The sequence below is a fragment of the Rhinolophus ferrumequinum genome, chromosome X (assembly GCF_004115265.2).
Source record: "Rhinolophus ferrumequinum isolate MPI-CBG mRhiFer1 chromosome X, mRhiFer1_v1.p, whole genome shotgun sequence".
NCBI lineage: Eukaryota > Metazoa > Chordata > Mammalia > Chiroptera > Rhinolophidae > Rhinolophus > Rhinolophus ferrumequinum.
This window is the reverse complement of record NC_046284.1, coordinates 95,844,853-95,989,031: the sequence shown is the minus strand read 5'-3', so window position 1 is coordinate 95,989,031 and position 144,179 is coordinate 95,844,853. Positions and strand designations below refer to the sequence as shown.

Sequence of the window (144,179 nt, the reverse complement as noted above, 5' to 3'; positions counted from 1 at the left end):
TCTTCCTTTCTTCTCCTGATTATAACCATAATAGTTCATTGGTTGGCTACAGAGGGTAGAAGTATGTGGCTTTTGAGTCATGTGAATGCTTAACTATTTAAAAAATGAGTATTTGTATTTCTAAAAAGGGAAAAATGATATAACTGATCTATGGTGGTGGTTTGGACACAGAAACAATGATCTCAACATACTAACTGGCAAAGATAGAGATAGCTAACCAGCCATTATGAGGAAGTCCGGCGATAGAAACAGGGGACACTTCCAGACCGATAACACCAGACAATTCAAAATACCTGCAACAGAAGGGCAAGCACATACAAGGAAAGTTCAAGAACAGAGTCTGTGAATTCAAAGGATTGGAGAGGTTCTTGGGTGGACCGTGACATTAAAGAGCTGCCTTTTGAACAACTGATCTGTTTGCTGCTGTCCGGCTCTGACCCTACCCCAACCTTACTTACATTGGACAAAACCATTTGGCATTGGATGTTCTTTAATCTCCCAAACTATACTCCAAAACATTGAATTATTTGAGGAAGAAGAAAACCCAAAATAGAGCAAATTAGAGACAAAGCCGACCTGCACAGCAGAAGGGAAATAAAACAGAAGAACACATCTACCTACAAGAGAGATCCACAGGAGTCTTCCAAAGTGAGAGAAATTCCATGCTTTTGCCGTTTGGGAGGGTCCCTATCCTACCTGCAACCTCCATGCAATGTAATCCAAAATTACCCCCTTCATATTTCAGTCATCCACCTTCCCATTCAGAGGAGAAGCCTGCTAATAAAATGGACTTCACAACTGTAGATCAGATCCATGCCAATTACCTAGGGCCATCAAATGTGCCCATTACTCTCAAATATGAAAGCACAAATATTTGCCAGATATTTGACGAAAGTGGAAGAGAACACCGTGATGAACAAGCACTTGTTTCAACAGAGAAGACAAAATTTTACATATTTATAAATATATCTACATATACATACATATATCCAAATGTGTGTGTCTGCATGTATATGTACACATATACACAAATATATATATATTTGTATGCATGTGTGTGTGTGTATATATATATATATATATATATATATATATATGTAACATGAAAAGGAAGAGAATTTTACCAAAAACTGGAAATGAATATTCTCACAATTTTAAGAATAATTATCTTTTATTTTTTTACATGAGATCAGGGTGCTATTAAAGGGAGTAACCAGAATAGTAGAAAGTCCTTGGAAAATAATAAATTGCTAAATTAAAACTTTTATATGCCAAGTGCTCGGCACAGAGTCCATTGCGCTCACAAGGCTGGGATGGACCCTGGAACACAGAGCCCCCTCGCCTGGCCCCTCGCCCCCCCCCCCCCCCGAACCACAAAGGCCTCCACCCTGCCCCCCAGCCCTCAAGGGAACTCATTTCCGGTCCCCTCCCAAAGCTTCCGCCCTGCCTCGCAGCCCAGCAGAGGGCGTCCTCCTGGTCCATTCCGGGAGTTTGCTGAGGTACCTGGGCAAACCCCAGTGGACTCAGCTTCTGGCTGCCCTGGTCGCCTGCTCCTGCGACACTCCAAGGCCCAGCCGCCGCGTTCGCCCTCGCCTGGGCCCGCACCTCCAGCCATGACGACCGCACCGCCCCCGTTTGTCAGCGAAAACTACCACCCCGAATGCGAGGCCGCCATCAACTACCAGATCTCCCTGGAGCTCTATGCCTCTCACAAGTTCGAGACCATGGCCTCTTACTTCAACTGCGAAGACGTGGCCTGGAAGCCCTTCGCCCAGTTCTTCCTGCAGCAGTCCAGCCAGGAGCTGCAGCATGCCCAGAGCCTGATGTGGCTGCAGAACCAGCGCGGGGGCCGCCTCAGCCTGCAGGATATCTACAGTCCTGACCCCAGCTGCTGGGAGAACGCCTTAACCGTCATGGAGTGCGCCTTCCACCTGAAGATCAGCGTGAACCAGAGCCTATTCGATCTGCACCAGCTGGCCACCGAGATGAAGGACGCCCACCTGTGCGACTTCCTCAAGAGTCACTACCTGTTAGAGCAAATGAAGTTCATCAAAGAGCTAGAGGACCACATCACCAACCTGCGCAAGATGGGAGCCCTGGAAACCGGCCTGGCAGAGGACCTATGTGCTAAGCTCGCTGTGCGTGACAGCGACAAGAACTGACCTTGGACGCCTGCCCTATAGCCATTGGGTGACTTCCCCTGGTCACCATGTTTCTAATGCACATTGCAGAATTTCCCTTGCAAAACGTTTAACCTTTTCCTTCAGATTTTACCATTTTTTCCAATAAAGTTAATGGTTCTTGATTCAAATAAATAATGGTGTCTGGGTGATTGGTGTGTGCAAAACCGTCACCTTCTCAGGTTTAAGACAAGTATCCAGGAGCCTCTCCAGCCACGCATGCCCCATCCACATGCAGCTCCGGATCTCCGTGGATGGAGCGAGGAGGTATTTCGTGGGTCCCAGATAAATACAGTTAATCTTTGCCTTATAAACACCGTGGTATGTGGAGGTGCGCTGAGATGGGTGTTCTGGGGCCCTGGTATCTGTAAGTGTGTGCTCGGTAAACCAATTAAAAACTGGTCTGAAATCACGACTGTGGTGGCCTGTGGAGGAAGAGTGAAGAGAATGGAATTGGACAGGGATTAAAATGAAAGTGTTATTCCCTTTATCTCAAATGGTATCAGTTAATTCTAGGTAGCAAATTGGGGGCCTTGGAAGCCAGCTTGCCAGAACACCTCTTTGGCAAGCTCACCCTGGGCTGCAGTGATAATGTACCTGTGGGTAGGGCGGGCTTTCCCATAGACGTGGGGCTGACTTTCTGTGGGCACCAATGCTGGGCGTGTGTTAGAATACAGGCAGGTGAGATTTCTAGTTCATTGGTACCAATTCTTGTTATAAAGCAACAGGGTGCCAGAAAATATAAATAAATACAAAAAATTACCACCAGAGGGCTCAAAATACAAATTCGTGGTTGGAGGTCAAAATTGTGATATTGAATATTGAATATTAATTAGAAGAAATCACCCTGAATATTAAGTCAGTTATTTTGGCTGCTTTGGAGAATGTCGAGGGTGGAGAGTGGAACCTGAAAGAGCAGACAGGAGATAACAGAGCTGGTCCAGGTGAGAGACAAAGGGTGTGAACTGGAGTGGAGGCTGTAGAAATGGAGAGACATAGACAAATTCTAGACAGATTTGGATGAATAAACAAGATTTTCTTAAAGGACCAGAGGTGACTAGTGGGACTTGAGAAAAGTAATGCATGTTCTGGTATTTGGACTTAAACACCCGGGTTGAAAGAGTTGCCATTTATTAATCTGGGGACATATGCGGGGGAACACGAGCAGTGGGGTAGGCGTGGCCTGTAAAATCTGAGGTGCCCATTAGATGTCCAAGTGGAAATGTCATGCAGAGAGCCAGAAAAAGATGAATCTGGAGCTCAGTTGGGATGTCACCTTTGGAAATACACATGTGGGACACATCAGCTATAAGGGGCATTGAGGTCACGGGACTGGCTAAGCTCACCCTAAAGAGAGTAGAGAGACACAGTATGGCCCAGCCAGCCCCAAGACCAAGGAACCTAACAATAGAGGATGGGTTGAGGTGTTGGAACAGGTAGGGGGCTCCTGGCCCCACCTGGACCATGACCTCATTCCAGACCACAGCCAGCTGTGTCTGCTCAGAGTGTTTCTCCAAATCAGCCTGTTCTTAAACTCTGTGTGCCCTCTGGTTTCTCTTTGCAAGATGTGGAGAGGAGTTAAACCATTACCTTGTCTTCATGGCTATGGGTAGAAAGAAATTATTTCTCAGTTAAAAAAATGAGATCAAAATGGCAGCGTGAGGTGAGCCTCTGTAAAGCTCCCCTGGAATTTACAACTAATCGAGCAACAATAACTCCACAAAGGACTCCCTGCACAGCAGACAGGCAAGACGAAGAGGCCCACTACTGAATTCACTGAAAGGAGGGCGAATCATGTGAGCAGGGGAGGAGGGGAGGGAGAAGAGCGGAGACGAAGCCGTGGGCGGGCGCAGGACGCAGACCTAGCTCAGTGCTCCGAGCTCGCTGCATCCCGGAGCTACCGCAGCTGCGGGAGAGGGAAGGACTCGGACTGCTAGGGCTCCGCGTATGGCCCACAGGGCTGAGGGGGAACCATATAACAAGGCTGAACCCAACGCTCACGGCAGAGACCTCAGAGCAAAGACTGAGGGAAGAAGGCTGAAAACGGTGGTTTAAGCCCTCACTGCTGAGCAGAGAACGGAAGCCTTAGGCACTGAGACTAGCCACCCCCTCCCTAACCTCCCAGAGCTCGCTCCGCCCCCACGTGCCCGGTGCTAGAAGCGGAACAGTAGCAGTGTCAGATCAAAAGAACAGAATATTTGCTGTTCTGAGAACTGTGGACCGCAGACACAGATTCGCAGCCCAACTAGTTCTGGCAGAGGGGATGGAGCTGTGGAAGCAGGATCGGCTGTGGTGGTGGTCGCTGCCATTGCTCTGGGCCACCTCTCACAACTCACCCAACCCCTGACCCCACCTATCTGGGCGGATCCCTGCAGGAGTAAACAGAACTGCTGAAACACACGGGCTCTGAATCTGGTGCAGGAAGAGCTTTGGAACCTCAAAAGCTCTCCGCATACACACACAGACACTGTGCCCTGTGACCCAAGTGAACTATTAACAGAGGAGAACCCCGTCTCCCAGGGAATCCCCCCATTGTGTGAGAAGCTGGAATAGTGCAGAGAAAACATACCACTACCGTGAGAGAGAGAAAAAAAGCCTGCAGTCAGAGAGAAAATAAAACATTCTACCAACAAGTACTGGAAAACAAAAGAAAGACCTCTTCTTCCTATCAATGTGTAGATGTCTAGGAAGAGAAATAATAAATCAGTAATTGCCATGAATAACCAAGGCACCAAGACAGCTCAGAAAGAAAGTGAAAAGTCTCCAGAAAAGGAACTTAAAGATATGGAAATATGTGACTTAAACGACAGAGAATTCAAGACTGCAGTTCTGAAAAAACTCAACGAGATGCAAGAAAACACAGAAAGGCAGTTTAATGAACTCAGAAACGCAATCAAAGAACAACATGAGCATTTTATGAAGGAGATTGAAATTTTTAAAAAGAACCAAATAGAATTTCTGGAGATTAAGAACTCAATAGAAGAAATTAAGAATGAAATAACCAGCTTAGGTAGTAGAGTTGACCAGATGGAGGAAAGAATCGAAGATAGAAACCTGGAAATTACACAGATGGAAGAAGAAACAGACTTGAGACTTAAAAGAAATGAAAGAACTCTACAAGAACTTTCTGACTCCATCAGAAAGAGCAATATAAGAATAATGGGCATACCACAAGGAGAAGAAAGAGAGAAGGGAACAGAGAATATATTCAAATAAATTGTTGATGAGAACTTCCCAAATTTGTGGACAGAACTGGATCCTCGAATCCAAGAAGCAAATAGAACACCTAATTACCTCAATCCTAACAGGCCTTCTCCAAGGCACATTGTATTGAAGCTGTCTAAAATCAACGACAAAGAAAGAATCCTCAAGGCAGCCAGGGAAAAGAAGACGGTAACCTACAAAGGAAAGCCCATTAGATTATCATCAGATTTTTCAGCAGAAACTCTACAAGCCAGGAGGGAGTGGAACCAAATATTCAAACTATTGAAAGAGAGAAATTATGAGCCAAGAATAATATATCCAGCAAAGATATCCTTTAGATATGAAGGAGGAATAAACACCTTTCCAGACATACAGAAGCTGAGGGAATTTTCTAATACACGACCTGCACTACGAGGAATATTAAGGAGGCTATTCGACCACCATCAACAGGGACAATTTGTGGCAACCAAAACATAAAAAGGGGGAGAGTAAAGGCCTGAACCGGAATATGGGAATGAAGAAAGTAAGCGTGCTGAAGAAAATGGAATACTCTAAATATCAAACTTTCTTTTACTTAAACTAAAGGGTAACCACTCAAGAAAAATTCAGAACTGAAATACATACTGTAATAAAAGAAGAGACAGAAGGAAACATCATAGAATACCACCACACAGAAATAACAGACAACAACAAAAAGGCAAAGAAACAATGGAGACACAGCCTTACCAGAAAACTAAAGATAGAATGACAGGAAATCCTCATATATCAATAAACACCTTAAATGTAAATGGACTGAACTCACCAATAAAAAGGCACAGAGTAGCAGATTGGATCAAAAAACTAAACACAACCATATGCTGTCTCCAAGAGACACATCTCAACTTCAAGGACAAGCATAGACTCAAAGTGAAAGGGTGGAAATTGACACCCCAAGCAAATGGTACCTAGAGAAAATCAGGTGTAGCCATAATGATATCAGATGAAACAGACGTCAGGGTGAAAAAGATAACAAGAGACAAAGATAGACATTTCATAATGGTAAAGGGGACTATACAACAAGAAGACATAACAGTCATCAATATTTATGCCCCCAATCAGGGAGCACCAAAATATACCAAGCAACTACTAACAGAACTAAAGGGAGAAATTGACCAAAACACAATTATACTAGGGGACCTAAATACATCACTGACAGCTATGGATAGATCATCCAAACAGAAAATAAATAACGAAATAGCAGCCCAAAATGACACATTAGATGAAATGGACATAATTGACATATATAGAGCACTTCATCCTAAAACATCAGACTATATACATTCTTTTCTAGTGTACATGGAACATTGTCAAGGATAGACCATATACTGGGGCATAAAATCAGCCTCAGCAAATTTAAGAAGATTGAAATCATACCAAGCATATTCTCTGATCACAAGGCTTTGAAATTGGATATCAACTGCAAAAAGAAAGCAGGAAAAAACACAAACACATGGAGATTAAACAACATACTTTTAAAGAATGACCAGGTCAAAGAAGAAATCAGAGGAGAGATCAAAATATACATAGAAACAAATGACAATGAAAATACATCCTACCAAAGTTTTTGGGATGCAGTGAAAGCAGTTTTAAGAGGGAAATTTATATCATTACAGGCCTATCTCAAGAAATAAGAAAAATCCCAAATAAACAACCTCATGTTACACCTTAAAGAACTAGAAAAAGAAGAACAAGTGAAACCCAAGGTCAGCAGAAGAAAGGAAATAACAAAAATCAGAGCAGAATTAAATGAAATAGAGAACAAAAAGACAATAGAAAAAATTAATGTGACAAAGAGCTGGTCCTTTGAAAAGATTCACAAAATTGACAAACTCTTGGCTAGACTCACTAAGATAAAAAGAGAGAAGACACTAATTAACAAAATCAGAAATGAAAAAGGGGAAGTTATCACGGACACTACAGAAATACAAAGGATCATCCAAGCATATTATGAAGGACTATATGCCACCAAATTCAATAACCTAGAAGAAATGGACAAGTTCTTAGAAACATATAACCTTCCAAGACTGAACAATGAAGAACTGGAAAATCTAAACAGACCGATCACCAGTAATGAAATTGAATCAGTCATCCAAAACCTGCCCAAAAGCACAAGCCTGGGACCAGATGGCTTCACTAGTGAATTCTACGAAACCTTCAAAGAGGATCTAATATCAATCCTGCTCAAACTCTTCCAAAAACTTGAAGAAGAGACAGTACTCCCTAACTCATTTTATGAGGCCAACATTACCCTGATATCAACACCTGGTAAGGACAACACAAAAAAAGAAAACTACAGACCAATATCTCTGATGAATACAGATGCAAAAATCCTAAACAAAATTCTAGCAAATCTAGTACAACAATGCATTAAAAAGATTATTCATCATGACCAAGTGGGGTTCATCCCTGGGGCACAAGGATGGTTCAACATCTGCAAATCCATCAATGTGATACATCACATAAACAAAATAAAGGACAAAAATCATATGATTATATCAATTGATGCAGAAAAAGCATTTGACAAGATACAACATCCATTTATGATTAAAACACTTAATAAAATAGGTATAGAAGGAAAATACCTTAACATAATAAAGGCCATATATGACAAGCCCTCAGCTAATCTCATAATTAATGGTAAAAAACTGAAGCCCTTTGCTCTATGTTCAGGAACACGACAGGGCTGTCCCCTATCACCTCTGCTTTTCAACATAGTGTTGGAAGTCCTTGCCAGAGCAATCAGGCAAGAGAAAGAAATAAAAGGCATCCACATTGGGAATGAAGAAGTTAAATGATCACTCTTTGCAGATGACATGATGCTATATATAGAAAACTCTAAAGACTCCATCAAAAGCTATTAGAAACAATCAACGAATACAGTAAAGTTGCTGGCTACAAAATCAACATACGAAAGTCCATTGCATTCCTATATACTAACAATGAAATCTCAGAAAAAGAAATACAAAAAACAATTCCTTTTGCAACTGCAGCAAAAAGATTAAAATACCTAGGAATAAACTTAACCAAGGATGTGAACAACCTATATGCTGAAAACTATAAGACATTTTTGAAAGAAATTGAAGAAGACACAAAGAAATGGAAAGACATTCCATGCTCATGGATTGGAAGAATCAACATAGTTAAAATGGCCATATTACCCAAAGCAATATACAGATTTTATGCAATCCCCATCAAAATCCCAATGGCATTTTTTAAAGAAATAGAACAAAAAAATCATCAGATATGTTTGGAACCACAAAAGACCTCGAATAGCCAAAGCAATTTAAAAAAAAAAATAACAATACTGGAGGTATCACACTCCCTGACTTTAGCTTGTACTACAGGGCTACAATAATCAAAACAGCATGGTTTTGGCAGAAAAACAGACACATAGACCAATGGAATAGAATTGAGAACCCAGAAATAAAACCACATAAATATGGACAGATAATTTTTGACAAAAAGCTAAAAACACACAATGGAGGCAAGACGGCCTCTTCAATAAATGGTGCTGGGAGAATTGGAAAGCCACATGCAAAAGAATGAAACTGGATTGCTATCTGTCACCATGTACCAGAATTAATTCAAAATGGATCAAAGACTTAAGCATAAGACCTGACACAATAAACTGCATAGAAGAAAACATAGGTACTAAACTTATGGACCTTGGGTTCAAAGAGCATTTTATGAATTTGACTCCAAAGGCAATGGAAGTAAAAGCTAAAATAGACGAATGGGACTATATGAAACTTAAAATCTTCTACACAGCAAAAGAAACCGTTGACAAAATAAAGAGGCAACAAACTGAATGGGAGAAGATTTTTGCAAACAGTGCCTCTGATAAGGGGTTAATATCCAAAATATACAAGGAACTCATGAAACTCACCAACAAAAAAATAAACAACCTAATTGAAAAGTGGGCAGAGGACCTGAAGAGACATTTCTCCAAAGAGGACATACAAATGGCAAATAGACATGAAAAAATGCTCAACATCACTAATCATCAGAGAAATGCAAATAAAAACCACAATGAGATATCACCTCACCCCAGTCAGAATGGCTATCATCAACAAGACAAATAGTAACAAGTGTTGGAGAGGCTGTGGAGAAAAAGGAACCCTCATACACTGTTGGTGGAAATGCAGATGGTGCAGCCGCTATGGAAGGCAGTGTGGAGGTTCCTCAAAAAATTACGAATAGAATTACCATATGACCCAGCAATCACTCTCCTGGGTATGTACCCAAAAAATCTGAAAACATCTACACATAAAGACACGTGTGCTCCAATGTTCATTGCAGCTTAGTTTACGGTGGCCAAGATGTGGAAACAACCAAAATGTCCTTCAATAGATGAATGGATAAAGAAGTTGTGGTATGTACACACAATGGAATATTATACAGCGGTAAGAAAAGATGATATAGGAACATTTGTGACAACATGGATGGATCTTGAGAGTATAATGCTAAGCGAAACAAGTAAGACAGAAAAAGCAGAGAACCATATGATTTCACTGATATGTGGTATATAAACCAAAAACAACAAAAGAACAAGACAAACAAATGAGAAACAAGAACTCATAGACACAGACAATAGTTTAGTGGTTACCGGAGGGTAAGGGGGTTGGGGGGTAGGAGATGAGGGTAAGGGGGATCAAATATATGGTGATGGAAGGAGAACTGCCTCCGGGTGGTGAACACACAATGGGATTTATAGATGATGTAATGCAGAACTGTACACCTGAAATCTATGTAATATTACTAACAATTGTCACCCCAATGAATTAAAAAAAAAAATGAAACGATTCCTTAAGGAAATGATAGATGTGCTTGTTGTTTTTTTCCCCCTCCCCTTTGAAAACTCAGCCTCTCTCACAGTCCACTCTATTTGACCAGATGAAACCTGTACCCTTCAGATTGTCCCTGCCTTGGAAAAATACTCAAAACAGTTTTCTTCTGTGCCTGGTGTGGTCAGAAAGATAAAAGTGAAAAATTACAGATTTCCACGTCTTACCTCCGACGCTTGGCTAGCTTGAGACTATGTAAAGTGTGCAGATTTGAACGTTTACTAATATATAGAGAAGCTTACTTACACATTAGTAATTACCTTTCACATTTGTCACGATTGTACCTTAATACTTTCTTTTAAGTGAGGATTATGTCCCTTTAACTTAGTTTCCATAAAATGCTCTTGCCCCTTTCCTCCTCTTAGTCAAACTTGACCTTTTCATTCTCTTTCTCTACTGTGAGGACCACTCCTCTCTCTGACTTCGTCTGAGATATATAAATTATCACTCTCCTCTAGATACGAGGAAGAACAGGGCGAGCATCTGTATGTGTTTATAACTGTAAATTGGCTGACAATCCTCCTTCTTTCCTGCATTGGAGAGGCAGTTTGCTGTAGTGTTTTCTGAACCTCACGTTGCCTGGATTCACATACCAGTTTAGCCACTCACTAAATTGGGTGAATTTCAGCATGTTATTTATCCTCTCTGTGTCTCAGTTTCCTCACATAAAATAGGGATAATAAAATTGTTAATAGCATTTGGTTGCCAAGGAGATTAAATGAGTATTTTTTAAAACGCTTACAACTGTGCCCGGCACATACACTATATATATTATTTCTAAGCGGACATTATTGCCATCATCATCATCATCACCTATTCCGGATTGCTGTGTGGGGTTTATGCTTCAGGGAGATGATTTCATGTCTATACTTTGCCACTAGAGGTCTCTCTTGCATTTCCACCCACGTTCTAGTCCAGCCCATTGAGAAGGAGAAATCCTTCATAGCTGCTTGGTTGCCAGGTGCTGCCAGGACCCAGGAGGGTAGCTGGCTGTTTGCTGCACACTCAGGCCCCAGACTGGAGGCGAGTTTTCCAGTGACAAGTTTCCCTGGTAATCCCAGGGCCATTCTGTTTCAACCAGCTTTTTTTGGAAATCGCCCCCTAGAACGCTTTTTGTTTCTTCTTCCCAAGCCCAAATGCCTAAGCCTCTTTCCCGCAGGAACTACATCGGACTCCTCAGAGGTGGGAAAGAGTGAACAGATAAAGTGCTAATCCTGATCCCACCATCATCTGCATGCTGGGACCTGAAAAGGAGAGGGAGGAGTCGGGGTGCTGCGGAATGGGAGGAGGGGACCGCCTTCGGCCACTGAGAAAATAATCATTACAATCCTTAAATCACTATGTACTTCGCATGGAGATTCTCAAGCTTTGCTGTACATTAGAAGCAGCTGCAGACCTTTTAAAACTCTCCTCGGTATGGACACAACCCGGGCCAATGACATCAGTCTCGGGGGCAGGACCTAGGCTTCCCTGGCAATTACAACCTGCCTCTCAAAGTGTGTTTTGTGAACCAGCCTCTTCAGCCTCTCCTGAGAGTCTTAAGCCCCACCGCAGACCTACTGAATCAGCATGTACATTTCACAAGACCCCAGGTGATGAATATGAACACTTAGTTATTTTTTTAATTAAAGTTTATTGGGGTGACAATTGTTAGTAAAGTTACATAGATTTCAGGTGTACAATTCTGTATTACATCATCTGTAAATCCCATTGTGTTCACTGAATTTTGAGAAGCACACTTTAGCACTCTGGTTGTTAAACGGGGCTGCACTTTGGAATCACTTTGGGCACCGGAAAATAACACTCATGCCTCCATTTAAATAACTCACTGCGCCATGCTCTGTGGTAAGTGTTGTACCAAATAGAGTAAGAACAGACTGTGAGTTCAACAACAGTTAGTGAATCAAAAATTATTGATCAGACACACTCACTCACTGATATACTGTCTTTTACCCAATCTGATTTTTTTTCACAATGTTTTGTTTCAAATATTGGTTGGTTAACTCCTTCGTGCATAGCAAAGTTGGCCTCTTTGTGCTTTTATAAACAAAGATTTATTGTAACAGTCACACCTATTCAGTTAGCTAGTGTCCGTGCCTGCATTCGCACTCGAAAAGCAGAGTTTGTAATGCAAGGAAGACCATATGGCCTGCTAAGCCTAAACCATTTACCGAAAATCTTTGCCAATTTATGTTGTATAGTAATTTGCCATAGTCCATCAATTCATTGAATGCTGTCAAATGTGTTCATCTCTTCACCAGTCTGTATGCATCTAATTGTCTTTTTCAGTTCCCTTTCATTTTGTCTCACTTTCAATAAATATTCCAGAATGGTGGGGATATTTATAAAATGTGTACACGTCCCTATCTCTCACACTTACCAGAATTGCAGTTCTCACCTTCTAGACTGATGTCTTTGTGTATTTCAGCAAGTCAACCTGCAAACTTTTTTTGTGTCTTCCGTTTTGCTAGTCCCTCAGTGTGCCTTTGTAAATTGAGGGCCATCAGTCATCCTGTTCCTGGGAACTTCAAAGTGGAACAATGGCTGACTAGCCTTTTTGACTGATTCTTCATAATCACACATTCATCAGAGAGGCTGTTTAAAGTATACTCATTTTTAAGTTATTGCTGTGTATTCCAATCATTTTTCTTACGTTGAGGCATTCAAATTTCATTAATATGTAAAGCTACTGCCTTGCCTGAGAAGAAATAGACTCCTTCCCTTTTATCTGTATTTCAACATTTATTTTTTGTAATGTTGTTTTCACTTTACAATTTATTATATATTAATGATGTCACATGCAACAAAGAGACTTATTCTCTTTTTTTTCTGTGGGATAATCCTCGGTGCAAGATTTCTTTTCTCCCCGAAGTTTAATTCTTCTACAAAGTTTATGGAGAAGTAAAAGTTCCAATTTAAAATACTTTTTAGGACTAGAAATCAAGAAATAAACTTCAATTAAAATATTCTGGGAAAGCAGCATTCATGCAGTTTTGAATTTTTAACCCAATAACCATTCTTTCAACAAATTATATTGGGTTTTGTGAAGTGTTCTGTGCCTAGGAATATAAATTGACTAGGTCACAGTTCCTACACACAAGTATGATGGAAAAGATGAACAAACAGATACCTCCAATCTGAGAAAGAGGACATAAGCTAGACAGGAATATTTGAAAAGTGTCTTCTACAGACAATAGTTTACTGGTTACCAGAGGGTAACTGGGGAGGCGGTGGTAGATGAGGGTTAAGAGGGTCAAATATATGGTGATGGAAGGAGAACTGACTCCGCGTGGTGAACACACAATAGGATTTATAGATGATGTAATGCAGAATTGTACACCTGAAATCTATGTAATTTTACTAACAATTGTCACCCCAATAAATTTTTAAAAAATGAGGCTTATAAGCACACTTGAGGAAAATTTCTGTCCAAAAAAAATTTCTTTCTTAATTGACCTGGTGCTTGCTTATCATCCCATCATGCTATATCCTCTTGGACATTACAGGCTTAGTATTAATTATTAATTAATTTGAAACTGGTTGATGAGGTTCACTGTAAATGATCCTAGGGTATGTATGCCATGATTCTAGCTACCTGGAGCTCCTTCAGCATAGAGACACTTTCTATTCTTTCTTGCCAACCTTCTGGCCCCCAACAATTGATCACAGTATTCTATACATAATAAATGCTCAGTAAACTTGATGACTGTCCCATATGCACCATACACAAACTCCTATAGATGAGGCAACATGGTAATACAACTGGAATCATTTGCCAAATATGAAATAATTGTGCATAGTAGGTGAGTGATAAGGAATATAGGCTTCAAAAATGCTAAAAAAACAATGTGTGAAATCCTTACTCCTAGCCATGCGGTCTTATTTTGGGACATTCGAATGGAACAAATTGCTAAGTAAAAAATTTTAAACCTAAACCCTTCCTGAATAGGTAACTAGTGAAACTAGCAAGAAAAGAAAATACATATCTGATCCATTTGGGAAATTAACCAGGTGCATGAACTTCATGTCTTGTAAGAAATCCTTTTGGCCAGAGACTAATTACTGAAAACTTGATTTTGCTGTCTCATCCATAATCGAGTAGGGGTACAAAATAGGTAATCCAATAACGACATTCCGAAGCACATTTAAACAATGGAAAGAATAGCCTACAACTACATTTATTGTCTCACTTCTATTTATTCTTTAGCCCACTGTGATCTGGCAGCCCAAAATGGGCAATTAAATTCAGCTTACCATTTTTTTTAAAGTTCCTATTACATATATGCTAGGGTTTAAAAAGAGGAAAAAAATACACACATTCCCTGCACTCAAGGATTCCATAGCCTATTAAGGTATATAGACATATGAAGAAAAAAAAAAGTTATATGGAGTGGTAAGTGCCATTAAAAAGAAATGAAGTAGGAGTTGTAGTAACAAAAAGAGAGGGTAATCAACTTTGTTTTAAGTATGGATCTTAGGTTAGATTCCCTGGAAACAGCCTAAGACAGGGATTTTGAAGGAGTGTACTCAGGAGAAACCTGAAGCAGGATAGGGCAGGGGAAGGAACCAAGCAAGGATGTGATCTCAGGCAAAGTCTAACCTTGGCTTGATACAAGACAGATTCTGGAGCATAAATCTCTCTGCAGAGACTGGGCAAAGTATTCAGGCTTTTGTGCCTCTATCATTGGCTGCCCCAGTTAGCCAAGGACAATCCTTCTGAGAAGGTCACAGGCATAAGACATCAGCTGCAGTACTCATAATCAGCTGTGTTTTTGGATGTCCTGGCTGATCAAGTTGATCTGGGCAGAGCACCAACAGCATCTACTAAAAGGGGGTCAGAAAAACTAGGTTATGTGTACATCATTTTGGGCAGTCCAACATCTGAACACCCTTCCTGTTTGAGGAAAAATGTCAAGACAGATGGGAGATAAGGCTTCGCTTCATATTGATGCGAGAGTGGGGTGAATCCCCTGGAGTGGGGGCTCAAACCCTGGGCTAAGAAGGTTCTTGGTTTCACATAGGAAAGAATTCAAACGTGAGAGAGAGAGAGAGACTAGGATTGGCCATGCATGTGGCTGAACTCTAGGGGGAGTGTATATATAACAAGAGTCGAAGAGGCCAACAACAGAATCCAGGAGGGTGGTTAGGTCTATATATTTCTCTATAGATACATCATAGGTAAACCATGAAAAGACAGAAAAGGCAAAGAAGGACTAGTCAACACTAAGTACTGCAGAATGATCAAGCAAGGCAAATGCTGAAAAAAAACCAATGGTGATGTTAATTCGTAAGTGACTACCTTTGAGGGAAGAGTTTTTGTAGACTTTCTTAAAACAACAACAACACTATCCTTCCTCCTGTGTAAGGTAAATCCACCACCTCTCCCCTCCTCTGGGCCTTCTGTCATTAACTGTATCCCCCTACACTCCTGCATCTGTAACATTTCACTCTATTGGCTCCTCTGCAGCAAATATGCACAGTTAAAATATAGTTCCTATCTTCTCCACTTGTAGAACTGCAATTCCTCAATTCAACATCATCTCCACAGTGCACGTTTCCTAAGTCACAGGAAAATGTAAACCTTCCTCTCCATGGTGTTGGATAGGTACTAATGTATTTTAAACAGCTAACCTGTTTTCTGAAATATTTTTCATTTGCAACTATAATTGATATAATCTTAACATGAAACATATTAGAATTGTCATAATTATAACTTATTTTTATTTGCTTATATTTTGTTTAATGGTTTCCTATTTGAGAATTAAGGAATCATGAGACTTGCTGACCAGAAATGGACCAATGATTGCCCCACTCTTGTTTGGCCTTGGTCTATGGTGGTTTAGTGCACTATGTGCACTGTGCTGCCGTGTTTCTTGTTAGAGAAGATCAAAGGATGGCCTACGGAAAGGGAGAAAGTGTATTAGCATTGAAAGAAGAAAGGGGGGCAATGAGGCAAAGGAATGAGTACCTGGAAGAATCAGAAGCAGTGGGGTGTTTGACAGAGTAGGATGAACAATAATCTTTGAAGCCTATGGGCAAAGAGATAGAAACAGACCTTTTCTGACTCCTAAAATCTATTTCTTTTCTATGTACTCTTAATAACAACAATAGTGATGGTGATGGGAAGACTAGGGGTATTCATTCTATGTATCCAGGGTTTGGGCTTTTGGCTTCTCTCTATTGCTCTTCACCGGAGACTGCATTTTCTTTCTATTGAGTTGGCTGCTTGGGCTTATCATTCTACCCAGAGGGACTATCTGCTTCTGGTCACCTGTAATCTATTCTAGGAGGACCCAGGATAAATTCCATGGTCACAGCTAAATGTAAGCACAAAAAAGATCACAACTATGTTCTTCATCAGGTCATGTGGAACCTTGGGGGTTGACTAACCAGGTAGAGTTACTCTGGGAGCAACTATGGCAAAATAGAGTGGGTATGCACTTACTGGGTCCACACTCCAGTTCTGGAACATAATCTCATAAAAGAAGGAACTCCATAATGCTGGCATATTCAGAGCAAAATAATTCTTTTTGGAAGCCAACCAACAATATAAACCTAGCAGTTGGGAGCGTAGGTTTTGGCCTCCTGTAGACCTGAAGTAGACTACTGTCTCAGTTATTTAGCTCTGCTGCATGGTATATTCATCCAGACATAAAGGTCTATACCTCATTGAGTATCCTATTAAGAATCCATTCTCACAAAAGCATTTGAAGGCAATGTAAACTTTCTTAAGATTCCACAGTGGAGACCAAGAAGGAATTTACATCATACTACCCAAAGCAATCGACCTTAAAAATCTCTATTTGACATTTATATTCTCCCAAGTCTCTTAGCCTTCCTGATGCAATGATTTTTCTCTCTGTCTTTCCTTAATACAAGGTCCAGTGTCATTGGCTCCATGATCCTCATTCTCACTCCTACTCATTTTCTCTTCCATCTTTCTAGGCAGTTAATGTGACTCTAGCTCCCCAGCTCAGCAACATAAAGTCTTCCCCAGTTAACAGGAACCATCCTCCTTGGAAAGTGAGTGGGATTGTGTTATTGGTCACAGGGAGTGGGGGAAATGATTTCTTATGCCTCATGTTTCTATAAATGACTTTTCCTCAATTGGTATATTTTTTCTGTATTTCCACTTCATTCCCTAAGAAAGAAACACATGGTAGATACATTTCCAGCTTCTCTCTGCTCCCTTCTCTACTCATCCCCAGGGGTGAAGGAGTAACTTTTCTGATCAGAGACACTAGGGAAAGGCACAGAATAGGTGTGTGTGGCAGCCATGGAGGTATGGCGCTTGGATCACCTTTCAAGAAAGAAGTTGCCTCTCAGTTGCAGTGAGTGAAGTTAGTTGACATCCTCCAGATTTTGAAGGCTATGTTCTTCTTGGGCAGCCCTAACAAATGACGGAATGTAGAAATATTGTTAAAACCTGGCCATTTCTGCCTAATGTGGGATTCCTTTAATAGGCAATGTTTGCTCTGGAGCTCCCTAATGGGTTGATTGAGATTTTGTCAAATCTACATTGAGATCCCAGTATCTCCTGACCCAATTCTGCTTCCTTCCCCATTTTATCTTTCACAGTCTTTACCCCCTGTAAAGCTTTTTGCACTCTTAGCTGTCTCAGAGTCAGTCTCCCAGAAGACCAACTAACACTGTGGCTCTATAGTTTCTCTCTCTCTCTCTCTCTCTCTCTCTCTCTCTCTCTCTCTCTCTCTCTCTCTCTCTCAAAAATTAACACACTCTCACAAACTCCATGTATTGAGTTCCCCAGGGAATAATTTCCCCTTGCAAGTGGAAGGCTGCATTTTTGGGTATTGGGTGCTGGTTGGAAGGGAGGTTTTCATGGGCCCATTATGGCCATACAGTTTCATTCTACAATTCAATCTTAGAGTACAAAGCTGATATTTTTTTATCTCTATCTGTTTGATTCTTATGTCTTGTATCTGAATTGGTTTTGGACACAGGAGGGAAACAAAAAAACCTGATTTATTTATCCCCTCAACTCCAGCATGAATGGACAAAACACTTCTGAAGTATTTTTGGAATACTTAATGATTTTCTTTAGGCCACATAGGGGATTCCTTCTGCTCTTTTGTAATGAATTCATTTTTTTAGAAAATTCGTCAAAGGCAAGATCTTAAAAGGTGATGAATATTTAGCAGAGTGACAGTCATAATTTGATTAAAAAATTATTGCAATAATCACTTCTGCAGATGGACCTATTGCTTCCTTAAAGATTTGCAGATATAAAAATAGAACGTCTGTACCATGAGCATGAGGCTCTCCTAGAATGTTAGTGTATGGGTGTACATGCATACTGGGGGAATTGGTGAGTCCTTTATAGGTTGTTCAGAGACGGGCTTTAGCAGATAAGCTTTAGGGTACCAGTCTTGTCATAATTCCTGTCTTTGGGAACTGCCCTGCATACAGCCTTGGCTTAAGTGTTGGTCTAGGCAGCCAAATTTGTGCTATGGCACCTCTATCTTCCTTCCAGGATGCCTGGCCCAGCTTGCCTACCTGTAGCATCACTCACTATTGATGTCCCACTCATAGCCCCTCAGCTCACCCCGGAGATTGTCTGCAGCTTCAGTGTACAGTTACTCGTTCCCACATTCACCAGAGGCTTCTTACCTCAAATGCCGGTATTTCACTGACAGGAGTACACTATGTCCACTTGTGGGGCAGGGCAGAAGCGCCAGGGAATTTAATGCCCTCAGAGTGTCCCCCAATTAATGAAGGGCAGGAGTTGGTGGATACAGCCTCAATTTCCTCACTCCCTGGGAAGGACCATTCTACAGAATGATCCACACATCCTCTCAGAGAGTCCCCAGTAAAATTGAGCTCCATAGCAATAACCCACTCATTCATACATCTTTTATTGAATTTCCTCCCTTTCTGTCTTTTTTCCCTCTCCATGCTCCCTGGCATCACTATGAAAATAAACTACTTCCACCCAAACCTTTTTTCAGGATCTGCTTTTGGGAGAACTCAAACTTAGACACCATCACTGGTCCTATCAGATTTCCTTCAGGAAATTGGAAGAATGAGTGAGTTGGTGAGAAAACAGAAAGAAGCAGACATTTGGAGTGCAGTTGAGTCACAGAAATTGTAGAGATTTATGGTGAAGAGCTAGGAACTCTTATAATGACTGACTCCAGAAAGGCCTTGAATACAGAACTCCTCTCTAGTTCTAACTCCTAGGAGACCCAGTCCCATGTCCATGAGCTTGCCTGCTGCTAGTTTAATTATGCTTCTGTTCCTTGCAAGCTAAATAGCTTTGACTCAACCAGAAGGCCAAATGAATTTCAGCTTGCTCCAAATATGTCTCTTTATATGAGGGTATATTCATTTGTAACGGAGAAACTGAGTCAGCTAGCAGGTTCATTGTTAATGATAATCCTTTTTAACCATAACATGCTAAAACATGAGAAAAAGCTCTGGTCCCAACAGCAACTCATTATTAAATTATTTTGAAGTTTGGAAGGTAGGACTAAAAACATTTCTGTAGAGAGCTACTTGGTTCATTTTGTTTTATTTGGATTTCGTTAGTTTCTGATCAGGCCCTAAAGAGGGTCGAGTATATTATTTGAAGACCCATGGTCCCATGTGACTTCACCTTTTTTAGACAGCCCACTGATCACTGATCAAGAACGAACATTTCTGCCAAGTCAATTTTTTAAAACATTGTTCCAGCTTAGTAAGAGGAAGTGCAGGGGATGGGAGTAGGTAGCAGGTAAGATCTCCATCAGAGTGAGATTGCTCCCCTAAGGAAGACAACCACAACCATGTTTTTCAAGATCCCTTTTATTCAGCTAATTACTGCAGCAAAGGAGAGAGCAGAGGAATTAAATGGGGGAAAGGAGGTCCCTGCAACCATAGTTGGAGCCTTCGGAAATACATTGCCTATTCCATAAGGAAGGCCAAATAGTCAGGCTTGTTAAGCAAACATCTCTGCAACCAATCAATTAAGGGCTCATGTTATGCAGACCATGGTTTTATCCAGCTCGCGTGCTTTTGGATTTTGAGATAATGCTTTGTGAGTTCTTTTTCTCTAAAGGGACATCTACGCAGTGTTAGCTTCCTAGGAAAGAGACTCAGCAGGTCCCATCAAGGGTTGCCATGCAAGCACTGCAAACCGTAGGGCTTGGCAGGAGAAGGAAGCCTGGAGATACTGCACAAGCTGAGATCCTTGGTGTGGACCCTCACCTGCAGGACTGAATCACACTGGCTAGCACTGTAAGGAACCATACTTAATCCTCTCTCATGTCAAGTTTTATCTGGTGCAGGTCACAGATAGATCTTAGGTATCTCCTGCCATGCAGACTTTCTTACTTCTTATGCTATGCTGAAAATATCCTGCTGAAAAACCCAGAAGACCCCACTTAACCGAACGTCAAAGATGTTACTATCAATAATGGATAAACCAACATCGTGTGCCTCATGATGTGATGTTCCAAGAAGGAAACCAAGCCATTTCTGTAGCATTTCTGCCATAAGAATACATAAATCAAATCTAATCTTAAGGATATGCGTGCACCAGATAAACCCAAACTGAGAAACTCCTACAAAACATCTGGCCCGTACAAGAATGCCCATGTCATGGAAGACAAAGGGAGGCTAGAGAGACATGACAACTAAATACAATATATAAACCTGGATTGGATCTAGGGGTTAAAAAAGAATTGCCAGAAGGGCATTATTGCAATCATTGGTGAGAAGTGAATGTGGACTGTATATTATATAGTAAATAGCATTGTATCAATATTAAATTTCCCAAACTTGGTAATTGTCCTATGGTTTTGTAAGAGAATTCCCTTATCTTACACTATATATGTATATGGTGAAGTTAGCCTCATCCATCTGCCTCTTCAACCTGAAATAATTCAGTGTGTGTGTGTGTGTGTGTGTGTGTGTGTGTGTGTGTACACGTATAATGCAGATACGGAAAAATGTTAACAATTGATATATCTAGATAAAAGGTAAATATAGGGAGTTCTTTATACTGTATATGCAATGCTTCCATAAATTTAAAATCATTTCCCAATAAAAATTTAAAATTCCACTTATTTATTATTGTATTTAAAGTAAATAACACAAAGAAAGCGTTTTTTAAAAAATACCCTGATGCCACAGTAAAGTGGAGAGAAAAGATCTCATTACTACTAGCTCCACCAACAAATAACGGAGCATTGTGGGATAAAGTCACTAAATCACTCGTAGAGGGGCTGCCCCAGTGGCTCAGGCGGTTGGAGCTCCGTGCTCCTAACACTGAAGGCTGCCGGTTCGATTCTCACATGGGCCAGTGGGCTCTCAACCACAAGGCTGCTGGTTGGATTCCTCAACTCCCGAAAGGGATGGTGGGCTGCACCCCCTGCAACTGACAATGGCAACTGGACCTAGAGCTGAGCTGCGCCCTTCCTAAGACTGAAAGGACAACAACTACACTTGGAAAAAAGTCCTGGAAGTACACACTGTTCCCCCATAAATTAAATAAATAAATCACTCCTAGACTCAGTTTTTCTATAAAATGAAAGAGCTGGTCTGGATAGTCTCCAGGATGAGTTCTTGTTCTCACACTTTGCAGGACATTTCTTTCCACATTTCACTCTAACAACACCAAGTCATAAATTCTTTTTCAAGTGTATTTATTCTTTATTGATTCATTTAAATATAGCAGCCTTCTTCCTGAACGCAAAGCCACAAACTGGCAACAATGACCAGTTTCAATATGAATGTCTGGAAATGCAATTTAATGCATCTTAAAATAGAATTGTACTAACAGGAAGTATAATTAATTCAGAGGCCTTCTTATAGAGCAAACACAGGTTTTTGGTATAGGTTCATTTTACCCATAGTGTCAAGGGAATACAACTGAGGCATATATAGAACATTAGCACATCTGATACATTTTAATAGGAGAGATGCAGTTTATATTCCAACTAAATAAAGAAATGGTAAAAAAAAAATGAATAATTTCATCAACAGATTATATTATCTGCTGCCAGTATTAGACTGACTCCTAATAGTGCAATATAAGCCTGACAGCTAGCTTTAAGAGTAATGAATCTGAACAAAAATTGATTGTGAAGTGTTCTTGGCTTAAACCTGGACTTAACTGTCCTGCTGACCTAAGAGAAATCCATGCAGTAAATTGCTTCAGGAAGCACAAGGATCCACAAAACTCTGCTTCTAAAGGGTAAAGCATCATTTTTATTTTGAGACCTACTTTCAGGTGCTGAATTAAATTTTAGATGGCCTCAGCTATCTCCTTGTCTCTAAAAGACCCAACTCACAAATTTGTCATACCTCCAGTTTCGGAAAGCTGGCAATGGGAGTCTTTCCTCAGATGAATCCCAAGCCTCGTTCAGCTTGGTTAGTTAATTACAGTCATTATCATGAAAAATACTAGGTCACATTAGTTCCTCCTTTTTTTTTTTTTTTTTTTTTTTTTTTGCAGAAGAGAGTAATATAGGAATGTTTAGCCTGGTCATTTTGTATTCAGCAACTAATGCTGGATTTTATTGCTTGGCTGTGACATTGGTAGAGGTCAATTGCAAAGCAAGTAGCAGGCAGGATAGAGTAACTTTTGTCAGAAATGTGATAACTGCATAGTGTTAGAGCACTGTTTTTCCCTTCACCACAAATGCACTGAACCACACTCCCACAACTCTGTCACTTTGGAAGCTGACTTGGCTTCTCTGACCCCAAAATGTTCTATCTGTAAAATGGGGTGATGATTTTATTTACTTTTTAAATTAAAAAAAAATTTATTGGGGAATATTGGGGAACAGTGTGTTTCTCCAGGGCCCATCAGCTCCAAGTCATTGTCCTTCAATCCAGTTGTGGAGAGAGCAGCTCAGCTCCAAGTCCAGTCACCATTTTCAATCTTAGTTGCAGGGAGCACAGCCCACCATCCCATGTGGGAATTGAACAGGCAACCTTGTTGAGAGCTCACGCTCTAACCAACTGAGCCATCAGGCTGCCCCCTGATTTTATTTCTTAAAGATCAATGACAGAATTATCTTCTTGGGATAACAGAGTTCTTACTTCAGAAGGAAGTGAGATTCTGGAAATGTATGACCTTCCTTTTGCTTCTTCCTAAAGCTCCACTGAAACAATAGGAAAGGAAATGTTTTTAAGACAGAAATCTGAAAAGGTAAGTGCAATAGGAGATAAGACAACAGCAACAAAATTTGGAAACGGGAAAGCAGTAAATGACCTAGAAAACCTGAGAAATCTGAATCCTAAACTGGCAGCAGGAAAAGCTGAGAAATGATCTGACATACCCCGTAGTACCTTGAGAAGCTTAGGAATTGGTAATAACTAACCCCAGAAGTTGGGGTGAGGGTGGGACTGAAAGCAGGAGGATTAGGTGAAATTCTTTTTATGAAGCATTTAGCGTCCAGATCCCCTACTTTACTATGTGCAGCATTTGATCGCCCTGCCCACTCTGGCAGCAACTATGGGTTGGCCTTTGGAAAGAATAAAACAGGGGACTTTTGGATTGGAGAACACCAGGTAGAGTTGTGGTCTGGAGTACTCTGTGAAAAATAGGACATAAGTGAACATTTATATGATGAATTTGATGAGCCACTTTTCCCAGCCCTCTTCTACTCAGACCCTGTAGAGATGGCAGCCAGACATTGCTTTCCATGCAGGTTATAGGATAATCCTTTCTAGATGTAGACATCAGATGGGCCTCAAGGGAATATGTCAGTCACAGTACCACATTACCATGTCACCAACACTCAACAAAACTCACCTACTCCCAAAAGTTCCAGTCAACTTTTGAGTACTTCATTCTTAAGTATGAACAGACAGACCAAAGAGAGCAATCTTCTAAGGAAAGCCTTTCAGCTGAAAGAAAGAGGCCAAACAATACAAAATAAACATACAAACAGAAAAAAAGAGTGGGAGGAGGGACTGAATTTGAAAGAAGAAAACTTTAAAGAAGAGAATTTCATTAATATCCGCAGAGAGAAAAGAGAATGTTGCATCCATAAAATAAGAAGAGGGTGCTAGTAAAAGGAACATTCAGAAAATTTTAAAAAAAGTATTTTAGAGATGAAAATTATAATAGAGAAATATTAATAAAACGTTTGGAATATAAAGTTGAAGAAATCTTCCAGGAAGTAGAGCAAGAAGACAAAGAGATAGTATGGAAAAAATAAGAAAATTAAAGAACCAATCCAGATAGTCCAACATCCAATTAATAAGAATTACACAAAAACAGAACAAAGAAAATGAAGAGGGAGAGATTATTAAAGAACTAATAATAAAATGTCCTATAACTGAAGGACGTGAGTTTTCAGTGTAAAGAGTCTATCAAGTGCCCAGAAAAATTTATAAAACTACCTGCACCAAGGCATGTCATTACTAATTTTCAGAACCCTAGGGACAAAGAGATAATCCTACTTGCTTCTAGAAAGAGGAAAAACTGTTCATATTCAAAAGGCCGTAGATTAGAATGACTTCAGTTCTCTTAACATCAGCCCAGTAGCTAGAAGGCAATGGGGAAATGCCTTCAAGATTCTAAGGGAAAATGATTCCTAAGCTAGAATTCTATTTAATTATCAATAAAGTGTCAGAATAGAATTAAAATATTTTCATATAAGCAGAGTCCCCCCAAATTTGCTTCTTTTAAGTCCTTTCCCAGGAAACTAGAAGATGAGCTCCATCAAAATGAGGGAATAAATCCAGGAAAAGGGATGTAAGGGAGCAAAGAAACAGTGGCTGCAACTAAAGATGCCACAGAAATTCACAGGCTGAAGGGTGAGGCAAGGTCATAGAATGGCTGCTGTGCATGAGAAGAGACCCAGCAGTCCAGGTTGGAGGTTGTCAGTAGACTTTAGAGAGGTTAGTCAAGATGTCGAAAGGGAGAGAACACCTGATGTATCAAAGGTGTTTAGAGGAGATTTAGACAACTAATGGAAAGTTGGGGGGTTGAGTTGGTAATAAGAATATAGAAAATTAAGCAAGCAAACAATGGCAATCATTAACTCCAGGGAAAATAAAAAGTTGTGCAAAAAAGGGAAAAATAACCACAGTATTGTATGCCACTCAGTTGTGAATAGTATTTACAAAGTCAATGAAAACATTGAGCTCACCATAATTATGATATAACTATATTAAGATGGTAGATGATGGGTGCACTTGTGTGGTGGGGGCTAGAAAGATGAAAATGATAAGCAAGTTAATTAAAGATATCAAACTAATTAGCTGAAATAATTGAAAATTGTTGCTGTGGGAAGGGGAAATGGGAAAATGATTTGACTTTTTATACTTTTTATACTGTGTGCAAATATAGCTTTGATATAAATAAAAACTCAATTATAAGAAAGAGGACATCAATAAAAATAACAATAATTAAAGCACTCAAATATGTTTAATTTATTCCAGGAAAACAACGTATTATTTTGAAACCTGGAAAATAAAGGAAAAGAAACAAGCATTTATCTTGCCTTTCCTATATACACTGTATGTCAATGTAATTAAGTAGTTGATGAAGGAAATTTTCTGTTGTTAGAAATATTCCAGCAATAAATAAAGAAGGAATGATAGCGTTAGAATATAACCATTTTGTGACCCTAATGATACAATGAATCTGGTAAGTGATTATCAGTGTCTACTAACTGCACAAAAAGCAAGAAAGTCAGACATTATGAGCCTCGTGATAGAAGTACAAAACCCACCTATAAGGTATTCTTGCCAAAAATTGAAATCAAGCAAACCAAACCTCTAGAGAAATTTGAACACTAATGAGATAAAGGAATTGTTATTTAAGAATATATCAGTGACATTAAAGTTATTTTTTCTAAGTGTCCTTAATGTTTTAGCAGAGGGGTTCTCAAACTTGAATATACATTAGCATAAAAGGGAGGGTAATTAAAAACAGATTGCTGAGCCCTCATCTCCAGAGTTTCTAATTTGGTAGATCTTTGGGAGAGCCTGAGAATTTGCATTTCTGACTAGTTGGCAGGTGATGCTGAAGCTGCTGATATAGGGACCATCAACTGAGAACCACTGTTTTAGAGATACATTCTGAAGTATTTACAGATGTAATTATATGATGTTTGAGATTTGCTTCAAAATAATCTGGGAGGGAGAGAAAGGAGTCGGAAGAAGGTAATACATTATAAAGGAAGGAGTAGGAAGAGGGTAATACATCCATGACTTGGCAATTCTGGAAACTGAAATATTAAAACATAGAGGTTCATTATACTTTTCTGTTTACTTTTATAATATTATAATAGCTATGTACAGTGTCAGATGCACAGCAGACTAATTGGAGTTATCACTTTGTGAGGTATATAAATGTCTAATCACTGTGTTGTTTTGTACATCTAAAAGTAATAACAAATAGATTTAAAATGTCTATTCATGAAAGACACCACAAAACATTGACAAGTCAAGACAGACTGTGAATAGGTTTTATAACACATATAACTAACAGGATTAGTTATCAGAACATGTTAAAAGCTACTATAAATCAATATAAAAAAGAAAACCCAATCAAAAATAGGCAAAGGATATGAAAAAACAATTCATAGACTAAGAAAACGCATTAACCAATGAACAAAGTAATGATGTAGCAACCATGAGATACTATTTTGCATCCATCAGATTGACAAAAAATAAAAAGTTTGATAGCACCATGGATCGATGAGGATGTAAATCAGTGCAACCTCTCAGTTATTTCTGGTAGGATTGTAAATTGCCTCAATCATTTTGATTTAAAATTTGGCGCTATCTGGTAAAATGTATGAGGTGCCTATCTTATGACCCAGTAATTCTGATCCTAAGTATACTCCTTAAAGACACTCTCATATGAAGAAATGAGTTGACGTTTATAGCATTATTTTAGTAATCAAAAAAATAAAACAGCTCTAATATTCATCAGTGCAAAAATGGATAAGCATATTGTGGTATAGCATGAACAGACGAGGAAGTATTATACAGCAATGAAAATGAATGAACTGGACTTACATGTATCAATAGAGATAGATTTCAAAAACCTGTGTTGATCAGAAAAGTAAGTTACAGAGTGTATGTACAGTATGATACCATTTGTAGTTTACCAACATGTAAAAATATATATGCAAATACATATATATAATTTATATATACCAGGGGGTGCCAAAAAAATGTATACAAGTAGATACTTTGGTCAACGTTGCTCAAGCAGTAGTTCGCCGTAATCAGAAGTGTCTGGATACTGATGGTAACCACTCTGAGCACCTCTTGTAATTGCAGAAGTCAGAAGTCAAATATGACTTGTATTCATTTTTTGTTATCGGTATATATTGAGTATTACAATTTTAATACAGTTTTCCTTTCTTAAAATGTGTATACATTTTTTTGGTACCCCTTGTGTGGGTGTGTGTGTATGTGTATACACACAGAGTCAAAAATATGAATGGAAATAATAAATACCAAATTGAGGTTGTGATAACCTTTAGAGTGGGAGGATACATAATGTCCAATAAGGATATAGTCTTAAAATCATCCAACTAAAAATAATAGTAAGGGAATTATTATAACCCCATTTTCAAGGTCTCATCACTGATTACTTTATGTTTTATACATAAAGTATTCAGGGAGTTTTAGTGAAGTGATAAAGCCACCAACTGCTAGCCTGAGTAAATTGTAAAATGCCACCCCGAGAATCCTATCAAACTAAATAATGAGAGTTACTGTTCAATTTATGCTAGCAATGAGAAAGATGATTATTCTCCTTTCAGACAACTTAGAGCAAGGCTGATTGTACCTTCTCTGCCAAAAGCTATTTCATCGCCTGGCTTGAGTTATTTTAAGTATCTGTCGGGTCTTGAGCAATTTCTATGTATCTCTTTGGCAGCAGTCCCAACATCCAAATTAGCAATTAGATGTATGAATAACGAAGCAAGATAAGAAATCGCAGTGTTTTTAAGGTGAGCCCCATTTGTCCAAAGGGAAAGTAAAACCCAACCACTAACAATAACTAAAGCATTTCTGTATAATAACTTAGTTGTGCTCATTTATAGTTACATAATTTTCATATTGAGATTTCACAATAGGTCTTTGCTTTTAGAAATGAGCATGGCAGTGTAGAAAAATTACTGAATTGAATTATTTAAGTTCTGCTGTGACATATGCTATCATTAATCATTGCCAAAGAAGGGGAAAGGATATTATGTTCCATACTGACTTACACACACAAAAATGAAATACTAGATAAGTAGCAGTAGAGGAATGTAGGCATTAAAAAATATACTTTTAAGGTATTTTTTTAACAAAAAAATACAGCACTGTCACAGTTTTGTAACAATCAAGACACCCTGTGTAAATGAATAAAAAAATTGTGAAAGGAAATATATGAAAATGTTATATTTCTCTAGATGTTGGGTTATTGGTTATATTTTTCACATTTTCTACCCTGACCATACAGGAAAAATATTTTTACTAAGAATTCAGTATTATAATGTATGTGAATGTTTAAAGGACAGACTTTCAGTCCTAATTGCTGAGTTATTAATAGAAAGCCTGAACGATTGACTATTGCAGCATGAAACTTCAATTGCATGTCTTGGTAATTTTTGTTTAAATACGTTAAGTATTTTATTCCAATCAGAAGTGATAGTTCTTCCACTCTACAAAATCACCTCTTCAACAATTTTTTTTCTCCTCTGAACTGTGCTTTGTTGAGATGTCAGAAATACCCTTAATCATTTACCTGTGCATTTAACACTAACTATGGAGGTTCTCAATCTTTGCTGCTTATTGAAGTCACCTTGGGAAGTTTAAACAATTCCAATGCTCAGGCCACACCCTTGACACAGAAATCAGAATTCATGTGGGTGGAATCCAGGCGACGGTAGTGTGTAAAACTTTCCAGGTGATTCCAATGTGCAGCCAGTGCTGAAGATCAGTGAATTAAGTGTCTTGTTACTCACAGTGTGGTCCATGACCACATTACCTGAGAATTTATCAGAAGTACAGAATCTTGGGGCCTGCCCCAAACCTACTGAATCAGAATCTGCATTTTAACAAGATCCTGAGATTATTCACATGCATGTTAAGGGTTGAGAAGCTCTGTTCTAGAGTCCTCAAAAGAATGATCGTGGTTAATAAGGCCAAGGTCATAAGTGTGACCCATGTTCCAACTAGTAGTTTGGCTATGTTTGAGGTAGGTAGTCGCTAACGTTTGTGTTTAACATTTTCTGATTTTAAGGTCATGTGTGTTGATAGTCTTTTGTGTCCAGGGGTAGATGTAATGACCACCCAAAGTAAAGGATGTTTCTGTTCCTTGTTGAGTTCCTTATTACCCCCAGGAAATCAGTTACCGGTAATAATTACTGACACCTCATCACATGAGACTTCACATTCAGATTCCACCGACTTCAGTCACATTCCTGCTGGACCCCAAAGTGTTTCACACATCCATGATGATTCCATTGCACAGAGGAAGCCCTCAGGAAATGTTAGCTAGATATTATTATTATTTCTGCCTTCAAATAAGCAATCTCCCTGACTGGAATGTCCATTTCCCTCCTTCCTCACCTGGCAAATGCTGATTCCCTGTATAGCCTCATCCTAAACCCCCTCACGTGAGGAGTCCCTCCAATGTGTGGCCTTCTGGGATGACAGATCATCTGCTGTGAAGCTGTAGGTCCTCCTACTCTGTGTACTCCTTCAGGAGAAGGACCAGATGTTCTTGAACTCCAAGGACTCCTAGGTCCTCCATAAAGATGTGTATACTGAATCAATAATTAAAAAGAAAGAACCATCTCCCCTCATGGAGATTTGCCAAGTGCATGGCAGAGCTGCTTCTATTCAGGCAGAATAGAAAACCACTAGAAAGCATCTGCTTTTGAAAATGATAGGTTATGAGATCTATTTTTATAAGGCACTTACAGTTTACAGGCAAAATTTTAAATAATGCATTCTTTAAAGCCCTGAACTATAGAGGCTCCTGTTTCATATATAAGGCTTCCAAGGAAATTTTCATATTATGAGAATCGGACTTCTACTGTTCCTCATGCATTCATTCATTCATTCACTTATTCATTCAACAATAAGTCATTTTAAATATCTACTCTGAGAGATTATATGTTTTAAGTGCCCACAGGAGGTAATAACAATATGAATGTATCACACGTTCGCCGGATTAAGTAGAAATACCACCATCATATCATAATGTCTTCCAATGGGAGGTGATGTATAGTTTGCAATTAGGTAAAATATCCCACACTTGCTGTAGAGGGCACAACGATCCCATATTATGGGCTTCCGTGTGTTCCTGCCTCAACTTTGTTGTACTTTCAACAACCAGGCCAACACCTGCAACTCTTCTTAAGGAGGAGTCCTCTGACTACTGGAACTTCTGTGCAATGATTGCAAACATGGAAGTATGAAAACACAGCTTACACTCCAGCATTCCCTCATGGAAACAGATTGAAGCTACCCTCTACGAGATTTGCCTAAAATGGCACACTTACTTAGCTTTTCCTTCTTCTACTTCTCCCACTCCCATTACTGGTGCCTTCCCCAGGCCCCCCTTTACAATCCCCCACCTGGCCAAGCATTTCCTTAATAAGTCACTCAAATGCAAATCCTCTTCTCAGGGTCTGCTTCTGAGAATCATGACCTAAGGCAATTTTTATGGTGCATTTTAAAATAAATATATAAATATATACAGAGAGTTTTACACACTCAGCACTCTTTAGCCTATATTTTATGTAGCTCTTGTGTGGGGCAGCCGGCGGGGTCTCTGCTCCCGCTCCCCACATAAGAATGTGTCTAGGCCAAAAACGAACACCCACGGAGCCATAGGTAGGGGAGTCATACCACTATATTCTCGCTGGCGGCTGGGTTGGAGACACAGGAAACAGGAGCCACAAGATCCGCAACCCGCCATCCACTTGTCTCTGCCAAACAATCTCACTTGCTAGCAATCCGCTTCTCTGCAATCTGCAATCCACACTCCGCCACTTGCTAGCTCAGCCACCATCTTCTTGCTAGCCCCCATTTTTCTGCCAGCATAGCCACAGCAGTTATATTAGTGGCCAATGGCTCACTGGTTACAGCTGACGGCCAACTAGCCACAGCTGATCACAGTGGATGGCCATTTACTACCTGAGCCAGCACCTTTCCACGTGAGGCTGAGAGCCTGGAAACTGCACTCCTGGCTGTCCCCACAGTAGCCTATATTTTATGTTGCTATATGTTTTTATGTTTATGGCACATTATTTATACATGTTGTTCCCACTGAGTTAAAGGGTCATTAAGAATAGGAAATGTTTTATTTCCTTTGTGTCCCTTGTTCTTTTCCCTCCCATCCCCACCACAAAACCTCATAGACGACCCACACAGAATCCATGCTCGATAATATTTATGATTTTTCAAACCAGATAGGATACACATACATTTTATAGATACATACATTGATTAAGAATGGTCAAAGAACTTAAACCATATATTTTTAAAGGATTATTCTTCTAGGCAGGCAGAACATACGGTATATGTGGCGACAGAGCCCCAAAAAGCAGTTTCCAGGATTATTCTTCTAGGCAGGCAGAACATACGGTATATGTGGCGACAGAGCCCCAAAAAGCAGTTTCCAGGCTCTTGGCCTCACATAGAAAGGTGCTGGCTCAGGTAGTAAATGGCCATCGACTGTGATTGGATGGCCATCAGCTGTGGCTAGTTGGCTGTCAGCTGTAACCAGTGAGCCATTGGGCACTAATATAACTGCCGTGGCTAGGCTAGCAAAAAACGGGGGCTAGCAAGAAGATGGTGGCTGAGCTAGCAAGTGGCGGAGTGTGGATTGCAGATTGTAAAGAAGCGGATTGCTAGCAAGTGAGATTGTTTGGCAGAGACAAGTGGATGGCGAATTGCAGATTCTGTGGCTCCTGTGTCCTGTGTCTCCAACCCAGCCGCCAGTGAGAATATAGTGGTATGATTCCCCTATCTATAGCTCCATGGGTGTTCCTTTTTGGCCTCACCATATCCTGTGTTCTTATGTGGGGAAGAGCTGAGACCTCGCAGGCCGCCCTGCACGACACATGGCGCAGTGAGCAGGGTCTCCTACATGACAGTATATTTTAAAATCTTATGACTTAAAAATAACCAAGTGAATTGTTATTTAAAATGAATTCGTCACAAATTGTGTTTTAAAGTAAGAAATGGAGAAAATAATTACACCACTACAGAATCTCTTTTGGACCATTTTATGATTAATGCCTACTAAAATTATTCAAATATAATCTGACACAGATTTTTCAAAAAGCCATAATTAGAAATGAAAGAGGAGATAAAAGGTTTCATCAAGTCTCTTTCTTTTACCATTCAATCCAGTCCTAACCAACTCCTTTTCATGAATTGTTTCCCTAACATCCTTCAGCTAAACACCATTTGAGACACTCACGTGCGAAATTCTTACAGCAGGCAAATGAGTTTGGCAACCTCACTGCCCTGCAAAGCACCCCTTTTCATTATCTCCCAGCAGTGACAGTCCCCAGAACAAGGAAAGTGGCCCTTCCTGTCTGTTTGCATTAACTCACTTATCTGCAAGGCCTTGGAATGTTCTTCCCATCAGGCACTAGTACATTGAATTTCAGAAGTCGTCTTATTAGATATAAAATTGATCTCCAACTTCAACCAATTTCCATGCAAATTAGGCTTGGCTAAACATGTAGCCTAAAAAAAAAAGAGCTATTGCAGAAATTCCACAAAAGACCTGGAGCATTTTTCACCACATGTAGTAAAGTAATTTTTCCATAAGCTTCCCCATGCCTGAGTTGCTACCTTATGCCAGCTGTTCACAAAAGTCAACAAATTGTTTCAATGTGGCTGTTGCTATTTTAATTCTACAGTTTTTCATATATTGTCACGGTTGACCCTTATTGCCCAAGTACCTGTGGGGACAGAGCCACGAGTGCACTCTCGGCCTCACGTGGAAAGGTGCTGGCTCAGGTAGTAAATGGCCATCAACTGTGATTGGATGGCCATGGGCTGTGGCTAGTTGGCCGTCAGCTGTAACCAGTGAGCCATTGGCCACTAATATAACTGCCGTGGCTACGCTAGCAGCAAATGGGGGCTAGCAAGAAGATGGTGGCTGAATTAGCAAGAGCAGATTGCAGTTAGCACAGCGGATTGCAGCTAGCAAGTGAGGTTGGTTGGCAGAGAGAAGTGGACGGCAGGTTGCGGATAGTGTGGCTCCTGCTTCCTGTGTCTCCAACCCAGCCACCAGTGAGAATATGGTATTATGACACCCCTATCTATGGCTCCGTGGGTGTTCCTTTTTGGCCTCACCATGTCCTGCGTTCTTATGTGGGGAGCGGGACCAGAGACCCCACATGACAGTACCAAAAAGTGTTGCTGGAAGAGAACATATCTCCTAGCATTAGGGCATGTGGAGAGAGGTATGGCACTCTAAGCCAATGCCAAAAATGGCACCTTGGTGCCAGAGAAAAATGTTTCTGGGTTTCTTTCAAGAATCACCTAAATCAGAATCACTTGGAAGAGCTTGTGAACAATGAAAATTCCCAGGCTCCACCTATTGAACCCAAATTTCTGGAGATAGGGCCCTCCCTTTTATCAAGCACCACCTGACCACCACTGATTGGCCCAGGAGTGAGTCCATGACTCAGAGTCAATCAGAGGTTTTCCTTAGAATATTTTTAATTAAATTTATTGCGGTGACATTGGTTGGTAAAATTATACAGGTTTCAAGTGTACAATTCTATAACATATCATCTATATATCTATTGCATTGTGTGTTCACCACCTGAAATCAATTCTCCTTCCATCACCATATATTTGACGCCCTTTATCCTTTTCTACTTCCCCCCTCCCTCCTTTCCCTCTGGCAACCACTAAACTGTTGACTGTGTCTATGGGTTTTTGTTTGTTTGTCTTGTTTGTTTGTTGCTTTCAGTTTTATATCCCACATATGAGTGAAATCATATGGTTCTCGACTTTTTTGTCTGACTGGTTTTGCTTAGCATGATAATCTCAAGATTCATCCATGTTGTCACAAATGGCAGTATTACATCTTTTCTTATGGTCGAGTAATATTCCATTGTGCATATGTACCACATCTTCTTTATCCAATCATCTATCAAAGGAAACAGGTTGTTTCCATGTCTTGGCCACCATGAACAATGCTGCAATGAACATCAGAGTACATATATCTTTGCGGATAAATGTTTTCAGATTTTTGGGGTCGATACCCAGGAGAGCGTTTGCTGGGTCACATGATAATTCTATTCTTAATTTTTTTTGAGGAAACTCCATACTGTTTTCCAAAGTGGCTGTACCAATTTACAATCCCCCCAGCAGTGTATGCAGGTTCCTTTTCTCCACAGCCTCTCCAACACTTATTATTGTCAGTAATAGCCATTCTAACAGGTGTGAGGTGATATCTCATTGTGGTTTTGATTTGCATTTCCCTAATAACTAGTGGAGTTGAACATTTTTTTTTTTTTGTATATCTGCTGGCTGTTTTTATGTCTTCTTGGGAGAAGTGTCTGTTCAGGTCCTCTGCTCATTTTTTTTTTTTTTAATTGGATTGATTTTTTTGTTGTTGTTGAGTTGTATGAATTCTTTATATATTTTGGACCTTAGCCCCTTATTGGAGGTGGTGTTTGCAAATATCTTCTCCCATTCAGTTGGTTACGTCTTTGTTTTGTTGATGCAGAAGCTGTGCAGAAGCTTTTTAGTTTGATATAGTCTCATTCATTTATTTTGGCTTTTACTTCCATTGCCTTTGATGTCAAATTCATAAAATCCTTTCTGAACCCAAGGTCCATAAGTGTAGTACCTATGCTTTCTTCTATGCAATTTATTGTTTCAGGTCTTACATTTAGGTCTTTGATCGATTTTGAGTTAATTTTGGTGTATGGTGACAGATAGTAGTCTAGTTTCATTCTTTTTTCATGGCTTTCCAATTTTCCCAGCACCATTTATTGAAGAGGCTTTCTTTTCTCCATTGTTTGTTTCTGGCTCCTTTGTCGAAAATTATTTGTTCTTTAAATGTTTGGCAGAATTCACCCATGAAGCCATCTGGTCCTGGGCTTGCTTTCCTTTGTTAGGAGGTTTTTGATTTACTGCTTCAATCTTACTAGTTGTAAATCCATTGAGATGTTCTATTTCTTCATGATTCAGTTTGGTAGGTAATATCTTTCTAGAAATTTATCCATTTCTTCCAAGTTATCCAATTTCTGGTGCATACATATTCTTAGAAGTATTTTATAATCCATTTTATTTCTGTGGCATCAGTTGTACTGCCTTCTGTTTCATTTCTGATTTTATTTATTTGATTTCTCTCTGCTTCTTAGTCTAGCTACAGATTTGTCAATTTTATTGTTTTCAAAAAAAAAACCCAACTTATGTTTTTGCTTTTTTAATTCTCTACTTCATTTATTTCTGCTCTAATCTTTATTACTTCGTTTCTTCTGGTAACTTTGGGCTTAGTTTGTTCTTCTTTTTCTAGTTCCTTAAGGTATAAAATTAGTTTTTTTAATTTGAGATAGATCTTTTTTAGTGTGAGCATTTTTTTTTTGCTATAAACTTCCCTATTAGTACTGCTTTTGTTGAATCTCATAGTTCTGATATATTGTGTTTTTGTTTGTCTCAAAATATTTTCTAATTTCCATTTTGTTTTCTTTTTTGACCCATTGTTTGTTTAAAAATGTGTTGTTTAATTTCCACATATTTGTGAATTTTCAGTTTTTCTTATGCTATTGGTTTCTAGTTTCATTTCATTGTGGTCAATAAAAATACTTGGTATGATTTCAATTTTTTAAAATTTGTTAAGACTTGTTTTGTGACCTAACATGTGCTTTATCCTGAAGACTGTTCCATTAGTGCTTGAGAAGAATGTCTATTCTGCTGCTGCTGGGTGGAATGTTTTATATATGTCTGTTATGTTCATTAGTCTATAGTGTTGTCACGTCCTCTGTTTCTTAGTGATCTTTTGTCTGGATGTTCTATCCATTATTGAAAGTGAGATGTTAAAATCTCCTATTATTATTGTATTGCTGTCAATTTCTCCCCTCAGTACTGTCAGTGTTTTGTTTCATATATTTAGGTACTCTCTTCTTGGATATATATATGGATATATATATCGGGGGTGCCAAAAAACTATACACATGACTTGTATTCATCTATTCATCTTTTGTTATCGGTATATATTGAGTATTACAATTTTAACACAGTTTTTTCCTTTCTTAAAATGTGTATACATTTTTTGGCTATATATATATATTTTTTCTTTGTTAGGAGTTTTTTGATTACTACTTCAGTCTTACTAGTTGTAGGTCTATCGAGATGTTCTTACTAGGTCTATTGAGATGTTCTATTTCTTCATGATTCAGTTTTGGTAGGTAACATCTTTCTAGAAATTCATCCATTTCTTCCAAGTTATCCAATTTCTGCTGTATACTTATTCTTAGAAGTTTTATATATATTCATATATATATGAATATATATATATGAATTCATATATAAATATGAATATATATAAAACTTCTGGTGAATTGGCCATTTATCATTATATAATGCTATATCTTCTGGTGAATTGGTCATTTTATTATTATATAATGTCCTTCTTTGTCTCTTGTGACAATACTTCACTTATGTTGTCTGGTATATGTATGGCCACCCCTGCTCTTTTTTGGCTACCATTTACATGGATATCTTTTTCCATTTTTTCACTTTCAGCCTATATGTGTTCTTAAAACTAAAGTGAATCTTGTAGACAGCATGTAATTGGGTCTTCCTAAAAATCCATTTAGTCACTCCATGTTTTTGATTGAAGAATTTAATCCATTTACATTTAAAGTAATTATTGATAGGCAATTTCTTGTTGTCATTTAAAAAATTATTTTCTGTCTGACTTGTAGTTATAATGTTCTTCTTTTCCCCTCTTGCTGTTTTCCTTTGTATTATAGTGGGTTGTTTGTTTGTTTGTTTCATAGTGGCATGCCTCAATTCATTTCTCATTTTCTTTTGTGTATCTTCTAGAGGTATTCTCTTTGTGGTTATCATAGTGCTTACCAAGAACTCCTTATAGCTGTAACAAGCTACTTTAAGCTGATAGCAACTTAACACCAATCAAATACAACTCTACACTTTTACTTTTCCTCCCCCACATACTTTATGTTATTGATGTAATAAATTACATTTTTATATTGTATATCCATTAATATACTTTTATAATTATAGTTACATTTTATACTTTGTCTTTTAACTCCTATAGCAGAATTAAAAGTGATTCACACATCACCATTTTATTACTACAGTATTCTGTATTTGTCTACATAGTTACCTTTACCAGTAAGCTTTGTATTTTCTTACAATTTTGTGTTGCTTTTTAGCATCTTTCCATTTTAAATTGAAGGTCTCTTTTTAAAATTTCTGATAAGGCAACTCTAGTGGTCATAAATTCCCTCAGCTTTTGTTTATCTGGGAAATTTGTTTAATTTTACATGGTGGTATGGCAAACATAAAAGTTTTGCTGAATATAGTATGCTTGTTTGGCAGTTTTTTCTTTCAGCACTTTGAATATATTATCCTATTCCCTTATGCCCTGCAGAGTGTCTGCTGAGAAATCTACTGATATTGTTACAGGGTTCTCTTGAATGTGAGGAGTCACTTTTCTTTTGCTGCTCTCAAAACTTTCTCTTTGTCTTTGACTTTTGCCAATTTGATTATAATGTGTCTTGGTTTGGACTTCTTTAGATTCATCCTCTTTGGGATCTGTTAGATTTCTTGAATCTGGAACTTTATTTTCTTCCCCAGATTTAGGAAGTTTTCAGCCATTATTTCTTTAAATAAGCTTTCTGTCCCTTTCCCTCTCTCTTATTCTTCCTCTTGAACTTTCATAATTCAGATATTGGTCCTTTTTTTTTTTTGATGTCACATAATTTTATTGGGTTTTCTTCCCTCTTATTCTGACTTTTTTCTTTTTTCTCCTTTTACTTGATAATTTCAAATTACCTTTTCTTTGAGTTTGCCGATTCTTTCCTATGCTTGTTCATGCCTGGTGTTGAATCTAAGAAAAATTTCAATTCGGTTATTTTATTCTTTAGCTCCAAAATTTCTGTTCATTTATTTTTTATATTTTCTATCTCTTTGTTGAAATTCTCAATTCATTTATACACAACTTTCCAGAGAGTCTTGAGCATCTTTATGACAGTTATTTTGATTCTTTGCCAGGTAATTCATATACCTCTGTGTTTTTAGTGTTTTTTCCTGGAAATTTATTTTGTTCCTTTGATTGAGCCATTTTTCCCTGTTGCTTTGTGTGCCTTGTAACTTTGTGTTTGTATCTGCCATTTTAAGAAGCAGTTAACTCTCCCAGTCTTTATGGACTAGCTTCATACAAGGAAGTACCTTCACCAATCAGCCCAAGTAGAGATTCTGGGGTCTTTCAAACCTTTTCTGTGGATGTGTCTTCTCTGGACTTGTTCATGTAGATTCCTAATTAAACGGATTTGCTGGTTTCTTTTTTTCAGGAGCTTATGATCTCTTGTTTCCTCTGGTGTCAGTATGCTCGACTGTGGGTCCTCTGAAGCAGCAGCATACTGCCCAACTCTTTTTTTTTGTTGTTCTCAGCGGCCCCCAGTCATCTAAAGGATGCCAGTTCCTGTATGTGTTCTGAGACATGTTGAGACAGAAGCTAGTCCCTTGGGCAGCCCCCCCCCCAAAGCCAGAATTTTGGATGCATACTCCATTCCTCTACTCCTGAGGGAGACACCACCAAGCTGTGTCAGCCTTTGTCTGCTATGCCATAGGTGTTCTGTTGTAGCAGCATGCCACACAGCTCTTTTTTGTTCTGACTGGCCCCTAAACATCTAGAGTTTGTTGGGTCCATCCAACTCTGAGATAGGCAAGACAGAAGTCAGTCTCTCAGGAAGCCCCCTGAAAATCCAGAATGTTGGACACATTCTCCACTTTTCTTGACCCCCAAAAAGAGAGGCTGCGAGTTGTGTCAGCCTCTGTCCATTGTGCTGTTGTTCTCTTGGAGCTCCAACATGCTGTCCAGCTCTTTTTTGTTCCGAGCAACATCTAGGCATCCAGAGTGTGCAGGTTTCCATCAGTGTTCCCAGAGAGGTGAAACAGAAGCCAGTCCCTTGGCAGCCCCTGAAAGTCAGAACATTGGATGTATGATCCAGTCTTCCCTTTCACTCTCCTAGAGAAGCCAGGAGTTAGGACTTTGCTCCAGATTGCACAGCACTGTGCTGGGGAGAGAGACTATGGCAAGAGATTGCTACAAATTTTCCTATGGACTTCAGCGTAACTGGTTTCACACTTGCCTTGGGTGCAGAAGCCTCTTAACTGGTTTCTGGATTTCACAGAGCGGGAATTGGTCCATGTATTGTTGTTGAATCAGTATTTCCCTGAGGGGAAGGAAGTTCTGGGGCTACTGTTCTGCCATCTTAATTGACATCTCTCTCTGTACCTTTGACTCTTTTTTTATAGGAAAGAAAAATAAACTTCTATTGTGGTTAGAATTTTTTTGAGAGTTTCTTTTTAACCAGCTAAATCTAACAATATTAATGGATACAGATAGATGCCTGCTGTGGGTGGTAGCTAATATTAGATGAAGTCTTAAAACTTTAAAAATCTAGGACAATGTAAATGTAAGATTCAAAGTATTTTTCTTTCCCAAAATATTTTCTGAAAAAGAAGTTAAAAATATATATAAAATTACAGTTCCCAGGAGAGCAAATTCTCTTGTTTGATTCATTTTTGTTTTTACCCATAGGAAAACAATGGTTCTCATGCTGTTTTGGTTAATTAGGAAGAACAGAGCAGTTATCCAGATGTTAATCCCTTGGCTTGCCTCATACTTCACATCTTTCTTTGGTTTGGAAACTTCGTCTGCCTCAGAAACCAGAGTCAGCTGGTACTAAATAAATGGTCTCATTTTATTTCTATTTAACCATTTGGTAAATGAAATAAAGCCATTAGAAAAGGTAATAGACCTCCGATTTTAAAATAAATATTGAGACTAGATAAATATCTCTGCTTTTTCATGACATTTATCTGGTAGCAGGAACATATTAGACTGTCATAATGTTCTATTCCATTGACTTATCTCCAGGTTCCCTTTTATAGAAGACCAATCTTTTGGATGCTTTTACACTCATCATTTATATGTACTTATTTACTTATCTCTTCTGCATTCACTAGCACTCTATGTCTTAATTCCAACTTTATATGTCTCATGCAAAATTTAAAATCCAAATGTACAGTGCTCTTTACAAAAAAAAAGGCTAAAGTCACCATCTGAATAAAAACTTATTTTACTTAGTGGTGGCCTGGAGATTCATTTATGTGAAGGTTCTTATTGTGAATTTTAAGTAACTATGTATGAACCACTCACCAACATGTTAAATAGAAAGCTAATATTGACAACTTTATGGAACATCTTAATTGAAAGGAAAATACAAATGGAGACTGAAGATACTGATGTTTTTCTCTTTTAACTAAATTTGTCTTGTACAACTTCTCACCAATAATAAACCAAATTTCTCTATCAATCTTTCCAGAAACAGTTCAAATAACCAAAACAACCAAAGACATCTTGCAGGGTTTTTTCAAAGCTGTGAGAGTTTGGTAAAGTAATGAGAAATTGGTGGAAAGCTTCCATTATACTTAAAAGATAGAAAACCACTGAGTTAAATATCTCCTTCATGCAGTGCATGCTTATCCTTTCTTTGTAGATCTGCTCACCTACATGGCTTTATGTCACATGTTTTTCTTTCCTGCCTACTCTTAGCACGGTGGAACCAAATAGTCTTGAAAAGGATTGATTTAATTCTGTGTTATGCATCAGCAATAAAATTTGTCAACTTGAATCTTGATTACCAGTGATCACATCAAAGCTGAAAAAATACAGCACAATTTCTTTTTTTACCCTAGAAGTTAAATTTGTCACACTAAAAAAACCCTTTAGGCTTGTATGGGAGTATGTTTGATTTAGGAATCAGTGAGAAAGAATAAGCAAAATGAATAAACAAAGAAAAAAACCCATGACTCTTTTCTAAGAAGAACCAATTTAGAAAAAGGGGACGATAACAGAGGATAGATGGTAAACAAAGTGGGAATCCACTTTTTAAAGTAACTACATGGAAAACAATAATGATTTTGGACAAATGCTAACATTCATTCAGAGCTAGACATCAAGTTAAACCCTTTATAGGCATTATCCAAACCATTCTGTGAGACAGAGTCTATTATCATTACCAATTTTCAGATGAGAGAACTGAAGGTTAGGAATCACTTTCCCAAGAGCAGACAGCTAGATTTGGTGGAGCAGCAATTTGACATCAGATTTCATTTCAACACCTCCATTCATTCATTGCTTAAGAGCTGTTCTCGATCAGCTCTTATTCCCAACCTTCCCCTCAAACATGAATTCTACAAGCTTTCCGAACATTTTTCTTGATTCCTTCCCTGCCTACCCAGCTTCTCTAAATAAATCACAGCAAAGTACTTTAAATTATTAAAAACCCAAGTTAGTCCAGACCTCTTTGTTTTGCAAGTGAGAGATACCCACTTGAGCAAAAGAAGGAATGCACTGGGTCCCATAACTGAACAGTGCTTCAGGTAAAGCTGGGTGCCAACAATGTCATCAGGTCCTACTTTTTGTCTATGACTCAGTTGCTTTCCTGTATGGCTTTATCCTCAGCTTGCTTTCTCCTTGCAGTCATAGAATGGCCACCAGCAGCTGCAAGGTTAATCCTTCTACTTTGGCAATGCCAGCTTTAGGCTGTCCCTCCTTCAGATGGAGTGATGAGTGCCAGTTCACTTACTTATTGCACCTGGTTTCTAATTCTGCCATTACATTGTGGACTGGTGATCCTGTTTGACACATAATGGCTAAAAGAAAATACTTAAAATTAATAATGCTGGAGGTAGAGAAAAAGAGACAAGAAAGAGAATCAAATCCTAAGTTCAAATGTACATTTTTATGGCTGTTTGTGCAGAAGAGCAGAATCAAGAAACTGGTCCAGAAAATAGACATCAAACCTCATCCATCAATTAGGAATTGGTTGAAGTTTTCGACATTATGAAGGACATTGCAGACATCAACAAGTACCTCTTGAACAAATATTGTGTGCCTGGCGTTCATCTAGATGCTGGGGATAAAGCAGGGAACAACAGAGACAAAAATTCCTGTCCTAGTGGGGATTGCATTCTAGTGGAGGGGAATAGACAAGAAAACAACGTAAATCAGTAAAAATATACTTTGCAGATACCAATGGTTGGGGGGAGGGATTGTTTTAAGTGAAAATAATAGGTCATGGAGGGGTGTCTCGTTAGCTCAGTTTTTTAGAGTGCGGTGCTGGTAATACCCAGGTTGCTGGTTTGATCCCCACATGGGCCAGTGTGAGCTGCGCCCTCCTTAAAAAAAAAATTAAATTAATAAGTCACGGAAGATTTCACTGAGAGGGGATGAAGGGCAAGCCATGAGTATATCTTTTGAAGAGTATTCCAGGTAGAGGAAACTGCAAAGGAAACTCTTCAAATTAAGACTATGACTAGTATATTTGAGGAATATGAAGGTGGCTGGAACTGAAGGAGCAAGAAGAGTAAGAGGAGAGATCAGAGAAGTAATGAGTGCCAGATGGCAGTGGGCCTTTTAGGCCATCCTGTGAATGCTGGACTTGACTTTGAGGGACAGGTGAAACATTGAAATCAGTCAGAAGGCAAGATTTGACATAACATTCTGGCTGCTGTTTTAAGAAGGGCCTATGGGGGTGAAAGAACAGAAGCAGAAGTCTACAATTAGGTTGCTAAGCTAATAAATCGAGATGCATCTCCAAAGAGAATGTTCTCTATGGACTAGACATAGCACTGACTCAGTTACCTAAACCATTTCCAGGATGCAAAGTATTCTGAAAGTATTTTTAAGATGGCTTATCCCATAAAATGTACTAAGCCTTAAGTGTTGAGAGTTGACAGTTATACAATTACTTTTTTTTCATATTTACCCTTAGATAGCAACCATGTTTCCCCGAAAATAAGACCTAGCTGGACAATCAGCTCTAATGCGTCTTTTGGAGCAAAAATTAATATAAGACCCGGTAAAATGTTATATTATATCATATTATAAAGACCCGGTCTTATTTTACTATAAGACTTATATTAATTGTTGCTCCAAAAGATGCATTAGCGCTGATTGTCCAGGTAGGTCTTATTTTTGGGGATACACAGAATTATTTGCACAAGAGGGACCCTTTGATTTTAATACTTGTTTCCTGGGTAGTTTTGCATAACTTTTATGATTTTCTTGATGAACCCACTAAAACTATTTTCCATGCTTAGTTTTGCATAATCTCATAATTAGGAAGCACTGAGGAAGAACCAGGAACTGGGCAATTCAGCAAGATCACAGAAACCATGTGTTGGGAGCTGCCTGTCAGCAAATGCTGCTAGAGATTCTGTAACTATTAGGACAAATCTTGCAGATAAGAGCAAAATTAATGGCTTCAGCAAGATTTGTATAGGCAGCATATTTCTTGTGGGGTCATCGCTACCTCTAAAATCTAAAAAATCCAACTAGAATTATTACTTTGGAACACAACTTTCTGTGTGCCTGCATATTTCTTTTCTCTCAGGCCAGATTCCCCCAAAATACCCCTCTGCCCAACTTCTTACTGCCCTGTTGAGTGGGCACTATGGATTATAGGGGACTTCTATGGTCTTGGATAATGGGAAGCTAGCAGGATATTCCAGTTACCATCACTGCATAACAAATTACCCAAAAACTTAGTAGCCTGAGATAACTATTTTATTTTGTAGATAATATTGTAGGTCAGGAATTATGGAAGAGCTTGGGACGGTAGCTGTAGGTTCAACTGAGCTGTATATCCAAGGTAGCTCAGTCACATGGCCGCCAGTTGATGCTGTCAGATGGGCTGTTGACTCAAGTACCACAAGTGATCTCTACATGTTGTCTGCGCTTCCTCACAAGATAGAAGCCTCAGGGTAGTCAGATTCTTACAAGGTGGCTCAAGGCTCCAAATCTGAGTGTTTAGCATGTAAGATGGAAGCTGCATCATTTTGGATGAGCTAGCCTAGGATGTCATGCAGTGTCATTTCCATCGCATTCTGTTGGTTCCAAGGGAGCCATAAGCTCACTCAGATTCAAGGGGAGGGGGCATACACCTTACCTCTTGATGAGAGGAATGTCAAGGTCCCATTGTAGAGGAGCATGTGGCATAGGAGACATTATTTGGGCCATGTTTGGAAAATATAATCTGCTACAGAGTTAGTTATTAAAAATAGAATGTGTGAAGTCACGGAATTCAAGGTAAGTATAGAGGTCACCAGACTTTGTGGAGAAACAAAACTGAAGAATGTTCACATTCTTGCATTCACAAGAGCAAAAGGATCCAAGAAAACAGTGGGAGCTTACTCAAATCAGGTTAAAATTTCAATAAAGGCCGGCGGCTGGATGGCTCAGTTGGTTAGAGCGCGAGCTCTAAACAACAGGGTTACTTGTTCGATTCCCACGTGGGCCAGTGAGCTGCACCCGCCACAACTAGATTGATGATAACAAGCTGCCGCTGAGTTTCTGGAGGGGTGGCTGGATGGCTCAGTTGGTTAGAGAGCGAGCTCTTAACAACAAGGTTGCCACTTCAATTCCCGCATGGGACAGTGGGCTGTGCCCCCTGCAACTAAAGATTGAAAACGCTGACTGGACTTGGAGCTGAGCTGCGCCCTCCACAACTAGATTGAAGGAAAATGACTTGAAGCTGATGGGCCCTGGAGAAGCACACTGTTCCCCAATATTCCCCCCCAAAAAAAATTATTAAAAAAATTTTTTTCAATAAAGGCTTCACTCTGCATTCTACTCTCATTCATCATTTCACAAACTTTTAGTGAGTGCCTACTACATGTGCCAGGGACTATTCTAGGCTCTTGGTGTACTTGTATATCAGTAAATAAATGTAACAGAAAGCTTTGCCTTCATGGAGAGTGTATTCTAATGAAGTCATGACATTAAAATAAATAACACTACTTGTGAATTTAGTAGATGACAATTAGAGGTGAGGCCTCATGTGGACTTAACAGTACATCTGTTTATATTCTGAAGTATATTCTGGGCTGAAGTTTTGCCAGGTGATTGTGCAACGGACAAAGTGAGGTCTTTGTGAAAGAATTTTATAGGTGAAAGGGTTAATTTGTCCTGTGAGTTTAAGAGGGCTTCTGGATATGGCTAACCTCTTTGCTTTTCCCAAATCATACTGCTTCCCATCCATCTTATGACCTTTGTTCTACTTGTTGGCATCACTCTCCAAAAGAAACCCCTTAAACCCCCAATACTTCACCCCACCCTGTATACATACCCTTGGTCATGTAACTTGAAGTTCCATAAAGACACTTTATATTTCCTCATGTGATTTGCCAATGGAACAAGGCAGATACGACTGTGTCAGTTCTGAGACCAGACCTAAAGAAGTTTTGCATGTTTCTCCTTATGCTCTTGCCTCTCTGCCACTGCCATGCAAGCATGCAGGGGTTGGCCTGCTGGAGATGAGAGACATGTGGACTAGAGCCTAGTTACCCCAATCTCCCTAACCAACAGCCAGCTCACCCCCAGACACAGGAATGAGCCCAGCCAAGGTCCCAAATGCATGAGCAATAAACTTATTGTTATATGGTACAAGATTTTGTGCTTGCTATTATAGTTATGCAGCATTTGGGGGCAACGGAGGGGTGACCCAACTGGGAAAAGGCAGAGCTCCTTTTTTTGGAGACCTGCTTATAGTTCCATTTTGAAGCCAGTCAGCACAGGTCCCTGTCATTGCTGCTGGTGATACCTCGGTGCTGATCAGATTCAAACTTGACAGCTGTCTCTAGATTCATGACAAGGGTGAGACGCAGAGAAATGAAGTGGAATAAGGCTTCATTTCTGCCTGTGAAGGCTTGCATTTGATGTCTCCCGTGTGAAGGGACAAAAATCATCCCTAATGCTTGCTATGGTTGAGGGATAAGGAAGAAGGCCCAAACAGAAACTCAACATTCTAGTGGCTCCTTTGATACCCTTAACCCATTAGGCTCTCTACCTAAAAGTGGACTTAGCTTATTAGTGTAGTTAAAAACAAACCTGTTTGGACAGTGTTATAGGAGGATGGAGGCCATACCATCCACGATGTAGATGTCAGTCCTGGCAGCCATCTTGGCAAAGTGAGCTCCTTTTCCAGAATGCATCAAGCAAGGCTATTTAATCTCTGCTTCCAAATCATTGTGACAATTATCAATTCTGAAGAAAAAAAAATGCCTCCAAACAAAACTGGCCTTTAATGTAAGTGGAGCAGTTACTCTTCCCACAAAGTGTCAGAAACTTTTCCATGAGTCACTTATACTTTTGTGTCTTGCACCATCCCTATCAAAATGCAAATACCTGGGAGAGGTGACCTCTTTGGCCTTCACTAGTGGACACTTTGGGAAAGGAAGAATTATTTTAAAACAGCTGAGCAAAAGAAAGGCCATTCATTGTGTAATTGTTCATTTCCTGCCTTTCCCACTGGACTGCAAGCTTCGGGAGGTCTAGGCCCATGGCCCTTTTGTTTATCCCTCTATTTCCAGAGTCCAGGACTCACAGGAGACCCTCAATACCATCTGTGGAAGGAGAGCAGAAAGGAAAAAACATGGGAAGGAAGAGAAAGGTAACTAAGGACACGCAGAAAAGGGTAAAAAAAGTCTACCTAAAATTCTTATGCAGCATTTATCCTTATATTATAGCTAATGACCTCAAGATATTTTGGGGGCTCTTATTATGCATGTGGGGGTGGGGTCTCTGGAAGAAAGACAACTCCCGCTCTTTTACCTTAACTTGGTGTGGTTCTTTGAAATTTTACTCCTGTATACTCCAAGAAAAACATCACAACCAAGGCCAAGAAAGTTTCCCTACAGGGCATTTCACTGTTTTGATGCATGAAACGTGATGTACTCAAACCCCTCAGCCTTTTTTTTTTGTAAGGAGGGCGCATCTCCGGGTGGCCCATCCATGCCTGGATCAGGCCAGCAACCTTGGTGCGATTAGAACCATGCTCTAACCAACTGAGCTAACTGGCCACCCCACCCCTCAGCCTTTGGGATCGACGCATTCAGAATGAGAACTCCGAAGTGACCAAGACACAAAACAAGTTTCAGGAGGGCGCTCAGTTTTCCCCTACGTAGTACTCTAGATTAGTTCAGTGGCTTCCCAACCTTTAACATGCATATGAATCACCTGGGAAGCTTGCTAAATATGGTGATTCGGCTTCAATAGGTCTGAGGCGAAGTCTGAGATGCTGCAGTTTTAACACGCTCCCAGGTGATGCTGATCTGCTGACTCTGAGACCTCACTTTGAACATACAAGGAACTCGAGGTCTTCACCTCCCCCGCCAGGTGTGCTTACGCCCAGACTCAGCGTTCCCGATCGGTGTCCCGCGTGTCCCTGGCCTTCAGCCTGTAGGGGAGGAGCTGGAGGCGGAGCGGGAGGAGTGGCGCGGGCGCCGCGTGTGTCCTGCCGGAGATCACCTCGGCCCCTTAAAGAGGCGGCGGAGCTGCGGCGGCGCAGGAGGGGGCGGGTTCGAGGAGGGCGCGGCCTCTGGGAGCGGGGCGGCCACGCACATCCCCAGCGCTTGGCGGGGTCACTAGGAACCACGCGGCAGCCTTGGGTCCCACTTGACAATCCGCTCCGTGCTTCTCGCGCCCGCCTCCTCTTGTCACCTCCCGTCTCAGCCTCCCTGCTCCATCCCGGCCGGATCCACAGCCCTCCGAGCTCCTCAGAGAACGAGAGGTGGTGCGTGGGGCTTCAGAGCGCGCCCTCAAGCGGACCCCGGCTCGGCCTTACGGGGCACGGGCAGCAGTATGGACACCAAACGCTGCTTCGCCAACCGCTTCGATGACTACCAGGGCAGCCTGCTGGCGGGCCAGTGCGAGGAAGCGGTGGCGCCTTTGGTCACCGCCACCATCGAGCGAATCCTCCAGGAGCTGCCCCCGCTCGGGGGCGGCGCTGAGCCCCGGGGGGCGGCGGCCGCGGCCAGCAGCTGCCAGGGAGGGCTGTACGGCGGAGTGGCCGGGGTGGCCTACATGCTCTACCACGTCTCGCAGAGCCCACTCTTTGCGGCGGCCCGGGAGCGCTACCTGCGGTCAGCCAAGCGGCTCATAGACGCGTGCGCCCGCGCGGAGGAATGGGGAGAGCCGGACGCCGACACCCGCGCCGCCTTCCTGCTCGGGGGCGCGGGCGTGTACACCGTGGCCACGCTCGTGTACCACGCCCTGGGCCGGTCCGACTACGTGCAGCCGCTGGGCAAGTTCCGGGCTCTGTGCGCCGTCTGCGTGCCGGTCTCCTTCCTGGAGTGCGGCTCCGACGAGCTGTTCGTGGGCCGCGCTGGCTACCTGTGCGCCGCGTTGGTGCTCAAGCAGAAACTCGCCCAGGAGGTAAGACGCAGCCCGGCCACCCGGGGGCGCCCGCTGCCTGCCGGGCCCTGCCCCGCCACCCTCCCCTGGACTCCGGGCTCCAGCTTCGGCTCTCCCGGCCATTCTTCATCTCTCTTTGTTACTCTTTAGAGCTGTCATTGCTTCACTCTCTTGAGGTTGAGCTCCTGCTTTTGTCTATCTGCCCTCCTCTTTTTGAGTCTCTCATTTGTTGGGATTCCGCGTCTTTGCACTTTGTTCGTGTTTTCCACTGAACGTGCCACCTCCCCAGATGCTTCATTGCCCAATAACTTTCTGGAGGCCCTTTCAAGTGAGATTTTAAAAACCTCGAAAATGAAAGGGATTTCCCTTCCTGTGAACCTCCTGTCAAAAGCGGGAGCACCCTTGAATGTTAGAGTGCTAGAAAAGTGATGGAAGTTTTGGGGGCTGATTATGCCATCATTGATTCCATCATTAATGTGGAGGTAAGTAGCTTCTACCCCCAGGTCTGTAATCTAGAATCATTGCCCAGCTGTAGGTCTGATGTGCTTACCATTCAGTTCATCTCATGGCTCTTATAAAATACATATCGGATGGAGGTGGCCTCTGTTAAATATAGAAATGTAGACAGAATTGCACCCTATTGTAATCGAATGTGCATTTTTCATTTTAAAATGTGCAGTTAGGATTGTCAAGATGAAAGCATACTGGACAGGGCAGGTTTTCTTAATGAAAAGCTTTTCCAGTGACTTCTTGAAGTGAACTGGATCTCACACCTGTATATAGGTTTTTGGTTTTTTTTTCTGGATTCACTTGTAATATAGCGTGTGGATATTAGAAGAGACTGCGCCAGTTCCTGTGACTAGGAAAAAAATCCTCCAAAGGATCATAGTAACTAGAACTGAAAGAGAGGCTCTTTTCATTCATAACCCGCTGGAGCCAAGTGTTGTTCTGGGGAGGAAGTGACACATTTAACTTGGGTTTAGTTGGGTGAGAGAGGTGTTTGAAGAAAAATTAAAGGTACACAGTGTTTTAAAATTGTAATTAACGTAGATAACCTTTACAGAGGCAGACTTGATTTTTTTTTTTCTTAATAGCAGGTGAGGTTGACCCAGGTGAGAAAAACGATGACTGAAGGCTGCACTGTGCTACCAGGGCAGCAAAGGTCTGTGTGACAAAGTTGTCTTGAAATAGTTCACTCTGCCTGAGTCACTGTTATCTGCTAGCAGTTTCCTAAGGGCTCTTCCAGTTGTATAAAACCTTTTAGAAGGCCACAGGGCTATTTACATATATTTTGCATTATATTTGCATATACCCCTCAGACCTTGAGTCTGGTAGTAGGCAATTTTCAAATTCGTTTTTTTCCCCCCAGTTGTTTTCTTTAAACTTGCTTCATTCCCTTTGTATGCCTTGGGGCCTGGGGCCTTTTCTCCAGAGTGGAATGGCAAAGAGTGGGAGATTGGTCAGGTCATAAAGGTGGAAACAGACCAGGACTCCTTGCCCCAAAACTGTGGTCCCAGGGCCAGTCTGCAAGGCTGATCCACCACACCATTTATTAGGAGGTCTCTTCTGCTCTTCTGCCAAACCAGATGTTTGTTTATACTAACCAAGTTGAGGTGCTTTGGCCCCTGCTCCTAGAGACAGAACAAGCTCTGAGGGTAAAAAAAAACAAAAAAGCAAAAAACCAAGAAAACTAAAACCAACCAAACAAACAAAAAACCAGCCCTTAACCTGAGCAAATCAGCTAGCCGCAGGGTCAACCTCAGTTGTAGCAATTCATGAAGTTCAGGCTTGAAAGGGAGGTGAAAGGCAGGGGCTAAGCATGCCGGGCTGGAAGCCCTTTGAGGGGAAAATACAATTCTTATGCACAAAATACAAGTCTTACCAGTAGATGAGCCATAAACCTTGCTAAAATTGAATTTCAAACTTCTCTCATTTCTTTATAAATAATCTGTCCTTGTGTCCTGGGTTTCTTTCTCTCCAATGTCATGTGTAGTCATTTTCCTTTGGCACTTCCCTCAGTTACCACCACAATCTGGATCCTCCCCACACCTCTTTGGCACTTAATAATTGGATGAATGAATCACCACTTACTGGGATTAGTGTGATATACTGTGAGCTGGATTCTCTCACTTAAAACCATTCCATGTGCCTCTGAGAAACCAGTCTTCTTAAAAACATGTTTCGTGATGTCATTTTCCTGCTGAACGTCCTGCAGTGGCTCCCTATTACCTATTTTCCTGGCTTCTCATCTCACTTTGACAGTTAGAGCTATGACACTTAAAATGGCAGGCCCCACATGTTCTGGCCCCCTGCATACCTACTCCACTCCTGCTCACTCCGCTTCAACCACACTAGCCTTCTTCTTGTTTCAGACATTTACTGTCTCACGTTGTTCCCTTGCTTAGAATACTCTTTCCCTAGCTATTTTTATACCTGGCTCCCTGACCTTGTACAGGTCGTTACCTCCTTAGCGAGGCCTTCCCTGTCCACCCTATTTAAAACTGAAACGCCATCCCCTGACTTATGCCCTTTATTGCTTCATTTTACTTGTTCTGTTGATGTCTTCTCCAATGAGAATGTAAGCTCCATAAGAGCAGAGTTTTTGTTTCATTGCTATATTGCCAGCATTAAGATGGTGTCTGGTACATACTTAGGTGCTCAACTTTCCTTTTTTTAGTGGTGTTGCAAATAGTGTCTGCTCTATGGGTTGATTTATCACTCGGTGTTTTGTTTTTTTTTAAATTTATCGGGGTGACAATTGTTACTAAAATTACATAGATTTCAGGTGTACAATTCTGTATGACATCATCTATAAATCCAATTGTGTGTTCACCACCCGGAGTCAGTTCTCCTTCCATCACCATATATTTGATCCCCTTTACCCTCATCTCCCACCCCTCATCCCCTTACCCTCTGGTAACCACTAAACTATTGTCTGTGTCTATGAGTTCTTGTTTCTCATTTGTTTATCTTGTTCTTTTGTTGTTTTTGGTTTATATACCACATATCAGTGAAATCATATGGTTCTCTGCTTTTTCTGTCTGACTTATTTCGCTTAGCGTTATACTCTCAAGATCCATCCATGTTGTCACAAATGTTCCTATATCATCTTTTCTTACTGCCGAATAGTATTCCATTGTGTATATATACCACAACTTCTTTTTTTTTTTAATTTTATTTTTTAATTTATTGGGGTGACAGTTGTTAGTAAAATTACATAGATTTCAGGTGTGCAATTCTGTATCACATCATCCATAAATCACACTGTGTGTTCACCACCCAGAGTCAGCTCCCCTTCCATCACCATACATTTGATCCCCCTCACCCTCATCCCCCACCCCCCAACCCCCTTACCCTCTGGTAACCACCAAATTACGTTCCCCAGATTAATTTTCAAACCCGTGGCCATCCTGTGGTCACTGACTGCCCTCCAATCCCCTCACCCTCCCCCCCACCTCTCACCCCTCCCGCCCATCCAGCAACCCTCAGTTTTTCCTCTTTGTCTCCAAAACTGTTTCTGATTAGTTCATTCACTTATTCTTTTCTTTAGATTCTGCAAATAAGTGAGATCATATGGTACTTATCTTTCTCTGTCTGACTTATTTCACTTAACATAATGTTCTCTAGGTCCATCCATGTTGTTGCAAATGGTAAGATTTCTTTCTTCTTTATGGCTGCGTAATACTCCATTGTATAAATGTACCACAGTTTCTTAATCCAGTCATCTACCGATGGGCATTTTGGTTGTTTCCATGTCTTAGCTATTGTACCACAACTTCTTTATCCATTCATCTATCGAAGGACATTTTGGTTGTTTCCATGTCTTGGCCACCGTAAACAAAGCTGCATTGAACATTGGAGCACACGTGTCTTTATGTGTAGATGTTTTCAGATTTTTTGGGTAGATACCCAGGAGAGGGATTGCTGGGTCATATGGTAATTCTATTCATAATTTTTTGAGGAACCTCCACACTGCCTTCCATAACAACTGCACCAGTCTGCATTTCCACCAACAGTATCACTCGGATTTGATGGTGTCCCATTTATCAATATTTTCCTTTATGGTGGTGCTTTTGGTGTCATATTTTAAAAAATCCTACTGCCAAGGTCTCAATCAGTATTTGTTGAATGAATGAATAAGTGAATACCAGTTTCTCACAAATTTTGCCTCAGATGAAGCTTAACCGTTAGACCCGTGCTTGTTAAACTTTGAAGAAGTTGTTAATAAAATACAGATTCTGACTCAGCAGGCCTGGGATTGGGCCCGAGATTCTGCATCTCTAACTGGTTTGCAGGTGATGCTAATGCTGCTTGTCCAGGGACCACGCTTTAATAGCAAGGCAATACATTGCTACATAGGTTGTGGCTTTATACCAGCCGTGTCTATTAAGGCGTGCTATGAGACACCATTCTATGAAGCTTGATATATTTATTTATAAGATTGTAGTTTAGAATACTGATTACTATATCCTGCCATGCTTTCATTCTGAGGACTCACAAGAGGAATTTCTCTCAGGATTTGGAAATAGGAGTAGTTCTGCTCTTCCTGGAAGTTGATTGAGTTTTTAATCTTCAGGATGTGTCATGTAACTGCTTGTGTTTTTCCCTTTATGTTGGCTCCTAGGAAGCATATGGCCAGAATTGTGGTCCCCATAGGCTGTGTACAGTGCCTCATCACAGGTACTTATGTATACTAGCATTTACCCTGGGATTATCTTATTTTTTTTCTTCCATAATGTACCCTTTTCTGAATTTTTCTGCCTTGCGTTTGATTTTATGGTTTGCATTTATGTTTATAAGATTCAGAGATGAAAAAAAATACGTGTGTATAGAGAGACAGAAAGAATCACTATATCCAGGTAATATATTCCTTCTTGGAAATACTCAAGGGAAGTAGCTTTAAGGATTTGTTAGGCAGATATCCTTGAGCAATGGGGTATTAAAGTCCCAAAAGATCACGCCATAGAAACTTGTACTGGATCTATTCTGCTTTCCACGGATTGGTGGAAATGTAGCAGGGAAAAGGAAGTTAGAAAAAAATAGTGAAGGGATTAAGGGGAGGTCTAGGGACCACAGTTAAAATAACTGCCACTGGGTGATTGGACAATAATTCGACATCTTTAAGCCTCAATTTCCTCACTTGTGAAATGGATTAATAACAGCTTCCTCATTCACTTACTATGTTTATTCATTCATTCGGTGAATGTAAGGTTTTTATGTGTGCCAGGCCCCTTGCTAGGTACCAAGATTTAGAAGTGAACAAAAATCAATATAATTATGTTGTAAGTGCTCTGAAGGAAGTAAACAGGAACTAACTGGGGGCAGGACAAGAGGGGGTTCGCTGTGTGGCATAGGTTGGTAAGGAAGTCTTCTTTGTGGGAGTGATTTCCTGGCTCACCACAGAAGCAGGAGAGCGAAGTGGTTGCATTAAGAGCTGACATTCCAGGTGGAGGGGACAACAAAGAGCAAGCCCCTGAGGTGGAAAACTCCTTGGAGATTTCAAAGAAATGGAAGGTGGCCAGCATGGTTGGAGCAGAGTGAGCCAGTGCTGGGGGATAGAGGAGTGCCAGGCCAGGTAGGAGCCCTGAGGAGGGTGAAATCAGATCCCGCAGGGCCAGGTCAGTCACAGTGAGTTTACCTTTGTTTAAGGTTTAAACAGGGCACTGTCTTCACCTTATTTACCTTTTAAAAGGATCCCCCTGGTTTTCCAAATAGAAAGTGAATTGAGCAGTGTTAAGAATGGTCTCGGCGAGACTAGTTACAGGGGGTCTAAACCCCTTTTGTGCCAAGGACTTCTTTGTAAATCTGGTACCTCTTAATAACATTTTAGATGCATAAAGTCAAATCACATAGGCTTACAAAGGAAGCCAGTTATATCGGCGTTGAAATACCGAAATATTTTTAGAATGTGTGATGCAGTAGCATATGTGCTTCTTTATTAACGCGTTAAATAAAAATATTTGGCAGCTGGGCTAAGGATTATGGTACTTTTGAAACAGTGATGGGGGTCATTGATATTTTGAGATACCTTCAACAACTGCAGTGTGATATGAATTCATCTGTGATTTCTATAGACGACAAGTCACAAGTACTACTGTGGTTTGTAGTCTGCATTTGTAATGAAAGTAAATGCGAAATTGTTTAAGATTTGAGAAAATATAAATGTGATTTTTATTTTCCCAAAGGGGCTAGTCTGGAAGTTGCTGTGATGACTCACCCTAGATAAAATGTCTGATATAGTACTTGGCATATAGTAGCAGCTGCAAAATCAGTGTTATTCCGTTTTGCATCTACTAACAGAAAATTAAAAGTGATTCTGAACATCACATAGAAAATTATGAGGACCCAGTACAAGGAATCCAGCTTCATGGACGATTAAAACAAAACAAAACAAAACAAAACTATTGTGAGACTGTTAATTGGGTCCTCAGCTCATTCCTAAGGTAGGTAGTCCGCAGCTGTAGAAGTGGGGATGCTTTGAGTTGCAAATAACAGAATGTTCACTAAAAAGTGATCTGAATCATGGGAGCATTTATTACCTCACTTTATAAGGAGTGTAGAGCTAGGCCATTCCAGGATTGGTTCAGCAACTCAGGAAAGTCATGAGAACCCAAGCTCTTTCCAACCCTTTTCTCTGCTATTCTCAGTGTGTGAGCTCTGTCAGTCTTCAGGATTGCAGGATGGCTGTTGCCATTCCAACCGTCGTGTTCCTATACAACTGAAGTAGAAAGGGAGGATGTGAGGCTTTTTTCTTGCATCTTTTTTTTTTTTTAAAATAATATAGAACATTCTATCCTTGAAGAATTTCCCTTTTGCCTCATTACCCAGCACTTGGTCACTGGCCACTCCTGGTTGTGGAGGAGGCTGGGAAGGTTAAGTGTCCTTCCTTTCTGACCTTTATCATTGGACACAGGTCCTGACAAGAAACAAGAAAGGAGAGGGGGATGGCTCTTAGGTGGTTACCTAAGTGTCTGCCCCTTGGCGAGGCCTGTCTTGTGACCTCCTTTGGCTATTGTGAATAATGCTGCAAAGAACATGGGGATGCAGATATCTCTTTGAGATCCTGTTTTCATTTCCTTCGAATAAATGCGCAGAAGTGAGTATTATTGTTATTTCTATTTTTAATTTTTTGAGGAATATCCATACTGTTTTCCATAGTACCTGGACCAATTTATATTTCCACCAACAGTGCACAAGGGTTCCCTTTTCTCCACATCCTGGCCAACACTTTTTATATCTTGTCCTTTTAATTATAGCTATTCTAATAGGTGTGAGGTGATATATCATTGTGGTTTTGATTTTCATTTCCCTGGTTAGGGATGATTAGTGATGTTGAGCATCTTTTCATGTACCTATTGGCCATCCGTATGTTTTCTTTGGAAAAATGTCTATGTAGTTCCTCTGCCCATTTTTTTTTTAAACAAGAGTTTGGGTTTTTTAATATATGTGTGTGTGTGTGTGTGTGTGTGTGTGTGTGTATACACACACACACACACACACACACACACATATAGGTATATTATTGGGGAATATTGGGGAACTGTGTGTTTCTCCAGGCCCCGTCGGTCTTTGTCCTTCAATCTAGTTGTGGAGGGCACAGATCAGCTCCAAGTCCAGTCGCTGGTTTCAGTCTTTAGTTGCAGGGGGCGCAGCCCACCATCCCATGCGGGAATTGAACTGGCAACCTTGTTGTTGAGAGCTCGCTCTCTAACCATCTGAGCTAGGCTGCCCTTCTGCCCATTGTTTTAACTGAATTGTTTGTTGTTTTGCTATTGAGTTATGAGGTCTGACAATCAAGTTCACGAACTCATCCTAGAAAAAGTGCTACATACCTCACTGCTGAATATCACTACGGTCACCTGTGAAGTACTCCCCTTGGGAAGCTATGCACTGACACCAGCACCTAGTCCACCCTTCAAAGCAATTTTGGAACTCTTTTTCTGGAATGGCCATCAGAGCTGTCGTCGTATTACCCTTGATGTCCTGAATGTCATCAAAATGTCTTCCTTTCCATATTTCCTTTATCTTCGGGTAAAGAAAGAAGTCATTGGGGGCCAGATCAAGTGAGTGGGGAGGGTGTTCAATACAGTTATTTGTTTACTGGCTAAAAACTCCCTCACAGACAGTGCCGTGTGAGCTGGTGCATTGTCATGATGCAAGAGCCATGAATTAATCGTTGGCGAAAAGTTCAAGTTGTCTATTTCACGCAGCCTTTTCAGCACTTCCAAATAGTAAACTTGGTTCACTGTGTCCAGTTGGTACAAATTCATAACGAATAGTCCCTCTGATATCAAAAAAGACTAGCAACATCGTTGCAACAAGTTCACAAACTTAATTGTTAGACGTCGTATATGAGTTCTTTATATATTTTGTATATTAACCTGTTATCTGAAGCATGGTTTGTGAATATTTTCTCCTATTCTGTAGGTTGCTTTTTCTTTTTTATTCAGTATTTTTTCTTTCACTTTTTAAATTAAACTTATTGGGGTAATATTGGTTAATAAAATTATATAGGTTTCAAGTGTACAATTCTATAATACATCATCTATATATCACATTGTGCGCTTATCAGCCAGAGTCAGTCCTCCTTCTGTCACCATGTTTGACCCCCTTTAGTCTTTTCTACCTTTCTCCCTCCCCCCTTTCCCTCTGGTAACCCCTAAACTATGAGTTTTTATTTGTCTATGAGTTTTTATTTGTCTTGGTCGTTTGTCAGTTTTATATCCCACATATGAGTGAAATCATATGGTTCTCAACTTTTTCTGTCTGTCTTATTTTGGTTACCATGATAATCTCAAGAACCATCCAAGTTGTCACAAATGGCAGTATTTCATTTTATGGCAGAAGAGTATTCCATTGTGTATATATACACCACATCTTCTTTATCCATTCATCTGTTGAAGGACACTTTGGTTTCCATGTCTTGGCCACCGTAAATAAAGCTGCAATGAACATAGGGGTTCATGTATCTTTACTGATACACGTTTTCAGATTTTTTGGCCAGATACCCAGAAGAGGGATTGCTGGGTCATATGGCAGTTTTATTTTTAATTTTTTGAGGAACCTCCACACTGTTTTCCATAGTGGTTGCACAAATTTACATTCCCATCAGCAGTGTATGAGGGTTTCTTTGCCCCTACAACTTCTCTAGCACTTGTTATTTCTTGTTGATAATAGCCATTGTAACAGGTGTGAGGTGGTATCTCATTGTGGTTTTGATTTGCATTTTCCTAATAGGTAGCCTTTTCATTTTGTTGATTGGTTTGCTGTGCAAAAGTTGCTCGGTTTGATGTGATCCCACTTATTGATTTGCTTTTTGTTGCTTGTACTTTTGGTGTCACATCCTGGAAATTGTTGCTAAGACCAATGTCAAGGAGCTTTGCCCCTATGTTTTCTCTATGTTTCATAGTTTCAGGTCTTATGTTTAAGACTTTAATCCATTTTGAGTTAATTTTTGTGAGTGATGTAAGCTAGGGGTCCAATTTCATTCTTCTGCATGTGTATCCAGTTCTCCCATTACTATTTATTGAAGAGACTATCCTTTCTCCATTGAGTATTCTTGGCTCCCTTGTCCGATATTAGTTGACCATAGAAACTTGGGTTTATTTTTGGCCTCTTGATTTTGTTCCATTGTTTATATATCTTTTTTAATGCCAGTACCACACTGCTTTGATTACTATAACTTTGTAATATAGTTTGCAATCAGGAAGTGTGATTCCTCTAGCTTTGCTCTTCTTTTTCAAGATTGCTTTGGCTATTAGGGGTCTTTTGTAGTTCTATATGAACTTTAGGATTATTTTTTCTAGTACTATGTTGAGTAGGAGTGGTGAATGTGGGCACTTGTTCCAGATCTTAGAGGAAAGGCATTCAACCTTTTATTATTGAGTATGATGTTAGCTGTGGACTTGTATATGGCCTTTATTGTGTTGAGATATGTTCCGTCTATACCCAGCTTGGTGAGAGTTTTTATCATAAAGCAATGATGAATTTTCTCAAATGCTTTTTCTGTATCTATTGAAATGAACATAGTATTTTTAGCTTTCATTCTATTAGTGTGTATCATTATTCATTGATTTGCATATGTTGAACCATCCATGCATTCCAGGGATGAATCCCACTTGATCATGTTGTATGGTCCTTTTAATGTGTTGTTGAATTTTGTTTGCTAGTATTTTGTTGCAATTTTTTGATCTATATTTATCAGGGATATTGGGCTGTAGTTTTCTTTTTTTGTAGTGTCCTTATCTGGCTTTGGTATCAGGGTAATGCTGGTTTCATAAAATGAGTTTGGAAGTGTTCTCTCCTTTCAGTGTTTTGGACGAGTTTGAGGAGTATTGGTATTAATTCTTCTTTAAGTGTTTGAATTCACCAGAAACCATCTGGTTCTGGTTTTGTTTTTTTTTTTTGTGGGGGGGAGTTTTTTGATTACTGATTCAATCTCTTTACTTGTTACGGGTCCGTTCAGATTTCGTATTTCTTCATGATTCGATCTTGGTAGATTGTATGTTTCTAGGAATTCATCCATTTCTTCTTGTACAGGTTGTACAGTTTGTTGGTGTATAATTATTCATAGGAGTCTCTTCTGACCCTCTGTATTTCTGTGCTGTCAGTTGTAATGTCTCCACTTTCATGTGTGTTTTTATTTACTTGAGTCTTCTTTTTTCCTTAGTCTACCTAAAGGTTTGTCAGTTTTTGTTTATTTTTTCAAAGAACCAATTCTTAGTTTCATTGATCTTTTCTATTGTATTCCAAGTCTCTATTTCATTTATTTCTGCTCTAATGTTTATTATTTTCGTCTGCTAACTTGGGGCTTATTTTTTTTTCTTCCTTTTTCTAGTTCCTGGAGGTGTAATGTTAGGTTGTTTAAGATTTTTCTTAAAAATTATTACTGTCATCAAACAAGGTAAAACAATAAGAGGATACCAAAAGATATAGCTTGCTTTCTTGCTTAGTGTATCTTGGGCGTCTTTGCACATTATTGCATAGAGAGATGTGTCATTCTTTATACTGGTTTGATTTAATGGCTATACAATAACTTAATCATTACTGATGGACATTAAGTTGATTCAAGTTGTTTTTTGTTTTTTTTTTGCTATTAAAGCCAGTGCTGTACATTAGGAATAGAGACAGTGGAAATGTAACGGCTCTGTGCGATGTCAGAAGGATAGTGGATGGGGGGAGAGGGGTTCACACAGTGTGAGGGATATAAATGATAAACGTCTAAATATTACTTTGTCTTGTGCACCTGAAACTAATAAAAAATAATAAATAAATAAATAAATAAATAAATAAATAAATAAATAAATAAAACCCAGTGCTATAAAACATGCACACTTATACATAAAATATGCATATATACATACATAATATTTAAATGTAGTATGTACATACCCACACACATATATCTTTCTATATATGTATGTTTGCCTTCTGTTGCAAGTGTATATGTAGGCTACATTTTTATAACAATTGCTGAGTCAAAGTGTATAGATATTTTTAAGTTGGTACAGATTACCAAACTGCTTTCCAAAAAGGTTGTGTCAATTTCTGTTCCCTTTACCAGTGTTTGGGGGTGCCTGTCTTCCCACATTATTTTCAGCACTGGGTTTTATCAGACTTTTTAATGTATGACAAACTGATAGGTAGGAAATGAGGATAGAAGTTTCTAGGGTAGAAAATGAATCCCCTTATTGTGGGCATTCAACACTCACTAATCAAAATGCATGTGTCGGATTGTACTCAGTCTGGATTTGAGTGCTCCCTGTTTTGTAAGCAGCTGTGTGTGTGTGCACTGCATAAGGAAACCCTTAAGTTTGGCTTGAAATAACAGTAGATTGTGGAAGCTGGATTTTTTTTGTAGGCCAAGTCCAAGTCCAGTTCCTACTTGCCTAATTGTAGACCTGCCAGAAAGGGGGGTACTTCTGTAGGCTACAGCTTAGATCCTTTGTTCCTCTTGATGTAGAGCTTTGTGATTGGTAAAAGGCTGTAAGAGCTGACACTGATTGTGCACACTGTTGTAAGCACTTTACATGTACTGTCATTCAATGCTACCAGCGATTGTATGACATACTCGTAGGTGCCATTACTATTGCCATCATACCCAGTGAGGGAACTGAGGCACGGAGAGGTTGCAGAACTCGTTCCGAGTTACACAGCTAGCCAGTGGCAGAGACGGGGATCCCATTTCCCACAGGCTGGTTGCCAAATCTGTGCTTTCAGTTAGTGCTCCTCACACTTTCATGTGCACAAAAATCTCCTGGAGATCTTGTTAAAAATCAGGTTTTGATTCAGCAAGTCTAGGGGGAATCCCAAGATTCTGCATCTCTAGCACACCCCCCGGTGATGCTACTGCTGCTGGTTCATTGAGCAGATTTGAGCACACAGCTCTGAATAACTATTTCTTTTAATCTTATGGGATTGCCTACCAACATATTTGATGTATTCCCATGAAACTTCATGATTTTCATCAATTGTCCTTTGTACTGAAGATGACCTCTTCCACAAAGGCAAGAATATCGGCTCTCCAGTTTGTAGTTTATGCTGAAGGAAAGAGTCACTGCCTGGCACACCTCCTTCAGGATTAAGGACTCTTCACATCTATGAGTGAATGCATGGATTCCTTTTTTCTGATAAATGTAATTTTGCACTCTAGACAGAAGGTGTCTTAGAATTTCTTTAAAGGCCCAAATAGATGTTCCAGCAGTGTTATTTCATAGTGGTAAAAGAAGAGGCACTTGATTACAGCATTCCCAGATTAGATAGAAAATATGATGTTGAGGTTCATGGAACCATTCTCCCTTTAGGAACATTGAATTACATTTGCCTGTGTGACATAAAGTAGTGCTGCCTACAACTCTGAATTAGTTTAAATTGAACATACTTAAACATTTTCCTTTTTGTTATTTTTATTTTTTTCTGATGCAATGATTTAACAACTCCACTCAAAATAACCCAGATTTCCTCAGGTATAATTTATGTAGACCTTTTCATTTGTTTACATACTCTCCACTAAAACCTAAACTTATTATTTCTATTGTCATTATTTGAAGAGAGCATGGTTTTGTAATTTGCTTATTACTGAATAAATGGGGAAATAAGCATAGTAAAAATTCTTTGAAATGTACTGAATTATTTACTTTGCCAATAATTCCACCTGTCAATGTTCTACAAGGAGGTTGTTTTAGTGGAATTTCACTATTTTTATTGACCTGAATGTGACAATGATAGATGGTATTAACTTCTTATTAATTTGGCTAATTTCAGTTTTGCTGGTTAATTTAATGAGTGACGTTTGTCATGTGAGTGGCTCCTACACAATACACAGTGGATTTGCTCCATGTGGCAGAATCATCCTTTAATATCCCCACGTGGTGATGGTCCTTTGGTAAATTGGCTGACAGTCCATGATGTGTGCAACTAAGTGTTTCTCTTCATGATTCATTTTCTAATTGATCTCTGACCTACATTCATTAATTAAGTACAATGCCTTGGATGTTTGGTTTGTCTCAAGGAAAAATACGTTGTTCTCATGCATTTTAGATATAGATATAGATATATAAATACTACTTGTCTTTTCCTAATTATTTTCTTTATGGATTTAGTTTTAGGGAAACCTACCAAGTTAACAGACTGATTGTTCTTGGGGTGCTAGCCACTTGGACCAACTGAATTTTCAAGAAGTCATTTGATCCATTCTTTCTTTTAGCAAGCTGAACAAAGACGTGGTATGTATAAGGTCAGATTTCCTTTTCTGAATAGCTTTACCCATTCAACAACCCAGACAAATGAATGACTTTGATGTGTTGAAGTGTGAGTGTTGCTACCTGGGTTATAAGAAAGCTGTTTCCCACATGTGAGACAGTTTTACAGACTTCACGGGTGAGAACATCATCTAAATGAGAGGTGGCAAAACAAATAATGGCCATAGCATTATGAGCAGTTAGCTGTTACTGTGCCCATCTGCTGGATCCATTGCTTTGCAGGGGATGGATTCCCGGTGCTCAGTGGTGTGTTGAAATTTGGTGTCCATGGCAACCAAAGCATCATGAATCTCAAAGCAAGCACTGTGGGGACCAGCTGAATCTCCACTACTATTAGGTTGGTGCAAAAGTAATTGCAGTTTAAAGGTTAAAAAAAATTGCATAAACCGCAATTACTGTTGCACACACCTAACACAATGACTTTAGGAGGGTGCCACATTCTGAACAGATTTTACAGCTATGTAAAGCTGAGAGATCCATTACGCAACCAGAAAGGAAGTATTGTCCTCATGCACGTTTCAGTAAGATAATATTGCAATTTGAAGTGTTTTCTCCTTTCCTTGTGAGGCAAAGAAAACTGCACATGTATCACAGATTGCAACTGTTGAAATAGGTTGGACTCTCTCAATGAAGGCATTGAAACATCTGGGGTTAAGTACAGAGTTTTTGGAGTCAGATAGCCTTGGGGTTGAATCCTGGCTCCACCACAGTAGCTGGTTGACCTTAACCAAGTTACTTAGCATTGTTGAAGTTTAATTTCCTCATCTGCAAAATGTAATACAAGCAGCACCCACCTCATTGGAGTGTTATGAAGATCCACTGAGAATGTACATGTCACGTGCTTAGCAGAGGTCTGCTAGGCATACAGTAAAGACTGTATAAGTTAGCCATTATTTTATTAGTAGTTTGAGTATTGTTATCATTAATGTAAAGTGAGAATCTGCATTGATTAAATAAAATAGGTACGCTTTTCACTCAGCCGGTCTAATATTCCCTGTGGTGGTATTCACAGCTGCTCTGTCCCTGATCTCAACAGCAGAGCTTTGAGGTCTTTACACAGAGGCCAGAAAGGGCTAGAGGGAAATATCCTCTGCTCTGCCATGCAGGAGATTAAACTGAGCTGCTCAGAGATTATGTGTCAAAGTAAATTGAGTGGCTGGTCATCACCCCTGCACACTAACCTGTGTGAGTTACCCTGTGCGCTTTGCTTCCTTCAGGGAAAGGGCTGTTCTTTTCTCTTTAAAATTTCAGGCTCTTGGCTGACTTAAACTAGGAATTAGCTTTCTTGTGTCTCTGTTTTGTACTCCTCAGAGTAAATCACCTAATTGACTTTAAGCGACTGTAAATTGCTACGAAGGTGATGTTGGAATGTTTGATTCTTGCTCAGTTCCCCCAGATTCTGAGCGGCAGGTTCAAGGAGCTCTTTCTTGCTCTGAAGTTCTCTTTGCTTCTAAAGATCATCTGATTGCATGGCACTAATTCAGAATTTCAAACGAATTTCAATAGTTGTGTGTCTGGTGAAGTGACAACTTCAAATGAGTTTTCCTCAGCAAATGTTCCAGACCATGTACATTTGGTAGCTTGTTTCAGAAAAGCATTCATACGGTAAAGGACTCTATGAAGTGTTTCTTCAGCTTCTGGGCCCAGGAATTATGCTTTTATTGCATTAGTGCACTTTTCTATTTGCATTTCAAGACTGTAGTATAGACTTCCTGTCAATTTTAGAAATGTAGAATCTGCATTTTACTCTTTAGCTCCCAGCTCTGATTTATATTCATTTATAACATGACCTTAATATTTACAACTATACTACTCTAATGATAAAGGTATAATGATGACTTCCTCCTAGCCCTAATCATTGAGTTTTTGTATATAGTCATTTGTTCTCTTTACGATCTTTAATACCACACCAACTCGCTCTAGGTCGTGGTCTTATCTCCATGGGGGTCTGTTATAGTTTTCTCTGATCTGTAGCCTTCGGGCGGTGTTTCTCACATTTGAGTGTGCATTAGAATCCCCTGGAGGGCCTGTGATGACACACGTGGCTAACGTGTTTCCCCGAAAATTAAGACCTAACCGGAAAATAAGCCCTAGCATGATTTTTTGGGATGACATCCCCTGAACATAAGCCCTAATGTGTCTTTTGGAGCAAAAATTAATGTAAGACCCAGTCTTACGTTCGGGGAAACACGGTAGGCTCCATGCCCAGAATTTCTGACTCAGTAGGTCTGGAGTAGGGCTTGAAACTTTGCCCTGTGATCAGGTGCTCAGTGATGCTGTTGCTTGTCTGGACACAACATTTTTTGAATCACTGCCTTACACTATACCCTTAACCCTGACCAACATCCCCGAAATGTGGGAACTAGGTGAAGGCATATGGTGGGAGAACTAACAATGTATTTTCACCACCAGAAAATAACTCAAATGATAGGACTCACTATATGACGGGCACTGTGATAAGCATATTATATCCGTTTCTGGGGGGCAAATGGTCACAGAGAGGTTCAGTAACTTGCCTGTTATCACACAGCTGGCACTACCTGGAAGATACCCCCCCCACCCCCAGCTATAGTGCATTATTGGTGCAAGAGTGTGCCTCTAGTCAGGACACTCTCTGAGATGTAGTGTACGCTCCAGAGTTCCCTACCATCGTGTGGACGTGCTCCCGGGAGAAAGCAGTACAGGAGTGAGGGACACAGTGAAGGGGAGTAAGCCAGGCAAAGGGACGACTGGAGGCTAAATCCCAGTTTCTGTCTCATCCTGGAGGGAACTCAGGAGTGTACACTACATCTCAGAGATTGTCCTGACTAGAAGCACACTCTTGCACCAACAATGCACTAGAGCTTGGGGTGGGGGGGGGGTTCTTCCAGGTAGTGCCAGTTCTGTTGGCATGCTGCCGAAGTGGCTCTTGTAGCCTAAAAGTAGGTCTCTGAAGAAGGCTGCAGGTGAAGGTGAGAATTGTTAGAAGCGAAGCACATGGACACTGGGGGAGGAATTCATAGAATCAATTGGAAGGATCCAAAGGGATCTGGTGGGAACCCCCGCAGTTTCCATACATGGGCCCTCCAGACCTTAGTAGAAGCCTTGAAGTTCGCTTTCTTGACAGATTGAATTAGAGAAATTCTGGACTTTGAGGCTCAAGGCACTGTCAGGGGCAGAGAGGAGGTATTTCCATGAAAAGAGCATTACATGCTCAGTGGGGAGACACACCCCCATCTCCTCCCCTCACTCGCTGACCTAGCTTCTTCCTCAAGTCACTCCCAGAACACTAGCAGACACACTCGTCCACCATGTGGGAGATTGATGGACAGTCCATGGTTGTCAGATATTCGACAAAAAAGAACCACAAATACTGACATTTGCACTTGTATCCCCTTCCAATGAAAAAGCAGGGGCACTGCCTTCGCCCTACAGTGAATTCCACCAAATGGCTAGCCTTCTACACCCAGAGTTCCCAGTGAGACTTTTAAGTAGGGACTGTCAGTCAGAAAATGTTTGAAAAGCATCTGATGTGAAGGACAGCAATCATAACAAAATAAACAAATAGGAAAACTGAACTTGGAGTAAACAGTGACTATGGGGAGCAGAAGAAAACTCCCTAAGAGCTGAAATCTATAATTGATATTGTCAGAGAAGAAAGTGATCACATAGGTGAAATCAAAGCAGAATAATATTAAAAGCAATATTCAGAGAACAGAACAAGAACTCTTAGAAATTAAAAATATGGTAGGAGAAATAAGATAATGCAGTAGGATAGAATATTAAGTTGAGGAAATGTCCCTGAAAGTTCAACCATACAACAATGAGATTGATAAAAAGAGAAAAGACTAATTAGTCCAACCAGTCTCATAGTTACTCCCGATAAAAGAGAACAGAGTAAATGAAAGGGAAAATTATGAAAAGAGAACTCAAGAATGTTTTTCACAAGTGAAAGACAGGAGTTTCCCGACTTAAGGGGCCCACCAGCATGTTGGATGGAAAAAGAATAAAGAGATCCTAAAGGATTCCAAGGGGGAAAAGCACAACAACAAAAAAACTAGTTCCATAAAAGGATTAGCACTGGACTTTCAATAACAATTTAGAAAGCTACAAGATAATGGAGCAAGGCCTCCAAAATTCACAGAGAAAATTATTTGTCAACTAAAATTCTGCAGCAGCCAAAATTATCAGTCAAGTGTAAGAGTAGAAAAAAAGATCTTTGCAGGATCTCAAAAAGATTAAAAATTTTGTTTTCTTTCAAAAGCGTAAGACAGGTTATCTAGGCTCACAGAACAAGTGTTAAAAGAACTTAGGGGCCAAAAGTTCCAAGTGAACCAGCTACCATCTGGAATACTGCAACAGCTTTCTAACTGGTGAAATGTTTTGGCCCATTGCAAAGGGGAAATGAACCAAGAAATAGGAAAATATGGGATCTTAAAACCAGGAGCACCAATATAGGTGGAATCATAGGAAATTTCCAGAGTGATGGTAAAGGAAGGCCCAGGATGACAGCTGGGTGTCAGGCCAACCGTGAGTACTAACAGCATAGCTACACCCAGGATGTTGCCAAGAAAAAAATAAAAACAAAATAAAATGAAATAAAAGGCTTACCTGATGTGTTTGGCTGTACCTAGCGGTGTTTTGCAGATCTGTCGGAAAGTTTGGGTATGAATTTGTTCTAGACAAATAGAAAACCAAACAACAGTATAAACAGAAAAGGCAGTTTGTTAACTAGGGGTGGTGGGGGATACAAGGAGAAAGGAAATGGTAATCTTGCATGTAGTTTTGCTCAATGAATATTGATTTACCCAAATAAATATTGTTTTAGTAAAAATGTGATGTGACTGTTTTGGATGTTTGAGAAAGGAAATACATGTTTGGATGTTTGAGAAAGGAAATATATGTATAAGAGAGCTAAACCTTCATCTTCCAAGTTAAGAGATTAAGAGAACACCTAAAATGAAAAAGTCAACTTATAGCTGTAAGAGGATGTCATTTAGAAATAGGAAGATACAGTAGGTCCTCAAATAGCGTCATTTCATTATAATGTTGAAATGCTGTTGGAACTTAACCATTGTTTGTATCAGTTAGCCTGTGGTAAAATTGTTTTGTTATATATTGTTTCACCACAGTTCCAAGAGCCTATCAACAATGTTAAGTGAGGGCTTACTGTAAGTAGCTAGAAAAAAAATACACGTAAAAGTGTTTTAAGTTTCTGCCTCAGAAGAGTCAGAATGTGGATGGAGAAGGGTAGGGCAGGAGCCTGATATTATTTTAAAGAATTCCTCTTCACTTTTTAAGCTATGCATGTGTATTTCTTTGAAAAATATAAACACTAAAATAAACATCTTTTTCTTAATCATACCTGTGCTATTTTGGCTGTCATCTCCCCATATTCTGTTCTTCACATTTCTTTTTCTTTAATTTTAATTAAAGTTTATTGGGGTGAGAATTGTTACTAAAGTTACATAGATTTCAGGTGTACAATTCTGTATTACATCATCTATAAATCCCCTTGTGTGTTCACCACCCAGAGTCAGTTCTCCTTCCATCAACATATATTTGATCCCCCTAACCCTCATCTCCCACCCCCCACCCCCCTTACCCTCTGGAAACCACTAAACTATTGTCTGTGTCTATGAGTTCTAGTTTCTCATTTGTTTGTCTTGTTCCTTTGTTGTTTTTTGGTTTATGTACCACATATCAGTGAAATAATATGGTTCTCTGCTTTTTCTGTCTGACTTATTTCGCTTAGCATTGTATTCTCAAGATACATCCATGTTGTCACAAATGGTCCTATTTCATCTATTCTTATCGCCAAATAATATTCCATTGTGTAGATATACCACAACTTCTTTATCCATTCATCTATCGAAGGACATTTTGGTTTCCATGTCTTGGGCACCGTAAACAAAGCTGCAATGAACATTGGAGCACACGTGTCTTTATGGATAAATGTTTTCAGATTATTTTGGTAGATACCCAGGAGAGGGATTGCTAGGTCATATGGTAATTCTGTTCGTAATTTTTTGGGGAACCTCCACACTGCCTTCCATAACAACTGCACCAGTCTGCATTCCCACCAACAGTGTATGAGGGTTCCTTTTTCTCCACAGCCTCTCCAACACTTGTTACTATTTGTCTTATTGATGATAGCCATTCTGACTGGGGTGAGGTGATATCTCATTGTGGTTTTTATTTCCATTTCTCTGATGATTAGTGATGTTGAGCATTTTTTCATATGTCTATTTGCCATTTGTATGTCCTCTTTGGAGAAATGTCTCTTCAGGTCCTCTGCCCATTTTTCAATTGGGTTGTTTGTCTTTTTGTTGTTGAGTTGCATGAGTTCCTTGTATATTTTGGATATTAGCCCCTTATCGGAGGCACTGTTTGCAAAAATCTTCTCCCATTCATTTGGTTGTCTCTTTATTTTGTCGATGGTTTCTTTTGCTGTGCAGAGGCTTTTAAGTTTGATATAGTCCCATTCATTTATTTTAGCTTTTCACATTTCTGTTCCTGCTCAATGATTAAAAATATTTCCAGAACATTTATGGAATATTACCTAATAACAGAAACAGTGTCATTTGTAGATAAATTTTGTCAACAAATATTTCCCCATCAAAAATATGGCTTGATACATCCCTTGTATTCTTATAAGTAATACTAAATTAGGATTTAATGATGACTTTTATTTGAATGGTTTAATAGCTGTCAATTAAAACCTTCATATAGCTTAATTTAAATAGTTGTGTCTTCTTTAATAAAATAATGAGTAAAATAATAAGATCCAGAACTATATTTATTAATCTTCTACCCAGAAGTAAAAAGATAGATGATTTGAATATAATAAAGACTGATTGAACCATTTATGTAGAGCAGAAGAAGAATTCTTTTTTCATGGTAGTGCCTCTAAAATACTCCAAGATCCTAAAATGCTACCAAGTCATTACAACCCAAAGTAACTAATAATTATATAGAACTTTAGGTCTGCTAAGTACTTTTTACATAAGCTGTCCCTTTTAATTCTCACAATATCTCAAGTTATATATTATTACTATTTGCATTTTCAGAATAGGAAATAGAAAACATTGCAGAGGTAAAGTAATTTTCCCAAGGATATAGGATTGAAAAGTTGGATAATGGTAACACTTATTGCCTAAGCAGGATGCTTTTGATAGGAACCAACCAGTTGGGAATCTAAGACAAGAGATCCGAACGGACCCTTTCCTGTTGGACTTTTTGGCTCCCAGTTGATAAAGGATTGAATCTAGTCTAGAATTCAAGTTCTTCAAAGTTGTGATTTTTCTGCTGCCTTGGGCTGGTGGTATCATTAGTGTTAAACAAAATTCTCCATTCCCTAAACATTCCAAGAAATGTTGACCAATAATATCAGTAATTGTTTCTGTTCATTGAGAGGACCCTCAAGGGAGTGGGAGGGGCTTCTGAATCAGTCCTGGGGATTCAGGACTGAATTTGTTGCTCACTCTCACCCAAGATTGCTCACAGTAGTTTGAAAATTCCGAGAGGTGTCTAGAAGGCACTCAGGTACAGGTGAGAAGTTCCCAAATATTAGGATGGTGCAAAAGTAATTGTAGTTTAAAGATTAAAAATAATTACAAAAACTGCAATTACTTTTACACCAACCTAATAGAACATGGTAAAATAACTAGTAGTGTGATTTTGGAGACAACAAACATGAATGATTAAGTGTGAGGACTGAAAGTAGATAGCAAATTGTGAAATAAAAAGAAAAATCCTTAGCAGAAGGCTTCTCACATCGCATTTGTTGCCTGAGTTTCTTTTGCTGTTTTTCCCACAAGCCTTTTGTCTGAATCAATCCCTTTCTCCAGCATCTGTGGCTTCCCACTTGGGTGTACCATTCACTGCATATACGTATGTTTGTTTTCATCCTACACGTTTCCAAGGGAGCCTATATGCACCCTAAACTGGGGCAACTATGAGCTCTTAATCTCTACTCCTTTCACTGCTACTGAGCTGAACAACAGGCACACTCCTAGCAAACAGAAAATTCCTGATATTAATACATATTTAATGAAGAAAGGAAGGAATGCAGATGAGATGTTTTTAATTTCCTGAAACTCAATAACCACCTTTATTTGAGGCTCAAGAAGGGGCAACTCACATTTTAAAAGGAGCTGCTACCTAAATGTGTTTTAGCTTTTATGGGTCTGAAAGCAGCGCTATTTAGGATTAAGGATTTGATGGGCAGGATACTTGGTTGGTCATGAGTGTTGTCAAATTTTCACGCACAATCAGCCTTTTTCCAGCCAAAGGATGGTAAAATGTTACCACTCTTACAATACAAAATGAGAAATGTGCCCCTTTACGTATTTCTGTGTTGAAAAACAGAACTCTCTAATTGTTAACATAAAGTTACCTTTTAGGAAACTGTAGTTTTGGACTTGTACAATACCCGACATCTAAAAAGGTCTTTGTTTTGTTTTTTTAAAATTAATCTGTTACTTTTGTAGTCATGCAAATGATAAAATCTTGTATGTTTCTCAATCTTTATCTCCCTCTGTTTTAAAACTTGCATTCACGCTTGATAAATTAAGCATTGACAGATATAGACACATAATGAACTATTAGAATTTCTTTCTTGTTTATGTCTTAAAGGACTTACCACTTTTCCTGTAAAGAAAGGAGAACGTAATGTAGAAAGCTGTCACTTTAATTGTATCTTAAAATACTGTTCCTTAAACAGTTGAGTTAAATATTTATGAATTATATATGTATAGGAATGGAAGATTCAAAGCCACTTTTCAGGAAGTATACTTTTGCTACAGCTAAAAAATGAATACCTCATCATGTCCTTCCCATAGTGAATAAACAGATAACCGAAGTGGATAATTTAATCAGGAGTTAGGAAAAATGGACCCTCAGAATTTTCCTGCAGCATATACAAATGACTTAACTTAATATTTCTCTTCATCTTAGGCAGCATGGGCTTTCAATTAGTAAGATGGTACCCCGTGTGGATGTACACAGACAGCGGATTCTGATTTATACTCTTGGGTACTGACCAACGGATCTCCAGCAGCCAGAGAAAAGTCTCCATTCTTCCCCTTCGTGCAGATGACTTCTTAGAAATTATAACTAAAACTACTGATGGCTTTAACATTTTAGGCTTTAAGTTTGAGGCATTTTATGTTTTCCATCAGGCAAGCTATGTTCCTGTTCTGACAAACCAAATGTGAATCAAAGGCAGGGCAATACTGCTTCAATTTGTTTCTGTCCAGTGTTCTGTTTTTTCCTAGAGATTTCAGGCTAAATGTGGTACCTTCTGAGTAGTCCCTTGTTCTGAAGTTCTGTTCTCTGGCAGTTAAGATACTGTGATGATTTCACTGTGTTTGCAATGCCCTCTGAATTTTGATTGCCAGGGATTTCTTTGTTTTAGGCTATCAGCGGTTTCGCTGTAGTTTGTCTAGGGTAGATTTCATTTTAATTATCCTACTTGTTACCTGTTGTGCTTCTTGTATTTATGGATCCATGTATTTAATCAGTTTGGCAAATTCTCAGCCATTATTCCTTCAAATATTTCCTCTTCTCCATTTTTTAACAACTCGTGATATAATTCACATACCATACAATTTGCCCATTTACAAACCAGTGGTTTTAATATGTTCATAGGGTTGTGCAACCATCACCATAGTCAATTTTAGAAGATTTTCATTACCCCAAAATGAAACCCTGGAACTGTTAGCAGTCACTCTTCTACTCAACCCCTACTCTGTACCTCAACCCCCACTGCCCTAGGTAACCACTAATCTACTTTTTGTCTTTAGGATTTGCTTATCCTGGGCATTTCATACAAATGGGTATAATACAATATGTGGCCTTTTGAAACTGGCTTCTTTCGCTTAGCAAACTGTTTTCACAGTCCGTCTGTGTTGTAGCCTGTATCAGTACTTCATTCCTTTTTTATTGCCAAATAGTATTCCGTTGTATGGATAGACCACATATTATTTATCCATTCATCAGTTGATGAATATTTGATGTATTTCTAGTTACTGTCTATTATGAATAATGCTTTCATGAACATTTCATGTATAAGTTTTTGTGTGGATGTATGTTTTCATTTCTCTTGGGTAGAGACCTAGGAGTGGAATTGCTGGGTCATATGGTAACTCTGTTTAACATTTTCACAAACTCTCAGACAGTTTTCCACAGCAGCTGTACCATTTTCCATTGACACCAATAATACATGAGGGTTATAATTTCCCCAAACTCTCACCAACACATGTTATTATCAGACTTTTTGATTATAGCCATGTTGAATGGGTGTGGTATATAACTGGGGCTTTGATTTGCAATTTTTTCTGATGACTCATTGATGTTGAACATCTTTTCAGTTGTTTAACAGCCATTTGCACATCTTTGGAGAAATGTCTTTTCAAATCCTTTGCCCATTTTTAGTTGAGTCATTTGCTTTTTATTGTTGAGTTGTGAAAGGTCTTTATATATTCTGGATACAAGTCCCTTATCAGAAATATGAATTGCAAATATATTCTCCCATTTTGTGGGTTGTCTTTTAACTGTATTGATGATTTCCTTTGAAGCACAAGAGTTTTAATTTTTATAAAGCCCAGTTTATCTACTTTTTCTTTTGTCATTTGTGCTTTTGGTGTCATACCTAAGAAGACTGCCTAAAACGAGATTATGATTTCCATTATTTAATATCAATGCCTCCTTCTCTACCTTGGCTGCATGTTAGAATCAGCTGGGCAGTTTGAAGAATTCCTGAAGCCCAGGCCACGCTCCATACCAATTAAATCAGAATCTCTTGGGGTGGGACCTACGCATCCATAGTTTTATAGTTCCACAGGTGTGTCCATTGTGCAGCCAAGGTAGAAAACGACTGCTCTCTGTCCCTCTGGGATCCAAATGAACATACGAGTATATTACACCTTTGTATCACCTCATATTGCTTATCCTGTCTTTTACATTTCCGTTTAATTATTTCTCTGTGTTGCATTCTTGGTAACTTTTTCAGATTTGTCTTCCAGTTCACCAGTTCTCTTTTGAGCAGCGTTTTCACCTGCTGTTTAACCCATCCATTGAGTTTTCTATTAATTTTCTTTTTCTTTTCTGTAAGTTCCAGATAAGCCTTTCTCATGATTTCATATTGCTTGCTAAGTTTTATGATTCTGTCTTTTTTTGGGGGGGGGAGCATTTAATGCATTTTTTTTGCATTCCATAGCTGGTAATTTCAATGTTGGAACTCCTTGGTGGTCTAAATTTCTTGTTTGTTGTTTCTGCATACTGTTACCCATGATGGCTTGTTACCTCGGGTTTTTGATTTTTCACCACGCATGCATATTTAGTTGATTTTAGTATGTGGTGCCTAAATTGGGAATGCTTCCCTACAGAGATTTCTGTTTGCTGCTTCTGGGATGCAGGGGTACTGGAAGCATGGAACCTTTCAGCCTTCTTCCTGGGTCTCCAGCTTAATACGAGAGAAATCAAAATTAGCCCTCAGGGCAGCCTTACCTTGCTTATCACATATACTTCTGCTCAAGTTTTTTGTTTTGTTTTTCTTTTTTTAAAGAATTGAAATGCTTTCTTTTAAAAAAAAAATTATTGGGGAATATTGGGGAACAGTGTGTTTCTCCAGGGCCCATCAGCTCCAAGTCATTGTCCTTCAATCTAGCTGTAGAGGGCGCGACTCAGCTCCAAGTCCAGTCGCCATCCCCAATCTTTAGTTGCAGGGGGCGCAGCTCACCATCCCATGCGGGAATTGAACCGGCAACCTTGTTAAGAGCTCGCACTCTAACCAACTGAGCCATCCGGCCGCCCCTCTGGAAGCTCAGCGGCAGCTCGTTGTCTTCAATCTAGTTGTAGAGGGCGCAGCTCACTGGCCCATGTGGGAATCGAACCGGCATCCCTGAGGCTCTGAGCTCGTGCTCCAACCAACTGAGCAATCTGGCTGCCCTTGTTTTTCTTTTTTAGGGGGAACTTAGGGCTTCCCCTTACTGGTTTTGAGCCTAGCTATGTATTGGTAAATAAGATTTATAAAGGGTATGCAATATTTAATCAATTATAATCTACCAATTATAAGATGCATTTTTAATATACCAGTAAGAAAGAGGAAAAATACAGTCAGACTGATGTAGTACTTCTCATCATTTAGGATTTTGTACTTATTGAGAGAGCTCTTTTAGAGTTATTTAGACATTGATTTTTCTCATATGTCACTTGTGGGTACACCTTAAAGAAAAATGTGAGCAAAATAAATTCATTAAAATAGTCAGAAAACTTTCTCATATTCACCCTCCAGCAGGTCTGAATCACTTCCTCCTCAGAGTCACTGATGCCCATGATTTTCCACAAAATATCCTCGGTACCATCAAAAGCACTGGTGATGCAGCATTTCTTAACAGTCTTCTACTTTGTCTCTAGCATTTTTCCAGGTGGTTGACACCCATCTTGGAGGTTTTAATGCACATGCACAGCCCGTGAGAACTAAGTCCTACTGCCTCCAGGTGGGTTTGGATTTTGAGATACCCACCAATTACATTCCAATTTCAGAGAGGTTAAAATGTGAAAAAAAAAAGTGCGTCTCAGAATGGACAAAATTACATAGTTACTTGGTTATGAAAAAAGGCCTTTCTGAGTATCTAGACCAGTGCTCCTCACACTGCAGCTTGCAGGACAGTACCATTCTGCAAATTGGTTACTGGTCTAAGAGGATATAAGTGCAGAAACTGAAAATAAGCACTTAGGATCTTTTTTAGTAATTATACCAAGTCATTTTTTGTCAGTTGAATTTAATAATAAAACATTGGAACTTGTATTTCATATGTCTTTTGTATTTCATTTTCTTGGCGATGTATCAGTATGTTATTTTACAAAAGTATCCATCCATGATCAATTAGAAAACAACAACAAAAACAAAACATGTCCTTCACTGATAATAGTTTGAGTAGCATTGATCTTAATGGTTTTCAAAGGTTAGCTACAGGCAGAATCACCAAGAGGGCTTGTTAAATCATAGGTTTCTGGCCTTAGGTAGGTCTGGGTAGACTGTGATAATTTCTATTTCTAACAGGTTCTCAGGTGATGTTGACATGGTATTATAGGGACCATACTTCCAGAACCACTGCCCTAGAGCACAGTACTGCTGGAAGCAGAAGTCTTATTGCCAAGGATTTCCAGCTTGGTTTGTAGGACAAGTCCTGATGCTCTTGTGGAAAGTTCTGCTTGCAGTGATCTCTCTTACTTTTAATGACTATAGAGTAACTTTCCATCCAAGTACCAACCAGGCCTGACCCTGTTTAGCTTCTGAGATCAGATGACAGGGTGGTATGGCCGTAGACGTCAATACATTTTAGTAATAATAAAAAGAATAACTTCCCTAAACTTCAGTTTGTTTAATCTCCTTTTCTTGGTGCTTTGTTCAGAACACCACTGACCTTCAGGGCTGGCACAATCAATATAGGCTGCAGGGTATATGTGCTCATATTTGATTAGCTAGTCACAGTTCTAGAATAGCAAAATGTGCATTTTACTTAAGTGAATTAGTGCCATGATGGGGTGTAAATAAGCTTCCGGATCTTTTGATAATGCCTTGGACAATCTGTTGACAGAATTCTACGGTATGACCAACTAGCACGAATGCCCGAGATAACCCTTTCCAGTGGTATAAACCAGACTGCATACCAGACTTCTGAAATATGGACATCACATTGTTAAGATGATAGGAGGAAGTGTCTTTATGAAAAATCTGTATTGCACGTACGTAGCATAGTTCCCAGCAACAACTGTTGTTACACTGTCATCTTGAAGAATATGTATTAACCTCAGAGACCTTGATAAATGACCCTTTAGGGGAAAATTAATATCTTTAGATGAGTCACATGTATTAATCATTGATGCCACAGGCAGAGTAAATTTTCTCGTTGCTGCGATGCTAAGTGCTGTGAGTCCTTGCACTGTCCGCAGGGAACATTTATTGGCCCTCTGAATACTGGACAATACTGCCATTTGCTGGAGTGGCAATAATTAACAGCTCCTGATTTCAGGGGTTACATAACGTGAGAGGAACCTTCCTCTCACTGGTTCTTAACCAGTGCTTCTCAAACGTGAATGCGTTTGCAACACCTGGAGAACCTATTAAAGATGTGGATTGGAGCCTGAGCTTCTGCATTTCCCAGAAGCTCCTAGGTGGTGCTAGTGTGCCTGGTGTGAGGACCACACATTGAGTGGCAAGATGCTAAACATCATGGAACCACCTGCTTTCATGGGGGGATCCCTTTTTGCATAGTAAGTGGGGTACTGGTGTAGCCCTTCACCCAGAAGCTTAGCCTGGTCCCCCAAAGTGCTCATTGCCTGCATCCTCTGCAGACAGTATTCTCCTTCCTCTGCGGACAGTATTCACGTTGGAAGCCTCTCCTTTTCTGTCTGTCTCCTTTATGATCCTTTTACTTTGGTTTTAAAGATGCCAAATTTATTTCCATCAGAAAATGCTGTTGGGAAGAATTGTCATGATCGTCACGTTGATGGTAATTCCACAGCATCATATCAGAGAAGAAACATGGTGCAAGCTCTGTGATATGGCCTAAGTGATGTCCTCAGAAGGCCACAGCTTTCACTTGTAAGCTTGAACTTGTGACCAACGGTCAGTGGTGCATGAGGATGATTACTGCTTTAATAAAATCATTTCACTGCTTGCTTTGCTCTTGGGTGAAACCGGAGTGATGAGAGATATTAGAGCCTGTGTGTGGCCATCGCTCACTGCGTGGCCCTCACATGCTTCTGTTCCCAAGGAGCAGGCAAATTGCAGTAACCCAACAAGGATTATTTTAAATAAGGAAATCTACTCAGATGTGAGGGTGAAAGCTGGATTCTTTTCCTGGCCAAATGTGTCAGTTAGCAATGCTTTTAGCTGTGACGGAAAACCTGACTTACAGCGGCTTAAACAGCCAGGGTTACTATTCTAACATATAAAGGAGGCTGGAAGTAGATGACTGCTGGCATTTAATGAGTTGGTGATTTCAGGGTCAGTGTCTCTACACATCTTTGCCTTGCCCGCCTCATGGTTGCAGAATGTGCGTGGAAACTCCAAATACCATGTCTGTGTTCAAGGCCCCGGGGAGGAACGAAGGCTGTTCTAACTGCACCTGAAATTCTCAAGGAAGAAAAAGCTGTCCAGGACATCTCCAGCAGGTTTGTCCTTCTAGACCAGGGGTGTCCAAACTTTTTTCAACGTTTGTCACCAAGGGCCATATGTAGTAAAATACACAAACAGCCGGGCCACTCACTCGAGGTGAAGTACGTATTGCCTCACCTGGTTTATTTAAGTAAACGAAATATATTTTTGGAATTTGCTGCGGGCCAATTAACAATGGATCGCGGGCTGCAGTTTGGGCACTCCTGTCCTAGCTATTGGCCAGAGCTGTCACCTGGCCACACAGGGAAGACTGAGAAAACTTGCATTTATCTGGGCCACCTTAAAAACTACTGGGGTTCTGTTTTTAAGGAAGAAAGAAGGGAGAAATAGATGTTGGGTTGGCAAAGAACTGTGTGCCACACCTAAAGTAACTAAAAGTAAAATTTCCCTACCTTCTGTGATTAAAACTTTCTTCTTTTCTCAGCAGAATCCAACATTCATTGCTAGGAGATACAGTGAGTGTATGGCAGGGGAAGGTTAGGTAGAAAGAAGAAGCAAAAATCAAACAGCTTTTCAACATCCAAACTCCATTCCCTCCCAGTGAGATACATATACACATTGGGTTTTGAAGGCACAAATTACACCTAAAATCAAAAGGGAAGGTAAATGGACATCACATGGTGCATACAAAGTAGTTTGGAAATTCAGCAGCAGAATTCCCAATGCCATAAATGTGGCAGTAATCCTTATCCTGCAGTTTGATTCAAAAGAACGTTCAAGTATTAAACAGGTTGTGTTGTCAGCTTAATGAATCCCTAATGATTTTGAAAGAAAACCTTGTACTATTAATTATAATTAGAGTGCCTCTTGGGATACTTGAAGATTCAGTTCTTGATAAGGAGCAATCAGTAAGTTTTTTTGACAAAGAATGAAGCCGCATGGAATGTGAAAATCTTGGGGGCTTATTTCTTTTAAAAATGATCTTTGGACATGGATTCTTGAATAATAAATATCTTTCCAATGATGTTACTATATATTTGCTGTTGATTTTTAGTCAACCTTTTGCATCAGTTAGAGTTCATTAGATCTGCATTAGATTAGGATTTTTGCACATTGTTGAGCTGAGGAACTGCTTTTTTTTCCCTCCTTCATTTAACCTTCAGATCATTTTGTTGCTAGGAGTTAACTCTTCTTTCAAAGATGAAGAAAAATACAGTTTTCGGGGGAAGAGGGTGATGTATTTCTCTTTTGATTAAAAATATGATGTAGATGGTCAAGATCAAGCTTTTGAGCTTGGCTTTGTAACATTTTGAAGGTGATTGCCTTGTTTAATCCTCTTTGTGCTTTCTGGCTCTGAATTAGTTCATACATTTTTATCTGTAGCCTAGTCACAGGATGAAAGGGAGTGACAATTTCTGTGTTGTGCAGATTTTAGAATTTGGAGGAGAAAAGTGAAGTAAAAGACAATTTTTAATTTTGTTTCATCCACCAAAAGGAAATAGAAATGTTTCACAGATTCCCATAGAAGGTCTGGCAGAAGATGGTGATTGTGGAAATATAAAGATAAGGATGGGCTTCTTTTTAATCTATCGTGAAACAGGAGATTATTTCTTACAGAGAATTCCTTTTCTTACTTCCAAAAGAGTGTAAAATAGCTTGTGGTGTATCTAAAGGATGGGTTGTGTCCTGGTGGGATCGTGTGACAGAGATGCAACAAAATAGAATTTCAGGGTTTTTTGTGTATGCCTCCCAGTGAATGAACTGAACTCACGGAACCCGGTCCGTGTGAACATTGCAGTGGATAACTGTGCTCTAACTTCACATTGGTTCCTCTGCCCTTATTGTAAGCACTAGGACCTCTTTTGTGTCGGCACAGATCCCTAGTACTTGGCACTTTGGGTCATGAGCTCTGCCAGGGCTGAGAGCTCTTTGAGGGCAGACCCAAGCCGTCAAACTCCAGAGGGCAAGGAGTGTGTTCTGTCTGGTTCACCATAGTTGATACCAAATAAATTGGCAAACAAGTGAAGAACCTCTTCGTGATTCTTACATCTGAGTTTGTATCTCATTTTATGATCCACATTTTCATTGGAAAGTTGTGCCTGCTTTCACTGTACTTATTTAACTTGTGTTGAGAGAATTCTTGGTATGACTTTAAAAGGTACTTGAAATATCTTGACCTTTTCTTTTCACAGCACAATGATTAGAAGGGATATCTTGTGCAGCAGTAAAACAAAAATAAAGTCTGGGGATGAAGAGAATGAAAAAGGTAGAGGTTGACAGGCACGGACATGTTCAGGTTTTAAATTAACTTCATATGTTGTTGCCTAAGAAACATACAGTAACATGGGAAACTTATTCTTGGGGGATGGAAATATTCTCTCAGCTCTACAAAATGAGGCTGTAATATTGAAATGATGCCAGCCTCCCTGCTGGGCACGCTGCCTGCATTTCACCCTGGCACTGAATTCTTTCTCAGCTGCTCTGGCGTCTGTGCCCTTTCTGCTGTTCCCCACTTTGCCAAAGGCCCAGCCTCCCTGAGCCACGTGAGAATCTGCCCTTTGTTGTACTTGAGTAGAGAATATTTCCAACATTTCAATTGCTGTTCTCCCAGTGAGCCAGGGAGGGAGGGGGTGGGAGAGGGAGGGAGGGAGGTAAAGAGGAAGGGAGGGAGAGAGAGGGAGAGAGAGAAGGAGAGCCAGAGAGAGGCAGTGTAACAACTGTTGGATTCTCAAGCCAAAATGTGAGTGCTGTTCTGAAGTTAAGCGTGGCATCTTTGAAATGAGTGGCCTCACACCAGGTCCTTCTGGCTTCAAAGTGGTGGTCACATCTGCCAGGGTCCTAAGAGATCCTGTGAGAGATTCTGCAATGGTTTTAACTTTAGTGCTTCTGTTATGAGGCATCTGGAGAACTTTTTCAGAGACACTTAAGCTTGGGCACATGTATCGGTTATCTATTGCTGCAGAACTCACTACCTCTAAACGGAGTGGCTTATATGTCATTCCTTATTATTGCCCACAAGTCTGTCGGCCCGGTGGTTCTGCTGAGCTGGGCCAGGCTCGGCTGACCTTGACTGGGCTTGCTCACGTGCCTGCAGTTAGCTGACAGGCCAGCTGAAACTGGTTGGTCTGTGATGGCCTCACCTATACATGTGTCTCTCAGCCAGCCAGCTGTTGGCTGAGGTGACGGAGATGACTGAATTCCAAGAGCAGGAATGGAAGCACACAAGGCCCCTTGAGACTTAGGTTCAGAAGTGCTACATCATCACTTCCAGTGGCCAGTCCAGTTTCAAAGGGTAAAGAGCTGGACTTCACCTCTGGATGAAAGGAACTACAAAGTAAGATTGCAAGGGCATGGATGCAGAGAGGGAAAAACTTTGTGGCAGGTTTTTCAGTCTGTCACAGAGTGTAATGTCAGAGGCATCATGAAGTAGTATGTTGGGCATGGATGTGTGTTCTCAGGGCTCTAGACTTCTGGGAAGTATCGGGAGATGTGTGTGCTGGAGAAGGAGTGGGACAGGTTCTGAGGAGTGTTGCACAGCCCCCAGTCCTTTTTGCCTTCAACAGCTCTCATTTGGGCTGCCATGAAGAATCTCAAACCGCTTTCTTCACCTCACATGTATCATAGACCATGTATCCCTTTGCTCCTTCATAAGGCCAGTGCTAGGTATTCCATGTACATAAGTGCAGAATGAGGCCTGAAAGGAGACGGTATTATTCAGTAGTGTGCTTTTGCCTTTCGCTATTTGCCGTTCTGGTGAAAAGCAAAAAAAAAAAAAAATACTGATTATTCAAACCAGCTATTAGGCTATTATGTTGTTGCATTTGACATATTCCTGCCTTAAGATTGAAATACAGCAAGTCCTCACTTAACGTCGTGGATAGGTTCTGAGACTTTAGGTGAAACGATGTATAATGAAACCAAGTTTACCACAGGCTAATTGAGATAAATGAGTTAAGTTCCTACGGTATCTCATCAACATTATAATGAAATGACATTATTTGAGGACCTGCTGTATACTGACACAACACCTGAGATGTTTCCCTGACAGACCAATACAAATATACAGCGCACTTTGCCAACTAAGAAAGTCCATGGTGCGTCTGTTTTTGTATATTCACCTCACCCTTGACTTCATCTCAGTTATCCTGCTCTGATTTTTATTTCTTGTTAACCTCGCTGTGGCCTACAAAGCCCTATATGATGGGCATCCTCTTTCGCGGGCCTCATCTCCTGCCTGTCTCCCCCTGATGGTCACTGCTCCAGGTACACTGGCCTCCTTACTGTTCTCAAACACAACAGGTATACTTCCACGTTAGGGCCTTTGCGTGAGCTCTGCTTGCTGCCTAGAGAACTCTTCCCTCACACATCACCTTGGCTAATATCTTCACATCCTGCAGGGCTGTGATCCCATGGCCCCTTTTTAATGAGACAGACATTGACTCTCCTATTTAATAGATTGCGCCCTTTCACCACAACAGCCCAATCCTTCCCTGACCTACATTTTCTTTCTTTTTTTTTTCTTTTTTTAAAGATTTTATTGTGGAAGGGGAACAGGACTTTGTTGGGGAACAGTGTGTACTTCCAGGACTTTTCCAAGTCAAGTTGTTGTCCTTTCAGTCTTAGTTGTGGAGGGCGCAGCTCAGCTCCAGGTCCAGTTGCCGTTGCTAGTTGCAGGGGGCCCAGCCCACCATCCCTTGTGGGAGTCGAACCGGCCACCTTGTGGTTGAGAGGATGCGCTCCAACCAACTGAGCCACTCGTCCACCCCCATTTTCTTTTTACCTTAACACCAATATTTTCTCGTTTACTAGATAATTTACAATGTTAACTGCATATTATCTGAACCTCCCCCTCCTGCATGTTGGGGGTCCCCAAGACCATCCCAGGATCGATGATTCACTCAGAGAACTCAAAGGACTCAGCATATAGTCCTAACCACAGCCATGATTTATTACAGTGAAAGGACACAAAGCAAAATCAGCAAAGGGAAAAGGCGCCTGGAGTGAAGTCTGGGAGAAAGCAGGCACAAGCTTCCCAGGGTCCTCTCCCAGTGGAGTGAAAAAAAGACACGCTTCATTCCCCCAGGAAAGAGTTGTGACAACACATATGAAGTGTCCACCAGGGAAGCCCATTAGAGACTCAGTGCCAAGGTTTTTATTGGGGCCTGGTCACATGGGCACCCTCTGCCCAGCATGTACCCAAATTCCAGACTCCCAGAAGGAAAGCAGGTATTCAGCATATATTGTTTGCACAAACAGTTATGGCCCAGTGAGCCACTCTTAACCTGCCCTGGGAATTGTTGTCCTGTCTGGAAATCCAAGTTCCCAAATGCCAGCCAAGGGCCAACCTTGCAAGCAGGCCTTTCTAAGGATGGCAGTCTCAGGTCTACTATGAAAATTAATTTCTGCACACCTTGCAAGAATATGCGCTTCTTGAGCACAGAGATCTTGGTTCTGTTTCATGATACATCCTCTAGAAGCGTATCTGACACGCAGTTCAGTACTCAATAAGTATTTATTGAACGAAGAGATGGAACCCAGGCCCTTGAGTGGACTTTCTCTGTGGCAGAAATACCACGCAAAAGGAGGAACAGTCTCCTGATTTACCCCTTCGAGGCCTTACGCAAACCAGCGGGCCCATAGACTCCCACCCACTCAACTCCCTGGCCAGGGGACCTGAAACAAGCTGAGCCTCCACATCCTACTCTGATTCACATGCAAGTCGTCTCTTCAACAAATGCCAATGTCTTATGATGGAATCAGGCAGCATAGGAGCTGCAAAGGACCTTCTCCCTTACGAGTCCATGGGCCAGGAGCAACATGTCCGGAGTAACCTAGTTAGCTGCTCTTTTGATCCTGTTTTTTTCCCTTTACCACATTTGTTTCCCCCCCCATACCACAGTGCCTAATACAGTGCTGAGTAAATGCTGTATTGTCTTAAACATTATTAACTGGTTTGGACTGAAAACTGGCCTGGGTGGACTATTTGACTTTTGCCCGTGTCTGTGACATTTTGCAAGCAATGTCTTCATTTCTTCTTTTAAAGTTTATTTTTAAAGGCAAAAGTGCCATGTTGAAGGACTTTCCCCGCACACGCCACATATATTTCCTTCTTTTTTTTTGTTTCCAGATCCTGAACCATTTTTCACTGTGACTATGTGAGCTCTTTAGTTTACCTATTATCAGTGACTCTTCAGGTAAAAACCTCATTTTTCATTCCCGGCTCCATCAGTAATAGAGAGATTAAGCTAATTTCAAAACCATGTGTGTCAGAATTTCATCCCGTCTGGAAAGTGTCTACTTCATCAGAGGCTTGCTGTCACATTCGGAAGTTTGACAAATGGATGGAATGAATCATTTGTTGAAATTCAACAAAGAACACCCAGCCCTTGTTCTGTGTCTCTACTTAAGATTGGTCTCAGCTCAAAAATACTCAATGGAATTTATCAGCTGGAGAAAATGAAAGGTTTTCAGAATGAATAGCATAGCACTGTCTTAGAATATAAATCTTATGTGGTATTTGTCATCAGAATTAACTTTTAATACTATTTCAAGAATGTGTTGAAATATCATTCCCACAAATTGAATATGCTAGGTTGGCATCTTAATAACCGTCCTTACTAACGCTAAGTCACTTTTATACAGGGAAAATACTCTTCTGAAAGGAAGGGTAATTATGAATCTATTCTTAGGGCAAATAAAAAATAATTGCACATCAAGATTACTGATCACATGAATTAATATTTCTGGTAGAGAAATGATAAATTCTGAGGGAGACAAACTATCAGGGAGCGTTCACTAGCAACTTTAACAAATGACTTGGTCTTGACAGAAGGTCTCGGTTTTAAACACAGCTTCTAACTGTTTAAAGTATTTTGTCATTTTGACAAGATTGGGTTAGCCTTTCCTGAAACTTTAAAAAACCTGCCATGAAAAAAAAATGCAATCATATTTCAGTACTCGGCTAGTGCTCTTGAGGGCAGTGACTTTGTTACTTTCTAGAACTGGCAAGGACCGAAAAAAAAAAAAGGATTTCTGTCCCAAGTCTTTTATTTTGTAGATGAGAGCACTGAGGTCCAGAGAGGTGCAGTGATTTGACAAAGGCCACACAGTAAACTAATAGCAGAGCACAGAACAGACTCAGGTCCTTTCACTTTCAGGTCGCTGTGCCATTTCTTGGTCCACTTTGATGTTCTAAGGCCCTGGTGCTGACAGTCCAGCAGGCGTCACAATAACCTGGAGGGCTTGTTATTACACAGATTGCGGGGCCCTACTCCAGAGGTTCTGTTTCCATAGGTCTGGCATAGGAACGGGGAACTGGACATTTCTGTCGAGTTCCCAGGTGGTTCTGATGGTCCTGATCCATTGACCACACTTGGAGAACCACTGGGCTCAGGCGTGGAAGAAATAGTCTGGAAACTAAATGTGGAATTTTCTGCGAGGGGAAGAGGGCATGTTTGATTTTAGCTAGTCCTGAGAATCTTTGTACCCAGAGAATAGAAGGTATTTTAGTCATTTTTCTTTTCCTGTTGCATTTGTAATTGTTAAATAAGTTTCTAGTACTATTAGCACAAATGCCTGGTAAATTTCTTGCCTGGCTCAGAATTATGACCCATTGGGGGCCTGGGTAATGGGTAAAAGGGACCATAGCAAACCAATGCCGAGGAAAAGAAAATCCGTAAGAGGTCTTTCAAAATATGGAATAATGACTAATTGTAAATATGTCTTCAGAATCCAAATCCTCACCAGGAAATCATCAAATTGTGTTTGCTCAGCTGGAATATTCACATAGGAAAAAAGAGATTCAGGAATAATGACTGAAAACAAGAAAAAAAATGGGTAATTGAATTGACAAAGAGAATTGAACTTTTAAAGCAGGACTTTAATCACTCCAAATGTTGTTTGTCTGGGCCAACTAACAAATTTTGCCAGAAATGTGCTTCAAGTTTTCCTTGGTGCTACAGAATGGGAAGACTTCCTGATATTAAGATTGAAACTTCAGAATGGCTATCATCAACAAGACAAATAGTAACAAGTGTTGGAGAGGCTGTGGAGAAAAAGGAACCCTCATACACTGTTGGTGGGAATGGAGACTGGTGCAGCCGTTATGGAAGGCAGTGTGGAGGTTCCTCAAAAAATTACGAATAGAATTACCATATGACCCAGCAATCCCTCTCCTGGGTATCTACCGCAAAAAATCTGAAAACATTTATACATAAGGACATGTGTTCTCCAATGTTCATTGCAGCTTTGTTTACGGTGGTCAAGACATGGAAACAACCAAAATGTCTTTCGATAGATGAATGGATAAAGAAGTTGTGGTATATATACACAATGGAATACTATTCGGCAGTAAGAAAAGATGATATAGGAACATTTGTGACAACATGGATGGATCTTGAGAGTATAATGCTAAGCGACATAAGTCAGACAGAAAAAGCAGAGAACCATATGATTTCACTGATATGTGGTATATAAACCAAAAACAGCAAAAGAACAAGACAAACAAATGAGAAATAAGAACTCATAGACAGAGACACTAGTTCAGTGGTTACCAGAGGGTAAGGGGGGTGGGGGTGGGAGATGAGGGTAAAGGGGATCAAATATATGGTGATGGAAGGAGAACTGACTCTGTGTGGTGAACACACAATGGAATTTATAGATGATGTAATACAGAATTGTACACCTGAAAGCTATGTAATTTCACTAACAATTTTCACCCCAATAAATTAAAAAAAAAAGATTAAATCTTAAAACCAAATTCTTACGTAGATTCTAAGCATATCTTTTCATAAACATAAAATTTAAATTTATCTTATTTCCTATTTTTATCTTTTTTAACCCCCCCCCCCCCGGCAACTCTGGTTCAAGCCTCCGATTCAAGCTGTTGTTCTCAGTCTACTAGTTGTGGGTGATGCAGCTCCCTGGCCCATGTTGGTATTAGGAGCATTGCACTCCATGCGCTCTACCCGGCTGAGGCAGTTGGTTGCTGGCCCTCAGCAGATGGCAGCTCACAGCAGCTCACCCGCAGCCCAGCTCCAGGTCGAGCCGTTGTTCACAGTCTTAGCTGTAGAGGGCGCAGCTCACCAGACCATGGGGGACTCGAACCTGCCACCTCGGTGTTAGGAGCACAGTGCTCCAACCGACTGAGTCACCGGGTCGCCCCCTGTTTTTATCTTTTGACGGTATTCCTTAGCTAGTTAGATTAAAATGGATGCTTTGTAATATATGGAGAGCAAATCAAAATTGGGGGTAGCAACCTTCCTCCCCACCTCCTTCCAGAAACCTTCTACCTGCTGAAAGGAAATCCATATTTGCCTGCTGAGAATCCCCCTTCATTGTCCCTTTCACCCTCCTAGAATGGGTAAAAATTATTGCTTGCTGACCTAGAGGCTAAATCAAGGTTTTGGGAAAAGGGGAGAGAAAAGAAAGAGGGCAGAAAAAAAGAAGAGCCCAAATGGATTCTGGGGCTCAAGAAATCATTTGTGTGTAAAATATTCTGAAGCAGCTGTGAGGGGGCAAAGAAAGGAATTGGAGAATGGGGAAGGGGTTTGAGGAAGTGTTGTTATGAGTACGAATGGAGTTCTGTTATTGCACTTTGAAAGACGAAAAAAGAAAGATGGATTTTGATGATCTGTAGCTGCCCAAAGAGATATTGCTCCAAGAATGGTCCATGTGGGTCTTTAGGTTTGTTCAGTTTACTTAAAGGACCTATAACTCAGTCTCTTCTCTAATAAAGATTGTTTGCAAGAGGGAATCAAGGGAACTCATGGAAAATCAGGTTTCCAAGGAAACCAGCCTGGATGGGATGAGAGGAACACTATGCCTATCCGTCAGTTAATAAATATTTACAGTCACGTGAAAGCTCTTGCTGTTGCTGAGATGGGTAGTGTTTCCTGTTGGTCCAGCAGAAGTAGTGAAAGAGGTAGGAGCATGGAGGTCCAGGGGAGAACTGGAGACTACACAGGCTTCAGAGAGGTGAAAATGTACTGTGGCTTCAAAAACAGGTTCTGGTAAAAACTTTGAGTCAGCTTTTCATTCTTGGGAAACGGAGTGTATCAGTTACCTAATGCTGCCAACACACCGCCTCAAAATTCAGTAGTTCAAAATAACAGCATTTTCATTTTCAGTTATTTTGCTCAAAAATCTGCAATTGGGGTAGGGATCAGCAGGGATGGCTTGTTTCTTCTTCTTCCCGTCGGCCAGGGCGGCTCAACATGGGGCTAAGGGAACCATTTTCAAGATGACTCACTCACATGGGTGGCAAGTTGGTGCTACTTGTCTGCTGGGAGTCAGCTGGGGTTGGGAGCCTTGGTTCCTTTCACCATTGGCCTTTCCATGGACTGCGTGGGCTTTCTTACAACATGGTGACTGGATTACACGAGCATCCTATGAGAATATGGCAAAAGTGCATGGCATTTCATGCCCTAGCCTTGGATGTCATAGTGTCACTTCTGAAGTACTCTGTTGGTCAAAGCAGTCACAATGGCCTTTGAGGCTCAATGGAAATGGAAAGGTTCTGGAAAAGCATGTGGATGGACTATTGTGGACCTTTTTGGATAATATCTGCTTCACAAGGGAACCTAAGACATGCTTTAGGCTTTAAATGAGTGTTTACAAAAGTTAAACAGATGTCTCAGTGTTTCTCGCCTTGCTCCTTTTCCTCCTTTTATCCCTGTAGACAGCATGCTTGGCCCATCCTAAAAGTCCAAGCCTAAAAGCAATCTTCATTTTTCCCCCATCTTTGTTTAAGAGGCTAGTTTGGGCCATTTTAAACATTTCAGGTCCCAGAGCTGGGAAGAAGAGAGTCAAAAAGTATTAAAGAAGAGAAACAAGTTACAAGTTGTTCATCAGTGGCATTTCCAACCAGCAGTGGCCTTACCAAACACATTAAAAGATTCACCAATCGTTGTACATCACTGGTAGTAGGCACTATATTTGTTGTATATACTCACTGTCTTACTTTGGGTTCTCCTAAAGTACACTCCGAGACAATGATTTGGGAGCAAGTAGTTTACTGGGGACGTGATCCCGGGAAGCACAGTGCGGGAGTAGAAAGTGAAGTAGGGAAGGCCAGAAAGCCAACAGTGTGTGACGATGAGCACGTTGCCCCTGTGGGCTTCTGGGCTACAACCCCACAGGGACCTTTGATACGCAGTGTAGTACACACCCTAGATGTGTCCCCTGGGGGGAGTGAGGAAAGTGGAGCATTTATCCACCAGTTCCTGTCACTCGGTGGGTGGGGGCATCTGACACTTCCAGCCTGTCCCATGCCCAGACTAAACACACTCATGAAGCCAGAGAAAGGCTTTAGGCAGACAGCGCCCGGCTTCACATTACCTCCCAGATGCTGCTGCTGGTTCAGCCCAAGGCAGAGAAGGAGAATCCTGAATGCTGATTAGCTTTCTCTCCTCCTCTTCTCACATAGCACCCCTCCCTTGTCCATCTCCTTTGCTCCATGGCTGTGCTGGTTTCTTTGGTGGTCTCCCATCCCAAACTATGGTTTGAGGTACCTGTGCTGACCTGTCTTACCTTGGTTTGTGTCATACTCTGTCTTTCCCATGGATGTAGGCCTAGTGGTCCTCTCGTTTAAAACAAGGAGGATAGGGGTATGATCAGCTTGGGGATTGCAACTGCGATTGTGCAGTCTATGCTCAGGGGGTGAGGTACAGTGGGCTCCTCAAGTTTTGGGAGTTATTTTAATAAAAGCTAGAAAACTCGGTTCTCTCATTATGCAAAATAAATTCATAAAACCAAAAAGATAGGGCCTGTGGCCCCCTTCTGATGTGGGAAATGTGAGGGTTGCCTGAATGTGCAGGGTCAGGGTAACAATAATTACAGATAGAGGATGCAGGAATTGAAGGAAAAGACTGACGATATAGGCCAGAGTTGTTAAAGTGAAGCTCCTAGGCTGCCAGCACCATTGGCCCGCTTGACGGAAATCCGTCCTGGCTGGCACTTGACTGAGGGAGCTGCAGCGCATAGGCTTTGGATCCAGAGTGCCTGGCTTTGAATCCCAGAGCTGCTCACTAGTTCTGTGACCCTGGACAACTTACCCGCGCTGGCTGTGCCTCAGTTTCCTCATCTGTAAAGTGGGTCTCCTGCAATTGTTTTGTGGGTTTGATAAGATAGAACATGAAATGCATTTAGAATGATGCTTGGCAATGACTAAGTGTTCGGTAACGGGAGTTGTTGTTTCCTGAGTATTCTTGTTCATATCCCAGTCTAGTGAGTCAGTCTCTGAAGGTGGAGTCTGGAAATGTGCGTTTCTAACCAGCCCCTCATGTGCTCCAGGCTGAGAGGCGGAGAGAGCTATCAGGTGGTGTCAAGACAAGACTGATTAGCACAGTAGCACCTCATTTCCTCAGCAACTGTGGGAAATGAGGAGTTTCCTTTGAGTTTTCCAGATGGCTGATTTTCCTCTTGTTTTAAACACACAATCTTAAAAGTTATAACTCGATGTATTACTTATCTTGAAGTCTAAATTCTATTACATGCTTCCACGGAATTCTGGAAATAGTGTTGTAGCACTATTTTCGGGGTGTCTCAGCATCATCAGACAGCCAGGCACATAGTAAATATTTATTGACTGCCTTGCTTTGTCCCCTCATGGTAGGTGCTGAGGATCCAGTGACAAACAGGACCAAATCCCTGCCTGCAAGATGTTCACTGTCTAGTGGAGGAGAGGCCAGGAAATGGCCATGACACAGTAAGAGAAGTGATAGAATAGAAGGCTGTTTGGAGTTTTGTCACTGGGATGTCCTAAAAGCTAATGAAGGGAAGGTATGTGGCCCTCCTGCGGGGCTCTCTGAGTGCTTGGGCCAGCTAGTTCCTAACTCCTGCGTCCTTCCTTTGTCATGGGCACCCCTTGCTTCTGTCAGTTTGTCTGCCTTCAAACGGCATTCCCACCCTCATCTAATACACTACTTCTAACCTCCCGTGGGCTGGAAACCAGATACCCTGAACTTGCTGCAATGTTGCCCTCTCAGAAAGGCCTTCTATGACCTTGCTGTCTGAAATAGTGTGGCCCACTCCCCATACACACGCTGCAGCCCCCTTACCCTGCGTGATTTTTCTCTGTGGCATTTATCACAATCTGATGACGTGTTAGATGTATTTGTTTATGTTCTGTGGTCTGTTTTCTTCGTTGGCATGTAAGTGCCAAGAAGGCAGGGCTCTGTCAGTGTAGGATACCTCTCTGTATTCAGCACCTAGAACATGGCCTGGCTCAGAGTAGGCTTTTAGTAAATATTTATTGAGTAATGATAGCAATTATGTTTCTTTTTCATTATTTTTTTATTGAGGCATAACTTGCATCGATTAACGTGCACCCATTGTAAGTGTTCGGCTCAATGAATAATGTATTTATGCGTACACATTATCACTGCACCCAGGCCAAGATGCAGGGCATTTCCAGCACCCACCCAGCAGGCTCCCTGAGACCCCTCCCCGTCAGTACCTCCTCCAAAAGGTGACCACGCTTCTGACTTCTCTCACCATTGAGTTTTCATATAAATGTAATCATGTAGTTTGGGCTCTTACTTGTCAGCCTTCTCAGCATCGTGTCTGTAACATTCATCCATGTGGCTGCGTGTAGCGGCACTTCCTGCTTTCTGTCATTGCTTGTGGTATTCAGCTTGAATTTACTGCAACATATTTAACCCATTTTCCTTACATGTGGGTGATTTCCAAGTTTGGCTGATATGGAAAATGAGTTTTGAGAATGGTTCTGCAAGGCTCTGTGAGTAAAGGGCATGGATTTTATGGCAGCTGTTTTAGATGGTTTATTCCTTATCCCATTTTTCTCAGTCCTACATTTCTGGAGCTGTCCCTTCTTCCTGCTACTTCAGGGTTCTTATTTATGCCTATGATGTCTGTCTGGAACTAAATCAAATTTACAAAACCACTGCTTGGCCTGGTAGACCAAAGCCACATTCCTGGTGGTTCGTCGCAAGACATAGAAGCAGAATAACAACGTCCTTCCCTTCTCTTCCTCTTTGTTCTTGAATCCTGTTCACTTTCTGCTAATTCCCTCCACTAACTGGGGCAGCTTTGGGCCTAATGGTTGTTTTTTTTTAAAGATTTTATTGGGGAAGGGGAACAGGACTTTATTGGGGAACAGTGTGTATTTCTGGGACTTTATTGAGAAACAGCGTGTTTTTCCCAGGGCCCATCAGCTCCAAGTCAAGTAGTTGTCCTTTCAGTCTTGGTTGTGGAGGGCGCAGCTCAGCTCCAAGTCCAGTCACTGTTTTCAATCTACTTGCGGGGGGAGCGCAGCCCACCATCCCATGTGGGAATTGAACCGGTGACCTTGTTGTTGAGAGCTTGTGCTCTAACCAACTGAGCCATTCCATCTGGCCACCCCAGCTTAAGGTGCCGTGTTCAATCTTAGTTGCAGGGGGTGCAGCCCACTATCCCTTGCGGGAGTCGAACTGGCAACCTTGTGGTTAAGAGCCCACACTCTAACCAACTGAGCCATCCGGCCACCCCAGGGCCTAATGTGTTTTATAGCAGTGGTTCTCAACCATGGCTGCCAGTTATAATCACGTGGGGAACTTTAAAAAAATACCCATTCCTGAGCCCTACTCCAGAGCAATTAAATCCGTGTCTCTGGGCATGGGCCTGGGTATTAATACTTTTGGAAAGCTCTCCAGGTGATTCTAATAGGTAGCCAAGTTTGAGAACCATTGCAGGACACATCTTATCCTAGGAAACAGAGCATATGTATAGAATCAACTCAGCTTCTTCTCCCCATCAGGCAGAATCAACTTGTTTTCACATAATTTACTTGATAGGGCTCTTTTAAATGCTGTTACCTTTCTAAATCTCAGGGAGCAATTTATATGGGAACTGCTTGAAAATGAGCAAGTAGAGCAATGTGGCTTTTTCTTCCACTGTATTAGTTACTCCATGGTGTCTAGAGAAGTAGTAAATCAAGCTTGGCTCATGAATTACAATTTAGATCCATCATTTAAACTCCAGGCTGTGGCAGGGATGCTTTCACTTTACCACTGAATGGATACTTCTGAGGCTGTTACTGTGATTCTTTTTTTTTCATGGGCACCACATATAAGCAGAATTAGCACCAATAATAGGTCACAAGTGTCGTGAGGTCAGGGTCTATTTTTTAACCATTTGTTTCCTGACAACACCAGTATTTTGTCCACTGCAGCTAACATTTGCATAGATCATTTCTGTTTGTTATTTAGTGCATTCAGTAGTTACAACTCAATTAATCCTCAGTATAACAACAGTCTTACTGAGTACTATGTGCTATGTCCTTTTCTAAGCTCTTTACATGCAGTCATTCATTTATTTTTCTCAATAACCCTATGAGCTCACCCAGTTTTCATTATTATCCCCATTTTATAGATTAATAAACTGAGGCACACATTGGTTAACTACCATACCAAAGGCTCACAGATAGTAACCGATAGAACCTAGGATACAAACAGTTTGGTCAGTTTTGGCTCAGAGACTGTTTCCTTATCATCTACCCAGTGCTTCTTAAATTTCAGTGTGCATAGAAGTTACCTGGGAATCTTGTTAAAATGCAGATTCTGGCTCACAAAATCTGGGGCGGAGCATATAACATTCTTCATATCTAACAAGCTCCCAGGTAGTGTTGATGCTGCAGGTTTATGGTCCACATTTTGAGTAACAAGGACATACCCTAGGAGACAACTTCTATTACTGCCCCCATTTTCAGGTGAGTATAGTAGTCCTCGTGTATCCACGGGGCATAAGTTTCAAGACGCCCAGTGGATTCCTGAACTGCAGATAGTACCGAATCCTACATATACTGTGTTTTTTCCTATACAGACATACCTATGATAAAGTTTAATTTATAAATTAGGCACAGTAAATTAACAACAATAATAATAAAATAGAACAATTCTAACAATATACTATAATAAAAGTTATGTGACTGTTCCCTCCCTCCCTCCCATCCTCCAAAGATCTTATTGTATTGGACTCACCCTCCTTCTTGTGATGATGTAAGACGATACAATACCTAAGTGACGAGATGAAATGAGGTGAATGATACAGGCATTGCAGTGCAGCGTTAGGCTACTATGAGGGTGACTTGAATGTAAGCACTGCAATACCTTGACAGTCGACCTCGTAACCCAGATGGCTAGTAAGTGACTAATGGGCGGGCATTGTACACAGCATGGAGACGTTGGACAAAAGGATGATTCATATCCTGAGTGGGACAGAGTGGGAGGGGCGCAACATTGCATTACGCTACTCAGAACGGTGTACATTTTAAAAACTTAGAATTGTTTATTTCTGGAATTTGCATTTAATATTTTCAGACCAGAGTTGACCGTGTGTAACTGAAACTGTAGAAAGTGAAATCGCGGAAAAAGGGGACTATTGTGCTCTGAGGCTTAGAGAGGATAGTGGTTTTACCGGTCTCTCACAGCAAATACACAATGAAGTTGCAATTACAATTCACACAATGGGGTCTCAAAGATAAATCTTTAACCGCTATGCGTGGGTGCATGGTAAGTAGCTGTTGAATGAAGAAGTAAACTGACTTTGGGTGCTGGGTCCAACAGATCACCATTGTGTAGTCAAAGGTTTTACTGTAATGAATAGAACGCAGGTAATTATATATCTTTCATTGGTACTTTTTGCACCTTGGAAATGGATATACCATCAGCTTTTATCTTCACCACATTTTTTTTTCTTATGGCCTAAACAGGTCATTCCACTCTTGCTCTTAATAGGGAACAAAGAGAAAACAGATTGGCAAGTTTTCATTGGGGATATCTTTCTGTGTGTCTCTTTTACCATTGCCTTTGCTTTTGAAAAAGTGGCACAGACCTGGCATCCTCTTGATAGGAATAGTTCTTATTAAAAATACCAGTAGATACAGAAACAATGTTCATTCAAAAACAATTCTGCTATTTAAGGTTTTGTCATCCACAAAAAGATTATTTATCACTTTTTGGATGAAAGGAAATATTTCCATCAGTAGCTTTGACCCCCACGTTCAATGCAGTTGTGTGGAGGATGACATTCAGGCTCCCATCTCTCACTCTGTCCTAATACCTTCAATTTACTCCTGAGCACAAGGCCCATCAGAGAACAAAATAAGAATCAAATTTCATGTTCCTTGCAACAGTTTAATCATTACAGGTTCCAGGAAGAACTCTCTACCCACTCCCACCACTCTAGATATAGTGTTTTCCAATCAGATAATGCATATATGTGACAAAGAGGCTTTGCTTGGAAGAAAATTTATTTCCTTATTAGATTATTTTAGGAGGCACTTCTTGGCTCACAGAACCAGAGGGAATAAAGTACGTGATATAAAATATGTAACTCATAAAAATATGTGACTTCATGCAACAGAAATTAGGGGTGAAATCCTAGTGTCTCTACATTTTAATGGGGTCTAATATTAAGAAAAGGACTCTTGGCTGCATTTGTTGACTAGAATTTGGAAGCTGTTACTTTCTCTGCAGAAATGTAAGTTGAGGTACTGGCTTGTCTCATGTGTATCACTGCTGGGAATAAGAAACTAGACCTAAAGATCAGTGGCTGTATTCACTTCACTCATTCACTGATTCATTTCATTCAGTTATTCAATAAAGGTTCTTGAGTGTCACTGTACTAGGTACTCTGGAGGTAGGAAGGAGCATAAAATAGGGTCCCTGCCCTCAAGCAGTTCATAAAATTCCCAGACGTATAATACAAAAAGAAAAGATGTTAACAGTAAGAGATGATGTGTGTGAAGGATAATATGAATGGTACACAGTGTCTTAGAGCAGCGTTTGCTCAAAGCGTGCTCTGGACTGCGTCAGCATCATCTGAGAGCTTGTTTGAGATGCAGATTCTTGGGCCCCATCCCAGTCCCACTGAATCAGAAACTTTGTGGTTGGAGCCCAGGGATCTTCATTTTTAATGGGTGATTTGTATGCACATTACAATTTTAGAAGCACTGTTTTCTTTCTTTTTTTTAATTAAAGTTTATTGGGGTGACAATTATTAGTAAAATTACATAGATTTCAGGTGTACAATTCTGTATCACATCATCTATAAATCCCATTGTGTGTTCACCACCCAGAGTCAGTTCTCCTTCCATCACCATATATTTGATCCCCCTTACCCTCATCTCCCACCCCCCACACCCCTTACCCTCTGGTAACCACTAAACTATTGTCTGTGTCTATGAGTTTTTGTTTCTCATCTGTTTTTCTTGTTCTTTTGTTGGTTTTGGTTCATATACCACATATCAGTGAAATCATATGGTTCTCTGCTTTTTCTGTCTGACTTATGTCGCTTAGCATTATAATCTCAAGATCCATCCATGTTGTCACAAATGGTCCTATTTCATCTTTTCTTACCGCCGAATAATATTCCATTGTGTATATATACCACAACTTCTTTATCCATTCATCTATTGAAGGACATTTTGGTTTCCATGTCTTGGCCACCGTAAATAAAGCTGCAATGAACATAGGAGCACACGTGTCTTTATGGATAAATGTTTTCAGATTTTTTGGGTAGATACCCAGGAGAGGGATTGCTGGGTCATATGGTAATTCTATTCTTAATTTTTTGGGGAACCTCCACACTGCCTTCCATAACAGCTGCACCAGTCTGCATTCCCACCAACAGTGTATGAGGGTTCCTTTTTCTCCACAGCCTCTCCAACACTTGTTACTATTTGTCTTGATGATAGCCATTCTGACTGGGGTGAGGTGATATCTCATTGTGGTTTTTATTTGCATTTCTCTGATGATTAGTGATGTTGAGCATTTTTTCATATGTCTATTTGCCATTTGTGTGTCCTCTTTGGAGAAATATCTCTTCAGGTCCTCTGCCCATTTTTCAATTGGGTTGTTTGTTTTTTTGTTGTTGAGTTGCATGAGTTCCTTGTATATTTTGGATATTAGCCCCTTATCGGAGGCACTGTTTGCAAAAATCTTCTCCCATTCAGTTGGTTGCCTCTTTATTTTGTTGATCGTTTCTTTTGCTGAGAAACACTGTTTTCAAAGATCACCTCTACCAGAGGAAGAACACATTAAGATCTTGTCCTCAGGGTCTATAACTTAGAAGAAAAAATTAAATTTGCATATGGATAATCAGATGTGATGCGGAACATGAACAGATGTGACGGTAAGAACAAAGAAGAGGGAGGGAGATAGGTAGAGAAATTTTACTTGGTAGCAGGTGGGGGGATCTTTGAATGTTTCCTGGAGGGAGCCCAGGAGGACAGGAAGTGTATCAGGACTGTGTTTGTCTGTAACAGAAAACCTGCTGAGGGTCACTTAAAGAAGAGGGGTTGTTCTTTCTTACACAAGAAGTAGTCTGGAGGTAGTCGGCCTCCAGCGCTGATTTGGGTATTAAGCAGGTCAGGGACTCTGCAGATTTTTTTTTTTTAAATGAGGTATGATTGACATTCAACATTATATTAGTTTCAGGTGTACAGCATAATGATTTTGATATTTGTATATATGGTGAAACGATCACCACAGTAAGTCTAGTTAACATCTGTCACCATACATAATTTAAAATTTTTTCATGTGATGACTTTTCAGATCCACTCTCGTAGCAACCTTCAAATATGCAGTACAGTATTGTTAAGTGTAGTCATCATGCTGTAGGTCCATCCCCAGGACTTACTTATTTTATAACTGGAGATGTGTACCTTTTGACCCCTTCACTCATTTTGCCCACCGCCCAACCCCCAACCCCTGCCTCTGGCAACCACCAATCTATTATCTGTGTCTGTGAGCTTGTTTGTTCATTTGTTTGTTTTAGATTCCACATAGTAAGTGAGATCATATGGTATTTGTTTTTCTCTGTCTGATTTATTTCACTTAGTGTAATGTCCTCAGGGTCCATCTATGCAGCCCTCTTTTTTCCCTCTTATGATCACAAGATGGCTGGTGTAGCTCTGAGAATCACATCTTCATCCAACTGTATTCAAGAAGCTTAGAGGCACGAGGGAAAGAATTCTTCTGTTTTCTTATCAAGGAGGCAACTCTTTCCTAGAGGCCTCCCCACAAACCTCCCCTTTGCCTCATAGACTGGAACTGTGGCATATGGCCACCACTGCACCAGAGGCTGGTCGACCTTCCAGGGCTTCTAGGAATCCTAGTCCAATATTCAAGTAGAATTGGGCTTCTTTTAGCAGGGAACAGGTATTTTCACATGGCAAAGTTTTTGAGTAGTCCACCGACACCTTATGACATAGAGGGACTTCAGCTGGTGGAGTCTGGAGTAAGGGCGTTCCCAGGAGTGGGAAAAGCATTAAGGAAGAAGGCACAGCAGGTCAAGTGTATGTGAAGAGTGCTTACTAGATGCATTTCACTGAAGCACAGGGATCTTACAAAGGAATTCAAGACATTATTTTTAGTCTATGGAACCCAGTGCTCAATTGGAATCATATATGAAAGCCCAATTCACAAAGGAGAGGAAAGCATAGCTGTTTTGGTCAAAAGTAGGATGGGCGGTCTGGAGCTGGCCTGCTCAGCCTCTGGCCAACCACAGCTGAAAGTAGTTGTTTTTCTTTAGTTTTGTTTTTTTCTGTTTTGTTGAGATATAATTGACATACATCACTGTATAAGCTTAAGCTATACAGCATAATGAGTTGACTGGTGTGTATTGTGGAGTGGTCACCACAATAAGTTTATTTAACATCCATCATCTCATATAGCCAGACACAGAAAAATGGTTTTTTCCCTTGTGATTGGAACTTGTATGATCTATTCTCTCAGCAACTTTCAAATAGACCGTGCAGCAGTGTGAACTATAGTCATGTTGTACTGAAAGGGCTTCTCAAAGGCCAAGCTGAAGAACGGTGCCCCAACACTGCTACTTTGACCCTGCCACACCTCCAGTTCTCTGGGACCCTCTCCTCACAGGAGGCCAAGAGGCATTTTGCAAGATCACCCATTTGGCCTCAAGTGGACAGGTCACATGTTTGTATTGAAAATATATGATATAGGCGGGGTGTGTGTTTTTATGGTGTTGCTCTTTGCAAATACCACGTGTGGCCCTGTACCTCTTAATCCTATTCCCGACGCTGAACCCTGAAATAGGACTTGAGAGCATCATGGGGAAACAAGCAGAGGAAGGGGAGCTCTATTCTCTTTGAGAAGGGCTTTGCCTCCTCACCTCTTGCCCTTACCACCCTGCGTTAGTTTCCTAGGGCTGCTGTAACAAAGTACGGTGAACTTAGTGGCTTAAACGACAGAAATGTATTGTCTCACAGTTACGGAGACCAGAAGTCTGAGATAAAGATGTAGGCAGGGCTGGTTCCTTCTGAGGATGTGAGGAAGTATGTGTTCTGTGCCTGTCCCCTACGTTCAGATGGTTTGCTAGGAACCTTCCGTCCCTTGGCTTATACATCTTGACCTTCCTTACCTGGTATATTCCCGCTCTGCCTTCACTTTGTCACCCCTGGGTACATGCCTCTCTGTGTCCAATCTAAGGCCCACCCTAATGACCTCATCATAGCTTCATCATCAGTTTCCAATAAGTTCATAGTCACAGGTACTGGAGGATAGGACTTCAACATCTCTTTTTGGAGGGGTACAAATTAGCCCGTAACACACCCCATATTCCAAACCTCTACTTCCCTTCCTCTTGGGCCTTTCCCTCCCACTGTTGATCCCAGTGGCCACAGTCTAGTCAACTTACACCAGTGGAACTTAGTGGGGAAGACGGGTTATTTTAAGGACAATTTCATCTTCACTGTTCTGTTTGAAGAGGTGATTGTGTGGAATAGTGTATGAAAAGAAAACAGATTAAATTACCACTGTGTTCAATCTTGTGTATCTGATCCTAAGTATGAATAAAAAAGGGAAATCAAAAGACTGAATAATAATTTTTCTAATTATTACCACTATTACCATTTATATAGCACTTCCACCCAGATTCTCATTTGGAAGCACATTTCTTTCTCCCAGTGATCAAGATCCCCTTTTCCCATCCACTTTTACTCCTTAATAAATTTTCCTTGAGGCTATTTTCTGACAGGATTGTCTGCAGAAAACCCTTTACTAAGAGGTGTAACTGAACCTTCTTAAATTTAGCAGAGTTCATGCAACACTGAGCTGAAACCCAAGGGAAGATGGAGAGAGATAGTAAATGAGACACTGAAGAAATATAAAATGGAGTTTTTTAAAAAATCCTAATGTTCAGGAATAAGGGCACTGATAAAAGGTGGAGTTAAAATTTGGTTGGGCCAGATTATTTTTAGATAATATTGGCTTAATTTGGTGACATACTTTATTGTTAAACTTTGATACTTGCTAATTCAATAGTAGTTATTAGTGACAAAAATCAGCCCTGGATCAAGAAAGCAAAAAGGAGAAGTTACTGTGCAGGCTGTAGTCTCTTCACTTTCTCACACTCAAACACGTTGTCTGATGTTCAGACTGTTTCCTCTTAATCAGTGAAAATTTCCTCTTATCCCATTTCCCCTGGAAATGGAAAATGACTGCAAAGAACCTTCATTCAACCCTCCCTGTACTCAAAAACTCTTATTTGTGTCATCAGCTTTTCTCTCTCCTTTATTCTAATCTGTCAGCAAGCTCTGTTCATTTTGAAACCAGAGGCCAAACAAGTCCAGGGCTCATGCTGCCTGCACCGCTCAGCCAATAGACTGACTCAGGAGTTGAGTCCTAGAATAAGCGTTTATTATCAGAGCACCGGTGGTCTGAGAAGGCAGCGGGTTAACACCTCCAGAAACTGCCTTCACATTCTCAGACCAGCCTGGGATATTGAAGGGAAAATCTGGACGTTCCTCCAGAGGCCACGTGATGTGCCCGGGGTCTGCATGGAGTCTTCCCTCAGGTGATGTGGCTCCAACGTGGTCATCGACCCAGGAGCAGTGATGACAGTAATCTGGAAAGAATGCTAGGCCATAGAGATTGTGATCAGTGAGCAAGGGGTACTGTGATCAGTAAGCAAGGGGTACTGTGATCAGTAAGCAAGGGGTACTGTGATCAATAAGCAAGGGGTACTGTGATCAGTAAGCAAGGGGTACTGTGATCAGTAAGCAAGGGGTACTGTGATCAGTAAGCAAGGGGTACTGTGATCAGTAAGCAAGGGGTACTGTGATCATAAGCAAGGGGTACTGTGATCAGTAAGCAAGGGGTACTGTGATCATAAGCAAGGGGTACTGTGATCAGTTAGCATGGGGTACTGTGATCAGTAAGCAAGGGGTAGTGTGATCATAAGCAAGGGGTACTGTGATCAGTAAGGAAGGGGTACTGTGATCAGTAAGCAAGGGGTACTGTGATCAGTTAGCATGGGGTATTGTGATCATAAGCAAGGCGTACTGTGATCAGTAAGCAAGGGGTACTGTGATCAGTAAGCAAGGGGTACTGTGATCAGTAACCAAGGGGTACTGTGATCAGTAAGCATGGGGTACTGTGATCAGTAAACAAGGGGTACTGTGATCAGTAATCAAGGGGTACTGTGATCAGTAAGCAAGGGGTACTGTGATCAGTAAGCAAGGGGTACTGTGATCATAAGCAAGGGGTACTGTGATCAGTAAGGAAAGGGTACTATGATCAGTAAGCAAGGGGTACTGTGATCAGTAAGCAAGGGGTACTGTGATCAGTAACCAAGGGGTACTGTGATCAGTAAGCATGGGGTACTGTGATCAGTAAACAAGGGGTACTGTGATCAGTAATCAAGGGGTACTGTGATCAGTAAGCAAGGGGTACTGTGATCAGTAAGCAAGGGGTACTGTGATCATAAGCAAGGGGTACTGTGATCAGTAAGGAAAGGGTACTGTGATCAGTAAGCAAGGGGTACTGTGATCAGTAAGCAAGGGGTACTGTGATCAGTAAGCAAGGGGTACTGCGATCATAAGCAAGCACAAGTTTCAGGGTAATTATCTAAAGCAAGAACTGGACAGGGGCCATTTCAAGCTCAAACCCCAAGGAGGGGGTTTTTCAATTGTTAAGCTCTAGGGCAGGGAGAGGCGAGGCCAGAGCCATTGCAAGGCCTCGTTTCTGGGGGGGTCCCAACCAGGCCCTGTTTCAATTTCTCTTCTTCACAGCACTTTAAGCATGACAGTTAACCGTTGCTCACACTGTCACTCTTACCTAGAATGCTTTTCGCTCTTAATTTTCTGCCACAATATATCCCTTGTTCCTTTAAGACTTAGCCAAGGAGATCACTGTGGAGCACCTATAAGGAGACATAAAATAGGGAAGCCTCCAGAAAGGCATGTAAACAAATCCTCAGGTGACACAGCTTGGTCTCTTCCTCTTTCTCTGTTGCCCTCCTGGTCTGCCATGCATGAAATGCTGATCATTATTGACTAGTTGGTGTTGTCTGGAATTCTACTTTCATAAGACCCAGCTGACTTCTAGGGTGAAATGCAGAGGGTCAGAGCCTCGAGAAAGAAGGCCTAAGGCAAAAGAGCAGATGACTCTTGGGGTCTCAGACATGGTGATGACAACTACAACCAACAGGGTACACATACAGGTTTGGGTACCACTTGGCTGCTGGAGGATGAAACCCCTCCTAAAGAAGAAAAGGAAGCAGATATTTAGGCCTGTGATGGGGTCAGTGAATTTCATCTACCCAAGTTCCTATCAGGTCTGGAGAGATGGGGAGCAGATCCAGACTCTGCTTGGCCTTACAGAAGCTGGGGCACGGTGCAGAGAAGGTCCAAAGACTTTGAAGTCCAGTGTAGTCTGGATTTGGGATAAAACTCCAGCACAAACTCCCCCCTGCCCATGCAGTTCTCATTTGCTGGTGGCCCCACTTCCAGAACCAGAAATGCCAGCATTCCTATGACTATCTTACTTCCCAGTGCCACATGGAACTTGCAAATGGAGCCAGGACTGTAGGACCATCCATGAGACCATGGCCAAGCCTGAGGGGCTCAACTATAGTCCTCATTATCTTTTTTTTCTTGTTTGTTTCTTCAGTCTTTATTAAAGCTAGGTCCTCCTGCTGACAGATCGGGGCAGGGCAGAAGCAGCTGGGCCCAAGAGGGGCACCAAAATTAGGCACTTGAGGGGCGTGCCAGGAAGGACTGCACATAGCCAGACCCCAGCCATGGGGGCGTGGGGCCAGCCCACCTTTATTCCTCATTATCTTCAGATCAGTGGTAACAGCTGCTGAAAACTGATGAGATCTTGTCTCCAGAACAGTCATCTGGATTCTTGGTTATTCTTCAACATTGAAGCCCACATGCCTGACTTAAGGGAATGACCTTGCCAAAGCTGACAGGCCCTTGCCATGGCGTGCATTCTTCTAGCACACTCTTGGAATAACCCAAAGGGCTGGGGAAGTGGCAGCAGGCTCTTAGCTCACAACTTCTCAACACTGATTCCCACAGATCACGGCCTAACTTTTGACACACCGATAGCTCTCCTGTCTCATTTAAATCCAAATTAAGAAAATTGTAATACAAGACTTCATCTTTTCCAGATTGGACCAAGCTGGCCTTGGCTATCTCAGGAACAAGTTCCTTGTCCTTTTCCCTCCATTATTTTGTTCCTCAGGCATTTAGTTTCTGCAGCTCTAGTAGGTAGTACAGGGTTTGTTGTAACCCTGCCTCTCTTGTCCATTTATACACACTGTGTCTTTTATTAGTTTTTCAGACTCTGCACAGAGCTTGACACAGCATTTGTAGGACACCCAGCTGCTGCTGCTTGATATTCAAGGTATTTGGTTGTTTCTGAGGAAGATCAATTATGTAGTCTATCTAGCTGTAGGTGTGAAGTTCCAGAAAAACCTCCTGCTAAAGGAAATCCTGGTTGGAGGTCATTTTTATGTTGGAAATAAGTGTGGGTGGATCAGTGGCAAACCATTACAAACATTTTCACATTCACTGAAATAAAACATTACAAGCGGCATTCTGAGTAAAGAGAATGCCAGTGACATCTTATCACTTTAAATTATTTGGTGATTTTTCCCCCTATTTTCTGTTTTCCTCAGCTCCCTTGAGAAGTATGCCTTTCTTCCTTCCAGTTTCAATAACATGATTTGTTTTGCTTTATTGGGGGAAATACTCATTTGTTAAAAGATAATTTTGGACTGTGTCTGGTCCCATGTCCAGAATTTCAGTCTTTCTGATTTTATGACTTGAAATTGTTGACCTTGAACTCCAAGTCGTCCACCTAAGTGAACCACCATATCAGGGATGTGGAGTCACTTGGAGGCTTGAGATAGAAAAAGCTATGTTGGTGTGGATCCAGTCCGCTCCTGCCCCCACACGCCTTCACTGGTGGTATCCCCTCGGCCCTGCCCCCGGAGCTCAAACCAAAGCACCGGCGCTCAGCTCCGCTTACACATGTCTCTCAGGTACCCCGTGAGGATACTTGACGGTTCTGAGGCCTAAGCTGATCTCCTCCTCCGTTGTCTTTCTCATGGCATCATTGCTAGAGCCTCTGTTCCTCTTCATGTTTTACCTCAGAATTCTCAGCTCCCTCTTTATTCTAAGAGGCCCCCACAAGATTGACCTCCCATTTGGCATTTCCTCATGTCATACTTCTTCGAGTGGGGAAAAGTTGTGCGAATTACATCTACGTGAGAGGAACTCAAGTTGGAGAGAAACCTGTGTACTCATGAAGGGGACTTCCCAATGTTTCATGTCAGTACTGTAACTCATGTTACAACCCACAGTTGACAGCCTCTGTGCAAGTCCTTGCATCATTTCCTTTCTCTGATATCAGTACGGGTTTCCTGTTGCCTCCCCAAGCAGAGTTGTGATGTTATCGGAGGTTGTGCTAAAAGAGGGACTTTTTGTCACATATTTTCTTTGCAAACTCTAACCCACTCTTGGAGATGCGTACCACACAAGAAATCCTACAGTGGGAAAAAAATCCTTCTTTTAACCTAACATGTCTCAAATATTTAACCACAAGGACCAGACCCTCCTCTTTCCCCCCTACTGATCGTGTTATCTGTTAAGGACAGAATTTTGTCAACACATGGGTAACACACGAACTCTACACTTCCACGTGGCTTCCAAGCCTGCTGCAAACTGGACTGAGCTTCTCTATTCAACCTAAGCGTTCTCTCTGTCCTGTTCACAACATGATGTACTATTGTACTGGTGTCCATTTCCTCAGCTTGCTGGTGGTCCACCTCTAGGCCTTTGCTCATGCCATTTTACCTACCTGGATACTCTTGCCTTTAGGCGCAGCTTGTGTGCCAGATCCTGCGTGAAGCCTTCTCCACCTTCTCCCTTCTCTAAGTGCCAATACTCTTTGTCTCCAGTACTGCACCGATTAATGCCTGATTCTCCCCCAGAGAAACTCATTCCCATAAGGCATGACCATATGAGGTGTGATCAAAAACCATGGTGAATGTTTAAATTAAAACAAAAAATTATTACAGCAAAAGACACATTGCCATTAATCCCCCGCAACATACTCCCCCTCGCTTCGAACACACTTATCCCATCGTTCTTGCCACTTTCTGAAGCAGTTCTGGAAGTCCTCTTTTGTGAGTATCTTCATCCTCCATCATGACAATGCTCTGTGTCACACATCACTTGTGGTACGGCAATTTCTGTCAAATAATATTATGGTATGTCCTCATCCACCTTATTCACAGGATCTGATACCGTGTGACTTCTGGCTCTTCCCCAAAGTCAAAATGACCGTGAAAGGTAAACGTTTTGAATCAATTCAGGACATCAAGGCAGCCACGACAGTACAACTAAAGACACGAAAGAGGACTTCCAGAACTGCTTCAGAAAGTGGCAAGAACCATGGGACAAGTGTGTTGGAAGCAAGGGGGGCGATATTTTGAGAGGGATTCATGGCAATGTGTCTTTTACTGTAATTTTTTTTTTAATTTCTACATTCTCCATATTTTGTGATCACATCTCATATCACAACCAACTGCACTGGTTCTCCTTACCTCCTTTTGAGGATATAAGAAACGCACTAAACACCTCTTCATTGATCAATGGATAACAAGGATGCTCTTTTGACCATAGAAGTGGTATCTTTTGATAGGCAGAGGTTTTTTTTGTTTGTGTGTGTGTTTGTTTTGGGGCATTGAGTGTTATTCCTTAACCAGCTATGGTTCAGTTCTTCCCTGAGAATCTACTCTGCATTTACCCTGTGAAAGCGGAACACTTTTTTCTACTTTATTTTAAGGAGAGAATGAATGTTGTGGGCTTTTCCCCTCCTAATTTAACAAAAGTGATTGCTTTGAAATGTTGTCATGGCTTAGTGCCTCAGAAACACTTTAATTCTCCTGGACCACTCAGTCACACCATAGGCTTACCTTCGGGGTCTTGTCCCTTCGGCCTCTCTGCAGCAGTAGAAGATGAGCCATGAAGATAATGCAGACGTTGTCTTTCCTGTGTCCTCAGAGTTATGTAAATAACCCTACCTCCCTTACTGACGGAAAAACTGTCATTAGTTTCGTTTTCAGGTCATTCTATGTCTACTGAATGAAATTCGATAGTCCCTGAAAATTCACCCTTGCATAGTCTAATGACTAGATCGTTGTTTAAAAACAAAAGTTATCCTTTTAAATGCATCGATTTTTCTAGAGTAATGGGAAGGCTATTAGGTTTTGTTTGGTTTTCCTGTATGCCTTTAGGGACTATTCAGTTATTTATTTTTATTAAGTAGGTTTTCATTTTAAAAAGTATTGCATGTACTTGGTACACACACACACACACACACACACACACACACACACACAAAGTGTACAAACGGTATATAAAATGAGAGGTAAGTCTTCCTTTCACTCCACATTCCCAGTCTCCAGTTATCCCCATAGGCAAACAATTTTACCTGCTTCTTGTGAATCTTCCCAGGAATATTCTAAACATATCCACGCACATGCATGTGTGAGTGGGGCATGCTACAAACACTGTTATGCACCCTATCTTTTTAATATTGACTATATATGTTGGAGAACTTTCCATATCAACATATAGATCTACTTCATACCTTCCATGGCTGGGTAATATTTCAATGTATGGGTGGTACCACACTTCATTTAACTAGTACCCTGTTAAAAGGAATTTTAGTTGTTTCTAGTCTTTTGCCATTGTATACGGTGCTGTAGTGCATTATACATACATCTTTGTACACCCGGGCACAAATATTTGGTGGAATTGCTAAGACAATTTTTGATCAATGTTGCTAAATTGCCTTCCAAACAGGCAGCACCTATTTACCTTCCCTCTCAATGGTGTATGAGAGTGCCTGTTTCCCCAGGAGTTGCCTGTGCCATAAATTTTACTTACCCATTTTTCCCCCTTGGCTAGATTAGAAATGGTATCTCATTTCTCTAATTATGAATGAAGATAATCTTTGCATAAGTTTCAAGTGTTTTGCATATCATTATATGTAAATGTCTTGTTCATGTTCTTTTCCATTTTTCCTTTCAATTGTGGCTTTTCTCTGACTGGTTTATAAAATTTAAGATATTAATATCATCTGTCATATTTTGCCAACATATATGAAATCATTCCTATGTGTTTTCTTCTGCAACTTTTATGATTACTTTTTAAATGTTTAAATATTTTATCCACCTGGAAATTACTTCATTACACTAAGTGATTGCAAAAACAATACCATTTAAATCGGTTATAAGTTCCAGGAGAACAGAGGCCAAGTTTTTTATTAGCCATTATATACCTAGTGTTTGACATATTTATTTGGTACCACCTGTGGCCAAAATATAATGGGTAGCACATTTCTGACATTTCCTTTCTTTCTTTCTTTCTTTTTTTTTTTTTTTTTTTTTTTACCAACTTTTTCTCAAAAGATTCTCTGGCCTGAGGTTTGAGAGGGATGAGCCATACTTGAATGAGGTATCAGCAGTTGAGCGGCAGTGGTGGAGGCGATAGTGGTGGTTAAGGAGTCAGCCTCCACTTTGGTCTCCATTGCTTCCTCCTCGTGATGCCCAGGGCCTTGGGTAGCCCCAATAAGCATATTAGTCCACATTCAGCACCTTCCTGGCACTCTCATGTGAGATTTGGTCACCTTTCAACTGCCTGTGAATGGAGGAAAACCCACAGTATGGTATGCCGGTCATACCGAGGGCACTGGGGAGGGGGAGGCCCTACAAAATTCTTTGGAATGCTTATTGAATGTGGTAGCTACCACACAGTGCCCTGTGCAGACAACCCTGGGAGGTTCCAAATTGAAGCTCACCTCTACCATTAGTTTGGAGTCTGGAATTGATAGCCAGGCAGGGCTGGGTGAACTTCAAAACACTGTTACTATCTTTAAAATTCATAACAAACACCCCTAATTCTCAGTGACTTATGTTCCTTTTTCATGGGGCAGCTCTGTGTGGGTTCAGCGTGGCTCTATATGTGGCCTCATTCTCCTTGGGCCGTCAGTTACCTGGAGGATGTTCTTCTCATGGCAAGCACAGAGGTGCAAAAGGAACAAGCCAATTCACACCACCATATGGAGCTCACCAAGGTCAAGTTGAGGACTTCCAAGTAGCTTCTGCTTATCTATGATTGAACACAACATAGGGTGCTGGTAAAGATAATGGAGCCTGGAACACTGGAATGGCAGACACTGTTGAGTGCCTACTCGAAAACCATTTATCTCCCCTTCCTTCCATGATGGTAGACCTTAGTTCCCACAGTGGAGGCTCACGATGCCAGATACTTTTCCAGCCTCTCCTGCAGCTATAAGTAGCGATGTTACACAGTTCTGGCCAATGAGACATCAGGAGAACTCTTCTGGGTGCCCTTGGGAAATTATTTTCCTATTTGAGCAGGCCATTTAATTTCTCAAATCCTCAGTATTCTCATCTGCAAGTTGGGGCTAGATACAATTCACAGAGTTGTTGTATTAGTCAAATTTACTTTGTAACAAATAATCCCAAATCCAGTGGTTTACGATAGCACATACTTATTTTTCTTGCTAATGGCCCTCATCAATGGTGGGAGTCGCTCTGCTTTAGGCTGCAGGTAAGGTTCAGCCCAGTTCCACATGTTTCAGGACAAGACAAACCGCAAGTAATATGTTTAAAGCTGCTAATTATCACTGACATTCCTGTGACCAAAGCAGTTGATGTGGCCCAGGCCATCAATAGAGCAGGGAAATGTGCTCCGCCCGCAATTGGAAGTACTAGAGTTAACATGGCAAAGGTGTGGATATATAATTCTATTACAGTAGAATGAAGATGAGAACAGTAGTCCAACTTCTCACAATTCCTAGGTGTGTGAGCATAAACAAATCACTAGCTCCTTAGAACCTTAGTTTCCTTATCTTCAAGGTAGTGCTGTGCTCTTTTCTCTGGGTTGGTGTGAGGATTAAATATAAACCATGTGTCATAGGAGGCCCTTAACAAAAGTTAGCCCTCCGCCCGCACCCCCGAACTCTGTTTACTAAATGGTTTCCTCCCAGAAGTCAGGTGTTTGATTTAATGTGGCTTTCTGTGAGGGTGATGAGTAGGTGAGAAGTCATCAAGATGAAGGCTTCCCTGAGGGAGGAGGCAAACGGTTTCTTCACTAAGCAAGCATTCGTTGAACACCTGAAATCATTATTTCAAGGTCATTATTATGCTTTCATGCTTCAATAAATTGTAACTTTTTTTCTTTTTTGGCAAATGACCCTTAATTCGCTCTGACAAGATTATATGAACAGTGGTGTTTTAGGGGTGATTTTGGCTGTTTCATGGCTCCCTCTGCTGGAGTAAAACGGCATTTTTTTTTCAAGATGAAAATCCTTTCCCTTTAATGGAAAGCAAATGTAATAAACAATTTGCTGCATCGCTAGACTGGCTTTTCATATAATGTTTCTGCTGCCATGTCCTGAATTTACCTGCCACCGAGCTGTAACACCAGTCAGCACCTCTTGCTTTTTCAAGACAGAGCCTTAAAAAAGACACTGATTTTGAAGAGTTTGCCATAAATGTGAATTGATGATAATAAGCAGGTTCTTGTTTCCTGTGAGTAATGCCCTTGTTACTTCAATTCTAACCTCAGTTTTAGAACATCTGGGAGTATTTAAGGCTGGGACAGGCCTATTTACAGGTGCTGGCTGAAAGGAAATGGGGCTGGTCACCAGGTTTGTTATGTAGGTAGACTATAATTTTCTATCAAAAAAGTGAAAATTGATGCAAAGCCAACAACTCCCCTTCCAGGAGGAGCCACCTTTTCTCAGGACATAAATTTCAGAGCTATCAACACGAGATTTTATGTAAATTTATTTTTATAAAGCCATTATTCACTGCTTAATGTTTATGGAGTTTCGCTTTATTTCTGGCTTGGCGGTGTGCCAAATATGTCCCATTCTACTTTCTCACCTCTCTGTCACTTTGGAGTCACTTTTTGGGTTTAAATGACTTAGGGTGTTCAGTGAATTCGGAATTGATTGAGTGAAAGAAGCTTCTGTGGAATGGTGGCGAGCAGAGGGGACTGTGGTAGGCGTGCTGACTTCAGTGTATGTGAGGTAGTGGTCACGCGTCCATTTCTGCCACAGCCAAAGACAGTGTTTTCCTTCAGCTTTGAAACTCAAAATAGGGTCTCAACCAGCACCACCAGCACCATCTTTGGACTTGTTAGAAGTGCAAAATCTCAGGCCTTACCCTAGACCTACTGCTTCTGACTTGGCACGTTCACAAAATCTCCAGGGAATTCATGTGCACATTAAAACCTGAGACGCACTGCTCTGGAGGAAGGGGAAATGGCACAGTAATGCCAACCCTGAGGTATGTGAAGAAGTGCTGGCCCCTCAGAATCTGCCACAGCCAGGAACACCTTACTCTTGCACTCCACTGAGGTCTGTGACTAACACCCATGGGCTCAGGGCCAGCTCCACCCATTAGCTTTGTAGTGCTGGGCAGCCAGCCCACAACCCTGCCCGGCAATCAGTACTTACTATGCTTAGGGACTGGTGCTTGCCGACTTTGCCCTCATAGCCTCTGACTTCCTGGACCTACCTGTCTATCCACCACCTACCTCTGAGTACCTGACTTCCATGGTATATTTATCATGTGATCTTCTTTGGCCTAAAGTCCTAAATTCTGGTTCTTCCCAGCTGGGATATAGCCAGGTCTAAATGATGACACACCTTACTGTTGAGGCCGAATTAAAGGGGCCTGTGTGGGTCTTTAGCAACTAAAGCCTTAAATTAGTCATAACTTCTAAAATCTCAGAGATTCAACGTGAAGTAGCTTAATTTTAAAAGGGGGGCACCAATATGGATCAAATGTCATGCCATCATTTCTGGAATATTCCTTTCCCAAATGCATACCTTGAATCTGATCATGAGGAACATTAGACACATCTAAATTGAGGGACAGCCTATCAAATAAATTTCCCTTACTCTTCAAAAGGTCAAAGTTAAGAAAGGCAAAAGCTGAGGATCTGTTCCAGATTAATGACGTCTAAAAATGACAATTAAATGCAATGTGTGGTTCTGGATTGGATCTTAGACAAAAAATATACATACATATATAAATATATGCATATATATGTATATGCATGTATGTCTTTATCTTTAAGGGCATTATTGGGATTAGAAAAATTTTAATATAGACTGTAGGATAGATAATAGTATTATATCGATGTTAAATTTCCTGATTTTGATAATTAAACTGTAGTTAGGTAAGAGACTATTTTTGTTTATAGGAAATATACACTGAAATATTTTTGAGTAAAGGGGCACTATGTCTGCAACTTACTCTAAAATGCTCCCTCCAGAAATAGAGAATGAGAAAGCAAATGTGACAAAATGTTAACAAGACACGACTATAGGAAAATGGTCTACGGGAAACTTTGTACTATTCTTATAACCTTTTGCAATTCTATACTAAAAATTTACCAAAAAATAAAACGGGGGTTCATTAACAGAATACTGGGGAACCTCACAGAATTAAAGGAAGAGGTGGAAGACTCAGGGCAGCATGGGGGCCTTTGGAACTGGAAGTGAAGACTCGATGCCACCAGAGCAAACTCTGGTCTGGATAAGCTTCTTTTTTTTTTTTAATTAAAGTTTATTGGGGTGACAGTTGTTAGTATGGATAAGCTTCTTTAATAGAGTGATCGAAACCTAGAAATTTAGAGCAAGAAAAAGGCTTTTAAGGTCCTTTAATGTCTCCATTTCATGGACGAGAAAGCTGAGATTTAGACAGCAAAAGTGACTTGTCCTAGGACTCACAGATAATAAATATAGTTTCTAATCTCAGATGTTTAAAACTCCGTTTCATATTGGCTTATAAATGGATTCCCAAAATTTGTTCTTTTTCTTTCACTTTTAAGTTAGAATATGCGTTAAAGTAAGAACAAGATTAACGTAAATGGTAAGTGTGCTGTAACACGAATATGTTCTATGAAAAATATCCAAACAGGATCCCCCTACATGATTAGTATGGTTCCCTCCAAATTTTGCCATTCAATATGTATGTGATAAATAAAATATTAAAACATGAAAAGCAATGGTAATTGTCTTCTAACACAATTTTATACGTGAAAATCAGTTGGAAGATTTGAATTTCTCTACTTAATGTGTGTGTAAGGACATTCGGTACTTTTCCAAGGCATTTTTTTTCCCACCTCATAAAATACATTGTCGCTTGCTTAAAAAGGAGCACTAATCTAGCCTCAATTATTGGAAATGTCCCTCATGATTTGGAGAGACTGATTTCAGTCCATTTAGAAAGCATAATAACAGACATGTAGGGATGTTTAGAAGACATCTAGCCTCACCCACTCCTTTTAAAGATGAAGACTGCCTGCGGTTGGTTACTCACTCTCCACCTCCTGTGCCTGTTTCACACAAAGGAACAGATTTAAAATGGAATAGTATCCATTTGTGTATATTGAAATACTTATCTTTGAGATCTCTTCTGAAATAGCAGTATATTAGAGAAAGCAGAGCTACTTTAATCATGCTTCCTATAATCCTGTATTATCTTTTGGTATAGAAAAGACATTTGTGTAGTGGTTGGATAGTTACACTGGGAGCTGATAAACCTGCCTTGACCAATTACCTCCATGATAACTTTTGAAATCGGATGAAAATCCTAGCCAAATGATCCTAGATGGTGGAGTGCAAAATTGAATATATAGTGGCTTAGTGTGTAGTGAAAAGCAGTGAATTAAAAAGAAAGAATTGAGTGTGCTTTCCATCAGCTGAGTTCAGACACCATCATGAATGGCTAACAAATTTTTCAGAGAATATAGCTTCCAGAGAATATAGTTCTTTCTGATTACAGATGCCATCTATTGCCTACCAGATACCCATTTTCCATATTTCCATTTTCCATATTTCCATATTTCCTGCATCAGCCCTTGTTTGGCATAGCCATGTTCTCAGATTATTTCTTGGTTTTACAACCTCTCTGTCAGGGTGGCTATGTCGAACAGTACTAGCTAATGACATATCCGTGTAAGTCTGCTCTGGACTTCTAGGAAACCTTTTGCTTTCCTGAAAAATAAGAATGGATGTGACTGGTGCTACCCTTCCCCATTTCTTCCTACCTTGAATATAAACATGATGCCTGGAGTTACAGCAACCATTCTGTGTAATTGGGCCAACATGAGGGAAGGAAGAGAATTATGACACCCTGGCTCTGACATAACAAACCACTAAACAATGTCAGCAGTTGGCTGTTGCCAGACTTTTTATTATATGAGAAAAATAACCTTTTATTTGATTAGGCCACTGGAAGTCAGGTTTTCTAATAATTTGGGTTAAACACGTTCCTGATACAAGTGTCATAGACCCTTCTGCGGCAGTCTGCCCAGCTCAAAATAACCCCAGTTCTCTGTGAAACACTGTCCCGCTCCCTTTCTGGGTGGATCTTAGCATCCATGTTGATACATTTGGGCTAAGCGCACCTGACTGAGGCTGAGGCAATCAGATGATTTCTGATAGGAATTCAAAATTGAGTTTTAGTGGTTCTAGTTGATCCTGCAGTGTGGTGAAAACTGAGGGACATAATAAAACTTGGAAACTTGTGTGTGTGATGGTGTGTGTGATGGGAGGTCACCGTCAGCCATAGAGAAGCAGAGATGATAGGTCTGTAGAAAGTGAGAGGCGGAGACTAATATCAAGAGAGAGTTCACTTTCTGGGACCTGGCAGCTTTCTGGATCCAAGTATTCATCCCTTGTTGGGTCTGGCTGCCCTTAGATTCTAGGAGTTGCTCCAGCCTCCTTCCCAACAGCTGGGCAGCCCTGTGTGATTGGCAGGGCTGTGTTCTGAACAAGGGCACCTGGCCAAAAGGGCGAGGGAAGTGCAATCCAGCCTCCATGTTTTGGTCTCTAAGCCTTGACCTTGGAGCTGCGTCAGCCCAGAGGTAACGTGCTGCTTTTTGCCACTCATCTGCTCAGTCGGGCACACACCTTTTTCTTTTTTATTTCACACAAGACTTAGGAAGACCCTTCTCCAGGATAACTAGTAAAGTCGGTGTCTTATAACCAAAGGACCTTGACATGCAGACAAAATGTATTAACAAACAGCTAAACTATTTCATAGATATGCCTGATGTATTTTGCTTTTTTAAATTAAAGTATAGTTGACATAGCAAAATGTGCAAATCCTAAATGCTATTGAATTGGTTCACTGTGTGACTCATATATCCACTACCCAGATTAACAAAAAGAACATTTCTGTCATCCCAGAAATGGTACTTAATCCCAGTCAGTACCACTTTCCTACACACACACAAGGGACACAGGGAGGGAGCCAACCACTTTTCTGGCCTCTAGCACCGTAGTTTGATTTTGCGTGTTCTTGAACTTTATATAAATGGAATCATATAGCAAGGACACTTTTGTGTCTGGCTTCTTTTGCTCAACATGTTCATGGGGTCCATCCACGTTGTTGCATGTATCAGTAGTTCCCTTGTTATTGTTGAGTAGGATTCCACTGGGTGACTATGCCACAATTTATTCATGCATTCTCCTGTTGAAGGACAGTTAGGGTGTTTGCAGTTCTTATGAATAAACTCTTATGAATAAAGCTGCTGTGGACATTCTTATACAAGTGGACCTAGATACTTATTTCCCTTGGACACTGATGTACTGTAGTGCAAATATAAATTATGCATCTTTCACAGTTATAGAATTGTACACTTGAAACTCATATAATTTGACTAACCAATGACACTCCCCCAAATTTAATAGAAATGATAAAAAAACATATATATGTATCTAATAGATGTGTATCTTGTATGCACCTGGATAAATTTTTCTCTTGAGTGTTCCTTCTTAGTGTAATGTAATTGGGAGACCTTATTTTGTAAGTACCTCTTCATAATTATATGTGTAATGTACCTACCTCTTTTACATATTAAACATGGGGCTACTTTATCAGTATTATGGGGATGCATCTTTTATTTATTTAAAAATTGGTAAATGGTTAGTAGTAGTTTGTGTTACAACTAATGAAACAAATTTATAGGGAGGGTACCTGGCATTAAGCTTATAATTAATAGTCTAGCTATGACCAGAAATAAATACAGCAAAGGTACATGAACCACATAAGATTAAGCTGAGTTCCTTGTTCCAACCACCTGTGCTATTTGCAATACTAAATAGTGCTGGATTTGCCATGCAAAGTCCTGTAAAGCAATGCCTGGGTCTCAGCATCATGTGTGCAGGTTGTTTGTTGTTGTGGTTTTTTTTAATCTGTGCACGGTCCTACGACCATAAAATCTTGGTCTAGAGTGGGGCTTCTGTTTTTAAATCTTCCCATGTGATCATATGCTAGAGCATCTGGCAGCTGATTCTTTCCTGTGTCCATCCTTACAATTCTGGTGATTACCCTCAGTTGAACATTGGGACCTGTGAATGGATTTCATCTCCTGATAAATTTTCCCCAGGCAATATGAGATGAGGCACACAATTTACTTAATACTGATTTCTTTTTGAAGACAGCCCTGTTAAAATAAGAACAAATTATGGAGAGTGGATGAATAAGACACTTTGGGGTAATAAATTATAGAGCACAATATGAATTTATTCAGACTAGAATGTAATCATGATGGTAGGGATTTTTCTCTCCTTTGTTCATGGAAGTTCTAGTGAGCCATAGTAGGGCTCAATACATATTTCTAGAACAAACCTTGTATAAGACAAGAACCTTAGTCACTAACTGACAAGGTTATAAATCCTGCTTTGCCCAGTACTGGTTATGTATCCCAGTTGCTCACGCCAGCCTTTCTCAGCCTCCCCAGCTGCGTTTCTGTAGCAACAACCACTTGGAACTTGTGGAAGATCAAATCCTGGGAAGAGGCTTTGCAGAGCTTCTTGTCCTTAAGAGAGTAAAGGTGTTGATTTACTTCACTCTTCTCTCCACTTCAGACGCAGTGCCGGCTCCTCCTGAGATTCTCCATTCCTTCTGCTTCCCCGAGATGGAAAATTAAAAATGAAACCAGCCAGTGATACTTGTTCATCATGGTTGCCTGATCCCTAATTGGGGGTAGGAGGGCAGCTCCCCTTTAGCATGCTTTCATGGCCAGGTCACCCCAAATCGCCTTTTTTGATGTGTTGTTTATATAGAAAGTGATTCTATCTAGTTCTCCTAAAGATCCCTGGCTAAAACTTTCTGAGAAGAAACCAGAAAACAATCATTGTTCCCTGTAAAGTACCTGAAAACACAATGTCAACATATCAAAACTGCACTGGACATTATCAGACAGAGGATTCCCTACAATACCTAAGTGAACACAAGGGGAGGGAGGAAAGTTAGATACATATTTATAAATCATGTAAATCATGAATCAGGGAGGTCCTGGGAAATTATGTGGTTGGCCACCTCATTTTACAGATGAAGACAGTGAAGCCAGAAAAGTTATCATTTGCTCAGGGCCATGTAATGACAAAGCCAGAATTTCCAAATTTCCTAGCCATGGCCACCCAATCCACCCCACCCCACCCCCGCCGCAATAGCTTTAGGTTTTCTTTTGCCCACAGAGAACATACCATTCATGACCAAACCTCTACTGTATCACACTGCTTCCCTTAGCCCCAAGAAACACATTTATTTAAATGTGTTGTAAGGTACTGAGAAAAAAAAGATAAAGCAGTTTTGAAGAATCTCTGTTGCCTCCCCTGTTTAGGACCTGCAGGGCACCCATCAATCCCACAGGCCCATGTCAAAGAGCGTGGCGAAAACAACAACAGAAGCCCCTTGGAACTTGTTCTGTCCAAAGTATCTAGATGTTACAGTTACTGAACCTTAAAATGTCACAAATTGTTCAGATGTTCTTCTAGGATCATTTTCATGAATAGCTCTCTAAAATGACAAGGTAGGTAGTATGTAATACAGTCACTTCATTGGGGTGACAGCGGTTCCTGGAAAAGAAGATAATTCCTTCCAGCACTTGTTGCTGAGGTGCCCGTGGGCTTCTTCCTCTGTGTCTTAAAAAATCGACTTTGAGAATTTGAGGAGCCACTGTCATGGTGGCAGATCGCAGAGTGTCCATTGTCCCTGACCTGGAAGGAGTAGGGAGGCCACCCAGGGCAATGGCAGCAAAGTGATAGTATATTTCTCAGGCTTTGTCTCTGGGCTCTAGGATATAGCACTTACCAAGAAAAATCAATCACAACTTTGTGAATGCAGCCAGAAGTGGAATGTGCATTTGAATTTGTCTACTCAGTCAATCAGCCTCACTTCGAAGACCTCTGGAGCTAGAGGTTTCTGTGGAAACAGAGGTACATGTGGACAAAAATCGCTTTACAGGGAAATGAATGCTAGCAGTGCTGTTGAGTTGATACTTTATGGCTGCCCAGTTGATGTGAGTTTGACTCTAAGTGATCCAATCAACAGTGACTGTAAGAAAGGGAATGATTTTTCTCTAATAACAAGAGTCTGGTGATAGGTGGTCCTGGTTGTGGTACAGATGCTCAGCGATGTCCACAAACCCCAGGATCTTCCTTTCTCCTTCATCATCCTTTGAATGTTGGTCTTTCATCCACATGCTTATTGCCTCAGGATGCAAAATGGCTGCTATAGCTCCAGGCCTCACATAAGCATTCAAGACACCAAAAAGAGGAAGGGCAGATAACAGCCAAGTTCGTCCATTTTATTTTTATTTATCATGAAGTGAAAACCTGTCTAAGAAGCTCCTGCTACAGCAGATTTCCCCGTTGATCAAAATGAGGCCACCTAGCCAACCTGAGCTTCAAAGAAGGCTGAGAACTGAGTATCTGGCAAGTGACAATCGGATTGACAAGACTGGCTGAGGGTATTCACTGTTTATCACATAGAGCTAAACGCAATTGTCACCCTGATAAAACTGAGATCTAGTTAGCAAGGAATAAGGAGAGAATGCTTGTTGAGTAGCTAATTAATATTGTAAACCACAGATATATAATTGGAATTGGTCTTTCCAAATAAGAAAGGCAGTTACTGTCTACCTGATTATGCATAACTAATAATCTCTAGAATTTCTGTACTCTAGCACAGTGCCATGCACCCAGCAAGAACTTGAAAAATGTCTGTTGAACCACAGTTTAAGGATACTGCAATGACATATTCATTCAACAGTGCATTGGAGGAGGGTCGGATGTGAAATGTTCAATTCTGCATCCAGCCTTAATAATAGTCATTTACTTTGGGGGCATCAGGAGCCCAAAGACTCCAGATAGTCAAGTAACCAATACTAAGAGGCTAAAACATTTTCTAGTTCTTTAAGCTTTCTACTAGGAAGAAAGTACATAAGATAAGATGCATCTTGCTTGACCAAAACGCCTAGAATAGAGGACGAGTTAAACACGTGCTATCATCTCATTGCAGAGAGGACTTTTTCCCTAGCCTGTACGGAAGGCAACCACTGAAACATACCATCACAGCCACATCCCAGAATTAGAGCCAAATAAGTATATGTAGATTTGTAAATAGTTGTCATACGTCATTGAATCACAAATAACAAAACAGTATTGCTGAAAGGCACATTAAAGACTGCTGCAGCTTTAATCCTGGCTTTTTCAGATGAGGAAACTGAGATCAAGAGAGGTTACATGTTTGGGCTAAATATACGTAGTTGGTGACAGACTTGTCTAGAAACCAGATAAACTTGACAAATATTTTGAAATAGCAAAAAAAAAAAAAAGTGGTTTGGGGAAACTGGGATAGTGAAAGGCTCAAAGTGTGGTGATGAGAAAAGAAAAGTAAATACACAGACATGAAGGGCCATACTTGACTAGTTTATGAATTACAAGTGACAACAACTTAGGAATGCAAGCTGACACAAGCTGGTCCTTGAGTGGAAGGTAGGGATGGGAGGTGAGCAACCCACCTCCCAGGGTTATTTTATGGGTGATACCCTGAGCGCAGACTTCCAGGACCTATGGTGCTGAATCTTGGGAGCTGAATCACTACTGGACTTTGGATGTCTGTTTTAACTACAGCTTCCATGCATCGTGTGTGTGCCGTATGCCAGGACCAGTACTAAGTGCTTTATATGGAATCCGTCTAGTAATCCAGTGAGGTAGCTAGGTCTCATTGTTGCTGCTTTTTACACATGAGTAAACTGAGGCTTAGAAAGTATTAGGTAACTTGCCTAAATCCGCACTGTCAGAAAGTGATGTAGCTAAGTTTGGGACTCGGGTCTATCTGACCCCAAAGCCCATGTTTTTGATCACCGTGCTGTTCCTTCTTTGGTTCAAGAGCCAGATTTCCTCCAATGCCTTAGAGAACTTAAGAGAGTTTGGAGCCTAGAAGAACCTTAGAGGTCAGCTAGTGCTGCTCAGTGTGTGCTTCCCAGCCCAGCACATGTCGCCCCATTCCACAGCTACCGTGTTTCCTCGAAAGTAAGACTGGTCTTACATTAATTTTGGCTCCAAAAAATGCATTAGGGCTTACGTTCAGGGGATGTCATCCTGAAAAATCACGCTAGGGCTTATTTTCGGGGAAAAACGGTACTGAGTCAGAATCTCTGAGGGTGAGGCCTGGAAAGCTATGTTTTAGCTACCGTGTTTCCCCCAAAATAAGACCTAGCTGGATCATCAGCTCTTGTGCATCTTTTGGAGCAAAAATTAATATAAGAGCCAGTATTATATGATATATTTTATATTATTATATAATATAAGACCCGGTCTTATAGTAAAATAAGACCGGGTCTTATAACAATTTTTGCTCCAAAATATGCATTAGATCTGATGGTCCGGCTAGGTCTTATTTTTGGGGAAACACGGTAGCTCGCTAGATGATTTGTATGTACACTAAAATCAAAGACGCACAGACTTAGTGCGCAAAGTCTAGTCCAGTCCTTTTATATTACAGATGAGGAAACTGAGCTTTGATGGCTTAGCCATAGTTACTGTGGCCAAGTTGGATCTCAAGCCCAGATCTCCTGAATCCTAGTCCAGTGTTCTGTTAACTCTCCCACAAATGTGCATTGGTGTCTGTGTGAGAAACACTGGATGAGGTTCAGTGGACCTCTGGCCTGACCCAGCATGTCTATTCATGTGCTCATAGGGTTTCTCCCTTCCATTCTTCCATGACTCAGACCAAAGATGTTTCTCTATACCTGCGAGTGTCTTTTGCTTGGGAGGGAGGTCTTTTGCTCGTCTTTTCTTTAGCTGTCTTCATCATTATAGTCTCATCACCATTACATTCTTCTTTATTTTGAAAAACTATTTTTGCATTCATTCAGTATTTCATAGCCGTGATTCTCAAACTTAACCGCACTTTGGAATCTCCTGGGGAGCTTTAAAAAATCCTGATGCCTGGGTCCCACACCCAGAGTCTTAATGGAATTGTTTTGGGGTGTGGTCAGGACATCAGGATTTGTAAAAGCTCCCCACGTGATTGCAGTGTGCAGCCAAATACTGGGAACTGCTTTTTCATAAGAGTCTCACCATCATCTTAGGATGAGGAAGCTCAGGCTCTGAGACAGTGTCTTGCAGGAAACAGAATGAAATCACCTAGTGACACCTGGTGCACACTGGGTTACCAGGTACTTGTAATAAATCTTTAAAGCCAGCAGTCGGCCTGCAGGAATGGGGTAAAACCTGTTTTACTTTGCTGGTTTCCAGTGTTTTCTTGGCTTGTGTTTCTTGACATGAGAAAGGAAAAGAAACAGCTCTGAAATGGTATCTGTAACCAAATGTTTACAACTGCAATTCCCTGCTGAATCCCTTTAATGACTGGAAGATAATCATTACTGGAGCAGCCCGACTCCCATTCTTCATTGCCCAGCATAATCATGGTCAGGGAGCATCAGGAAAGCCAGATGGAAGGGACTTGCTCACTCTGCACCAGCACACGTGCCCCATTTGGAGACTAATGAAGAAAACAACAAACCTGCCCACATTGGCTAAGAGAGCGCCCCACTGGGGTTTGCAAATTTGGACTCGTTTTTCCTACACGTAGCATATTGGAAGAGAATTTCCCATTGCTGCCGCTGCTTTTTCCTGGGTAAGCTGATCATTGAAATTATGGTGTGCAGTGTTCTTGCCCGGTGCTCCCTCTTGCTTTCTTGAGTGTCTTTGGGAACGTCCTATAGTTCTTACAGTCTAATTTCTCACCCTTCCCAAGAGAAATTCTCTGCTGTGGGAACCAGCCTCTCTGTTCCCATAATCCCTTTCTACTACCAGTGTTTTCCATGGACCAGCAGCAACAGCATTACGTACCTGGGAGCTTGTTAGAACTGTAGAATCCTGGCCCCAGTCAGGACCTACTGAATCAGAATCTGCATTTTAACCACGTGATTTGTGTGCACATTGCAATTTGAGAAGCACTGCCCGATAAACAGGGTTTCCCCCGTCACCCTATAGCTTAAAATGCCCTCTCTACCGCCTACTTTCGTTTATCTACTTCCTACTTGTACTTCAAAGCATAGCTCATACCCTCTCCCTCTGTGAAGCCCCCAATATTTACTCCCTCCACCTTATACCTGTATGTCGTGACTTTTAGAATTTAAATAAATGTTGAACGTTTCATTATTTAAATGGTTCAGATGTTAACTTAGTCTAATTATTAAGATCATATCTTCCCTCAAAAGTGCCCAGCATAGGATTTGCATATAATATAAATTGTTAGATTCATCAAGATCTGTTTCCTGCTTGAAAGCTTTCCCTTGGCCCTACCTTGTCTCTTTAAGCTTCTGCCTCAAAGCAAATCCCCTGACTTTTTGTCATCTCCACACCTAAAGTAACTCTCGATCCGTTCGGAAATTTTCTGAAGGCCTGACTCTTCCCTGTAACCTAGTGGGTTCCAGCCGAAGCACAACCCCAGAGACACGTCAAAAGTAAAAATCTAATCAATTATGAATATTGACTTTGTACAAAAAGTTTCCCTAACTTTTTTTAAAAGAAAAAAAGTACTTATTTAAGGGAAGAATAAAAATCAAATCCTTAACAAATGGAGAATTCTATCTCCCTGAAACCAAGCCAAGCATATCGATGTCAGTGGTGTCCACGTGTTTCATCTCTGCAGAGTCTGTTAGACTAAAATTGAGCCTTGGGTTCTTCACTCTGACCCTCATTGAAACTTCCAGTACATTAATTTCAAATATTGAACCCGGGCTTGGGTTACCATGAGAACCTGCCCTTCTTGGTCTCAGAGATTTTGTGTTTACATTTTTGACTTGATATGACCTCTCATAAAAGAGAAATGCAAATAAAAACCCCAATGAGATATCACCTCACCCCAGTCAGAATGGCTATCATCAACAAGACAAATAGTAACAAGTGTTGGAGAGGCTGTGGAGAAAAAGGAACCCTCAGACACTGTTGGTGGGAATGTAGACTGGTGCAGCCGTTATGGAAGGCAGTGTGGATATTCCTCAAAAAATTACGAATAGAATTACCATTTGACCCAGCAATCCCTCTCCTGGGTATCTACCCAAAAAATCTGAAAACATTTATACATAAAGACATGTGTGCTCCAATGTCCATTGCAGCTTTGTTTACGGTGCCCAAGACATGGAAACAACTAAAATGTCCTTCGATAGATGAATGGACAAAGAAGTTGTGGTATATATACACAATGGAATACTATTCGGCAGTAAGAAAAGATGAAATAGGACCATTTGTGACAACATGGATGGATCTTGAGATCTTACGAATACAATGCTAAGCAAAATAAGTCAGACAGAAAAAGCAGAGAACCATATGATTTCGCTGACATGTGGTATATAAACCAAAAACAACAAAAGAACAAGACAAACAAATGAGAAACAAAAACTCATAGACACAGACAATATAGTTTAGTGGTTACCAGAGGGTAAGGGGGGAGGAGGGTGGGAGATGAGGGTAAGGGGGATCAAATATATGGTGATGGAAGGAGAACTGACTCTGGGTGGTGAACACACAATGGGATTTATAGATGGCGTAACAATTGTCACCCCAATAAACTTTAATTAAAAAAAAAAGAGAACTAAATCCACCAAGATACCAACATGTGCATAGGTCTTATGTGCTCCAAATACAGGAGAGGGAATTTGCGGTTGTTTTGATAAAGGCCTAATGGGCCGGGTGCCCCTCCCTGCCATCCCCAGTTACTTTTTTTCCCACTGGCAATACCATTTTCTCATTTCCAGGGCCTCAGAGTGTTTCAGAAGCTTGGAGGTCATTTTCTTGGAGGTAGTATACATGTTCATGCGCTTGTTCCTGTGTGCTGGGAGCGGGGAATGGAGGGGTGTCTGAGAAAGCAGGCAAATGAGGGAACAAGAACAGGCCCCTCCCCTTACAACTCCTCTCCTTTCTTCTTTCTGTACTGTTTGTTTAGAGGGGAAAAAAGAGCGCCCTTTTCCTCAATGTTCCCCTCCACACACTTTTAATGAACACTGTTTTCACTTTTTATTTACTGATCAGTAAACCCAAGGGTAGGTTTTGTCTGTTCCCAGAGATAAAGAACTGCATGCATGACTGGTCTTTATCCAGCCAAACAAGCACGGTTTCTCTTTGTTTTTCACAGTGTTTCTGAGAGATAAGTGGAAACCACCCAGACATGGTGCGTGACTGGGGAGGTTTTGAAATATTTTATAAACTCATTCTCTAGTCTGAGCTGTGGATTAAGTATGGAAAGAACGGGAGAATGCACCACATATAACCTACGTTGATTTTTTTTAAAATCTGGGTTAAAACTAAGCAGGAGAGTACACACACATGCACGCACACACACACACACACCCCTATACACACATACACACGGGTCGGGGCATATGAATAAATGTTCAGCTGAGGAAAGAATAAGCTGATTTTCAATTATTGGCACAGGAGTCAAATAGGGAGGTTTTTAGTAATTCAAATGAGTGTATATACCCCGAAAATGCAGTGACCTTTTCCTGTCATAAAAACTGCCTCTTTCACATGGATTCAGTACCAGTATCGGCAGACAGGACCCAAGTTCAAAGAGCCAGATATATTCCCGGGACAATAGGGAGTGGGACCAGGTTAGAGTCCTGTTACGTTCATGCCCTTCAAGGGTCTTAGCAGCTTTCTGCGAGTGACCCAGGACAGAGGGATTAATGCGAGGCTGATGATGCCGCATATTAAGTAGAGGAAGACTAAATGTAAGATCAGTCGGTACTGATGAAGACACACAGAGGAAGATGTTTTTAACAGCAAATCAAATAAAAGTTTTGGTAGCAATTTGAATAGATGCAGAGTAGAAATCATTTAGGAGAAATTTGCTATTCAGCTAAGGAAAGACCCCTGAAATGATGGTGGGAATGCATGGGAAGGTAGGGTGTTGCCGAATTTTAGGCAGAAACAAGGAGTAAACCCGAGAGACAAAATGGGTAGCTAATAAAAGGAAAATTTAAGTCAGTTGTTTCTGAACAACCAGATGGAAACCGAGGGCGTAGTAACGTCTTAGTGAAGCTGAGCAGTGCTTCATTGTCTGCATGCCGTACTCTGCCTTACTGTTTCTTTCCCCGAGGCTCACGAACTTTAATTGCTGTATTGTAGACTTTTGTCTTGTCTCACCTCCAGTGTTGGATAGAAAGTTCCCTGTAGGGAAAAAAAATGTGTCCCGTGCTCTTTGGAATTCCCCTCTACGGTACCTAGTACAGGGCTCAGTAAATGTTAATTGGCAGAATTAATTAATAGAACAGCTTCCTCTTTATGTAATTATTTTTCCAAATTAGATGCTAGATTTGAGGAGGCCAAAACTTGGATTATATTTTACCCTTCTAATGTTGGGTAAATCAAAGGAGCAAGTTATGAGTTAAGAAGTCATCAGTACTTTATTTCAAAAGGAATTGGTGAATCTAATGGCAGATATCAGATAGGAAAATTTCATGTGTTAGGAGAGAGGCCAAAATCCAGTGGACTTTTTCCCTTGATCCCAGATTCATTCAGTCAGGCCAAGGCTGAACTATAGGTGGCGTGTGTGTATGTGTGTGTGTGTGTGTTTACTCTGATGAGTACTTTTCTTGTACAGGTCAGCCTTTCTGGAAAATTGACTTCATGGGAACAGAGGTCTTGTCTATCTTCTTCACTGTCGTATCTCCAGCATCTAGAACAGGCTTCCCTGGCAGATAGTAGGGGCTTAAGAGACAATTGTGGGAGGAAGGGAAAGAAGGATGGAGGGAGTGAAGTTAGAGAGGGAATGAAGGAAAGAGGGGAGGGAGGGCTCTGTTTTTCATTCCGGTAAACCTGGCACTTATTTACTCACTTATCTGCTACCAAAGGACCTCTCAGGTTCTGTGTTAGGAACCAAGGATACCAAAATGATGAGATGCCATAGTCTTTGCCCTCAAATAACTGATCGTCTAGTAGAGAGAGATGTAACACACTAGGTTGGTAAGTGCTACACCGAGGAGTCATGGTGATCTGAGGTCTCCAATTAGGTTTACGAACTTGTTGCAATGATGTTGCTAACCTTTTTTGATATCAGAGGGATTATTCATTATGAATTTGTACCAACTGGACAGTTAACCAAATTTACTATTTGGAAGTGCTGAAAAGGCTGCGTGAAAAACTTAGATGACTTGAACTTTTTGCCAACAATTCATGGCTCTTGCATGACGGCAGTGCACCAGCTCACACCGCACTGTCTTGTGAGGGAGTTTTTAGCCAGGTAACAAATAACTGTATTGGAGCACCCTCCTTACTCACCTGATCTGGCCCCCAATGACTTCTTTCTTTACCCCAAGATAAAGGAAACATTGAAAGGAAGACATTTTGATGACATTCAGGACGTCAAGGGTAATACGATCACAGCTCTGATGGCCATTCCAGAAAAAGAGTTCCAAAATTGCTTTGAAGGGTGGACTAGGCACTGGCATCGGTGCATAGCTTCCTGAGGGGAGTACTTCACAGGTGACTGTAGTGATATTCAGCAATGAGGTATGTAGCACTTTTTCTAGGATGAGTTCACAAACTTAATTGTGTCACCTCATACAAGAGTGTGCCAAAGGGAGCATCTAATCTGTCCAGAGGTAGAGTGGGAGGAAGAAAGAATCTGAAACCTGAGCAGAATTGTAATAAACTCAATGATGCTTTGTAGGCTTAAGAACATTTTTATCTCTATAGTCCTGAAAATGACTGTTGGTGGACTGAATAAAGTATTGACAACAGCAAATTGTTGTAGTTTAGCCTTTCTCTATTCAGAGTCATTTTGAAATTAAAAGTAATTTTGCCTTGGTATATTTTGGACTTTGGTTTCATTCAGGAAAAGTGAATCTGTCATGTAGCAGCAGCTTGTCATAGAATTGTGGCTCTCTCGTTTAGTGACACAAACTGAAGGCCCATTGTCTGGGCCAGATCTGCACCATACACCAGGAATAACACCTTTGTTAAACATCTTGGGTTTGGACCCGTCTTTTCTTCTTTTCTGAGCAATCTCTTGTTCCTGTGACAAGGATTAATGATATAACAACTGTAAGATGGTCTTTGCGTTTTATAAAAGCCTATAGCGGTAGAGGTGTGTATTTCCCGTCAAAGCAGCAAATTTTCTGAAAGGGGCTGATAAACGACAACAAGGAGAGAATCAGAGGTTAAAAGCTAGGTATGGTTGGTTGAGCTTACTTACACCTAAGAAAAGGATTTGGGGGATATGCTGATGGACGTTTTAAGCAAGAAAACCCATTTTCTGAGGAAAAAAGATCCTGATTTGACTTCTGTCTCTTGACTTCCTTCCTCAGGTGCTGACCCCAGCACAGATCAAATCAATTTGCCAGGCGATTCTGGATTCTGGGAAGCAGTATGCCATGAAAAAGAGGAAACCATTTCCCCTGATGTATTCTTACTATGGAACCGAATATTTGGGTGAGTGAAGACATTGTGAAGGAGTCTCTAATATCAGCATTGACTAAAGATGGGAAGATTTTGTTTTTGACATAGGTCATCACTATTCATTTAACTAGAAATACTTTGAAATGCCATTAAAAAGCAACTATTGATAGATATTACAAGTCAGTTTAATATTTGTTTTCAGTCTGCCTGACAAATGTAGCCATTTTAACAATTAATTTCACTGAAGACTAAAATAAAGATTTTATTCTAGATTGTGAGTTCATTGGCCTAATTTTGCTGAGTTTGTGAGCAGTTCACACGCTTATTGCAAATACTGCCACTGTACAGGGAAACAGGATTCAACTTCTAACATTTTCAAGTTTTTAATATTAGTGGATGAATAATAGATTACTGAATAACAATCGCGACTTTTGAGCTATGAGGCTTGTAAAGTGAAAATTAGTTGCTTCTCTTTTGAACCCTTACCCCGAGCATGACTTGCAAGGCCCTTTGTAGATCGCTGCCTCCTTCTCCAAACTCAAGCTTTATTTCTCCCCTTGCTGGTTCTGTCCAGCATAGTTGTTGTGTAGGGAGTCATGTGGGGTCTCTGGTCCCGCTCCGCACATAATAACACAGGATATGGTGAGGCCAAAAAGGAACACCCATGGAGCCATAGATAGGGGAGTCATACCACTATACTCTTGCTGGCGCCTGGGTTGAAGACACAGGAAGCAAGAGCCACACTGTCCGCAACCTGCCTTCCTAACTGCAATCTGCAACCCGCACTCCGCTGTGCTAACTGCAGTCCGCGTTTGCCAGCCACCATCTTCTTGCTAGCCCCCATTTGCTGCTAGCGTAGCCACAGCAGTTATATTAGTGGCCAATGGCTCACTGGTTACAGCTGACGGCCAACTAGCCACAGCTGATGGCCATTTACTACTTGAGTCAGCACCTTTCTATGTGAGGCCGAGAGCCTGGAAATTGCTTTCTGGGACTCTGTCCCCACAATAGTCTTCTACAAGCAAAGTGTTCTCATATCTGTGTAACTCTTGTGCCTGTTCCTTTTGCCTAGAATGCTGGGCTTCCCCCAACCCCTTCATCTATCTGCAATACTTACACCCAGACTTCAAGACTGCTCAAACATCATTAGCTCTATTGAAAAACTGTGTGTTTTTGGAAAATAGGTTTACTGAACCCTCTAGGGAGAAACATTTACACGGTTCAGGTTTTGCCCTGAAGCACAATTGGGTCGGGTCATATCACCCTGCCTATTGGAGCCCTTATCGCATCGTACTGTAATTAGTGACTTACCTGTCCAACTGCCTTAGCAGGTTCTGTGCACCTTCAGGATAAAGACTTTCTCTCATTTATCTTTGTGATCCCTGGACCTTTACCAAGACCCTGCACATAATGAGGGTGCCCAAGTGAATGAATGGATGGCTGATGAACAATGAGCTTATAGACTAGCAGTTCTCTGAGAGTTTTCTCAAAGAACCTTTAAGTTCCTGCTCTAAATTTCCCTAGAATCAGACCTTGAGACAAGGATTTGGGTGTAAATGGCTTATTTGGGAAGTGATCCCACAAAGTGTTGCTGGAAGAATAAGGAAATCGGACAGGGTAGACAAAGAAATTAATAGAGTATGTGGTAATGAGCAACTGTGGATAACTGAGGCTCAGTCCCACAGGGGATTCTTGGAGACTGTATAGAACATGCCTCAGAATTGTCCCACCCAAGGGGTAAAGAAGCTGGGGTGTTTATTCCTCAACTCTCTGCTTCGATCAATAAAGAAGGGATTTAGTCTGTTTTGTTCACTGATCTATTTTCAGCACCTAGAATAGTATCTGGCACATAGTAGGTACTTAATTCTTATGTGTTGAATGAATGTTTAGGATACCAAGAACAAATTGTTTTCAAGCACTTTAGAAGCACTTTCATAAAAGCTATAGATATGTTCATTACAAAGTTTTAAAAAAGTCTTTTCTCTAAGACAGGTTGGTTACTCAACTTTTTTTTATATAAAGATATAGATAATACATACTTTTGGCTTTGTGGGCCATATGGTCTCTCACAAATACAACTCTGCTGTTGTAGTACAAAAGCAGCCATAGACAATACACAAATGAATGAGTGTGGCTGTGTTTCAATAAAACACATTATTTACAAAAAGAAGTTGTGAGCCAGATTTGGCCTACAGGCTGTGGTTTGCCAACTCCTGCTCTAACCTATGTTCCCCAGAAGCCTAGTTCTTAGGCAACTCAATGATTACGTCACTATGTGTGCTTTCAAGTATTATTGCCTTTCTTTTTATTTATACTGTGACTGTCTTTTCACTAAATTAAACCGGTTTGCCTCTCAATTATGTAAATTGATTATGCTTTGTTTGCCAATATAGGAGCAGCTCATGGTCTGTCGTCCATTCTCCAGATGCTTCTTTCTTACCATGAGCACCTCAAGCCCTCAGATCAGGAACTGGTATGGCAGAGCGTGGACTTCCTTATGGAGCAGGAGCAGAACTGCAACTGGCCACCTGAGCTCGGCGAGGCCATCGAGAGAGAGAACGAGCTGGTACACTGGTGCCATGGCGCCCCAGGTCTCACACTCACTATTATCTGAAAACACATCGGGCTTAGCCAAACAGAGATACTTTTTTTGAGAAGTGAGGGTAGTTCTCCTCTTACATCATTACTACATGAGATAAAAAGGTCAAGGTGAAACTTTTCAAAGCCAAAATATCTTTCTTGATCTATAAAGGATCTCCAGAAATGATCCTGTATTTTTAAAAATATATGATCTACATCTATTTGTATATCAATTAAACTAGCACCGTCCAATAAAATATGAGCCACATATCAAATTAAATTTTAGTAGCCCATTAAAAATATAAAAAGAAACAGGTGAAATTAATTTTAATAATGTATATTACAAAACCCAATATACCCAAAATATCATTTCATCATGTAACCAATTTAAAAATCGAAGTATTTCACTTTTTGACATATTAAATCTTTGAAATCCACTGTATATTTTATACTTAAATTACATCTCAATTCAGAGTAGCCACATTGCAACTGCTCAGTAGCTGCATTGGACAGTACAGATCTGAAGCCTGGCATTTCAAAATGTTGTCCCTGGACTACTGGCATGGGCCGCCTGGGAGATGGTTAGAAATCCAGAATCTCAGGCCCCACCCCAGACCCACTGAAGGAGAATCAGTTTTAACAAGATCCCTGAGTGATTAGTATGCGCATTAAAGTTTGAGATGGCACCTTTCTAGAATTCTTTTTCAAATGAGGCTTTCTATCATCACCTAATAAAGTCTAGAGAAATAAAAAGCCGTCTGCAGTGAACTCTCTGGAACTGAGCCTGGAAACTTATCAGACCCCATCTTTGCCTTTTTGTTTAAATCCCATTACACTGCTAATTAGGCCTTTGGAGAAGGGGCAATTTGAAAGAAGTTTAATTCTAATAAATCAATTACTTTTGGTTGAATGGCCAGGGAGAGATTTAAAATACCAAATAGCACAACATTTTTGGATTAGGACTGGATTTGTTTTTGTTTGTTTGTTTGTTTTAATTAAAGTTTATTGGGGTGACAATTGTTAGTAAAGTTACATAGATTTCAGGTGTACAATTCTGTATGACATCATCTATAAATCCCATTGTGTGTTCACCACCCAGAGTCAGTTCTCCTTCCATCACCATATATTTGATCCCCCTTACCCTCATTTCCCACCCCCCACCCCCTTACCCTCTGGTAACCACTAAACTATTGTCTGTGTCTATGAGTTTTTGTTTCTCATTTGTTTGTCTTGTTCTTTTGTTGTTTTTGGTTTATATACCACATATCAGTGAAATCATATGGTTCTCTGCTTTTTCTGTCTGACTTATTTCGCTTAGCATTATATTCTCAAGATCCATCCGTGTTGTCACAGTGGTCCTATTTCATCTTTTCTTACTGCCGAATAGTATTCCATTGTGTATATATACCACAACTTCTTTATCCATATATCTATCGAAGGACATTTTGTTTGTTTCCATGTCTTGGCCACCGTAAATAAAGCTGCAATGAACATTGGAGCACACATATCTTTATGGATAAATGTTTTCAGATTTTTTGGGTAGGTACCCAGGAGAGGGATTGCTGGGTCATATGGTAATTCTATTCGTAATTTTTTGAGGAACCTCCACACTACGTTCCATAACGGCTGCACCAGTCTGCATTCCCACAAACAGTGTATAAGGGTTCCTTTTTCTCCACAGCCTCTCCAACACTTGTTACTATTTGTCTTGTTGGTGATAGCCATTCTGACTGGGGTGAGGTGATATCTCATTGTGGTTTTTATTTGCATTTCTCTGATGATTAGTGATATTGAGCATTTTTTCTTATGTCTATTTGTCATTTGTATGTCCTCTTTGGAGAAATGTCTCTTCAGGTCCTCTGCCCATTTTTCAATTGGGTTGTTTGTGTTTTTGTTGTTGAGTTGCATGAGTTCCTCGTACATTTTGGATATTAGCCCCTTATCGGAGGCACTGTTTGCAAAAATCTTCTCCCATTCAGTCGGTTGCCTCTTTATTTTGTAGGACTGGATTTGGATTTAATTTTCCAGGATATGCTTTAATCCCGTGAGCACAGCTATAAAATACACTTGATTTCTCTTTAGTTTGTTACCTGATTTTTATTACTTCCTTCCCTCTCCTTACCTAATTAATGTTCTTTAATCCAACTGTAATTTCACTTTTTTCCCTTAGTCCAGTTTGAGTTGATGAGTAATGCACGTCTTAGTCCCCTGGTCATCTTTTCTCTGCCTGCCACACTTACGGAAGGAAGGGACTTCGCAGGCTCCTGTGTGTGCTGGTGCCAGTGACACCTCATCGTGCGTTACGTCCAGGCGAATTCTGCCAGTTCCAACTTGAGCTCACTTCTTCTTTCTTTGAGCTTTTTGGAGCCAAAAAACCAGTTATTTACCATTGTGGAAATGATCGCTCTTCATGTCACTCTCAGCAATTCTTTTTCCCATTCTCTTTAATCATTTTCAGGGATGGTCTCTGGATATCCTCCACGCACCTCAGGATCCTTGAATTTTAGAGATGTCCCAAGTTAAATACAGAATATTTTAAAAGGACTCCGTTGTATTAGTTGTAAAAGGAAAGAAAGATAATCTCCTAAAACAAGTGGGTCAGTTTATTGATGTAGATATCTTGAAGGGCACTTATTCCATCATTTCTGTACCCCACCTTCCATCTGTCTTTGTGAATCAGGTACCATAACAGTACAGCACAGGATTCGTCAGGTTGGGGACTTTATTATCCTCGTGTATCATTCATGTTTAGTATCTTGGTAAGATTACACATCGGTTGCAAAGTAAAATCGTTCAACCCACGTACTCACTGGACTACCAAAAATCAATTTGCAAATGAATAAAGAACCACGAGGGGCCCATTATTTCTGACAATCCGCACTCCCATCTCAAGGATATTGGTTTTCCTCTTACGGGATGTGCTGAAAACAGCATCAAGAGTGATTATAAATCTGATAAGTGCAGGTCAAAGACCACCAAGATTTCTCTGAAGTTGCAACAGTAAACTCTCCAAAAATTTAAAACAGGAGAAGACCTAGAAAAATAGTTTTCATTTGTTTGAGGAAAATATTATTTGAGAGTAGATTTATGAACAGAGCAGATGGTTTGGGTCAACAGACCGATTCTGTGATTTAAAACCTTCCAGAAATAATCCAAGTGTCGAACTTCATCAATGATACGTTATTTCCCCCTATGATTGTTTCGTATTGGCTTTCTCAACTCACCTCTACAGGTGACAGCCTAAGTCATAATTTTTGAAGTATAGAAATAGTTCTTGACTCTGCGTTAATAACTCTAGGTTCTAATTGTGATTCTAATACTAACCAGCTAAGTGACGTTGAGAAAACCACTTTGTGTCTTTTGTGCCTTTGTTTTTTCATCTGTGAAATGAGAACATTGAGATGAAGTAGGAAAACTCAATCTTTTTTCATCACAGACCCCTTTTATCCTGTGGATCCTTGCTGTCGCTGAGGGATATGTCCCAAAAGATTTGTAGACACCATATTTATAAATACCCAGTGTGGTGTGTAGTTGTTATCACTAAATGCAAGAAGTATAGCAGGCAGATTCATATGACCTCTTCGTAGCCTTAATGATTCTGCAATACAGGATGAAAATCATTTACAAAGTCATTAAAACAAATACTGTGGCTAAAATAAACTCTAGATTGCATTATGTTACATTACCAGTGTGGTAACACTGATAGTGCGTTTCCTTTCCTCTGTGTGAAACACAGGTGTGGCTTTCTTTTTTCTAAGTCATTTCACAAGGGCTCCTGGGTAGGTGACTTTGAATAGAGAGCAACAAGGGCTTATGCAGTGCAGGTATCATTGGTTGCTAAGCTTTGTAGTGCACACTGTGCAATGTGTGCCTGTGTGAAATAACAGATCCCGGAATGGACCTGCCTGGTGATTCTCCTAAGTTGAAACTGTACGTGCCAAGTCCGGCTGTCACAAGCCTCTGCTAGACTGCATGTTTTCAAAGATTTAGTCTCTCAAACCATATTTCCTAAGTAATAATTCCTTTCTCCAATTGGATTTGGCAAAGACATATAGTATTGTGGCTGACTCAGGTTTCTTATCAATGCACCATAATCAGTGTTCCCAGGATGAAATGACACATTCCCATCAAAAGCAAAGAAATTCAACATTCTTTCTTATAGATGAAGCTGTCTTATTGTGGATTTCATTAAGTCCAGTCAGGAGACAATAGCTTAAAAAGTTGTTCAAGGTCCCTTCCGTGTACCATTCTGTGATCCAGCCTTTAAGAAGAGGCCCTTTCTCTCTGGCTAGAACCATAGGATCGATACCCATTAACTGCCTGTGGCTAATAGCCTAGTATAACGATTGGACCATCTCAGCCCTTCTTCCTTCCACATCTCTCATCTCTACCTCAGTGTTGGCCTGTGCTGATGTGAGAAATGAGACATTATAATGTCAGCAGACAAGTGTGGAGCCCTGGCCATGTGTCAAACACTATGCCACAGACTAGGGGAGCAAAAATGAACAAGATAGAGGTCCCCCCTTGGTTAGTTTGCACTATAGTGGGGAAGGCAGACATGTACACAGACCATTTTAATATACTGTATAAGTGCTAAGGTTTGTATAGGGAGTGATGGGAGCTCAGAGGGATTCCTGGTGCTCCTCCATCAGAAAATGCTTCCGGGAGGAGGTGATGGCTGAGGTAAGTTGGCCAGGCCAGGAAAGGTGGAAAGTTCCAAGAAAAGTCAGTCAGAGGCATGGAACCACATAGCAAAGAAAGGGGAACTGCAGGTGCTTTGGTTTTACTTAACTGAAGAATTTCAAGTAGGGAGTGGAGAAGAAGTGGCAGGAGAACAGAGTAGGAGCTGGGGTCACAAAGGGCTTTCTGTGTCTCACCTGGATACTGGCCTCACCTGGATTCCAGCCTCACCTGGATTCCAAGAGGAAACTAAGAGGCACAGATTATACTTCAGCGTTCGTTTGTCTTAAGGCAGGGGCTGCTCTTTTGTACCCATGTCAGTCAGTCATTGGCCGAAATCTGTTTGGGGGTGGGTGCATGGCCCAATCTCCCATTTGGCGGAGGGCAAATCTCCCAAGAAGAGGGCAGATAGGAGCTTTGCTAGTGGCCAGGTCATAGCTACTGGGAGATGGGGCACCTGCTGCTGGGGAGTTAAATGGGATCTGGCAGAGCACCAAGGGCTTGTGGTTCGCCAGGCTAATAACTCCTCATCCTTTGGTACTCAGGTTAGATGGTGTCACTCCCCATCATGGGCCTTTCCTCCCTCCAGGTGTGGGTTAGGAGCGAGCCTTCCTGTGTGCTTCCACAGCACCTCTGCTTCCTCTCACTTAGCCTAATCAATTCCCCCAGTTAGGCTGTAAACACTGTGAAGGCTTAGCACCTACTACTGTGCCTGGCGTATAGTTGGGGCTCAAGGAATATCTAAACAGCCACCAAATCCTGTAAGCTGTCTCTTTTATTAGCCCCTTTGCCATCTTTCTGCCAACATGATCACCTCATAGCTGTCCCATTGCCCTTCTTTAGGTCTCTCTTGACACTACTGTGGGGTATTTTGTTTATAATAATTAATTACATCATTAAAAATAAAAACCAATCCACAACAAAAACATTCCCACTGGTTCCCTATGGCCCACAGAAGACAGTCCAAACTGCCTAACTAGACCTATAAAACCATCCATAATGGAGGCAGCCAGATGGCTCAGTTGGTTAGAGCGCAAGCTCTGAACAACAAGGTTGCCGGTTCGATTCCCACAGGGGCCAGTGAACTGCGCCCTCCACAACTAGATTGAGGACAACGGCTTGAGCTTGGAGCTGAGCTGCCGGTGGGCAGCCGGTTAGCTCAGTGATTGGAGCGCGGTGCTCATAACACCAAGGTCGCCAGTTCAAATCCTACATGGGCCAGTGGAGCTGCTCCCTCCACAACTAGATTGAAAAAACAAACAAACTACAAAAAACAAAACCCAACAAAAACCGTCCATAATGTGAACCCGATCTTCCTTTCCACCTCACTGTCCTCTTGATTAGAGCACTGCCCTGCTGGTCTTTGCGTGGCTTGTTTGTCCTGCTCCGAATCTTTGCCCTTGCCCATCTTGATGCCTAGGATGCTCTCTCTACCTCACCCTGGGCCTGGAGTTCCCTAGGCATTCTACAAAGTCCTGAAGAAACGCTGCTTCATCTGATTGTCTCCCTTAGGGAGCTTCCACTTTTCTGATCCCTCTAGTATTATTGATAGCACCATTCATTTCATGCTCCACTAGCATCATGAATTACACGTCCTATTGTATATCAGTCACATGTACTATTTTTCTCTCCCTTTCTAGACACTGCCTTCCTGAAGGGCAGGGATCATGTTTAGCACTTATTTTGTATCACCCAGGGCCGGGACTGGCTACAGAATTTGGGGGGCCCAGTACAAAATGAAAATACAACCTCTTTTTAAACAATGTAAGAATTTCAAGATGGCAAAGGCAGAGCATTAAAGCCAGCATCAGGCCCTTCTGGAGGCCCTTGTGATGCTGTGCAGGTCACATGCCCATAAAGCCAGCCCTGCCTAGGCCTCTGCATACAGTGGATGGATAATCAATGAACACTTTCAAATGAATGGATACAGTGAATGAATGGTGAATGGATGTATAATTACATAAGTTCAGTTTTTGGTTTTTTTTTTTAGTTCAGTTCTTTAAAAATCATCCTTTAGTTTGTAGGAGACACTTTGTTCCTAAAACTGAAGGAGGACAATGCTATACGTGACATTTATCAGCAGTTGACTGGAAAGCACTGGCTGAGGAGAGCCTGTTATGTCAGTGCTAATCATAGGAAGTGTTAAATGATAAATTTTAAAAGAGAATAAAGTTAACTCTCATACAAATATAAAATAAATGTATGTCAGCAATTGTATTTGCTCATCAATTAATGCGGGAACCAGAAAGGTGTTACGACTGGTTCAAAGGAAAATCCAAAGAGCAGACGTATTTACAGGCCATTAGGAATGCAGACATGAATTTGCTTAATAGATGAAAACCTGGCTGCTTCCACAAGGGTGGAAGGAATCAGTCTGACTGCTACCAGACAGAATGTGAGTTTCTAGGGACAGGAATTCTTTACATTATTACCAGTTTTCTACGCGGTAATTCCTATCTCTACAGAGTTGTAAAAGAGCCTAGTCAAAGACAAGGAAAGGCAGGGAAACCCTGATGGGTGAGCTAGTCAAGATACCAACTAAAATCCAGTCTTTCCCACTTTATATAGGAGAAGATAGGCCATGCAGGAGAGAGAGTTATCTTAGGTCACTAATCTTCACTCTGCGTATGAGCACCTGGAACTTGGGGGAAATGATTCTATTAATAGTTGTCACTTCTCTTGTTTCTGTTCCTGCCTGTGTAATCGAGATTGCCTTTGTTGAGAAGTTTTGAAGGAAAGTGTTTTTCCTTGGAACAATCAAGTTGGGAAAAACTCACTTCACAGCTGGCTCAGTGGTTTGGGACCATTGTTGTTTTTGGCAGGACTACCAGTTTTGTTCTCAAGAAAAGGTATAGAGTTATAAGTACTTTAACATGACAAATTCTGAACCTCTGAAGGGGAATGGGCAAACTGTAAACATTTAGCCATTCCAAACAGCCAGATAGATATGCATAATACTTACCAGAGTATGCATTAAATATTAACCCATTTGTAAATTATGGATTTCATCAACCTATGTACTTGTTGCTCTTTCTCCAGCAGCCAACACCATGATACAATTCAAAGAACTTAAACTAAATCTCACAGGTAAAATAAGACTTCCTTGTAGAAGATTCTGTAGCCTTGCTATTCAAAATGAAGTCCCTGGCAATATACTTGTTAGAGATGCAGTATCTCGGGCCACACTTCAGACCTGCCAGATTAGAATGCATATTTTACCAATACACTGGTGATTTGTGACCCTTTTACAGTCTGAGAAGTTCTGCTCTATAGTATTAAGCCCTGAAAGTCACCTCTAATGTCTTTTGATGTTTTCACAGGAATTGCCTATCTGTTTGCCAAAGCTTATCTGGTTTCCAAGAAACCACAGTACCTGGACACATGTATCCGATGTGGGGAACTCACATGGCAGAAGGGCCTGCTAAAGAAGGGGCCGGGGATTTGCCATGGTGTAGCTGGCAGTGCCTATGTCTTCCTGCTGCTATACCGGCTCACAGGAAACTCTAAGTACATCTACCGAGCCCAAAGGTCAGCTGTTCTTCACATGTATTTTTTTTGCCAAATGTTATTCTAACGAATTTTCTGAATAGGTAATAGAGTCGCATAGTTTAAAAAGTGTAAAAAGAAATACATCAACTATGCACTCTAAACAATTTAGTTTACTTCCCAGGAGATAATCAGTGTCACCAGTTTCTTAGTTATCTTCTCAGAGATAGTCTGTGTATATATACAAGCAAATAGGGTAAAAATATTTGCCTCTTTTTTTTAGACAAATGGTAGCAACTTGTTATTTTAGCAGTCACCCAAATAAGTGCATACACGACTTTTCATTTTTATTTTTGCATAGTATTACCTTGTATGAATGAACCATAATTTATTTAACCAGTCCCAGAGGGACATTTGGATTATTTCCAGTATTTTCCCTTATCAAGAATGCTATGATGAATAATCTTGTACATCATTTTGTACATGTGTGGTATATCTGAAACATAAATCCCTAGAAGTAGAATTTCTGGGCCAAAGGATATGTGTATTTGTGATTTTTTCTTTTATTGTGCTAAGAACACTTAACAGGAGATCTATCCTCTTAACATATTTTAAAGTTCACAATGCCATATTGTTAGTTATAGGCACACAGTGTCGTACAGCAGATCTCTAGCACTTATCTTGCATGACTAAAACTTTATACCCATTGAGCAATAAGTAACTCTCCATTTCCCTCTCTTCCCCCAGCCCCTGGCAAACACCATTCTATTCTCTGCTTCTATAAGTTTGGTTATTGTGGACACCTCATATGAGTGTTATTATGCAGTGTTTGTCTTTTTGTGACTGATGTATTTCACTTTAATTACCATTCTGACTTCTATTTTGACAGAATTTTTTAGAAAAATGAGTTTGTTAATTTTAATTCTGTACCATTGGGTAGATTTTGGAAACAAATCATTTTCAGTTTAATATGATGACACACTATACAGGCCAGAATACAATGAAACTGCTACTCTCACACATTGTTGGTACTCTTATAAATTGCTGTATATCATTTAGAAATTATTTTGAAAAGCACAAAAAATGTTTATCATATTATTTTTAAGTAAAACAATGTAGGATACCAAATATTATGCAGCCCGATGTCAACAATGTAATAAATCAATCAAAGCTTAGGGGGAAAAACGTTGGAAGAAGAGAGAGTAAAATTAACTGTGGGTTTCTTTTAAAGTATGCAGTGGTTGTCTCTGTTTTACAAATATTCCACTATAATATGTTTAAGTGAAAAAAATGAAAATTACCATATATTGAATGTTTGCTATATGCTCAGAGACTAACATATGATGTCTCTAATCTTCACAGATAACTTTATGCAATTCTGCAACTTCACCATTTTAAAGTCGATTAAGATATTTGCCAAAGGTCATATAACATGAAATTATCAGAGTTGGATATTTTAACTCTAAAGTTCTTCCTCTTTCTACTACACCAGCACTTCTTAATCTAGGGTTTGTGAATTTACTTGAGAAAAGTACTACGTCTCAAATTGAAATATAACATTTCCTTCAATTCTGAATATAGGTAATAAGCCACAGGACAATTAGCAGTATCTGTAATGAGATGACAGAGGTGACAGCACTTTAAATGCTGTTCACTACTAAAAATGTCACCAATAGATGTCAAAGATATTCACATATCATTATGTTACTATTTTTGCAGATATTGTGAAATATATTTCACTCCCATCATTAGTTAGAAATGTCCGCAATTATTAGACCCACTACTAGATCTTGTTATTTAATATGTTAATAAAGAATACATATGTTATTATATCACAAATTTGGTTTTAAAAATTTTGCTAACTGTGTTTTAATATAATTAATTTTCTTGGGAGTCCTGTGTGTTTTATTTTATGTATTTGACGACTTTTTTCTGAGACGGAGTCCAGACTGCCAAATAATCCATAGCACTAAAAAGGTTAAGACTCTTTGAAGCTCCATGAAGCTTCATTGTATAATTACAAATTTTGAATAAACTCTTAAGATGCATCATTATTCTACTGTTTAAAATTTTGAATTCTATTTAGAGATTGTTACATCTTCAGGAAAACAGTTGATAGAAAAATCGTACCAAACAAAATTGCAGTGTTTCCTGCTGATTTATTTTAAGCTGCCAGCAATAAGTCTAAGAACCCTACAAAGATCAAATAAGTAATTACTCTTCATAAGACCCCCTGTGTAGTAGCAATCATCTAAATTTATGGCAGGATCAGCCGTCAGGCCTTACCAACCCTTGAGCTCCAGCCTCTGAATTGGTGATTATTTTTGTTGTTGATGGGAAGAAGGAGAGCTAGTCAGGAAAGAGATGACATAGCTGACAGCACTTCAAATGCTGTTCACTACTAAAAATGTTACTCATGATAAATAATTTGAATAGGATTTGTGGCAAATTCCAGTAAAAGAAAAAAGCTCTTTCATAGAGAATTTAGAGGCCAGTGACTGATTTTTAAGGCAGATGGCCGAAAAATATTCTATCTTGCTATTTGATGTCATGATTATAAAATGTGGCTTGCCTTTTCCCATTCGTCGTATTCCCTTGTTTGCCAAAAGCAGATTGTCTAAAAACTTGCCCATTTATTTTCATAGTCTCTGTTCCGTGTCACATATAAATGAAACCTAGTTTAGCAATAATATGCCTGCAGAAAGATAGCATATTTACTTTTTTAAAAGAACAGTCATACATCAGCTTGCTTCTGTTCGAAATAAATAAAAGTATGGCTACTTATCTGTCTTTTTTATTTTTAATTGGATGACAGAAGGATTGAAATCCTCAGTAAATACCAAACTGCTATGCTTTGCAAATGCTCAAAATAGTTGAATTTGCCTGTCAACATGATTTGTTGTGAAACATATACCATTACATAATGGCTCCTCTGTAGGGCTCCTCTGTTTTTTTTTGTTGTTTGTTTGTTTGTTTGTTTGAACAGAGAAAAAGTCTTTCTTAAAACATTATACAATTCTGGAAAGAAAATGATGCTAAAACTTTAACTCAGCAGAGAGGAGAAAGAAGCAACCCAAGGACAATAATGTGGAAACACTCATGTTAAAACTCTTCATATTTTCTTCTTCTTCTCTTAGGTTTGCTGAATTTTTATTTACCGAGGAATTCAAGGCCGGTTCTCGGGTCCTTGAGAGTATATACAGCTTGTATGAAGGCTTCTCCGGGACGGTGTGCTTTCTGATCGATCTGCTGCAGCCCAGTCAGGCTGAGTTCCCACTCTTCAGCGTCTTTGTTTAGAAGGCTCCATCTCCTGCTGTGGCCCTGCAGAAGGTCCTGGAGATTTCCCGAGCCTACTTGAGGCAGTTTCCACACAAGCCACATTCAATGGTATCACAACCATGAGCCTTAACATTGCTGCCGGAAGGAAGGAAGGAAGGAAGGAAGGAAGGAAGGAAGGAAGGAAGGAAGGAAGGAAGGAAGGAAGGAAGGAAGGAAGGAAGGAAGGAAGGAAGGAAGGAAGGAAGGAAGGAAGGAAGGAAGGAAGGAAGGAAGGAAGGAAGGAAGGAAGGAAGGAAGGAAGGAAGGAAGGAAGGAAGGAAGGAAGGAAGGAAGGAAGGAAGGAAGGAAGGAAGGAAGGAAGGAAGGAAGGAAGGAAGGAAGGAAGGAAGGAAGGAAGAAGAGAAGGGAGGAAGGAAGGAAGGAAAGAGAAGGGAAGGAAGGAAGTAGGCAGGTGAAGGCAACATGATACCAGACTTAAGGGAAGATGGGCTGAGAACCTGCAAAATAAAGACACCACAAAACTCTTCTAAAAAGTATAGAGATTCAATAATTCAGGGACTGGATGTGACACCAGAGATCAGAGGAGAAAGAGAAAGAGAAATCATCTTTTTTTCAGTTAGGGCATAGAAAACAAAACTGAAATGTGGACTACGTGCCCATACTTTTGCAAATGGAGAGAGAATTTGACCATTTGTGGGTGCCCTCCACATCTAAATTCAGAAATAAAGACAATCTAAAGCTAAAATAATTGCCCAGCTGAAAACTGCTAGGAGGGATGAAGTGTCAGCTTGCTGAAGGACAAAAAGGGGAACTCTTGGCTATCCTATGCCTTTAGTTATTGAAATTCATGATTTTTACTGAATGAAGAACTTTGCATATGAATCTCTGTTTTTATCATTACCCTGGGCACTTGAAAGAAATCATATCATAACTTCATTTCAACCCTGAAATACAATTTCCTTAAGTCTTAGAGCATCTCTTTTCCTGGTTGCTTTTTCTTTCCTAAAGCTCAGTGAGAATAGTAAAATTCATAGGCTAGCAAATACTGTAGCAAGTGTTGCTGTCAAATGTTTTTCTCAATTTGAAGTGTGAGCTGTTATTGTCTATTGTCATTTTTTAAATGCCTATATAATTCCTATGAAGCTATTTACTGAACTGTAAAATATACTCCTGGTAAAAATCACTAATCTCAAAGATCAGGGTAACCACTACAAAAGTGTGATGTTTCTGCCTTTGATGGTATAATACTGTGTGCCCTGGAACAGACAGACACTGGCTGAAAAAGGAGCTAGTGATTGTGAAAAGAACGTAGCTCAGTTTTATACTGCTAGATTATGAGATGAGTGAACTCCCTGGCTAATCACCTTATCTTCCAAGACACAGGCTGCACTAGAAATTGTCTACAATACCCACTGAGCCAAGTTGTCACATTAAATTCAACCCTGCTGTACACACATAGAAGTTGTAAAACTACTTCAAGTCAATAGTGGTTTGTAGAACACTGTAGGAGCATCTGTCACTTCAATACTCAGAACACGAGTTTACCCCTTCCCTAGAACTTGGTCACTGGCAATTTCATGTATCAGAGTGGAGGAGAAAGTTATGTACTGTATAAGATTTAAGAATTATTTAAATAGTCATTAAATACGTGGATACGTGTAAACATTTTACATCTATCCCCATGTAAATGCAAGTACTTATTTAGTTCAGTAGTTCTAGATTCATATATGAACTTTGGGAAAAGTTGGGGAGTGTTCTGTTGCTGAAAAATATTTGTGGGGGTACGTGTGTGTGTTGTGTATGTGTTGGCATGTATGCATGTATGCGTGTTGTGTGTGTGTGCTCATTTTTCTGGGAAGAGGATGTCTGGCATTCATAGGATTCTCAAAGAATCTGTGACTGCAGAAAGTTAAGAACCTTTGTATATTTTGTGACTGTTTATGTTCACACGCATCAGAACAAACTAGGACAGAATGATTTTGAATAGCATGTACTTGTTTAGCTTCTTGTTTCATTTTCACATCCTCGGATATAAATATATAAAATTGGCCTCAATTGTTTATCTTTGAAAATACTTATGTTGGGGCCATACCACATAAATAGCTGCTTTCAGATGATTCCTAAAGTTGGATTCTAGAAATTCTTTCAAGAATAATCAAGGACCTCTCAGAAAGCCTTAAGACAAAATGCCTTTGACAATGTAGGCTCCTTTTGAAATGATAGTGGTACCTACCTTCCACCATCTGGTTTTAAATTCATTTCATTTGACCCCTATGGGCTGAAGGTAATAAGCATCTGATAAACAGGACTTTATGGAACACATGCTTTTTTCATCATCCAGAAAGCCTTTGAGATGCTTTAGGGAATTGGTCCAAAGTCTCATAGCTAGGAAGGGGAAGCGTGAGGATTCAAATCCAGGTTTCACTTCCCAAGTGTATTTATCCATTATTCTAGACTAGAATCTGGGGCTATAGCAGTGAACAAAACACCCCTGGAAGTTATCTTCTGTTTCTGTTTGCGGATCCACCATTCATCCTTGAGACCTAAAACCTAAAACACTAAGAAGTGATAATCTAGCTCAAAATATCAGTTTCATTTCTGGGAACTTCAGAAAAACTGGACTCATTCTTGCTCACCTGCCCTTTCAAGGTCCAGTATGGTAACTGACTTTGTTGTGCTGACCATTGTGAAAAGGCAACCCTTTTGTGTGTCAAATCCAAGCAAAGGCCATGTTTGAGTGTGTCTATGAATTGACACCTCGGTAAATTAGAAGCCAGGGTAAGCTTGTTTAGCAGTTAAACATGTTTTTTTTAAGTTTTAATTTTCCTGAAAGAGTAGAATTATAGGTTTGGGAAGGTCCTTTTCTATCTTGTTTTCCCAAGAAGAGGAAAAAATATCCCTAAGTGTTGCTATAAAAAAGTGTGGCATGTCACTTCTTTAATTAACCAATTAGTTCCCTTCTACATTATTTTTGAATAGTGCTTAATCAAGCATCTTGCCTCTTGAAGGCTATGGGGGCATTTTCACCACAACTAGTCTAACTTTAATATTATTTACTATATGTATTAATAGAATGAACTGTTGTAAACCCTGAAGGTAACAGTGGAAATATTTGAGGATAGATTGAAAGAATCTCTGAACAATGGGGAGACTGCATTATTCTTTGAGAACACCAAGTTTTGGGGACATAGTTCAATTTTGTGTATTTTGTTGCACTAACACAATTATGTGCCTTCTCTTCCATACGTACCCTAAAATATTATATATCTTCATTATGCCCAATCTCATATCAGTCATCGGTTTTTACTTTTCTTGTTCCATTTGTAATCGGATAAGTGAGAACAGAGATTGACAGCATATATTCCCCTGTGATTCAGGTAACTGACTAATTATTAAACAGTAGTATTCACTTTCTGATAACTCGAGAAACATTTTCTTGGTCTATGCTAAATTGGAACTCTTCCATGGCAATTTGTATCTTTAACTTTCTTTGACACACTAAGACTTTAATTAAGGTAGTACTCAAATTGTTTCA

The 144,179-nt window shown here is 40.5% G+C and overlaps 2 protein-coding genes across 2 annotated transcripts; both read left to right on the top strand.

Moving 5' to 3' along the window:
* The first annotated feature begins 1,613 nt into the window (after positions 1 to 1,613).
* LOC117026920 (ferritin heavy chain-like) lies at positions 1,614 to 2,162 on the top strand. The gene has a single exon (XM_033114180.1). It carries the CDS (start codon positions 1,614 to 1,616, stop codon positions 2,160 to 2,162), a length of 549 nt encoding a protein of 182 aa, XP_032970071.1.
* A 45,793-nt stretch (positions 2,163 to 47,955) lies between these two features.
* LANCL3 (LanC like family member 3) lies at positions 47,956 to 140,841 on the top strand. The gene is made up of 5 exons (XM_033113172.1): positions 47,956 to 48,698; positions 126,529 to 126,652; positions 129,013 to 129,210; positions 137,200 to 137,407; positions 140,503 to 140,841. Exons 1-5 carry the CDS (start codon positions 48,126 to 48,128, stop codon positions 140,660 to 140,662), a joined length of 1,263 nt encoding a protein of 420 aa, XP_032969063.1. The 5' UTR covers positions 47,956 to 48,125; the 3' UTR covers positions 140,663 to 140,841.
* Positions 140,842 to 144,179: the final 3,338 nt, after the last annotated feature.

Bases quoted from the DNA above. Each gene is read 5' to 3' on its own strand.
- LOC117026920 (XM_033114180.1), top strand. From the start codon at position 1,614: ATGACGACCGCACCGCCCCCGTTTGTCAGCGAAAACTACCACCCCGAA.
- LANCL3 (XM_033113172.1), top strand. From the start codon at position 48,126: ATGGACACCAAACGCTGCTTCGCCAACCGCTTCGATGACTACCAGGGC. The intron at 126,653-129,012 runs GTGAGTGAAGAC...TTGCCAATATAG, and splicing joins CTATGGAACCGAATATTTGG to GAGCAGCTCATGGTCTGTCG. The intron at 129,211-137,199 runs GTCTCACACTCA...ATGTTTTCACAG, and splicing joins CTGGTGCCATGGCGCCCCAG to GAATTGCCTATCTGTTTGCC.